The 144,179-nt window shown below is 35.4% G+C and overlaps 1 protein-coding gene across 3 annotated transcripts; it reads right to left on the bottom strand.

Annotated features, from left to right (window-relative positions):
• Window positions 1-27,545: 27,545 nt before the first annotated feature.
• On the bottom strand, window positions 27,546-117,682 carry SCN9A (sodium voltage-gated channel alpha subunit 9). Of its 3 annotated transcripts, none has more exons than XM_055308073.1 (26): window positions 117,425-117,682; window positions 113,328-113,446; window positions 112,862-112,951; window positions 112,216-112,344; window positions 110,665-110,756; window positions 109,460-109,669; window positions 104,117-104,180; window positions 102,570-102,711; window positions 100,760-100,966; window positions 98,906-99,193; window positions 96,428-96,799; window positions 93,633-93,762; window positions 91,858-92,096; window positions 89,052-89,225; window positions 87,892-88,248; window positions 82,525-83,001; window positions 60,202-60,322; window positions 53,287-53,441; window positions 49,235-49,408; window positions 46,258-46,380; window positions 41,931-42,212; window positions 41,247-41,300; window positions 40,160-40,297; window positions 34,001-34,105; window positions 31,932-32,202; window positions 27,546-28,735 (listed from the first exon to the last, which is right to left on the bottom strand). In XM_055308073.1, the coding sequence occupies exons 1-26, from the start codon at window positions 117,680-117,682 to the stop codon at window positions 27,546-27,548; spliced, it is 5,961 nt and encodes a 1,986-aa protein (XP_055164048.1). The 3 variants fall into 3 exon arrangements, with proteins under 3 accessions (XP_055164048.1, XP_055164049.1, XP_055164050.1); XM_055308074.1 differs by having other exon boundaries at window positions 96,461-96,799; XM_055308075.1 differs by lacking the exon at window positions 110,665-110,756 and adding an exon at window positions 110,456-110,547 and having other exon boundaries at window positions 40,160-40,293; window positions 41,243-41,300; window positions 96,461-96,799.
• Between the last annotated feature and the right edge of the window lie 26,497 nt (window positions 117,683-144,179).

The following is a 144,179-nucleotide window of genomic DNA, read 5'->3' as shown; positions in this document are numbered from 1 at the left end:
TAAACACAAGAAAAAAAATGAGAAAGGCTTAAATGAGAAGTGGTAAGAGTGGTTTTCTTTCTTTCTTTCTTTTTTCTTTTCTTTCTTTCTCTTCCTTCTTTCTTTTCCTTCTTTATTTTCTTTCTTTCTTCTTCCTATTGCATATTCCTATTTTCAATTTTTTTTCTCTAAAGTGCAGGTATTTATGCATTTAAAGAACTACTAAAAGAATACATAATAGGATTTTATATTTTATTTTAAAATGTTACAGCTCTTATTTTTTCTAACCTACCTTGAAGCATTATTCTATGAAGTGCCTTTTTTCCATTACTATATCTCAAGTACCAAAATGGAGTTAAGTAGATGCTCATAAAATGTGTGAATAAGTGGATTATTGAGGGAAGCATATGAAATAGCTATTTCACTCATTTCCAAACAATTATTTTCCTCTCCTTATCTCTACCACATTACATCTGCTTTCCTCCATTTTTACCACCCAATTCAAGTTCCCATCATCTCTTGCCGAAACTCTTGCAAAATCTTCCGAATTATAATCCCTGCTTGTTTTCTTGCCCTTTCTTTGTTGCTACTCCAGGAAGCAGCCAGAAGGACCTTTTATATATATATATATATATATATATATATATATATATATATTAATATATATATATATATTAATATATATATATATATATATATTAAAGTATGTCATTCCACTGCTTAATGCATCTAGAAGAAAACCCAAAGCCCTTATCAAGTCACACAAAGCCCTCCATGATATGGCCCCAGCCAGGCACTGGCCTCATTTCCTACACAGCCCTTCTTTTCCTCAAAGAATTTCCTGCCTTAGCAGATTTGCCCATACTCTTCCCTTTGTCAGGAATCCTCTGACTCTGGATCTTTATATGACTTATTTTCTAGTTATTTCAGCCTCACATTATATACAACCTCCTCCGTGAGGTGTCTCCCTGGTGAACCAATGCAATTTTAGCCCTCTGTTTCCTCTCACAGCAACCTGACTTCCTTTTGTTCCAGCCCTTGCCACTACCAGAATTTGGCTTATTCATTTACTTGTTTAGCTCCCCCCCCCCCCATGTCCCTTCCTCATTCAGCATACATGTACTGGAATGTATGCTCAAAGCAAGACAGGGCTTACTCACACTTGTTCTCCACTTGGTGTATACCAGACACAGAGTATTTATTTCCACTGTTAATTTTGGACCTAGTATTTTCTACAGGGCTCTTAAAGTTCCTTGATATTAGAAATGTGATTCTGAAATCTCGGGCAGCTTTGACTTGAATCCAGCGAGGGGAAAACAAATGAATGAAATACTTCTTTGATGACAGTGCCCCACAAAGATCTAAATTATATCCAGCTACTGATTTTAAAAAACTCAATAAGGGGACAAGAAGACCTTGGCAAAAACTACCTGTTCACTCTTTAGAACTCTCATATTTTGTTGCCACCTTTATTCTTTTTTAAAAAATCATGTTATAATCTTTCTGAAATTTTAAAATACATTCGTGTCTCCATGCTTTTGTGGTTGATGTTTTCCTAGGGCTAATAGTGTAACTCTTCAAGTTGAGATGATCTTAGTTTTGCTTTTCTTGCAGGAAAATACTGGAGTTATTTCCCTGCAGAATTTAAGACTGAGATTACCCCCCCCAAAAAAAGACTGAGATTACCCAAAGTAATTTCATCTAGCTAATTGCTCCACTGTGACCTAAAAGACCTTTCTTTCCCACTGCTGTTACCAGAAACTTGACATCATCAGATAGTGAAATAAGAGGTACTGACAACTGAGGCCTCAGCCTAATCCTTTTGGCATCTTTGCATGAAACAGACTCTAACTACTGGCTGACAGTTGCCCAAGAAGTCAGTGAGATTGCTGCTACCAAAAAGCCCTCCTGTAATTAAGAACTCAGATCAGTAGTCCCTAAGAGCTTTGGAAGCAACCTCAAGGCTTTAGTTTCTTCTACACTTATTTTCTCTCCTTGCAACACACACATTTTTATGAAACCCCAAAATAGGAAACAGAAGTGCATGTGTGTGTGTGCGCGCACATGTGTAGTTTATTGCTCTGGGGTTATGGCATAAGAACATTTTTCTTAAAAGAAAGGACTTCATTGTAAAAGACATCCTCACAGAAATTCTTTATTTTATGACATGGCTCCTTTATTTTCTTATGGTGGAAAGTGCTCTATGGAGAGTCAGTAAAATTGCTAGCCTCCACATTTGTTTAATGTCCGCAGATAGAATTAAAAACACTTTAATGTGGCATCAGTCAAATATACCACTTCCTGGCCATGTTTAAATTGAGTTTAAGAGGGGTACCTGGGTGACTCAGCAAGAGATTAACATATATAAATATCATTTTTATAAACTAAGCTCTAACTATTTAGTAATGGACTCAAAGATTTCTCATCAGTTTAGTGATGCCTTTCTCTAACTGAAGTACCATCTTTGCTATGAAAATGGCACTGATCCATTGTCTTTTTGTTTCTTATCAAAAATATTGAGCAACTATTTATTGGTGCTTGATTCTGTTCTCTGTACTAAGACAATAAAATGTTGGTTTGTCTTGTCTCTTAATGTTCCAGTCATCCTCTTTTTCTGCTTAGGTATCCTATATTCACTAGTAGGATAAAATATCTTGCTCAGTTCTGTGCAGCATGGGCAACCAGGATTATACTTTAAACCATGTTCATACTGAGACTAGTTCTCTTCACTAAAAAGGAATTTTATTTTCTCAACAATTTTCTTCTGTTCCCAAGAAGACATGAGAGGCCTACTGCTGAGAGCAGAAAAATTAGAATCTTCTTACAGAGTGAGCTTTGTACTTATTCTTCTTTAAGTTAATACAAGCAGTTAAAAGTAACACAAACATGAGAAACACATGCTGTTGGTAGACTGTTCTTTTTAAAAACTATGTACAGTCAATTTGCAGTTTATTGTCAGGCATAGTGTATTATTCTTTTCCTAAAGTAAAATTAGTTGGCAAATGTTTTGTAGATTTACAAATATATCCAGGTACTGAGTAAAAAAGAAGCATTTCTAAGACCTTTGTGTTGGTTTGGAGATGCCTGATGCATAACTAGGCAGCTAATCTTACCTACTGCCTGTGTTCTTAAATATAATTCTGTACAATGTAGATGCCACATAGGCATTAGGGATCCATGTTAGGTACACCCTTGCTATATTTGGTTAATTTATCCTTTTTCCTCTTCGCTGTGAAGCAACTAACTGTCACACACGGAGCCCTCATTCAGTGTGAACGAGTTAGAGTCATTAGCAACATGACTTTAAAGGAATATCCAAGTAGACAGTGGACCTGTCTAGATCCTGAAAGCATCTTCATCTGGTGACCTGCGGCTCTCTGCATTTAAGATTGACCTGATTTGTGCTTTCTGCCCACAAGCTCATTCTCACACCAGGGGGACAATTCTGCCTCGAGGTTAAAGCCTCAGCATAGTATTCCAATTTAAACAGTGTCTTTGCCCAATGCTCGTTCTACTTGCTTTATGTCTAAACAGATTATAGAATTCATTCACCATAACGAAACTTGATCTTGCAACCTCACCATTATGGTCATTGAACTATAGCGTACACCAGATTTTCTAGTTATTTTTTATTTGGCAGCCTGCTTTCCATTCTTCTTCTTTTGATAAGAACCCCAAGATTTACTTTGGGCAAATTACTTCTCCTCATTTTTTTGTGCAGTCAAGGTATTTTACTTTCTGTTGGTCAAGAGGAACAGCAAATGACTCAGGTTGGGCCAGCTGGATTTTCTCTCTCCCAAGGCTTAGAACTTTGAGCAGAGGGAACAAGGATAGAAAAATGGTCAGAGCCTGTGAATTTTGGGTAGTGGCACTCGGATAGGTCCACTACTTTGAATCTTTAGATACTTGTTCACTGAGGCCTCTTCTTCAGCCTTTTCATGAATTTTGAACTATGAACTATCCTCATAACACATCGTTTTCTCCTTAAGTTAGCCACAGTTGATTTTGTTGCTTGTTACCAGAGAATTCTGGCTGAAATATGTTGCTTTCTTGAGTGTCATTCTGAGCTGTATCTGTATTCTTTATGGATTTAATCAACAATAATTATTTTTGAATGTGCACTTTGGAGTAGATTTTGACGTTTTGGAAATGGTTTTTCAGTAAGAGACCTGATACCAGCTTGCATTTCATGCTTAGTTAAAAAAGAAGATTAAGTTAATAATCATTTTCCTAGTTGTGCCTTAAGCATTTGTTTGGGTGCCTAGAAAGAGTATATCTCTATGTTGGATTAAGAGAAAGATATAAAATAGCGAAGGATCCATATTTCCTATGGAAGGAAGTTTTAATTTACAGTCTAATAAGATTATACTAACCTATTCATAAACCTATTATATTTAACCACAGAAAGTTAAACCAAAATGTAAGTCTTAAGTAAAAACAAACAAAAAATAAAACCCACAATACAAAGACGTCACAAGGCAATCATGATTCATCGCCAAATGGATAGAGCTAACACGGGCTGCAGTGTGAGAGGAAGGTGAGCTACGTAGTGCTGGAGTGATCTAAAGAAGTTTCATAGAGGCTTGCTGGAGGTTGGATTGAACAGTGCCAAGAAGGATGGGGTGTCCAGTAGAGTAGTGTTGTTAATTTAAGGTTTTCCCCCAACTCTGCAAAGCATGCCAAACCACATGACAGGGCAGATGTAGAGGATACATTACAATAACATCTTGAACTGGCCTTTGGCACATGGACACCTCACTCCTCTTACATTCTCCAGTTCAACTCTCACGCTCTCACATTAGCTTTCTTTCTCTGTGCTCAGATTGTCTGACTTGGTAACTCATTTGATCAAATCTCAGAGCTCCTGATCCTCCCACTTGCAGGTTGCAAATTGCCTCCTTCCTCCAATATTGATTTTGGAGTGTCTTCTTGGTAATGCCCTTCTTCCAACGGGGCTCCTCTCCTGATATAAAACTGCCCTTTTGAGCAGCACCTCCTGGGTACATGCCAAGCTTCTCTCCTCTAAAGTCCCCAAAGGCTGTACTCATATAACTGGGAAGGCTGAATAGACTGAGGGAGAGAGACTCCAGAGTGATAAAGTACAGCCAAGACAGCATGAGGCCAAAGGCAGATGCAGAAAAGTGTATGAGATATTTCGGGGAGCAGCACCAGCTAATTGGGACAGGATTCAATGGGGAAGTAGTGAAGGATAGAAATTGGGAAAGCAAGGTGGAGCTGATGAGTGATCAGAATGGATTTTATACTATAGGTGATAGCACATGATTGCTTTTAAGCAGCATCATCTATATCAACATTGACTGGATTTTAGAAAGATTAATTTGGGAATTTATGACCAATAGATTGAAAGCAGAAGAATCTGGTAACAGCCGAGACGTAGAGAGATGAAGTTATTGGCTAGATGGTGACACTTTATTTCACCTATATGGAAATAAGTGACTGATGAGAGAGGCATAATAATGTTTGTAAGACCCAAAATGGTTTTTACTATGCTGGGCTTGGCAGAATAAACTACCAATTATTATTCTATAGATTTCAGAGTAAGCCAAGATATTAAGAAAAACTGATCCCTATTATTTTATTTAGATTGATTGTCAAAAATAGTCTGATTCTTCAAAAGTCTTCTGCTTGAGACGTGCAGACAGAGAATAAGCAGTACTGTCACCAATATGGTAGCAGAGGAAACCCCAGCCTCTGTCCTCTGGCAAAGATCCACAGTTAGGCAGCTGACCATGAATAGAAACAGCTCTAGGGCAGTTCCGGGGTCCATGTAAGAAACTTTAGCAACATAGTGAACAAAAACCCTGAGATGGGAGCACAAGAAGGGTAGAAAGAACAGTCATTTTGCTTGCATCATCCCAACCCCTAGGGTGGCATTGATCAGAGCTAAGAGGGAACTCTCCACATAGAAAGAGTTTCTCTCCCCAGGAGAGGGTGAGCGTGGTTTGTGGAACCAAACTAAAGGACCCAATTCAGTTTCGCTGAAAAGACCAGCAAAGCGGAGGCTTATAGAAATGGCTAGAAATAAAAGAGCAAGGGCTACCAATGTCAGCCACATGGTGGGAGCAACATAAGTTGGCAGTGACATGCCCTGTATGTTCCCAGAGGAACCCTGTGACCATCATATGGTGAAAGATGGTAGCTACACTTGGGATGAGCATGGCATTGCACAGAGAGTTGTTAAATCACCATGTTGTATACCTGAAATTAAGTGTGTTAACTATACTCAAAAAAATTAAAAACTGAAAAAATAAAATAAACTCCCCTCCCCCCCCCCCAAAAAAAACCCTCAGAATCATATGGCTTCCCTGAATTCTACAAAAAAACATAGGAGGAGTAAATTCACACAAATTCTTCTCAAAATCTTTCAAAAAATTGAAGAGGCAGAGATACTCTCAATGTTGTTTTACGAGGACATCATACCCCTAATGCCAAAGCCAGGTAAGGATACTATAGGAAATAGAAAACTGCAGATCAGTTACCCTAATAAATAAAGATACACAAATTCTCAACAAAATACTAGCAAATTGAGATCAGCAGAACCTTAAAAGAATCAATCATGAAGATCAAGTCAGACTTATCCCTACAATACAAGGATGGTTCAACACACAGAAATCAATACCTGCGATATATCACATTAACAGAATAAAAGGCAAACATCATATAATCATCTCAATAGATGCAGAAAAAGCATTTGACAAAATTCAACACCTTTTCATGATAAAAGCTCAACAAACTGGATATAGAAGGAATATCCCACAACAGAATAAATGCCACACGTGACATGTCCATCGGTACCATCATACTTAATCACGAAAAGTTTAAATCTTTTCCTCTAATCTCAGGAACAAGACAAGCAAGCCCGTTTCTCATCAGTCCTATTTAACAGGATAAAAGAAGTCCTGACTACAGCAATTAGAAAAGAAAAGACATTGAAATCAGAAAGGAAGAAGTAAACTTGTTCTGTCTGCTAATGATGTGATTTTGCATGTAGAAAATTTTAAAGATTTTACCAAAAGTCTGTTAGAACTAATAAACAAATACACTAAAGTTATAGGACACAAAATAGACATGCAAAAATCAGTTGTATTTCTGCACATTAACAATAAAATATTTGAAAAAGAAATAAAGAAAACAACCCCATTTACAATAGCATCAAAAAAGATAAAACACCGAGGAATAAATTTAGCCAAGGAAGTTAAATATCTATGTATCAAAAACTATAAAACATTGATAAAAGAAATTGAAGACACAAAAAAGTGGAATCCACATTTATGGATTGGAAGAGTTAATATTGTTAAAATGTCCTTACTTCCCAAAGTCATCTAAAGATTCAATACAATCTCTATAAAAATTTCAATGGCATTTTTCACAAAAATAGAAAAAACAGAAAAAATCCTAAAATTCCTACAGAACTACAAAGGGCAAAGCTGGGGGCCTCACTGTATTATAAAACTATTTGAATCAAAACAGCATGTTATTCATACACAATAGACTGGTGAAACAGAGTCAAGAGCCCAGGATGCATATATAGTCAACTGATACTTGATATTGGAGTTGAGAATATTCAAAGGAAAAAGATATTGAGAAAACTTGATATTCACATGCAAATGAATAAATTGGACCCTTATCTTACACCCCTGACATAATACAAAATAAGGACTTCGACATAACAAACCATCAAAAAAATGTTTAAAGCCCATAAAACTCCTAAAAGAAAACATAGGTGGTAAGCTCCTTGACATAGATCTTGGCAATGATTTATTTGCATATGACACCAAAAGCACAAGCAGCAAAAGTATAAATTGGCAAGAAGGGGTACATGAAACTGAAAATATTTCTGCACAGCAAAAGAAACAATCAAAAAAATTCAAAGACAGCCTATGGAATGGGAGAAAATACTTAAGGAATACGTAATTCAATAGGAAAAGCAAATAGCCTGATTAAAAAATTGGGCTTGAACAGATATTTTTCCAAAGAAGATGTGTAAGGCCCAAACAAGTATACAAAAAGGTGCTTGACATCACTAATCAGCAAGGAAACACAAATCAAAACCACAAGATATCACCTCATACCTATTAAAACGGCTATTATCAAAAAAAGAAAAAGTAGTAAATTCTGACAAGGATATGGGACAGGGGAGCCGTCATGCACTGTTGATGGAAATGTATACTGATGCAGCCACTATGGAAAAGAGTTTGGAGATTCCTCAAAAAAGTTAAAAAATAGAATTACTATGTGATCCAGGAATCCCACTCCTGGGTGTATATCCATAGGTAATGAAATCACTGTCTCTAAAAGATCTGCATTCCCGTGTTCATTGCAGCATTATTCACAATAGCCAACACAAGGAAACAGCATAAGTGCCCATAAATAGATGAATGGATAAACACAATGTGGCATATGTGTGCATATATAAACGTGCATACATAATACACACACAGTGGAATATTACTCAGCCATAAAAAGAAGGAAATCCTGCCATGTGCAATAACATGAATGGATCTTGATCCCTGTGGTGTTATGCAAAGTGAAATAAGTCAGAGAAAGACAGATACTGTACGATCTCACTTATATTTGAAATCTGGAAACACAGAACTTATAGGAACGGAGATTGGAATAATAGTGGCTGAGGGGTAGGGGAAATGGGGAGAAGTTGGTCAAAGATTACAAACTTTTATCGGTTAAAAGATGAGTACGTTTTGGGAATTGAATGTACAGCATGGTGACTATAGTTAATGGTGGTATATTCTATAGTTGAAAGTTGCTTTGAGGGTAGAATTTTAATGTTTTCATCATAACATCAAAGAGGTAATTATGTAAGATAAAGGATATGTTTACTAACCCTGTGTGGCAAACACTTCACAACGTATACATGTATCAGATCATCACATTGGACACCTACATTTATACGTTTTTATATGTCAACTAATATATCAGGAGAAAATCAGTTCTCTAATATTGCAGTAACTCATATTCCAAAGTTTACTTGCTGAAAGTCTTTGCCGGACAGGACTTTTCTCCAATATGAATATAGTTTTAAGCATTTTACTATATTCGCCTTGGCCTCTGTAGAGGGCAGTATGCTATCATCTTTGAATGATTAAGGACACCAATATTAAAGACTGCAGTTTTTGTCTACTTTGTTCATGGATTCTCCCTCCGCCCCCCAACCCAGTACCTACAACAGTATTGAACACAGGAAGCCGTTAACTCATGTCTATTGAATAGCTACTGAATTTAGTCCACAAATCGATCATTGATTATCATTCTTTTCCTTGTACATTTCCTATTAGAGAAGGTAAGACTTTGGTATTAGTGAAAATACTGTGTCCAATGGAGATCCCAAAGTGGCTCAATGATCAGCTTGACATTGGAGCATTTGCTATCCTATTCCTTCATTTTTTTTTAACTTCTTGACTATATTTGTGAGCTAATTTTCTATTATTTCATTTTAATAAAACTATTCAAAATATCTCAACACTTAAAATTTGGAAGAGACTGTTGTTCACTATCATATTTAAGCATAAAACAGGGGGTCCCTGGGTGGGTCAGTGGTTTGGCACCTGCCTTTGGCCCAGGGCGCTGTCCTGGAGTCCTGGGATCAAGTCCTGCGTCGGGCTCCCTGCGTGGAGCCTGCTTTTCCCTCTGCCTGTGTCTTTGCCTCTCTGTGTATCTCTCATGAATAAATAAATAAATCTTAAAAAAAATAAATAAAGCATAAAACTGTAGCAGACATTTTATACTCATGAGAAGTTGTAGAGAAAGAAGTACGGTATTTCTTCCTATGTTAAGTTAGCTAACTACTTGCATATACTTTACTCCAAGAGACATATTGATAGACTCAATATGTCTTGGTATGAATAATATCCTTTATTGTGGCCCAGAACATTCTAACAAAAATAAGTCACAATTTCCATAAATATAAACAGTAAAAACCTAACTTCTATTTAAGTATGTCACTGCCTCCCTACCCCAAGAAAAGATTTTGTTCCCCTTAATGAAAAGCAAAACAACAGCTATATGGACAATAAGACTCAAGCTGAATTTCTAAAATACTAACCTACCCATATATATTAATATTCAGTTACATTGAACCAGTGAGTTATATTTGCTAAGGCTCAGGAAGACATTGAAATACAGCTTAAAATGGTCTCCAATTTACTGTATTTTAGGAACTAAAGAATATGGGTCAATTTTGTTATGTTTCCCAAAGGAATATTAAATAGACTGAGAACAGGGGGAGTAAAACATTTCTATGAGATTTTTGTCCAAACATGAAATTGTTTCATAGTCATTTTTTTTTGCATTCAAGTATACATCTTTTCTAGTCATTTAAAATTAATTTCACTTTTCAGTCGGTCTTTATTCCTTCTGAGCTAAGCCCGTAAACCCCCAAAGATCTCATATACTTGTTGGGTCTAGGTCTACTCTTGGTGGTCTTCCTTTCTGCTAGACAATTCATCACTAGGAACCAAACTTTGTTCGTGGGTCAGTGCAAATATCCATAATTTCTTATCGTGATTTTCGCATACATTTCATTAAAATTTCTTCCAAATTAGAATGAAAAGTTGGGTACAGAGCATAAGATGTCAAGTGCACATGAAGTCTCAGGAGTAGGATCAGGACTCCAAATGCCAGGAGAAGAAGTACTACAAGGGAAGGTGAGGAGCTCTGATAAAGGAAACTAGAGAGAATGAGACAAATACAATATCCATGGCAGCATTGGAGACACTGGGGTCAATTGAAACAATAAAGTAAGTAAAATTCTCAATATCCTTTATTGAGAAGGAAGAAATTAATAAAGTTTGTGAAATTTTTCTCAATAAAAAGTCACCTTATTTATTTATTTATTTATTTATTTATTTATTTATTTATTTTTTTCTGACTCATACCTAGACTAGTTTAATTATTTGCAGTTTGAAACTCGACTACCTTTTAGAGTTTGGAAACTATTTCATTGACCAGAAGATGGAGCCATTATATAAGGAATTTTTAAAACTTGCAGGTCACAATGGAACCACGATTTCTCTCTTTACTATTATTTTAAACATTTTATAGAACCTGAGTAGTCAGTGTCACTTTGTTTTTAACAATGGAAAGGAGGTGGCACGTTTTAATCTTACAGATGCAGAGAAATAACATATCATTAAGTGATCGGCCCTTTTTAAATAAGCACATATATAGAAGATTCATGGCTTTGATTCTCAATAGCTATAAAAATATATACTATAGATTTATAAGCATGTTGGTTACCTTGGACCAAGGCAGATTTCAACAAGCAGGTAGCATTTGAGCTGCTACTCTAACATTCTCATTTGGGATTCTCATACAGCAGATAATCTCATATAGCAGGCAATCTGGGAAAATATATTTAAACAAGGAGTTGCACTATTTTATTTTAATCCATAAACCACCTATAAGCACCACTGTCATTATATTCACTCATAATAATTCTTCTCTATAACATTTTAAACTTTTCTTAGCATTTTCCAAAAATTTTTAAAGATTTTATTTATATATTTGAGGGGGGAGGGACAGAGGCAGAAGCAGACTCCCCTTACCTTAGACCCTTACCTTACTGAGCCACCCAGGTGCCCCTCCTAATTTTTAATATACTGCTCACTCTTAACCAGAACAGAAAACAAAACCAAGAAGTTAAATGCCATATTCAACTAAGAAAGTCACACAGCAAACAGCAGAGACTGAGAGAGACCCAAAGGTGAGCTTCCTAACTCACAGCTTTGGCACAGTCTACTTCTGGATCTTTCAACTGGCGTTCAAACTTCTACTGTTCAACACATACTTACAACAAACTAGGAAATTGAGGGTATGAGTACTTTTCTGATGGGTCAGTTTTAGGAGGGACACTGAGAGGTTGTGTGTAAAAAAGTTAGCACCCATGTATTAAGATCCAGGGCAACTTTTATTGGTTTTCAAGCTCAGCTGCATATTGGAATCACCTGTGGAGCTTTGAAAAGCTCAATACCCAGGCTGAACGCAGACCAGTTAAAGCAGAATCTTGAGGTAGGATCCAGGCATTGGTTTTCAGGTCCGCGGGTGATTCCAATGTGCAATAAACTTTGGGAACAGCGATCTTGACCCCTGTTTTGGCAGCTGTAATGTATATACAATTTTTCTGGCATTTGGAGCATCCCTACTTCAAGTGTGGTCACTGCACAAAAAGCCTCAGAATCATCCAGGAAGTTGTTAGAAATGCACATTTGGCACCCCACCCCCGACCTATTGAATCAGAAACTGGCAGCGCAGCCCAGCATCTGCAGTGATTCTGAGAATCACAGGTCTATCCTGAGACCAATCTCCTCTTTTTATCCTTGGCAGGTGGTGATTCCATCCTCTGAAGGGATGAAACTTATTCATTGCTTATTGACAGTTTTGTCCTGGAAACAGACCCATTTTTCTTTTTTCTTTCTTGCTTTTTTCTTTTCTTTTCACCAGATTTGCTAAACAAGTAGACACTTCTTGTTTGATATTGAGTCACTTTTTTTTTTCAATGTCTGTTCCCCTTGATGTTTAGAATGTTACTGTTTAGAGGGAAGGGGTCAAAAAAGAGCTAGCAAAGAAAGTAAGAAAGGGGAGTAGAGAGAGGGTTCCAAGATTTTATTGGTGCACTGAACTCTGATTATACTTGTAGGATTCTCAATCCATCTAATTTTATATTCCACATATAATTGATACTAGCAATAAAATTGGTATCATCTGCAAGACACCCAGGATTCAGAAAATAGCTATGATCTTAAGAAACAACTTGACATTAAGCCAAAGTCTAGTTGTCTTGTTTGTTGCTGGGTTTTGTTTGTGTGTGTACGTGAGTATGTGGCTTTTTTGGCTACCATTCCCTGAAACAAATGAGAGATGTGGCCCCTGAAGTCAGACAGATCTGGATTTGTTTTTTTGGTTTTTTGTTTTTGTAAGATTTTATTTATTTATTCATGAGAACAGAGAGAGAGAGAGAGAGAGAGAGGCAGAGACACAGGCAGAGGGAGAAGCAGGCTCCATGCAGGGAGCCCGAGGCGAGACTCGATCCCAGGACTCCAGGCTCACTCCCTGGGCTGAAGGCAGGCGCTAAGCCGCTGAGCCACCCAGGTGTCCCCAGATCTGGATTTGAACTCTGGTTTCAGCCCTTTCATGATGGCCCTTGGGCCGGCTATCTAGGCTTATTTCCTCATCTCTGACAGATGACCAATAAATCACTTTTATGGGCTGCTCTAAGATCGAAAAGACAGCATATAAAATGCTTCACATTATTCTTGGCACATGGACGACACCAGCAGTGTGCTGGACCCAGCTTGGAACAGTTGGAGAGGGCCAGAGGTGCCCATGTCCTCCCCAGCCCAGTTCCAGTGACTTCAGGTTGTGTGCTTGAAATTGGCTGTGGTGGGGTATTTACACCATGGAAATCGAAAAAAGGCACATAGAAACAAGAGTTATTTTTTTTTTTTTTTTCTCCAGGCGAGCCAGTCATTAAACATTTACCAGCACACCACTGAAAGGCATTCCTTTTGTGGTTGTTTATATTTGATGGGCTGACTTTGGACATAGTTTGTCTCTTATTAAACAAACAAAAATAGCCAAACATAGCCTGCATAGGTGAAATGAATGGGAAGATCCCAGAAAACTCTTCCCTGCCATCTCTCTCCCAACACACATTCGCAAGAATTCCCTGTTAAATTCACAGACTGTGGAAAAAGTAACACAAAATTATGAGCAGACACTGACCTTTTTTGTGGTATTAGTTCAGCAGAGCTTTTCCTCTTCAAGGCAAGCTGATGGAGTTCAGGACTCTGAAATAATCTATTTAACTAATACTGAGCATCTGTTGGATGTCAGGCCCTTCTAAGGATGGAGATAGCTAAAATACATTAGGTCTTTACCTCATATGGCTGTATTTGTCAGTTGAGAGGAGACAAGTAAACAAATAGATAAAATCATAATAATTTTAGATAATAGTAAGTAATGAGATGAAAATAATATAGTTTAGTGCAGTAGGGAAGGACTAGAGCAGGGGTTGCTTTGAATAGGCTGATTAGGGAAGGCCTGTCCAAGGAGGAGACACCGGAGCTGAGATCTCAGAAGACACAGCTGTGCTCTGAACCAGAGGAGCATTCCAGGCAGGGAAGGGCAAGAGCAAAGGCCCTGGGGCAAGAGGAGACTTGAACAGAAAGAACAGAAAGTCAGTGAAACCACAGCTTGTGAGTTTTAGAAAAGGGTGTGTGGTGTGGGGCAGTTGAGGGGCCAGATCACATAATGCCCTTTAGGGTGCTTGTAAGTCTGTCCTTCCGGCTAAAGAATTATGAGAAGAATCCAGGTGCTGGAAAGCATAGCTTGATGGAAATTAGAATTTCGAAGGATCACTCTGCTCTGTGGAGAACAGATTGTAGGGAATCAAAAGCGGATCCAAAAGACTAGTTCAGCAGCTACCGTAAAAGTCTAGGCAAAGGATGACCAGATGGTGGTAGAGATGAAGAGAAATGGGCAGATTTGAGGTCTGCTGTACAGGTTAAACCAGTAGATGGCTTGGAGACCTACGTTTGTCAGCTAATTTCTTTTTTTTTTTTAATTTTTATTTATCTATTTATTTATTTATGATAGTCACAGAGGGAGAGAGAGAGGCGCAGAGACATAGGCAGAGGGAGAAGCAGGCTCCATGCACCGGGAGCCCGATGTGGGATTCGATCCTGGGTCTCTAGGATCGCGCCCTGGGCCAAAGGCAGGCGTCAAACTGCTGCGCCACCCAGGGATCCCTGTCAGCTAATTTCTAGCCTGAGATAGGCTGTAAAGAGAATATCTAAGAAATGAAAAAAGAAAAACTTTTCGACTTGCTAGTCGGAGGAAAGAGAGCGGTCCATATCACATTCTTGATTCCCAGCCACTCCTCCAAAGAGAAATGATGAACACATTTATAGTACATCCCGGTTCTCAGAGAGCTTCATGGTATTAGGGAAAAGCAGTTACAGTGTGGTAGGAAAATGAGGCTGCATTCAGATCGCCAAATAATTACTCTCATAAAAAGAATTAAAACATTATCTGAGTTTACAAACTTAGGGGGTGCCTGGGTGGTGCAGTCGGTTAAGAAACTCTTGGTTTCAGCTCAGGTCCTGATCTCAGGATCTTGAGATCCAGCCCCACCTGGGCTTCCCGTTCAGCACTCAGCAGGGAGTCTGCTTGAGATTCTCTCTGCCTCTTCCACTCCTGTGCACTCTATTTACTATCAAATAAATAAATAGAATTTTAAAAAATTCTTAAATTTACAAACTGAAGTCTCAGTCTTAATGAATCTCCTTTTTTTAAAAAGAATATTTTATTTATTTATTCATGAGAGAGAGAGAGAGAGAGAGAGAGGGCAGAGACACAGGCAAAGGGAGGAGCAGGCTCCCAGCGGGGATGCGGGACTCGATCCCAGGACCCTCTGATCAGGGGATCTCGACCTGAGCTGAAGGCAGATGCTCAACCACTGAGCCAACCAGATGCCCCTTAATGAATCTCCTTGAATGAATTATTACTTTTTTAAATTTACCTACCTTTTTTTTTTCAAAGCTGTTTATAAGTCTGCTCTGGAGGCTTTAAAAAATGGAGAAAAAAATATTTGGGGAGCCCAAGTTTCATTAGAATGACCTTAGGTTTTGTACTTGTCAGTCCGACAAAGCTACAGGAGATTCCTAGAGAGGAAGTCATTTTGCATACCATTTAGTATTCAGCAATTAGATGACTAGATTTCCTGAAAAAAAAAATCCTGATATAAAATGTCTGTTGGGTGAAATTCATAAATACCTTTGTGAATGCAAGACAAAGCTTGCAAGAAATTAACAGAAGCTTCTACGAACCAGAAGCAAAGAAACAGCAGGAAACAGAGCAGCAAGATGATACTGGGGCCGAACCACCTGGAGGTGGTGGTTGATCTCAGTAGCAGATGCCGTCTTGTTGCTCCTTACTTTACTGAGTTTTAATAAACACACAGCCCAGTGAAAACGTGATACAGCTCAAATGTACATACTTGTACTTCTCTGTAAACACCACCTGGGGTAGGATATAAAACATTTCTGTTCCCCTAGAATTCTCTGGAGGTCTCTCTAAATCAATATCACCCCCCCCGCCCCCCAAAGTCTCCAGTTCTCTAACTTCTACTATCAGAAATGTTTTGCCTATCATTAAGATTCATAAATGAGGGCAGCCCTGGTGGCTCAGTGGTTCAGCGGCGCCTACAGCCCAGGGCCTGATCCTGGAGACCCGGGATCGAGTCCCATGTCAGGCTCCCTGCATGGAGCCTGCTTCTCCCTCTGCCTGTGTCTCTGCCTCTCTCTCTCTCTCTCTCTCTCCTCCTGTGTATTTTTATGAATAAATACATAAAATCTTAAAAAAAGATTCATAAATGAGTTCATTCAATAGGTAATCTTCGGCGGGCTAGCTGCTTTAGTTGGGGAGATTTTCCATGATCTTGCAGGTGTCAGTAAGGCGCCCTTTTTTGCTGTGCGTGGTATTTTGTTGCATACCTAATGCCACAATATTCGTCCTTTCTGATTTTGGTGGGTTTTTGCCTTGCTTCCTGTTTGTTCCAAGCTCTCGTGAATATAGCATCTCTGAACAATCACACAAATGCCTTTTGGTGGTAATAAAAGGTCGTTTCTATTTATATATGTCTGGTATAAGACTTTCAGTCATAGAAGAAGTTCAGCATTGACAGACACTGACAAATGTATTTTTATTTTTATTTTTTTAAATTTTTATTTATTTATGATAGTCACAGAGAGAGGGAGAGAGGCAGAGACATAGGCAGAGGGAGAAGCAGGCTCCATGCACCGGGAGCCTGACGTGGGATTCGATCCAGGGTCTCCAGGATCGCGCCCTGGGCCAAAGGCAGGCGCCAAACCGCTGCGCCACCCAGGGATCCCCGTATTTTTAAAATAATTGTATAAATTTATGTTCTTGCTAGAAAGGTATGAGAATTTCTTCTGCTTCATATATTTGACAATACTTGGCATTGTCAGTCTTTTTTTTTTTAAATGTAGCCATGCTGATGGCAGTCTAGTGATATTTCATTGCCGTTTTCATTTTCATTTCTCTTATGAATAGCTTAAAAAAGAGATAAGTCTGACATTCCAATACATTGATAAAGTAGCATTTGTTTGCCACTTTGTTATTCTTATATGCCATGGCTTTTTTTCCCCTCAACTTTCACTTACTGTTTTCTTTTGTGTTAAATACATATTTTCTAGTGTTCTATGTTAATTCCCTTGTCATTTCTTTTATTATATTTTTGCGGTTGCCTTGAGGATTACAATTAATATTTTAACCTGTAACAATCTAGTTTGGATTAATACTAATTTAATTTCAATAGCACACAAAATATTTGCTCCCAAATGTCTCTTTTCCTTCCCCGTTCTTTGTGCTATTCAGTCACGCAAATTACATCCTGACACATCCTATGCCCATCAACACAGACTGAAAATTATTGCTTTATGCAGTTATCGTTTACGTCTTATAGGAGAAAAAGAGGAATGACAAAAAAATACATTCCTGCTGCCTTTTATACTTCCTGACTTGGTTACCTTTCTTGGTGCTCGGTCTCTCTTCCTGTAAATTTGCATTACCGGCTAGTGTCCGGTCATTTCAGCCTAGGCTCTTCCTGTAGGACTTTTTATCGGGCAGAAGTGCTCACAACATAATCGTTCAGTTTTTGTTTATCTGAGGATGTCTTAATCTCGCTACTTTTGAAGGTTAGTTTTTCTGGATACCGAATTCCTAGTTCAGTGTTTCTTTAAGTACCTTGACTATGTCACCCCACTGCCTCTGTCCTCCATGGTTTCTAATAAGAAATCACCTGCTAATCTTAGGGTGAGATTTCCCCCTACCCCGGGGTTGTCCTTGTGGTAGTGGTGGTGGTGGTGGTGGTGGTGGGTGCTGCTGCTGCTTGTCTGTTTAGTGGCTTGACTGGGCTAAATCAGTAAAGGCTGTGTTCTTTGTCACGTGTGGATACTGAAATCTCTTCTCAATCAACTTAGTGCTCGGCTAATGACTGGTCAGAAATCCCTTTAGATGCCTGCGATCATTCCATCTCCTAGCCTTTGCTGGTGGCCTCTATTTTCTGGTTGAGACCTGCCTTTAAGACTCAGGCAGGCAGGGCGCCTGGGTGGCTCAGTCGGTTAAGCATCTGCCTTCCACCCAGGTCATGATCCCAGGGTCTTGAGATTGAGCCCCACATCACATCAGGCTCCCCACTGAAGCCTGCTTCTCTCTCTGCCTGCTGCTCCCCCTGCTTGTGCTTGCTCTCTCTGTGTGTCAGATAAATAAAATCTGAAAAAAAAAAAGATACAGGCAGTTTACAACTCTACCTTAGCTGTCATTTCCTGCTTATATAGAGCCTCAAGGTCAGCCAGAGGTGGGAACTCAGCCCATGTGCCTGGCCCTGTACATGCAGGTAGCTTGTAGATTCCCAGAAATATGTTGGGGTTTTACAAAGTCCATTATGGACATGTCCTTCCCTGGCCTTTTCTTTTAAATTTTTTTTGGTAATCTTGTTTACCCCAACTATTATCACTGCCCCAGGCAGCTGCAATATTAGATAATTGCAAACAACCCCAGGGAAAAGGCTGCTTTTCCAGGTATATTTTGAGTCAGGCCACATAAAGACAGCTTTGCAGTTGCATTTTTCAGGCAACTGCCAGACAATTTTCTGGAAACAGACATTTTTGGGGAACGCCAAAGCTGTTCTGTCCTCTCCGCTGGCCTTTAGGCTTCAGATTTTCACTGGGATTATGAGACAACTGGTTTTTGAAACAACCAGAAGCCTTGATGTACTTACTGATATTCAGCCATTTTTCTTGAATAAAAACTCCTTTGGTTAATTTCCAGAGTTCTGAAAAAGTTGGTTTTGACAATTTTGCCAGTGTTGTTCTTCTTTAACAGAGAAGTAGATTTTTGAGAGGTCCCTACTTTGACATTTCCACTGACGTCCTGAAATCCCAATTTAGAAATGGGCAGAAAAGGAAAATGTACACTTTACCAGAAAGGATATTCAGTTTGGTTTCTTAAGTTTTGATTTTTTTTCATACCTACCGTGCTGTGTGCTGGAAAGGTGACATTCGTGGGTGGTGGGGAATGGTCATGTTAAGGCCTAACATATTTCTCATTGACTCACGCACGGTGCATTTTACATGTACAATTCCACCAAAAACATGTACTCAACAATTGACATCTTTAGTGGTAAGTTGTGTGACCTCTCTGAAGCAGTCTGCGATGCCGACCCCTTTCTCTTTCTTCATATTCTGTTCACTCTCCTTAAAAGTTTGTTTCAAGCTTCTATTTGTGCATCCTCTTCCTGGCTGACTCAGCGTGCCTTTGGGTTTGCCCACCCCTGGGAGGCAATGACTCCTGGACATGTGTCTCTAACTCTGGCTGAACTTCATATTTGTATATTCTTTATTACCCAGATCTTATGTTCAATTGTCCTCAGGACCTTGACTTTGACTCAGGGTCAAACTCCAACACATTCAAAACTGTTACTCAGTTTTTAATACTCAGCTCCAGGCTGCCCTGGCTGAAGGAAGCTCCTCTCTGTCATGTTCACATGTTACAATATGGAAAAATAATGTAGGGCTACTCTCATTGATTCTTCCACGACACAGTGGATGCTCAATATCATTTTATCGAATTTATGACTGAATCCTAGATTGAGAGGTACTTCAGAAAATGCATAATAAATTGCCGCCCTTTAAAGTTCCTATCACGTACTCATGTGCTTTAGGATGACTGAGTGCCAGTCTCTCATAGATGAACTTGAGGTTCAGAAAATACAGTATGTTGTTTAAGTTCACAGTCACGTAGTCAGTAAGTTACAGATTTAAACTCATGATCTTACTGCTGCTGTGTATATATTTTATATTTACATTTTTGGGGCAATTCTTAAAGGCATAAGATAGTATTGCACTGTGAAAAACAGAGCTTAGGTTTCTTTAAGTGCTTTCAATGTCGTGTCCAATGTGCTCTATTGATCTTATAAAGAGGAAGAGACTTGTTTTGTTGGTTTTAGCTCCCAAGATGACAGAAGCAGGGGAGAAAGAAAGAGTTCTCTTACTCTAGGAGGAAACAACTGGACAGGAAGAAATGACAATAGGGGAAAAAAATGCCAAAGGCTGCCAGGATGATTTCTCAGCTTTGTGCAGTTCCAAGGGCTTTGTTTTTTCCCTACCTGCACTGGCTTCTTTAGAGCAAACTATTCATGCCTCTCCTGGGCTCTGGGCATAAGGGTTAAGTGAAGTTTTAACTTTACTTCAAAGAAAAAAATTAAAATATGCTTGCCTAAAAAATTCACTGCTTGACCGCATTCTTCAGATTTCTGATGGAGGCTGCGGCTTGTGTCACAGAGCTGAAGGAGATCGCGTCTCTTGTTCTCCCTGGCTCTGTCCCAGAGATCCCTTTCTGCCCATAACCCTGCTCTAAGTGGTGTTCTGGCTGAAGTTCGTAGGAGGCAGACCCATTTGTCTCTAAAATAAATGGATGATATGTGACTCTTTAGAGATAAAGATAACTTTTCTTTCAGTCCCAAGTGCCAGGGCCAAATTAGGTGACTCTAAACCAGTCATCAATCTTTGTTCTGAATTTAGGGTCTAAATGAGATGGTTAGGGTAAGATGAGTGTATTAAAGTAAGCAAGTAAGGCAGGAAAATGAACATGAACGAATGCTTTCCCCCCTTCTGTTTCTTCCCAGTTCTCTCTTATTAGAGCTGATTCAATTGAGGGCTTCAGCTAGAACCAATATGTGCACTGAGTTGTTTAGGGAGATTACAGGAGAATTCTGTAAGGGAGTCAGAATGAGAGTCTGATATTTAGAAGTTTGGTAGTTGTGATCACTGATTTAAAAAAAAAAATTTATGTCCACATATTTTCTGTGCACTTCAATAAGTGCTTTCATGCCCCTCCTTTGAGCACGTGTTGGACTTGGATCTCATGAATAGAAAGCAGTGAAAATGATGGATTATGACTTTTGAGGGTAGGTCATAAAAGGCAGTGAAGTTTCCTCCTTGCTTTCTGGGGACCCAAACACTCAAGCAGCCCAATGGAAAGATCCAGGTGGAGGAAGTAAGGCCTTGAAACAGCCAGGGAGGATCTGAGGCCTCCTGCTAACAGCTATGCCAGTGAGCCATCTTGGTAATAGATCTTTCAGCCTTTTTCAAGCCTCCAGATGACTGCATCCCCAGGTGGCAACTTCACGCGCCAGCCAAACTGCTCCCAAAGTCCTGGACCACAGAAATTATGAGATAATAAATGTTTGTTGTTTTAAGTTGCTAAAAAGAAAGAAAGAAAGAAAGAAAGAAAGAAAGAAAGAAAGATAGAAAGAAAAGGGAAAAAGAAAATTTTGTGTGGAATTTTGATACCTATTTTTCATCTATAACATTTTATTACAAAATTAGTTCTTAATTTTCAATGTTGAGAACACCAAGGACAATGATAATATCCAAGCTTCAGACAGAACCATATATTTTTAGTTCAACTATAAATTTTAGTCTTTGTTTCATCAAATCTTTGGCGTAAGTGCCAAAGCAAAATGACTACTTTGAGTATTTTTTTAAAATCATTCATTTAGAGCAGTGAAAAGTGGATTAACTATTAGGAATCAAAAGTTAGCTCCTGAGTGATTTTCTCTGTCAAAACAGCTTGTGAATCATTGGAATGAATGACCAGAGGTAAAAAATTCGCAGTAAAAGAAAATATATGGCCACTATTTTTAAGTTTGGACAAAAAAATTATGAAGCTTTGAGAGTTAGGAATCCTGATATTAAGTATCATAAAATAAAATTGTATATAACATAGATTATAGAACATCCAATAAAACATAACCGAATACATACAACATTCATGATTAATAATGTATGATAAAATCAATCTAACATTATCTCTGATATTTATGGTCATTTATGGCTCATAATTTTTGTCCCTCCTCAAATAAAAGCTTCATGAGGGAAGGGATTTGTCTATGTTTGCAGACTGAGGGTGCTCAGTAGATACTGAATAATGAAGAGCAAACTCATACATGTTTCATTCTCTTTGAACACTAAATTTTGCTAAGTTTGACTTTCTAGAGATTCTAGAATCAGAAAAGTTTTGAATTCATGGATTTGTTGCCTTAGGCTGAGATGGCAGTGAAAGTCTGCAGCTCTAAACCTCTGCGGTGAGACCTAAGGTAGAAATGATCTGTGTGACCTTTCGGAAAGGTCAGAAAACTCTGCTTACCTGTACCCTCAATTTATTGGTGGTCTTTCTCAGACCTTGTCTTTGAACTGCTTTTTTCCCCCCACCTTAATACATTAAGAAAGGTTTTCTTTAGTCGTGTTCAGTTCAACTTTGCCAGGGCACTAATGTCATTAAAATCAACTCTATTTAAAATTCCTAGTAAGTATGAAACCTCAGTGTGTTCTGACTGCATTGAAATATTCCCACTGGAGCCAACCTGCTTGTTTGTACAGTATGTAGCCTTCAGATTGGCTCCTTCTATTTAGTAATGGGATTTTGTATTTGCTTCTCATTATCCTGACTGGCTCATAAAGACATTCTAAGCGGGTGCTAGTGGAAGTTAACTAAGTGGAATACGTTTCGTCTTCTATGAAATAAAACCAAAAATAGGATATACCAGCAAGTATGATATCTGGAACGAGAGTAATTTTTGCTCAGGTCAACTAGGTTTTTAAAATTGTTAATAAGACCTAAATCTTTTTTATATATTTTTTGTCCATTGCGTTATCTATTCCTTTGTTGCACTTCAATTGTTTTTGAAAAATATTTTAAATGAGATTCAAGCTACAACACAGAATAAAACATTAAACGCGCCTCCAAAATCTCTTAAAATTGGCTTTTTTCTTAGATCAATTGTTAATGTTTGTATCTAATTACACTACTTGGAATGATAGGCAGTATAGCGTAGCATGTTTGCTCTACTGCTTGTTTAGAGCTATCTATTATTCATGTTTCTCTTCCTGTGTGCATCAAATGCTATTGCAGCAAAGGTCTGGCCAGTATGCAATTCTCTCCTCCCTTGAGAGAGATTACCATGTACTCCGCCGCTCATTCTGCTTGGATTATGGTATAGTGTTATCTATTGCAAGTAAGAAGTTAATTCTTTTGTTGTAGGAACTTTATGTGATTGCCAATCAGTTATGTTAAGATGCACAATGGCGCTGTGCAGGGACTATAATTCTATTTTGCAGTGATTATCACAACTAACAGTACAGAGGTCCCTAGGAATATTTTTTATCTTTTGATATGCCATTGTAATAGCATACAAAGTTGAAATAATGGCTGAGCACTGCAGCAATTATTCTTAGTGCACCTTATTTACAAATCAAAAGCAGGACTGGATGTTCACAGCTAAAACAAAATAGATGTTTGGATTGACTATTTAGCTAAATATGAGAACTACCTCCTCCACATTTTTTCTTGCAATAAGCTAAACCTTTGTAAATATGCATGTTTCCTCATTTTAGCATGTTGTTTGAAATCACAAATCTCAAAATAGCTCAATTTTGAAATATTTTTGTATATACGTTACATCACTAAATGTTCTCTACATACCAATGAAATGTGTAAGACTCTTTTGGATACCTTGTTTACACAAAGTTATATAAAATAGAGGAAATATTATCATTTAATATTCACGAAGAATGCTTTGTGCTCCTATGTGACAGAGAGGTAGCCTGAGCTCTTATGTGTTTAGTGGCAAATTGGTTGCCAAATTACTACTACTAATATAAATTATTGATTTTGTATTGTCAGACATTGTTCTGATTGCTTCATGTGGATTTTCTCATTCTATTTTATGACCATATATGGTGAGGTAGTACAATTATCCTCATTTTATAGATAAGAATGCTGAGTCACATATAGTTTAAATAATGTATTCAGGAAACTCAGAGTCCTAGCTTAACTGGGATCCAAACACAGTTCTAGGTCTGGAACCTGAGCCTTGACACATGTCTCTCAATGACACAATTACACTATTACATGAAGAAGATGCATTCTGTCAGCGTGCGGCTAAATGTTTGCATATCTTCACTTCTTGTCTCAATTTTTTCCGTCTGCACAAACTCTGTTGTGGATTTCAATGAATTGCTTTAGAACTCTTAATCCTTTATCTCCATATTCTTATCCTGGAAGACTTCTTATGGAGGACATTTGAAACTGTCCATCTTTCCATTTTAAGAAAAAAGCTACTAGTAGCTTCAACTTATTTAGGGATGCACTGAACTTAAAGATGATTCTCACAGAAACAGAAAACACATGCAAACATGACTTTGTTTTGTAACGATTTTTATTTTAACATTCTATTACAATGTGTAAGTCTCAAGTATAACTACAATATAATTTATGACAAACTCCAACATTTTGAGCATTCACAGATGTATGAAAATTATACAGAATTCTATGTAAACAGCATTATTATATTCATGGCTATTCATTTATTTTTATGAAGCAATTCTTGATTACTTTCCTCAAGAATATTACATCATAACCACAGATACTTAAAAAAATGTGTAGTCTCTATACACAGGTCCTAAACCCAGGCCAATTACTTGGCCATTCTAATTTAGCTGGCCCTCCTTTCATTACTTCCAGTATCATTTCTCCAAAACTGCTATTTAAAACTGCTTTATTTACATGTGCATTTTATCTTAAATCTTTTTAATAAAGCTATGAAAAATCTATAAAATCATGCTGAACATTTTGGGTTGAGGTTTTCAACAATCAGCATTTAGAAACAGCCCATATATCACTTGTATCTTTTGCAAACTATGTAACAGTCAAAAAAGCAAAATGAGAGTCTCCCACTATTCTCCAAATTGTATGTATGCATTTGTGTTCAAATTTTTGCTTCCATTTGTGTTTGCTTACATTTTATGCTAACTTAAACTTTACAGTGTAATTGCCTTTCCACATCAAGTGAAATGAATTCAGTGATTATGTAATTTAAATATTAGCATGACAGTGCCTTCTGGAGGTATCTCATTATCAGTACCAAACAGTAACCTACACGAAAAGCAAAGTCAAATTTTACTTCAAGCTTACACAGTACTAAATAAGCTCTCAATTCCATATATTGTTTTTAATTGATAAAAAGTCACAACTAGACATTCCTGGGAAAACATATTTATACAAAACCTAACTATGTCATATTAAAAAAAGTATTGTTCAGCATGAAATAGGAGAAAAGAGCAAATCTGTAACTTTTTTTTTTTGAAATGCTAAGAAGAAACTGTTGAGGAACCAGTTGCCAGTAATTTTTATTTCCCATAAAAATAAGGCAATGTAAAAACATGAACAGTAAATTACACATAAACCTGTCCACCACACATCTTTTCATAATATATAAATATGCAAAATGCAGTTATATTTATATGGGTTCAAAATATGAGGAGAGACTGAATTTAAATCTAAGGTGATATTAATTTCTCAATTTGCTGTATTAAAAATTTTACAAATGTAATATATTTTGTATGGTTCCTTAATTTCAAAACCTATTTTCAACAGGCTTAGCAGGTATGCAATGCAATGCTCTACATAGTCTAGGAAAACACTGCATGGTATCTTTCATATTAAATAAAAAAGAGGCTCAAATAACCTAAGATGAATGATTAAATGTAGGTGCAAAGAATCTTTGGCCCTAGGTTTAATTTCATATGTAACTTAGGACAAATGTCTAGAAGTTGTTAGATGTTCATGGATGTTGTAAAATACATCACAATTTAAAAACGTTAAGAGATACGAAGTTCTGTGGAAATGTCTCTGTTTCTATCTCATAACTGTGTTTCTTTGTCTACCCATATCCTTCATTTCTGTAGGTATTTTAAAACCTCCTTTATTTTTAACTAACCAGAACAACAAAAAATAGGTTGTATTTATTATAGAAATATAATTTATGTTCTTTTTTTAATTTAGAAAAGCAAATGAATGATATATATACTTGATTTGAAAACTCCTACAAAATCTTCTAAATAAAATTACTTCCTACTTATGTAACTCGATTTTTGCCTATGCATAAGTAACTTGATAGAAGAAAGATCTCATAGTCTTGAAATAAACTCATGAAAAAAAATGCATCATGGCCATTTCTTTTCAAAGCCACTATCAACGAGGACTTTCTAAAACTAGATTTATAATCCTTGGTAGGAGGACAGCAGCTAAAGCAAAATTGAATATTTGCTTGGTAAGCTACAAGCTCATGGTACTTTATTGATTGATATAAAATGTACCTCACAGTCATAGAATTTTAAGGAGAAAGTGATATTGTCGTCAATTTAAAGACGAAAGAGAAAGATTGAAAAGAATTAATAGCACAAAATAGGAAAAGTATGTTAGTGGGAAGAAAGCAGGGTGGCAAGAATCCCCACTGATGTTCACTCAAACCAAAACAAGTCTGTGTTGAAAGGCTGCCGTGTATCATGACTTGAAAGTTTGCCATACACATTTAGGATGGTACGTAGGCGATGCAGTAAACACTTTGCCCAAGTCACTATCTGCTCAAACATGTACCACAGTATCAAACAGATATCTGCACATCAGAAAGCACTTCATTAAAGGAAAGTATCAACTTTACTTTCTGCTAAAGAATGACCAGACAATAGTGCATGAGAAAGCAGAAATTTGTGACCAAACAGATGAAGAGTTGGGTCATTATTAATGTTTTAAGGCAGCACAGTCCAGTGTTAAGATTGTGAAGATAAAATGAATAAAGCTTTCTTCTGTTCCTTCTTTTCTTAAGCATCCTTGGTTTTTTCTTCTTTTGAGGAATGTAATATGTACATAAAATAATTTTTCACTTTGTATGGTTACTGTATGAACAAGAGGGTATTTTAAAAGGCAAGTTATGAAGCACAATACTCTACAGGTAAGCCTTATCCTGGGTGGTCTATGAAGCAAGATGAATAACAAATATTTGTTGAAATGAAAAGCCTACATATGTTTTCAATCCCATGGCATTGTATAGGCACATAAAAATTGGTTCCAATGCAGTAGAGAATAAATGTAAGCACCTCAAAATATAGAACGACTTCTGTACACGGAGAAGAGTCTTGCTCCCTAATAACAAGAAGTGTTAACTAAACCTTCATTACTAATGACCGTTCCTTCTATCAGGGCATTTCATTGCAAAGCTAACGTAAAATACTTTTATAGATATCCAAACGATAGACGTGTGTGTGTATTTGCACAGGAAACATGAATGTTTACAGTCACGTGAAGAGATGACGAAGTGGATATGAGCATTTTCCACATGGTCTTCTGATGTATTAAAAGCAAATAAAATCAAATCAGCTTTGTTTGCTGTAATCAAGCATCCCTACAGAGTACTCGTACTATTCTTACAGAATCATTTACTAATGCAAACATAGCCATCTGCCAACGCTGCCCATCTATTTTCGGGAATGAGACCTAGTCATCGCACTGACTTTAAGAATATTTCAAAAAAAAGTTTTGGCATAGAGTCTTATTAACACAAATGTATCACCTTCAGAGGCTGTAAACAATATATCAAAAACGAAGCTCTATTTTTTGCTTTCCTTGCCATCTTTCCCTTTGTCTTCCTTTTCTGTTTTGTCTTTTTCATATTTCTCTTTGTCTGGCTTTGTTACACTGTCATATGAAGGTGGAGACACAGTGGATGGGGTTGCATCAGTTTTTTCTGGACTTGAGTTCTCAATGTTATCAAAAACCATATCCTCTTTATTGGGTAAATCATCATCTCGGTCTCCATCTTTTATGTATATACTCGATATATTTTTGACATTTTGCCGTAAGCGGTAACGTCTGTAAGCACGCTGAATGACAGTAGCAGACACATCCTCTTGTTTTCGTTTTAGTGTAGTTGTTATTGGTTCATAGGACACTTTAGAAGGATTTGCTGACATGAACCTTTCTTCCATCTGTGAACGCAGAGAGTCCATTTCTCCGCTTTCACCCAAAACACGCTTTGTAAAAGCAAATAAGATGTCAAGACAATGGATCCGGTCCCCACTGACCATGGGCAGGTCCATGGCAATGAGCTGGACTTTGTTTGGTTTTGCTATGAGAAGAGGAGGATCCAGGGCAGCTGCAAAATCAGAGAGTTTGCTATATTCTATAAACTGGGTGGCATCAGGATCAAACTTCTCCCAAACCTCATAGAACATCTCAAAGTCATCCTCGCTCAGGGGCTCGGTACTTTCCTCAGTAGCAACACTGAAGTTCTCCAGGATGACAGCGATGTACATGTTCACCACAACCAGAAAGGAGATGATGATGTAACTGACAAAATAGAATATCCCGACAGAGGGGTTCCCACAGTCCCCTTCGACTGAACTTCCAGGGTGAACTTTTTTGGGATCACAGTCAGGTGGTGCACTGTTGAGAATAGGTGCTAGCAATCCGTCCCAGCCAGCAGAGGTGGTAATTTGGAACAAGCAGATCATGCTGTTGCCAAAGGTCTCAAAGTTGAACATGTCGTTAATTCCAGCTTCCTTTTTAACATAGGCAAAGTTGGACATTCCAAAGATGGCGTAGATGAACATGACCAGGAAGAGCAGGAGGCCGATGTTAAACAAGGCAGGGAGGGACATCATCAGAGCAAAGAGCAGTGTGCGGATCCCCTTCGCCCCTTTGATCAGACGCAAGATTCGACCGATCCTGGCGAGCCGGATCACTCGGAACAGGGTGGGGGACACAAAGTATTTTTCTATCAGCTCAGCGAGAAACATGCCTGGTGAGGAAGAAGGGGATGGAAATTTAACAATTAAAATTAAAAATTAAAAATCATGACTTTTAAGTAATTTTATCTGGCATCTTATCTCTTATGATTTCAGGACTATCATTTTATATTGAAATCAATTTCATACTAAACGATTGAGCAATACCAAAGGAAAATGATTGAAATTACTATTGTGACATTTTCTCTCCCTTTACTAAATTTGTGGACATTGTTTTTTTTTTGCTCCATAATAATTTTTGATTATAGTGGTGATACCTACTCATGTAGAAAATCTAAGCAATACAGTAAAATGCATAAAAGGAAATTATAAATCACCTGAAATATCACCAATTACAAAAGTAATTACTATTTTCTTGAGTATCGCTTTAGATATTTTTCTATGCAAGTACACACACACACATTGTCAATGAATGTAATTATGCTACATTGGCACTTTTAATAATGAGTCACTTCATCATGTCATGGAAATATTTCCATTCAAATGGCAACAAAGCAATTTCTTCTAGTTTCATAATGTTCTAGTCAAATAACTAAATATTTAAGAATTTTATGTTGTTTTCAATATTTTTGGCTGGGATGAATATACAAGTAGGTTTTTTCTAGTTACATGAACATGATTTGATAATATATCAATGAAAGATCAACAGTATATTTAAATTTTTCTTATATATTGTCAAACCTATCTCCAGAAAGTCTGTACAACTCTCCATAGTGATGTATGAAAGTGCTCATCCTCTACATGCTCAACCAGTATTGTCGTTTATCATTTTTACCAGAAAATCTTTTGATGTTTCAAAGCATCTCATTATAACTTATTTACATTTATTTTGGGGGAAAAAATCCACATTTTTTTTCTTGTTAGTTGGACATTTTTTTGTGTGCTGCTTGGTAATTTTTTACTTTTTCTTTCTGGCCATGGTAAGTACTTTGCCCATTTTTCTATTGAGATTTACTATTTTCTTATTGATTTATGAGGGCTATTTTTCTATTGAAAATGCCAATCCATTGCTGGTCATGTTACATACAATTTTTCCCTGTGTTTCATCTTTCAACCTTTTTGATTTGGGGAGAAGGTGGTGGCTTTTTCTCCATAGAATATTTTTATTTTATATAGTTTATTAGTTTTTCTTCATAGACTCAAATTTGTGTCATAAATAGGTTCGTTGTTATAAATCTACTTCTTCTTGAATTTATTTTTTTACACTTTATTTTTTTTTTAATTTTTTTTTAAATTTTTATTTATTTATGATAGTCACATAGAATGAGAGAGAGAGGCAGAGACACAGGCAGAGGGAGAAACAGGCTCCATGCACCGGGAGCCCGACGTGGGATTCGACCCCAGGTCTCCAGGACCGCGCCCTGGGCCAAAGGCAGGCGCCAAACCGCTGTACCACCCAGAGATCCCTATTTTTTACACTTTAATTTTTGATTCATGTGATCTGTTTACTGAGAAAATTACTTTTATTTTTCTTCCAGATAAATTTTAGAATCATTCAGACTTGTATTGCCAATTTATTATTTCCACCAGGCAAAAAGACTTATTGATATTCTTGTTGGGATAAATAATACTGTATTTATAAATGGATTTATTTGAAAAAGGGTCACATTTATGGTGATAGCCTTCTTATCCAAGTATAAGAAGTCTTTCAATTATTTAAGACTTCTTTTGTATCTGTTAGCTTTCCTCATAAAAGTCTTATACATTTCTTATTAAAGTTGTTACCAGATATTTTACTTTATTTTTATTGCAAATGTAAATGAGATTTTTCTTTAGGTCTACTTTCTAAATTTTTTGTCCACATATAAAAAAAAATTGTGACTATCAATACATGTGATTTAAAGTTTGGACCTTCCGAACTCTAATTGAATTCATTTTTTTTTGGTTGATTCTCTTTCATTTGTAAAAAATGCCATAATATGATCTGAAGATGAAGATCATTTGCTCATGTATCCCTCTGTTTTCTAATCTAACTGCATCAGCCAACATTGTTAAAAATAGAGGTGATAGAGGAATGCTCTTTTTTCCTCCTAATTTAATAGGAATGCTTCTACTATTTTGCTTGTTATCACAGATTCATATTTAATTTGTTTTCTGATATCTTAATACTTTCTTAGTACTCTTTTTTCAAAAGTTGATTTTGAATGCCTCTTCTAAATTATATGGTACTTAATATTGAAGTTTTAGGTTATATGACCTTTAACTTCTCTAGGCCCACCTGTTTCATCATCCGTAAGTTGAATTTGTATTAAACAATTGCCACAATCTCTAAAATTTGTAATTCTACAAATAAATGCAACTGTAAAATACTGGGGAAGGAATGTGCAGATACTGAGAAAACAAGAAGACAGAGAAACAGCTATGGTAATGAAAGGAGAAGAAGCATAGAATCATACAATGATTCACGGTCAAGATGGGTTGGTTGAGAAATGATTCTATTTGATAGACCTGCCAAGTATGAAGCCATAAATTAAAATGGCATTTCTTGAGATCTTACCTTCACTTTGAATTCAGAAAGAATTTTCACAAAAGGTCAGGGATATTCTGGCTATTAATGATCATTAATCAAGGGACATTTCTCATGATGTGCTAGAACTAGAGGTGATTTCAGATTCTGCACTGGTCTTTCTACCTACATATGGGATTTTCTACCTACATACCTACATATAGGTCTATCTATCTACATACCTACATACAGACACAGTTGCTACTTCTGTGAAGAGTAATCTTGGAGATCAAATATCCAGGAGTATTACATGCTTCTAACAAATAGAAAAGTTGTAGCATGAACCCAGGAATTCTGACATAGAGGTCTGTCTTATTTAGTATTGTTTTTAAGATTCTTTCGTTCAGGGGGATCCCTGGGTGGCTCAGCGGTTTAGTGCCTGCCTTTGGCCCAGGGCGTGATCCTGGAGTCCTGGGATCGAGTCCCACGTCGGGCTCCCGGCATGGAGCCTGCTTCTCCCTCCTCCTGTGTCTCTGCCTCTCTCTCTCTCTCTCTCTCTCTCTCTCTCTCTCTATGTCTATCATAAATAAATAAACCTTTTAAAAAATAAAGCTTAAAAATAAAGCTTAAAAAAAGATTCATTTATTCATTTTACTAATGTACTCAAAAGTAAATTTACATTCAAGAATTTAGAAGCTTCTCTGAGCATATGTGAAGTTTAGTTTGATTCAAAATGGTCTTACCTACAATGGAGAGAATCACAACCACAAAGTCAAAAATGTTCCATCCTACAGTGAAGTAGTAGTGTCTGAGGGAGATCAATTTCAGCACACATTCTCCAGTGAAAAGGATAATAAAAACCACATTTATCCAATATAAAACATCAGTCATGTATTTACTTTGTCCCTCCTTTTCTACCATCATGGTTACCATGTTGAGGCAGATAAGTACCATGATGGTTATATCAAAAGCTTGGTTTGTTACTAGGTCAAATATACATCCTTGGAATTTGTTCTGTAAAGAAATGAGAATTATATAGAATGAGAGTACATTTTGCAAGTATCCATTAGTCATTACATTAATAAAAAATATTTTAAAAAGGTATTACTTCAAAACTTGCATAAATTATCCTTGGTCATAGGTTCTCAATTTCTAGAATATTATTGAATTAAATCTAACTCAGAGCAAATGAAAACTTTTGCTGTTGTTGTTGACTTTCAGTATATACCAGACTAGCCAGATTTTAGTTGGCTGTGTATACTAACATTTGCTTTTAAACTCATCTAGCCTAGTATGTTATATATCAATAGCCATAGTCACAGGTAATTTTTTACTAAGAAAACCTCAACTCTACTACCTGGAATATTTCAAGTTAATAAAATAACATGTCTCTAAATTTCTACTTTGTCATATTATTTTAACTAATGTGTTACATTGTCTTGCACTGATATGACTGCTTTGGTATCAGAGACCTATATTTTCCTATCTCTTTCATGTACAGAATATGAATTTCCATATCACCCTTCTTAATCTCACTGCTAGTATTATGCTTTCCAGGAAACACAGGCTTTTTCAAAATCTTTTTAATAGTTGCACAGAAAAGTTTTAAGGAGTTTTACCAAGATCAAGTAGGGCAAACAAAAAATTAAATACCAAGCCTTCAATTCCATAGATTGTGATTTAGTAGGTCTGGCTGAGATCTGGCAATGTGTCCATTTAAAAAGTGCTGAGTGGGCAGCCCGGGTGGCTCAGCGGTTTAGCGCCGCCTTTGGCTCAGGGCCCGATCCTAGAGACCTGGGATCGAGTCCCACGTTGGGCTCCCTGCGTGGAGCCTGCTTCTCCCTCTGCCTATGTCTCTGCCTCTCTCTCTCCCTGTGTCTCTCATGAATAAATAAGTAAAATCTTAAAAAAAAAAAGAAAAAAAAAGTGCTGAGTGATCCTCATGTAACCAGCTGAGTACTAATTGGCTTTGTCTTCACTGATAATTCTTTGGCAAGGTGTGTTATGTTGAATATAAATTGAAATGCATATAATGCATTTAAACATTCTTCTCCTCCAGTTGTTAGAGGAATATAAACTATTCTTTGACTGCTAAGACTCACTATTTCCATCTGAGTCCATTCTGGTCTTTGACCTCACATTAGGAAAAAGTTTAGATTTATGATCAGTCCAACTGCTTCTCTTGCTTTTTGTCACAATTTCAAAAATATTCATGTTAGTTTCCTCCTTCTGATAGCAATAACTACATCATAAAATAGTCATTTAGATAAATAAATTTCAATTAAAAGTAAATTTTATTTGTATCCTCTACAGGCCATTGTACTTATAGTAAGCTGTGTAGTTAATATAAAAGTAAAACCATATATAATTACTTTTTATTTTTATAGAAAAAAAAGTTTAAGAACTAGATGAATTAAAAATAATTTGAACATTTATACATTAAAGATATATATGTATACATATACCATTAACCCTTTAACAACACAGGTTTGAACTGCATGGGTCCACTAATATGTGGACATTTTCTTTAGATAAATACAATATAGTACTATAAATGTATTTCTTTTTTATGATTCCTTAATAACATTTTCTTTTCTCTAGCTTACCTTATGTAAGAATATGCTATATAATACATACAACATAAAACTATGTGTTTATCAACTTCAGTTTATTGGTAAGATTTCTGGTCAATAGTATTTTATTAGTAGTTAAGATTTTGCAGATTTTCAACTGTGTGGAGGGTTGGTACCCCTAACCCCTGTGTTGTTTAAGGATTAACTGGTTTTGTTTTGTTGTTTTTTGTTTGTTTTACCCCTGGCCGAGGTATTGGCTTTTGTGGTTTCTTAGATCCAAGCTTTTTCATTGCATTATAATATTTCTTCTGTTCTTCTGTCATAAAGATATCTTGACCTCCAAGGTAAAGAAATAAAAAATAAACCTAGTTAAAACCAGAATATAAAAAATAGTGAAAAGTATTAAAGGGGAAAGGAGAGAAAATGAGTGGGAAATATCAGAGAGGGAGACAGAACATGAGAGACTCCTACTCTGAGAAACGAACAAGGGGTAGTGGAAAGGGAGGTGGGGGGGGTTGGGGTGACTGGGTGATGGGTACCGAGGGGGGCACTTGACAGGATGAGCACTGGGTGTTATGCTATATGTTGGCAAATCAAACTCCAATAAAGAGAAAAAAAAAAAACCAGAATCACTGTCTAGATCTTTTTTCAGATGACTAAGGTTAAAAATGTTTTATATAGAAATAAGATGCATTTTATTATGTGCTGCATATCTATAAAATAAATGTCTTAAATAATTACTTAGATATAGGCCTGTCACTTTCCATAAATAATGTAATATGTATATATAATATGTATATATATAATATATAGTAATATATATAAAATACATATATATTTTATATATACATATTACATGATAACTATTGGCTCATTTTTCTTTTGGTGAGGTAACCTGTGTTATTTTAAACTATGTGCTAAGACTTCATTTTATCTGCTACTTGTCTCATCAGGCATTTTATGGCTAGATAACAAATATATTAGGAAGGCTTATAAGAAATAAGAATAGTGAAGATTTTTTTTATGATTTGGCTAATATTTGGGACTCTAATGAAAAACAGGGGCATAAACAATAGCAAAAATAGTTTTACATTCATTTGTATTCATTTACTAATGCCATATTCCTTTAGCACAGAAAAGGAATAAACAGTAGTCCCCTCTTATCCATAGTATCTCTTTCCATGGTTTCTGTTACTCATGGTCAACTGTGGTCTGGAAGGGGTAATGCTCCTTCTGGTATGCTGTCAGAAGGTCAAGAGTAGCCTAAGTGACACCACAAGGCCTACATTATTCACCTCACTTCATCTCATCATGTAGGCATTTTATCATCTCACATCATCACAAGAAGGGTGAGTACAGTACAGTAACACATTTTGAGAGAGACTATATTCATGTAATTTGTATTACAGTATACTATTCTATTTTATTACTAGTTACTGTTGTTAATCTCTTACTGTTCCTAATTTATAAATTAAACTTTACTGTAGGGGTGTATGCAGGAGCAAAAACTTGTGTTTTTTTTTTTTTTTTTAAAGTTTGGTACTATCTGTGGTTTCAGGCATCCACTGGGGCTTTTGGAACATCTCCTGTAGATAAGGGGTACTGTACAATGAACATGTAACACATATATCTGTGTGTGTGTATATTTCATGAAACTCTTAGCTACTTTTTTTATTCCAACAAGGAAATATCAACATAAATCTATGGGTGTCAACATTATACATAACAGCATTCTAGATATTGAGGAAATTACCAATGATCTAGGATCCTTGACCTGAAGGATTTCTTAATTGAGTAGTCAACCTTTAAGTCTCAATAGTAAAAATAATGAATATCTAAATGAAGTTTTTTGATCTTTTCAATACTGTAAGAGTCTAAATCTCATAAAGGGTGCCTAGAAGATTTATCTGTTCTTTTAGGATAAACTAATTTTCTTAAAATTATCTGTAATTTTTATATATTCACAGATTTTCTACATTGATCTGTAATGTTCACTTTTTAGTTGTAGGATAAATTAGTATCACCCACGTAATTAGGAATTTATTTTGCGGGAATTTATAGTTCTCAAATCCTTACCTAACTTGTAGGGTTCTGGAGTTAAGGATGATCTGGTATGGTTTCCCTTTAGTTTCCATGGATTAGGAATACTCAGCTTCCTATTACATTGCTTTTTAATTTTTTTATTTATAAAATACCTAATGGTAACCAGATTCCCTTTTCTTTCTCAACATGTCATAATTTACCTTTATTCTAGTTGATATACAGTATTTGGCATTTATCTTACATATTGAGGCTAGGCATCAGGGACAGCCTTCAGGCCAATGTTAAAAAAACTACTCATTGGCAAGGGCTGATTACCACAGCATGTCAAGAACCTACCAGAAGAAGCTAGGAAAACACAGGGAAGAGAACCATGAAATTAGAAGTAAACATCAAAGTAGTAAATTTTAACTTCTCTTAATGATACCTTGGTTGCCAAAGTAACAAAAAGTGGGGTGAAAGTAGGAGATTATAAGATGCTCCAATAGAGGAGTTTCTATTGTTTGGTTTGGTTTTACTGTAGCTTTGGAGACCTTGGGCAAAATGTATTCCTTTAAAAGCTAGATGGAAGACACTCTGTAAATCAGGGTGGTCTTTTTCAATGTTACACACTATGTCAAGGGTGTATTACATAGTACTTAAGACTTCTGGTTTGTTCAGATCCTATCTCTGTTGTCTTTGGGCAAGTTTCTTAATCTCTTTAAGGATAAATCATGTCATCATTACTAGAGTAGCTACACTTCCAAGAGTTGGGAGGATTAAATGAGGTAATACATTCAAAACACTCAGCATAATGCTAGATACACATGCCCTCAATAATTGTTAATTGCTGTTACTGTCATTGTTATTAACCTTCTTGATAAGATTATAGTTACTGAAAGGGGCTGCTTTACTTAGAATGTACCCAGGTCAATACTAGGTCTTTGTGTAAATATACTATATAGTTTTCCCTTTTATAACTTGAACCTTATTATAATTTGTGTTCTAATTTTCCAAAATATGTTTTCTGATTAATTAAACCCTAAATAACATGAACTTATTAAATGAAAACATTACTTGTAAAAGTGATGGGTATTTGGAAAAAAACTAGTAAAGTGGGATTGGTTAGTAGAAGAGGTATGGGTAGTTGATAGAGCCTTGAGCTGAGTTCAGTACCCAAGTACTGAAGTTAAAAAACCTTAAGAGGCAGAATACACTATGAAAAGAATATGGAATTTGAAGTCAAACAGACCTTTGGACCCTGGCTGCCCATGGCCCTGTTACTTGATTTGAAATAAGCTATTTATCCTTACTAGGCCAGTGTATACACTTTTGTATAAAGATGCCACTTTAAGTAGCCTGTGCTATGGATTAGATGAATTCATATATATAAAGTATCTAACATAAGGGCTCTTACACAGTAGGTTAACTGAAGTGTTGGTCCTGTCTCTTAGTAGGGTAGAAAGAAACCTGCAGCCATTCAGAAAAGGCCAGTAAATCAAAGGTTCACTTAAATTGGAAATGAAATACTGGAAGGAAGGTAGGGGATGGTGGTAGTTGTCAGTACTTCTAAATTAGTAACTTTTGCCTGAGAGTAATGGTAATGGTGTCAACGCATCCTATGTTTCTCCATCCTATGTTTTAAATATCTAAATAATATTTAAAAGCAAAGAGGTTAAAGCAATTAGGGCTGTGGCTGTCCTGTCCACGGTCACATGGCTTTATCTAGATACATGTTCAATTTAGTCTATGCAGGGAATAGTGGGGAATCATATGTATATGCCTGTATATCATACATACACATATATAATGACTAAAGTTGAAAAATACAATTAAATCGAAAATTAGAGTATACTTTGTAAAATTATTTTCAAGATTAATTATCAATTTTTAAAGATTCTCTGTCTAAACATGAATTTTCTGATAATGTTAGCTAAGTGTAACTCTCAGATACTAAATGTAAGAATGAAAGATGGAATTTTAAAACAACTTTGAGAAAAAACCCTGTATTTGAAAATGTAAGTATAAATAGCATTTAACATTTACTAAATTTTCTTCCATTTGTGAATATCAATCATGTCCAATGATATTTCATTGTATGCACATCCATCTTTTCTGAGAGGCTAAGCCAATGTTTATTTTTTTTTATTTTTATTTTTTTAAGCCAGTGTTTAAAATCACTCTCTGAATTCTGCTCCTATAATTGAAACATATCTTTTCATGTGAGTGGTGCTATAGCCATGGTAACTCAGTCAACAATGACAGGAAAATTGAGACTTCTTAGATGCTTTATTATCTTGCAAATCACAGATAATACTGTAGACTCTACTCCCTACTGTCTTTTCATTGAACATATCCCATATTCTCTATTGCTGCAAATGACTAATTTGAAGACTTAAATGTGGTTGAGGTGGCAGGTAATGCAGGGTCTGACCTAGTCCTTGGTCTCTCCAATCATTCCATATATCATTACTGTATTCATTTTTTAAATCAGAACTGAGTTTTCATAGTCTCTGGAAGACAGCCCTCCTGTTGAATCTGTGATGAAGCTACTTCCTAGCTGTCAGAGCACATGCAAGTAACACAACCTCTCTGAGGGGAAGTGAGGTTACAATGTCTTTTAGATTTGTCGTAAAACCTAATTAAGATGACATGTGTGGAGTACTTTACACAGAATCAGACACATCATCAAATCTTTTTTTTCACATCATCAAATCTTAATGCAAATGTCCTGATTGTATGTGCTTCCTTGCTTAAAAAACTCAATGACACATCAGCTCCTACTGAAAAATATCTAATATGGCTTTTTAGTTCTGCTTTCAAGGAAGACCTTGTCTTTTACTATTTCTCTTCTTAAAACTCCATCATTACTAGAGGGGAAGTAGGTGGGAGGACTGTTAAAAAGGGCATAAGGATTAAGGCGGAACTTGTGATATGCAGTGGGTGTTGGATGGACATGTTGAATCACTATATTGTACCCCTCCTACTGATATTACACTATATGTTAATTAATTGTAATTTAAATAAAAACTTAAAACAAAATCCCAAAACTTCATCTCCAAATTCCTTTCAAACTGGATGGAAGGCTATTCCTCCGGGATTGTTGTCTCTTCTGTCAGCCCTATGCATGTGCTCACACATTTTTCTATCCTTCCCTATGGATTATTTATTTTTCTCTCAGTTGCTACATATCTTCTTGTTCATCTTCCAACGCCTATCAATTGTCACATAAATCATAAAACTTTCTATAGCTGTTTTTTCTATTCACATCTATTTTTTCCTCTGTCCACTTATTTTTGGTTGTCATTGTTTTTATTAATTTTTCTTATTACCCTTATCACTATTCCATATTATAGTATTTGGGGAGATAGCAATAGTAGAGGACTTAAAAATTAAATGAGGTATATGGGATCAACTACTGACTATTAAAATTATCACTTATTACATGCAGGATCTTGGGTAAATCACTGAACCTCTCTGTGGCTACCCACATTTATAAGACAAAGTCTATAATAATTGCCATTGTAGATGTAATTAAATTTAAGGTGAGGTCATACTAGAGTAGGGTGGACCCTTAATCCAATATGACCAGTGTTCTTATAAGGAAAAGGAAAGAGACAGTGGAGAACACCATGCAACCACAGAGGCAGAGACTGAAGATATGCTGTGGTGAGCCAAGTAACACTTGAACTACAAGAAGCTAGAAGATGCAAGGAAGGATTCTCCCCTAGAGACTCTAAAGAGAGCATGGCCCTGCCACTACTTTGATTTTGGACTTAAAGCCTCCATAACTGAGAAAGAAAAATGTCTGTTGTGTGAAGCCATCAGTTTGTGTACTTGGTTACAGGAGCTCTAAGAAATTAATTCAGTTGATGTGAAGGGTAACGAAACAGAAATCTCAGGAGAGTATCTCACTTGCACCATTTAACAAGTCTTAATTTCCATTACATGTATCCTTTCTTCTGCTATATATAGGTCCTTGAGCTCAGGAACCGTGTCCTGTGTTGTCCGTCAAGGGCCAGCCCAATACATAACCATACAGAATAGTGGCTCAGAGAATGAATGAAATGTGTTTTGAATAAATAGTGCATCATTTTTTCTTCATTAATAATTATTAGTCCTTTACAGGGAACATTGAAAAAACTGAATACTGTTATATTACTTAAAAATAGTCATGACTTAGGAGACAATTATTTTCTATGCAGAGATGAATGAGATTAGGCATATCTGTACTGTATTCTGGCCAATTATTTGAAAAATAAATGAAGTTCTAGTGAAGCTAATTACTAACTGATATAAGATTAAATTTCACATTATGTTTTTAGAAAAATAATTGTTCATATTTTTCAGTGCAGTAAAAAAAGACTTAAGATACTTATCTTCTTTTTCTGTTGGTTGAAATTATCTATGATGACACCAATGAATAAGTTCAAAGTGAAGAATGACCCAAAGATGATAAAGATGACAAAATAAATATACATGTAGAGATTGTATTCATATATGGGCTGCTTGTCTACCTATAAAATTAACAAAGATTAGCAGTATGTTGACAAGAACATTAATCATTTTCTTTTTCACATGGGACAACAAGTTAATCCAAACAGTGCTATCTCCTAGGTGAACTTGGCTTCTCAGAAGTCACAGCATGTTAAGGATCAGCATAAATATTCCTAAACATTTATTCAACATTAAGTAAATATTTATTACATGCTACTTTGTATATGAATATAATCTTCAAATGATTAAAAAAGGACTTAACCATATGTACTACTTGTTCTCAGACCGGAGGTAAATGACCTAATGTATGTTTTTTATTTCCAGAACAAAAAAAACTGTGATAGAAGTGATAACCATATTTATAGAAATTCTGTTGATTATTTTTCTTCATTTGATGACAGAAATGTCTTCAGTGGATTTAACCTTCTCAGCATGGAATTCATTTCACGTAAACCCTTCCACAGCATTTTAAATATAAAAACAATAGAAACTGAATTAAATTTTTAAAATCCATGAATAACATTTGTTACTCAATTTTTATCTCAATAAACATATTTATTGAGTGCTTATTATTGCCAGCTCTACTTACACTTTTTTTTTTTTTTGGATCTTCAGAACAATACCATGAGGTGGATATTGAATTTTTTTTTTCAATGAACAGGCTGAGAGAGGCAAAGTAATTTGTTCAAAGTCAGTTGCAGAGCTCATATGACAATCATATGAACTGTAGCAAGCTCTGTCTCCAAATGCTGCGGGCATAATTGCTAGTCTACTATTAGGTGGGAGTTCATTTTGTGTGTACATGCCAAAGTTTCCTTGGGGTTACTGTTTGAAAATGGCTGAACCAAACTTAAAATTGTAAGTTTAGTGTAATATTGATCAATAATTACACTGGGTGTTTATACTATATGTTACATGTTGGCAAATCGAACTTCAATAAAAAAATATATATAGGAAAAAAATACTTACATTAACAGAATCAACAGCTGCATACATAATATCCATCCATCCCTTAAATGTTGCCTATAAATATAACAATAAAATCTGGATGTGAAGCTGATATTCTAAAATAGTCATACATGAGTTTAGTTCATTTATTGTTACATATATTAAGTGACATCAAATCACTGAATTTTACTGTACTTCAAAATATCAATATAATTTAAAGACAGTCCCAGTCACATTCTAAATCTTAGTTCTAGTCAATTATTTCCAAGTTGTTATAATTCCTGCAAGTATTGTACATGAACCTTAATTTTTCCAGAGGCAGAGAGAATTTTATGAATAAGGTAGGAAACATTTTTCCTCCATTTCTTAAGGATCCTCTATGATAGTCGGAAGTTCTTCCCATTCCCATGTAGTGTAAAACTGGCAGTCCAAAAACTATTTTTGGATCAATATTCAGATGGTGCAATGGTGAGGAGCCAAATGACACCAGAAGTCAATTATGAATTAATGACTCTCAAATGCAACAGTACATGCTTCTTAACTCATATTTTATAGGCAAATAATCTAAGAAAGACCCAGTCTCCTTTTTAAAGTCATAAAGTACATTATCTTTAATTTTTTGGTAATAGATTATTTAAAGAATGCCTTCTATCCCTCATCTAGTATCTACTAAAATAATGAGCAATCATGACAAGGCTCACTTACAACTTGAAGCAGAGACAGGTAACCAAGTCCAACGTTATCAAAGTTCACCTTCAGATTCTTCCACCGTACATTCTGACTAACATTCATCAGTGCAGAACAGTCGGAATGATTTTGAACTAGATTTGTTGGAAAACGTGACCCATCTGTTGTATTAACACACTCATAGAACTTCCCAGCAAACAAATTTACTCCCATAATGCTAAATATTAGCCAGAATATAAGACACACCAGGAGAACATTCATGATGGATGGAATTGCACCTATAAGTGCATTCACAACCACCTAGAATTCAAAAGGAAGAAAAGGAAGATTAGGATTAGTAAAAATGTTAAATGGTCAACATTAATGAAGCACAATGCAGAATCAAATTAGAAAAGCCACCCTTACATGTTTAAGACATCAAGTCACCAACCAACATGTATTAATTGAATGTCTATGCTCAAGTAGTATGCCAAACGAGACAAAGTGAGATAGGAGCCCTATGAACAACAAGTTTATTAAAATAGATGATACACACACATTGAAACTATTAGCAGCAATGCAAAACAAAGTGATTAAAATGATACCACAGCTTAAATAAATAAAAAAATAAAAATAATAAACCAAAAACCTGATATATGTAAGGTGAAGTCGTAAATCTGCATACTCTAGGAAAAAAAAAAGAAATTCCTAAGTATAACAAATAAAATGTACATTTAAAGTTTCATAATCCTAGAATGACCAGTGCTAAAATTCTTTCAGATAGAGAAACTATTGTGTATGTAAGCAGTTGAGGTTAGGAGTCTTTTATTATATGAACCCTTTTATTTAATTGGTTTGGTTAGGTGTGTGATACATGAATTCAATTAAGACTCTGGGACTCTTTCTCCATCTGCTTAAAAAAGGCACCTTTTCAAATTTATTATTCTAAGTCTAAATACGCTTTATACATATAAATCCTTGGCTAAATATAGATAATGCTTGCCTTGGTTAAAATAAAAATAGTTTATCTTTAATATTTCCTTTATTTCTGCTTTTCAGCATTTCCACTGCTATTAAGCACCAGTGCCTCGTGCCACTCCAGTGTTCCTGTAGGAAGACTACTGTAGCATTTATCATTCTCCAGATTTTCCTAATTACTTCCTCTGTCAAAACCTGTCTTTTTATACTTCATCTCTAGCCTAAATTTGAATCCAAATGTTAAAGACTAATTTTTTAAGTAAGAGCACTGTGCACCCTCTTTTTTCCAAATGGTGAAACATTAAGATCTCTGACTTACTTTTAATATTGTTTAGAGCAGGAATTAGCAAACACTTTCTTAAGTATTTTTAGGCTTTGAGTGTTACGTGGTCTCTGTTGAAACTATTCAATTCTGTCACTATGGTAATAAATTATAAACAAATGGACATGGCTGAGAGGCAGTAAAACTTCCTTTAAGAAACAGGCAACCAGCCTGTGGGTATTAGTTCGTTGACCTCTGGGCTAGAACAATAGTTATCACCCAGAGGTCCATGAGCCTGTTGAGGTTCCATGTGGGCATGAAATTATATGAAAAACATATGGCTGTACTTTTTAAATGAAGAGATTATCCATATTTTTATGAGATTCTTATAGTGTACATGACACTAAAAGGATTAGGAAAAACAAGAGTAGACAGTAAAGTTCAAAGTGGCTAACTCTTGCGCAGGCCTATCCTTTCATTCTCACTTCCTGCTGACCTCCCTCCCCAGTGTGCTTATCACCTAGGCACATTCATCTTCTAGTCATCGCTCAGACATACCTTGCACACTCAACCCTGTGCTTTCCCATCAGGTTGCATCCTGCCTGGGATGCCTGTGTGCTTGAGATTTGGGCCCACTCGTTCAGTTATGGCTCCAATGTCAACTCCTTGTGAGGCCTTTGACTTTTCCAAGTGGCCACTCCAACCACCATGTTTCTGTAGTACTGTGTGCTTACTATTTTATAGCTGATGTCATAGAATAACTCCTGTTCCCCTGTGTCTCCATGATTTTTGTCCCTACTCAGTGTTGGGGAACTGAGTCTCTTCACCATGTACTCTTTCTATAGCATAACAGCTGACACATAGCTGGTGTTTAAAATGTTTGCTGAGGGGATCCCTTGGTGGCTCAGGGTTTAGCACCTGCCTTTGGCCCAGGGCATGATCCTGGAGTCCCGGGATCGAGTCCCACATCGGGCTCCCGGCATGGAGCCTGCTTCTCCCTCCTCCCGTGCTCTGCTTCTCTCTCTCCCTCTCTCTCTCTCTCTATGTCTATCATACATAAATAAAATAAATAAATAAATATTTAAAAAATGTTTGCTGAAAGAATATGAGCAATGGTGGGTCTCTGAGGGAGATAGGTACATATTGGTCTGATGGGAAGTACTTTGGGAAAGTCAATAAGCTTAAGAGCCTCAAGACTCAAAGGAAGCTAACTACAAAATGCCTCAAATAATTATTTCATTTATTCTTCAGAATCATCCTGCAGTGTTAAAGAACATATCCTTTTTTTGTATGGTTAATAAATGCCTAAGAGACATATCTGGTCCTTCAAAAATATTAAGACATTCTCCTGCATCCAGTTCAGCTCTATAATAGATAAAGAGGAAAGAGAGTAAAATAATGAGCTTGCTTAATCACTGAGGGAAGTAGTTTTGTAGGGGAAAGTATATTCTTCATTCATGAAAATGCAGTATACTGTCTGTTTGAGTCCAGAAATCAATCTTAAGCTCTAGAGAAATTGTAACATTCTACAAATGCTCAAAAACTGAAGTTAATGCCAATGGATTCCAATGCCATTGTAATTTTTCAATTCTCATGTGATAAAAAGAAGTGACTTATTCTTATGATTTTTTTTGTATAATCACAATCTCTCATATACCTGGAAGCCATTGTACACTGGATGCATTAAGCAGTAGACATGACAGTCATAGCAGAGATAACACCGAAGACCTGCTAGACTAAAAGACCTCTGATATTCAGATTTCTGAGCCCCATCCCAGAGTTTATGATCCAGTATGTCTGGAGCTGGGCCTGGGCATCTGCATTTCTAATAAGTTCTCAGATGATGTTGATGGCTGGTCTGTGGATCACATGTGGAGGAGCAGTGAGATAAGTGAAATAAGCTAATCTACATGTTGAGTTATTCAGGGACTACAGGTAGAGAGGCAGTCAGATAAATAAGTAAAAAACAATATAATAAGGGTTTTGTATGTCTGAACATAGAGGGAAGATGCCTACTTATGCTTGGTGGTGAAGAGACAAAGCAAATTTAAATTAAGGCTTAATGGCTTGGGTAGATAACTGTCTGCTATATTGATAAGTTAGGGTTGAGACAGGGCAGGGAGAAGCACTACAGCCAAGAGAACAGCAGAAGCAGGAAAAAACAAGTATAAAGCTGGTGAGAGGAAAATTTGAGAAGAGCAGCTATAAATGAGGGTATTGACTAATTAGAGAAAATAAGGGCATTGTCCTCCATGTATTTTATGAAGTTGCTGGTTTAATACAGTTCTTTTTTTTTTCTTTTCTTAGATTTTATTTATTTACTCATGAGAGACACAGAGAGAAAGGCAGAGACACAGGCAAAAGGAGAAGCAGGCTCCATGCAGGAAGCCTGATGTGGGACTCGATCCTGGGACTCCAGGATCATGCCTTGGGTCGAAGGCAGGTGCTTAACCACTGAGCCACCCGGACATCTGAGGGTGCCCTTTTAATACAGTTCTTAAAGCTAAGTTGCTACAGGTCATTATTTGTCTCACCTTGTTTGTCTCTACAAAATAATCTCTTTTTTGGCACCATGCAGCCTAGTACAAATTATGTAAATTCTCAGAGCTTTAGTTTTGTCAAATGTAATCTGGAGATAATTCTACTTTCATTGAAACATTTGTTTTAAGGATGAAATTTAAGGTGGTGGCTGATGTCACTTCACTGTTTTTTCTTACGAGTCCTACCCAGCATAGCTCTTGAAAGAATATTTTATGAGCACTGGATACAGGCAAGTCCCCGATAACTTGTATATGGGAGATGGTATCAGAATGAATAGTGTTCCATTCACTTAAATTTCCTAGCATAAAGAAGATTTTCATTTAAAAAAGGAAAAGTCATTTATTTGAATTACTGCCTAACAATATTACATGAAGGAGGCATTATTGTATTTTACTCTGTTAAACAATATGCACTAAATACTGTGTATATACATATGTACACACACATATATAAATAGCCCATCTACATGTAGATATGTAGACATATGTACATATAAACAGCCCATAATTTCTACAGATTTACTTTTTTCATATTTTATATTCCATTTAGAAAATAAAGATATTAGAAAGTTTAGCATTTTCTTACCCTCATTCCTTCAAACCTAGATAAAGCTCTTAGAGGTCTTAAAGCTCTCAGTGTCCGAAGGGATTTAATGGGGCCAAGGTCTGAGTAGCCAAGAGTGTTTGCAACTAAGGTAACCAAAGAAACCTACAAAAAAATAAAATTTTCATTAATCATTCCAATGAAATAATAAAGCATAAAGACGAAAAGTCAATTTCAAAGATCACTAAGTGCAGATAAGCAAGAATCATATTTTATATATCAAATTGTCGATTCATAGCCTAAAAATAGATAAGATGAATGCTCTTGTAAGGACATAGCTTTAAAGGAAGGCTAATAAAAATAAAAAAAGAATAGTAGAAGGAAAGTAGGTTATTTCTTCTGTCAATAAAAATCACACATGCTTTTCACACTCTTTGTGGTCAATGATTATGTTCTTGCTTATTAAATCTGAATTTACGCTTGATATATTTAATTAGATATGCTATATATTTAATGTGAGCAACTTATGTTATACATTTATGCTTTACATTTAATTAGAACAACAATCAAAATTTCAATTATATTAAAACCTAGGGCATAACATCATGAGTGTGGCATTAACTCAACCAAATCTTAGTCCTACTATAAACCTTATTCAAAAACATTTTGAAGATTCATGATTCTGAGATGGAGCGAATTCCCCACAAGATAGTTCTGCCTTGTAATTTCTCAGAACTGGCACCAAAGGATTTACCTAGTAATAGTGGGAGAAAAATCTCAATTGTATTGATGAGAACTTAAGAGTAGGTGATCTCACTGGCTTTACAATCAACATAGACATACAGAACTTCATCACATTAGACCTGCCACAATGACCATAACCAGTATCCAACAGAAAGTTGTGTTCTCATCATAAACTATCTTAGAGGAAGGAACATGGATAGAAATAAAATCAATACACATTTTGGTAAAAGAGCAATAAGCTCCTCAATGACCTTACATCTGGATCTGTAATGCATTCAGTCTCTGAGTAAGGTCCATTTAAAATATTCATTTGTTTTTACACTGTGTGTAGCAGGAAACAATGTCTAAGAACAAATGTCCGGAATGCAGTGCTTCATTATGAATTAAGTACTGATGAAAAGATTGAAATTTTCCATGGGATGGGAACACCTGGGAGTCAACCTCCTTATATTTAACTATTGACAGAGTAAAAAATTTATTATGTTACAAAAGCATTTACCTTACTCCTTATTTTTCTAGCTAGTAATGAGGTAACATATATAAAAGTAAATTGAAAAACAATTCATATGGAATTGCTAATATAAGGTATCAAAAATCAGAGTTCTTACAGAGAGGGTCCAAAAGAACATAGGAGGTATAATGTATAGCTATATCAGGAAAAAAAATTGTTTTTGCATATCACCAGTATAGAAAACAAAAATGTTATTGTCTGCAATGTTTTATATATTGATCTGTTAAAAAAGAGTTTACTGAGCTTCGGATGACAGTTGAGAAACTGAACTTTTGAGTAGATATGACGAGTTTTGGGTTAATTTTGCAGATGTGGCTATGTATAGTCATGCTTACTCGCAATTTTGATATCTATGAATGATGCTATCTTTATCTTTTCTGAAAATTTGATGCAAATTCTCAGTTAAATGTTGAAGCACTTGTTAAGACTATAAAAAAATTTCATACTGCCCTCTAATTCTAGACATCAGATGTAAAAAATATCTCTCAGAACTGTAACTGATTCTAAGTTGTTCCTTCCTTAGCCACAAAGACTAGAATTTGGAAAATCTGGGAGAATTAACAGAAGATGGAAGAACATAAATCATTCTAAGAAAAATTAGATTGGGAAACTGAGGTCATGAATTAATTTAGAAAGCCTTTTAAAATAATATAAAATATAATAAGGTCACTATTATATGTGATATTAAATTTATCAAGATATAAAATAAAATATACTAAATAATAAATCGATAAATTGGATGTTGCACCATTTCTATTTGCAGTGCCTTACTCTTGCAGCTGTTTTAGGATTTCTTTCCTATTTCAACAAGACTCCTTAAAAATATTTCCTTTGTTAAAAATAATGCATATACTGAAGCATTCTTATATATTTTCCATCATTCAAGTTTTGAATAGTTCTCTGAATTTATTACTTGAAATTGCCAGTGCCAATTTCTCTGCTTCACTGCCACTCTAGAGATGAAAGGTAAATTGGATGTTTCAGGGGGGATAGGATTGTGACTCATTCTGGTTTTCCGTCTCACTGAGACAGAGATCAATATTTTGAAATTCCATGTCTCCCAAACTCCTAAACCCAGAGTTATTTAGCTTTAGCACTATACTTTTACATAACTTTCAGCTAACATATGAGACTTGAATATTCCTTATCCTCTTTTATTTTCTAATTTTATATTGTAAAAAAAAATCAATGTTTTATTTTTTTAAGATTTTATTTATTTATTCATGAGAAACACAGAGAGAGAGAGGCAGAGACATAGGCAGAGAAAGAAGCAGGCTTCCCACGGGGAGCTTGATGTGGGACTCGATCCCAGGACCCCAGGATCATGACCTGAGCTGAAGGCAGATGCTCAATGACTGAGCCACCCAGGTGCCCCAATGTTTTATCTTCTTAATCTGGGCCTCTGCCCTTTTCATTCCCACCCTTCACCACCAAGGTTTTCACTTTGTTCTTCCCAACAGGAATGATATTCAAATCACACAGATATATACATGTATATAAAATCAAATTTTCTCTGATTGCAGAAAACATATGCATAAGTAACTTATAAATGTTAGAATGGTACAGAAAATAATCCATAGTCACTGCCAAATTTCCCTTTTAATACTCCTTACAGATATATTTCTATTGGCTACATTAATATTTCAAAAAAAACAGGAAGCTATAGTCTGAAAGTACAAAAAGCTAACCAAAATTAAAATAATGATAACAAACATTACTAAATGTTCTTCAGAACACTTATTTATAAGAATAAACCCAACTTACATCAACAATTAAGAAATCCAGCCAACACCAGGCATTGGTGAAATACGTTTTATAACCATAAGCTACCCATTTTAGAAGCATCTCCAGAATGAAAATATATGTGAATATCTTGTCAGCGTACTCCAGGATAATCTTAATGGTCTTTTTCTTTTCAATATATATATCTTCAAAAGCCTGTGAAAATAGTATTCAAATTTCAACTCACGTCCAACTTAAGGCTTATGATTCATAACAAAGACTGGAAATAAAATTCTGATGGAAGTTTTACACTGAAAGATACATACTATTATGGGCTAGCTGACTTTATTCTGGTTTACAGCTATTATGTAACACTTCATCCTAGACTTCTCACTAGTATGTGCCACTGGTCACCAGAGGTTAAGAGAAAGGGTGCAAAGAATAAAATGATTTATAATCTTCTAAAGGAATACTCATCTTTGATACTTACAGTGATTTCTACTTCCTCTAACTCCCCTTTACCTCTCTTCAAATTGGATGAATCTTAATAATTTAAAACATGATTCCCAGATTGGTCTGTCATATTTATCTTTCTCACCCTGCACTCTCCTTCACACCCACCAGTAGGATTTGGAGATCTCCTTCAGTTTTTACATGCTTGTGCATTCCCAGTGCCTCATACTGTGTCAAGAACACAGCAGAAGGCAAGGGAAGGTTTGCTGAAAGGACAAGTGCAGTAGCTCATCGGGCTGTAGAACACAGAGGATGGCTTCTTTCCTTGAATTCTGCACAGTATTTTATCATTCATTGAGAGCTTTACCTCTTCAAATCACCATTACATTCATTTGATGAATGTGGCACTTTCTGACACTCTTCTGGAAATTTCAGTAAGTAATAGATGATATTCTGTGGTCATAGCCACTAGTCCCTTGTGAAGTAATTAGAGCAGATTTAATGAACTGAGATCACCTCAGACACTGAAAATACTGCTGACCTAAACAGGTCTGAAGCAGTAGAATTTTCTCTTTCAAGGTGAAACAATATTCACTTTGTTGAAGAACATGAAAGCAAAAGGAGTTGTATCCTTAATGGTACATTACATTACCTACCCAAAGCCATTGGAATTCTTCTTATTCCAAGTTCTTCTATCTACTTTTAAAATGATCCTTCACACTTATTACATACTGTTGGTATCAATATTGAAGCACGCAGAGAAGTTGGGGCACAGAATGAGCAGACTTACTAAGATGGTAAAAGAAGGTCTAGCAGCTGACCAAGGTTTTGAATGTCAGTGCCACTGAAGTGCAAAGGAAAACTTCCAGCCCTCAGGATTTTCTGGCCTCCCTTCTGCAAATTGTGGAGGAGTCTGGCAGCTTCCCAGACAGACAGTATGGCAACGCTTTAGTATTAGAAATGCAAAGGTAACAAAGGGACTTGATCACAAAGAACAAAGAGTGCTATTCCTGGAACTGGGGTGGACCAGTAACTAGTAAGTCTTGAGGCTGAAAACCAGATACCCTGCCTGAGTACACCTTATTTTGACTGGTTCTAGAGCTGGAAACCAGATTCAGCCTGCAGGGCTCCTGGCTAACCTCCAGGACTAGTTTCGTGGATATGGGAGCAAGGAGGCAAGGGCAACATTAATGTGTAGTGTAGGTTTACTGTTACTCATTTCAGTAACCGCTCATTTGTTTCTACATGGCGTGTACTCTCCTTTCTGAGGAGCCAGAAATCAGTGAAAAGATAGGGTGGTTGTGACTAAAGACCTCAGTTAAGTTATAGGTTTGTCATTTACTAACTTTGGGACATTAAACAACTTTTAAAATTTAATTTAATTTTTATTTTATTTTATTTTATTTATTTTTTTAAATGACTTTTTAAACTCTCTGCCCAATTTCCTCATTGGTAAAATAAGCAAAACAATAATAACTTCACAGGACTGTTTATAAAGATTAAGCGAAAATAACCTATGCAAGGATCTTAAAAATAACTATGTACTAACTCAGCTGTTATTTTTTTGTTTATTTTATAGACAGGTACTTAAAAAATCTAGTTCAATTAGCAAACTCCTTGAGTAAAAAATAGCAGTTTCTTAAAATACCTTTCCCTTTTCTTCCTCATATGATTCATTCATTTGAATTTCAGGGTTGTGTGTTTTTTTTTTTTTTTGATGATGTTATTTATTTACTTTAGAGAGAGAAAGAACACAGGAGTGAGCAGGGGGAGGAGCCAAGGGAGAGGGAGACAGAATCTCAAGCAGGTCCCATGCTGAACGAGGAGCACAATGCAGGGCTCCATTTCATGACCCTGAAATCAGGACCTCAGCTGAAATCAAGAGTCAGATTCTTAACCAATTGCACTACCCAGGCTAACCAAAGTTTGGAGAGTGCCTCTTCCCAAAAATGTCATCTTCCTTTTTAGATATTTTGAACAAGGGATTACTCTAAACTTTTTTTTTTAACTCTCCTTTCTAAAAGTCTGTTACATGTATGGCTCAACACAGAATAAACTTTCTTAGTTATGATGGATATAAGATAATGTAGATATTGTTGAGATTCTTATTTGGATTCCACCAGATAAGAAGAAAAGCATTTTTCTTATTTATCTTCTCTTTCAAAAGAGGTCATCCACTGTAGGCCCTGAGCACCCCAACATATACTTGTTGGGTATGCCAAGGATGCAAGAACCTGACTGCTCTTTACTCAGGCTATTAGTGTTGCTTTAGCAACAAGCAACTATGAGGGACGAAACAGTGCCTCTGGGACAAAAAAGCAAGGTTGCTTACTGCTTGCTATAAAAAGACAGGGTTCCTTGGGGTACCTGGATGGCTCAGTCAGACTCTTGATTTCAGCGCATGTTATGATCTCAGGATTGTGAGATGGAGTCCCACACTGGGCTCCATGCCCAGCTTAAGATTCTCTCTCTCTCTCTTTCCCCCTCTCCTGCTCCCCTTCTCTTAAAAAGAAAGAAAGAAAAAAAAAGGACAGAGTTCTCTAAATTTAGTGCTCTTTAGCTGTGATGCTAATGCATTTATGTGTACCATTTATCCCCATGCCATGCCCCCATGAGACCTGGGGACTAAGGGGAGCAACCCAAACATGCTGAAGTTCATGTTGCTTCCAATGTCATGAGGAATAAAATCCTTTGTCTCTGACTTGGAAGTCTCATATTCCACTAGCATCTGTGAAATAGAAAGAGGTTAGCTTCTTTAAGTAAAGTAAAATCCAATCCCAGGTCCATGAAGACTATCTGTGAGGCAATTTACAAAGTTCTTGAGTATTCTTTTTTTAGTATAATGGAATTTCCAGTGGTATCTCTAGCTGGAACTGGGCTTCTAAGGGTTCATCTCTGTGTCAGTGGGAAAGAAAAGTGAATAAGAAAAGGCTCAGGGAACTTGTAACTCTCCCAGATGCCTGTCAACTTTCATAGAAAGTGCTTGGTATATGCACATAAGAAATGTGTCTCATTCTCACCCCCAAATTATGGTTTGTTTTGCAAGATGCTTCATAAGCTGACACTGCCTATCTTTGTCACAGTACCTGTGGCTACCACTCTCCTCCCTGACATTTCCTCCAATGTCATGTTCTACAACTCGACAACTTTTAATTTCCTGAACACATCATGATATTTAATGCTGCCTTATATACACTTGTTTCCCTCAGCCAGCCCACCATGTCTGGCTGGAAAATTTTATTCATCTTTCTAGATCTTGCAAAAAAAAAAATCAGCTACTTTCCTGCAGTGCAAGCAGACAATTGTTCATCTCTTGCTAAAGACCTTTATCAATTATATTCTTCACTTACTAACACATCCAAGTTCTATAATCACTTGTGCTTCTCTCTACAGTGGTCTCTGAACTCATTGAGAAAAGTACCTGGATCTTAACCACCTTTGCATTCAAGGCAGCAAGAATAATGCCTGGCCTAGAGTAGTGCTTAGTAAATATTTACTGAACTAAACTAAAAGTTTGTCCAGTACTAATCATAGGGATTCATTTTTAGGTAAAACAACTTTCATGGTATTTTTATCCTCCAACTCATTTATTAAAAATACTGAGGGACTCAAATGATTGCTTTAGGTGTCATATAACTTACCAGAGCACCACTACTGAGCAGGATCATGAGAACAATAAAGCTTTCAAACCAACTGTGTTCAACTATTCTGTAGCAGGTTTTCCTGATGTTCCACCAGATTTTTCCTTTCCCTGACTCTATGTCAACTTGGCAGCATGGGAACCTCCGCACACAACCTGAGAAGAGAGACATGCATATAAAATCTTGATATTCAGAATAAATAAAATGCTTATGCAAAGCTTTCCCTGTGACATCCCTCAACTGAATAATTTCTAACACTGCTGCTTTGAATAGATTCAACTTGAATACATTCAACTAAAAATAACTTGTCAATTATTTCTAACTTAAAATATATTCTGTACTTTCTTGATTTCTCATCAATCTCTTCCAAAGTGTTGAAAGCACTTTTTTTTCATTATTGCAGTCCAAACACTGTGTGGATACATGACAAACATGGAATGAATGAATATGAAACTCAAAGCTGAGAACAAAATGCTTTTCCGGAGCTTCTCTGCTAATTTTCCTTGATGTGGATTTCATCTACGATTTCCTGATCCTTCTACTCTATCAAAAAAAAAAAAGTTCCTCACAAAGCTTCATTCTAGATAATATGAAGAAAATTAGTAGGAGTTTCTAAAATTTTTAAAAAGTAGACTGATTAGAAGCAGATAAAACTGTTTCAAGTACTCTATATTAAAAACAACTCTACATTTGGAACTTTAGGTGTAAAATATGCTGCAAGATGAGTTGAGGATCGTTTTATTTAAAATCTTAGGCTTATTCATTAATTTCTCCATTTATTATCTTTTAATCTTTTATATACTTAGCTATGTACATAGTTTTCTCTCGTCTGGGGACTTAATTTTTGTTTTGGCTAGGCAGATAGAGAAATAAATGACTAACTGGATAAGGCGACTAAAATCACAAATATAAAGGTGTTATATTGATAGCACAGAAAACCTCACCCAGCTCATTTGTTAAGAGACCAGAAGAGGCTTTGTGAAGATCTGACACCTGAATTGAGTCAAAATACTAGCCAAAAAGAGTATGGGTGGAATTCCAGGCCAAGAGGGAGCAAAATGTATTATGCATAGGAATTATAAGCAGTTCAGAATTGTGATGAAAGCAAAGTGTGGAGGCATAGGTGAGAAATTAGGTTAGAGAAGTTGGTTAGATTATGGAAAGGATTTTCTTCCACATAAAGGAGTTTGGTCTATATTCTATAAACGTTGGGGAGTAAGTGAATGGTTGTAAGCAGAGAATGATATAGGAACATTACACCTATATTTATGTCTCCAACAGTTGAATGGAGGATAAGTTGGAAGAGGAGAAAAAAAGGAGGGGAAGACGCAAAAAACCATTTAGGGTTCTTGTTCAGTAGCCTTAATAAGGCTGGATAGGTCATGGCAACTCTAGTTAGGAATTAGAGCAGTAATAGATTCAAGACATGTTTGGCAGGTAAAATCAGCAGGATTTAGTTATGCAGTATAAGAGAATAGGAGGATCTCAGAACAGATGGATGAACGTCAGCAATGAAATGAAGAACACAGGTGCAGGGCTACTTGGCAGGTAACGAGTTTGAGATGCTGTAGGACTTCCAAATACAAGTGTCCTGTAGTTATTTGGAGGTCTGAATCTGAAGCTCAGGGGGAAAGTCTGGGCTAGAAAAGGAGAATTTTTGAGGTCACACATATAAAAATCTATTTAGGGCCAAGAAAAGGCCATATCTAGAGCATTCTAAAACAGTAATATTAAGGAACAGAATGCAATGACATGCTGGAGCCAGCTCACATAAGTTTTGATAACTCATTGTTAAAATGGCAGGCATTTTTGCAAGCCTGTTGTTAAATGCAGCAATTATCAAAAGTTAAATTATATGAACTTAAAATTATAACTTACTTTTGAAAAGACTCAATCTTAAAAACATATCCCTTTCAAATCATTTTACCTTTATCTATACTCTTGAGTACATTTCTGTCTTCTATTTGAGTCAAGGGAAATTTGTCATACTATAAAAATAAAGTGGCAATTTGAAAGTACAAAATGCTATTGAACTACTGGCATCTCTTCATTTGGTAGCATCTCCACATTTGGTGAACTCACATCAGTAGTTTGAAATAAGCCATGGTGGGGATCTTTACACTACAAAAGTCATCAAATGCTATAAACCAGGGTTTGCTGATTTTCTAGAGTAAACTTAACAAGTAATGCAGGAAATGTTGATAAAATATATAAAACAGTAAAGGTGTTGGGCATCCCTGGTGGCGCAGCGGTTTAGCGCTGCCTGCAGCCCAGGGTGTGATCCTGGAGACCCAGGATCGAGTCCCACGTCGGGCTCCCTGCGGGGAGCCTGCTTCTCCCTCTGCCTGTGTCTCTGCCTCTCTCTCTGTGTATCTCTCATGAATAAATAAATAAATCTTAAAAACAAAAAACAGTAAAGGTGTCATATTTATAGCCATGACACTGGGAATAGCACTAAAAATTGAGGAAATATTCTTTCCTTATTCAAATTCTATTATCTAAGATTTGCAAACATCATTGATGAATGAGTGAAGTTCTGACATACAGTTTCTTTGTCTCACTGTTAGCTTACTGATTAACATAAATGAAATAACCAACCAACCTTCAGGTGAAAACTATACTTGTTCATCAACTGCAATCATTGGTTATCTACACAACCAAAACTTTGGTAAAATTTAACAACAGCATTCTATGATTACCAATGAGCTTTAGGGCATGTACAATAAGGAATGTTGCTCATGTTATTTGTAAATCATGTGCTACATATCCTTTATATCAGTAGATTTAAAATAAACTGATAAATGTATGCATACTTTCTTTTTCTTGGAGAATTGTTTGTTAAACATTCACCTGAACACCACTAGGACAGATGGAATTAGAGAAAACCCTGAAGGAGAAGGAGACAGAGCAGAAGTGGAAGAGACATACATGTAAGGGGCTGCAGCAAAAAAGTCAGGGAGTAAAAAGTTTCATAAAGGGCTGATGAACAGAACCATAACCAAGAAAGACCCAAAAAGATAATGACTGAGATTTCAAAAATTAAAGTTGATTTTAAAAAACAACCACACTTATTTTGAAGAAAAGGAAGAATTGAAAAAGGAGGAACTACAATTAATTGATCTTTAAAAAATTTTTCCTTTCAGAACCATTGTGTACTGTTGGTGGTAATGTAAATTGGCACAGCCCTTGTAGAAAACAGTATGGAGGTTCCTCAAAAAGTTAAAAATAAATGCCATATGATTCAGTAATTCCACTACTGGGTACTTACCCAAAGAAAACAAAAATACTAATTTGAAAAGATACATGCATCCCTATGTTTATTTCAGCATTATTTATAATATCTAAGTCCATCAATAGACGAATAGATAAAGAATATATATATATATATACCATGAGTTCCCACTCAATCATAAAAAAGAATGAGATCTTCCCATTTGTGACACTAAGGTAGAAGAATTTATCTGCCTCAAGTATAATTAGCAGAGGAGAAATTTTCCCTTTAAGATTTTACTATCTGAGATTTATTTATGTCACTTAAAATTGAAGAGAAATATTATTCAAAAGATTGAGACAAGAAAACAGATAATATATTCTAATTAGAAAAGTAAACTTTTTATCTGAGATGAAGGTTGATAAATATTGCCCTCAGGATTTATCACACCTCAGAGAGTTTCTCACCCTTATTTGGAGGCAGGAGTGTTCGACTGCCTGTCTGGCTTTTATGCAAAGGCATATCCTGAGAGATTTCCAGCTGGTTAGCAATGTTATCACACATTCTTTTTTAAAAGGACTATTAATTAAATGTAAACATAACAGAGAACCTCTCAAACATTTTAATGGGTCCCCTTGGGTAAATGCTATTTCTTTTGGGTGGTTTCATTAATTTGTTCTCGTGATACATTTCATAAAGTCTATACTGGGTTTCATCATGTTAAGCCAGTGCTCCCCCCACCACCGCCCCAAACAAAAAAACTAACTTCCATCGACCTCTTCCAAGAAAGATTACCTATTAATAAAAATATAATAGTATAATCATATAATTAATGTAAAAATTGATTAGGAAAATGGGGCTTTTTTAACACTTCTTAAAACATTCTAAATTCTCTAAAGTATTTCATCCATATTTTCTTTAAAAAAAGGATAAAAGTACGAGTGAGTTGTTATTGTGTTCTTAAAGTTAGAATTAGTTATTAGTTATTTTATAGGAAGTTGAATTCAGAACATTTTAGGAGCAAGTTGAGTTGGTTCCTTCTACCAAATTAACAGAAAATACATTATTTTATGGAAAAGAGGGTATCCTTCTCTTTTTAAAAATTTTATTTATTTATTCATGAGAGACACAGAGAGAGAGGCAGAGACACAGGCAGAAGAAGGAGAAGCAGATTCCCCACAGGGACCCTGAAGGGGGACTCAATCCCAGGACCCTGCGATCATGACCTGGGCCAAAGGCAGACACTTCACCACTGAGCGACACCGGTACTCCTGGAAAAGAGTATCCTTCTCATATCCTATTCCTGATTTTGTAGTATACTAACTGTATAATCCGAAAAGAGTATAATGTAAAACCAAGCAGAATCAAAAAGTCCTGTCATGTCAGGTTGCCATCACATGCAGAAGTAAGGTTAGTGAAGAACAGTGGCAGATCTAGAGAAGGAGCTGGGAATCTTGAATTATGAAGCTAGTGGAACAGAACTAAGGAAAGGCCTGGCATAAGAGGGAGGAGAAAAAGATGAAGAGGAATATGATGAAAGCAACTGTATATATTTTAGGTATATAAATTGATAATTTGATATTAAGTATACATTATAAAATAATCATCACAATCAAGCTAATTAACATAGCCATCTTCTCACCAATTTCTTCCCTGTATGTGTGGTGAGAACAGTTGAGATCTATCCTCTTAGGAGATCTCAAGAATACAATGCAGTATAGTTACGTATAGTCCCATTGGCGCACAAGAGCTCTCCAGAATGTATTTACCTTGTATAACTGAAATCTTGGCCCTTAGTAAATTTTCAGTGGTCAAGACTAAACACATCTGAAAATGTGTTTCTGTAATATCTCCTATACACTAGACTCAATTTAGATGTTATGCATAACTTTAAAGAAATCACATAAATTTTCTCATTAGTTCTTTGTAGGACTAAAATAAACTTTTTATGTAGTTTAATGTTAATAAGATAGTTCTTACAGACTGAAATAGCTTAGCATTAATACTTTCTGCAGAAGGTTTAAGCTTTTCCAAAGCCTCTAATTTGAAGCCCTAATCTGCTTGGTAAACCCAACTTCTCTCTAGTTATCCTAGAGTTTTAAGTTAGAGTCATTCATAAAATGGGTGGAGAAAATCTTGGTAGCATCTGTACAAATTTAATGGTGCTTATTAATTTATTGAGAAATAGGCAACACCTGATGAAATTCTTAAGTATCTTTAATACAAACACTTCTAAAGGAAACTCTGTGTGTTTTGCTCCATGGTACTGATTTCAGCAAACAAAATTTCTATCAATTGGGTGTCATACTTGTTTGCTTCTCAAATAAAATAGAATTTAGCCTGTATTGAAGGAAAATTCATGAACCCATTGTAGTTCAAAGATATCTTTATTTGATAGCATTTTGTTTACTGCATGAGTGCTAGAGGAGGCTGGTTGAGAAAAATCACTGAGGATGAACGCAAGTCTGACTTCTACAAAAAAAAACTGATGCTGAGAGTAATGGATAGTAAGTTACTAGCATCAGCACTATGCTATCATAGCTTCTCTACAGAATTATTAACAACATATTTTTAAAAATAAAGAAAGGAAAGAATGATGTTAGTAAGAACTGTGGTAATTAGGGACACCTAGATGGCTCAGCAGTTAAGCTCTGCTTTTGACTCAGGGTGTGATCCTGGAGTTCAGGTACCAAGTCCAACACTGAGCTCTCTGAGGGGAGCCTGGTTCTCCCTCTGCCTATGTCTCTGCCTCTCTGCCTCTCTCTCTCTCTCTCTCTCTCTGTCTCTCATGAATAAATAAATAAAATCTTAAAAAAAAAGAACTGTGGTAATTAATTTGTACTATCTCATTTAATCTCCTGGATACCCCTACGATTTAGATGTGGTTGTTATGCCTATTTTACAGATGAGGCATCTGAGATAAAAGATTTAAAACTGTGCTCAAGGTCTCAGAGAGTTAGCAGTAGCCCAAGTAGAACTCACATATATCAGGCTCCAAAGCTTGTTACCTACACTATCGTATTATCCTGCAACTCTAGTATAGGTTTGTGTTTTTACTTGAATGACACCATATTTGAAAATACTATACATTTCCATAGGTCAAGTTCAAAGTCCCTGAAACATTCCAGGAGTAGTAAGTTCAGTAAGTCAGGAAGTGAAAAGGAATCAAAGGAGGTACTGTTGGAAAAGAATAGACTGAAGTGCAAAGGGCTTTACATGCTATGTTAAGGACTTTGGGTTTTATCCTGTAGACCAGTGGTTCTCAGCTTCTAGTGTGCATCAGAATTCCTTGGAGGACGTAAGCCCTGTCCCCAGAGTTTCTGAGCAACTTGTGATTTCTGTGATGAACATGGGGCTAGAAAGGAAGAGGTCAGGGCTGACTCAAAGTCTTTAGCTTGAGAGGGAGGATAGATCATGATGTCACTAAATGAGATAAAGACCAGAAGAAGCTACAGATTTTATGGGGGAGAACTCACTAAAGTTTGTTTTGAACTTCTTATACTTAGCATGTTTAAAGGCAACCAGCAGAGATGACCAGTGGGGAATTGTAAGCATATCTAAAAATCAAACGTGAGATCTGGGGTAAAGATAATGATTTAAGAATCAACACAGAAATAGACTTTTGGGCTACAGACATGGATAGAAGATAGAACCCCAAATATCAATAAATGCATGGCTAACCAATGCTTTGATTTTTCTCTTACCATCTGTAAAACAGGCCTCTGGCTCATCTGAATTTATAGGTTCAGCCTCTGCTTCTTCTCCTTCTCCTGGCAGAGGGTTATCAACTGTGCTGCACTCAGAGGAACTCGACCGGTTCAATCTCTAAAAAGAAATTGGCCACCCCCCCAGACAGTTCATTTAGTTCATTCAAATCTTATATTTAAGCCACATTTAATAATCAAAGTCATGCAAAGTGTTATGAAAAAAGATCAACAGTATGATGGCCATAAAAACGTATAAACACATATCGAGGTCGAGTAACCTTACAATACATCTATGCTTGATCTTTCTATCTACACATCCTGTGAAAAATAAATTTTATTATTTTTAGTATGCTAACAAGTAAGTATTTAGAATTAGCATAAAGTATATTTTTACAAACTATAACATTTGCAAAGTACTGGTCACATTTTCATTTTTTATGTTTAATATAAATTTGTGTACACCAATAATTATTATATTCAGACAACCAAGACCACAGTAGAAATGATACAAGTGCCAAACTGCCAATGCCTGATAATTGACAGATCATATCCTGACAGTTGGCAGAAGAACTTGTTGATACTTAAAATTTTAAAAAGAAAGAAACTAGTGTAAAATTAAATTCAAACATATTTCTTCTATTATCTCTTGGATTTAAGAATATGTACCAGGATGATATAGATAGAAGGCTTTTCATCAAGATAAAATAATGTCAAATATTATATTGGAATCAAAATGCCAAAGACCATGGTAATTATTTCATCCAACACCACCCATTTTAGTATAAGGTTTCAGGATATAGTTGAAAAGATCAGAAAGTATTATTTATACTGTCAAAAAGATAGTGGCTACCAAAGTAAGCACCACATGCAAACTCTGAAACGAAGATTCAATGAAATTAAACATGGCAGACTCACACATGACAGGAATGAATTCATTGTCATTATGATCATACAGTTGATCATAACACAAGTTCTTCCCGCCCAGAAATTTATGATCAAACATGATGTTTACAAACGTACACATACACAAAGTTTTAGAAAAAATACATACAGCAATTGTAGCAAAACTCTGTCAATTTTTCCTAATTTTGCTTTATAAGGGGTAGAGCAGGACATCAATGGAAGAGTTCATTTTTCATTCTCATTTGCTAAACGACATGTGAATATTGAAAACTACTAGTTATTTCAGCACATGCTCCCCTTATTAAGATTACAGCTTTACTAATTTTGTAAAGAATAGTTCAACAAATACAAGGGCTAAAAGTGAGGAAATACTCATTTCCATTAAATGGATTCCTTAATCTATTAATTTGCATTAATATCATAGGCCTAATCCAAAATACTAATTTTTAGAGATTTACTGGGAAACTAAAAGTGTTTTTTATGGTTACCACATTCTCAGTGCTATTATTATCACACATTATTCAACATCAGTAAAAAAGGCATTGATACAGTATTGTACATATGGAATGATATAAGTAAAGTTGTTTTTATAGTGAGAGTAAAGAATTATGAATACTTTAATACTTATAAGCTATTGGTATATAAAGGCATTCTTCCCACCAGGGCAAACTGTTTTATAATAGTATCAGTTAGGAAATTTCATTTAAAAAGCAGACTTAAATTGATTGAAGTGAATCACTGAATTGATCTAAAATGACTTTAAAATAAATAGAAATTAATAATAAGACAATATATTTAAGGTTTTAAAATATACATTACTCCAAGAAATAATGGGAAATGTATAATTACTAATATGCTCTACTGTGCCAATTACCAAAAAACTAGTTTTAAGTATGATATCTAAAAGACTACAATTATTTGATGCCCTCCATTCTGGACTTCTCAGCTATCTATGGACTTTCACCAGGGAACTGAAAGACAAGGTACTATGATTCTATGGAGATGAGACCAAGTCCTTCAAACCTGAAAAATGGATTTTTGCCCTGGATTTTGAGGCAAAGCTGTGGAAGAAACAGCTAACAGAAAGAATGCAAAGCACTTTCCTGCTATTAGCCAAAATATTGACAACTAGCAAACAGTTCTCATGGTTTTCTCTAAGGTGGTAACAATTTTTAAATAAAATGATTCTAATTTGTAGAATGACTCCTCAGTCTAAATTAATGAAAACATCTTGAATCTCAGTATTTGGCTTTCTCACCGAGCATTAACAAAGAAGATATGCCAAGTTAATTTATAAGCAAATAAAATTAAGATGATTTTATAAACTATATCTTGTCATTTCTGAAACTTTTTAAAAATAGATTTTATGGCAAATTTTTTTTTGTCAATTCAATTCAGAGTTTGGCTCAAATTCTTTATCATAAATGACAGTTTTTCAAGACTATTCCTCATCAGAACAGATATTACCAAAATATTTGATATGAACTATAGTTTGTATCATAAGCCAAATTGCTATGGCTTTTTAGAAATTCAAGTTTAAAATGCTTTTAGGAATTCTATGTTTTCCTGGGAATGCATAAAGTATTCACAAAGTAGCTATTTTAATATTGTATATAATATTAAACATTTATGTGCATGTCCTAGTGAGGTAGACAGTTTAGTTCTAATCTATTCAGTCTTTAAATTTAATATTTACTGAAGTGGAAGTTTCTTTAACAGAGTCCAAAAGGATGCCTTTAAATAGAAAGGCTAACATCTATAACAAAAACTTTCTCTTGAAGAGAAATGCATTTTATTCTCATAGCTGGTGTTGCTATAGTAACTACTGAATTTTCTTATTTTCTTGTTTAGTACACAGAGAAGATCATGCCAATCATTTGAATCATTTTACATAATTAATTATATGATTATTTTCATATCTACAAACTCAATCACTTGTAATTATTTTCCTTTCTTGTAATATTGGGAATAGAAGAATTATTATATTACACCAAGACTGTTGAAATAAATACTTTAGTATAAAAAATGTCCCTTTCAATATTATAAATAGGCTATTTTGTGTGAATTTTATTTTTAATAAACAGTTAAGTATACTTTTCATCTATTACTTTTTTCCATGTCAATAAGGATAATTTTTTTTACCTTTGACAGCCTACATATATGCACTGTATAAATATATAGGATCATAGATGTAGATTCATTAGCATTAGGAACAGCAATATGCTATAGACAGTATTCTCGCTTTTTTATTGAATAATATGGTGTTGTTTTTAGGTACTTTCTAAAATTTTGTCTTTCTTTCCTTTAAAATCTATATACTCAATTCAAAAATTTTAAATTAACAATAATATATGATAAAAAACAAAAGTCCTTTCTACTCTCTCCCTGATTCTATTACCTTGAGGTACCTACTACACACACACACACACACACACACACACACACACACATCTTCCCATATTTTTCAGTGTGTATTCATAAAATACTGAAGTAGTTCCGAAACATTCTAATCTTGATTGTAAACTACTATAGCTATCTAAGAAGCCCCTTTCAATTATTGAAAATATGATCAGGTTAAGATGGCAGAGTCATAGGATCCTACACTTGCCTTATCCCTTAAATGCAGCTAGACAGATATCAAATCATTCTGAAGACCCAGGAAATTGATCTGAGGACTGAGAGAACAAACTGCACAACTAGAAGTAGAGGAGACCACATTGTGGAAAGTAGGAGGTGTGGAGATGTGACTTAGGAGAGAGAAGGATCACGGGTGCTACAAAGGGGAGGTTGCTGATCATGGAGAGTGGAGAGAAAGAGAGAGAGAGAGCAGTGCACAGGAGACCATACAAGAAAAACACTTCTTCAAAACCAGTGACTGGGAAAATAAGAGGTGTTGATCATCTTGAGTTTTTACAACTAGAGTTTTAGAAGTCCACAATGTGGTCAGTGTGGAGCTCAGCAGGTGCAGTGGTGCTCCTGTGGATGAGGAGGAGAGACCCTGGAGCACATGGTATCCTGAGCATCCCCTGGGATGCACCAGGAGAGACAGTTTCCCCCTCTTGGTGTGCATCTGGGGGAGGAGGCATTACCTCTCAGGGGAAAAAAAGGCTGTCGGGTGTCATTGTGCTCCCATTCCTTAGCATAGGGGCAGAGATACCTGCTGAGGGTAGCTAACCTGGATGCTGGCTTTTTGTTGTGCTTTACTCTAAACTCCAATCTCCTGTGTGTCTGTGTGACTGCCCTCTGGGACAAACTGGCACCAGCTCGAGGATGGTGAGACCCTCAGAGGACCAGTGCAGTGCTGTGCTACACCACATCCCTAGTCTGCAGTTCTGAAACTCAGCCAACATGCCTGAAATAAAACACAGGTGTGTTTGCATTGCTGAGAGGAAAGATAGCCTGGATACAGACAAGGTGGAGGCAAGGATCTAGGGAAGCCTAGGACACACGAGGGGAGATTGTTCACTCTTTTGTGAGGGCTTCCTGAGCAGCAGTGGGCCTGAATTCCTCTCTGCAGGATGAAGGAGAGGGCTGGCACCATTTTTCGCTCCTGCCCATAAGCTCGCACTGACTTCAGTAAGTATAACAGCACCAACAGTGGAGGCCTGAACCACTTACACCAGCCCCTGCCCTCCTGTGCTCTTCAGGTGCTTCTTTACTAGGGTAAGTGTGCCTGAGAACCAGAGCAATGGGCCCCTCTCCCAGAAGACCAGCACAAACCCCTGCATGCACCAAGTCTACTGATCGTAGAGTGCCGCAAGGCTTCCGCTCTAGTAGAAAGAGGATCTGGCCTCTTTTAACAAGCAGAACAGAGCATATCAAGTTAAGACTTGCCACACACTCAACAAGGTGCAAACACTCCTTACTGCAGGCATGAAGCAACTCTGCAGAGGACTGATCTGAGGAAAGAATAGCCAAAACACAGTAGCAGAGTGTACATAGCATACAACAGAAATACTTCCTGAAGTGCCAGGTCCTGGACAGTATATGACCTTTTTTTCATAAAGCTATAATTCTCAGGAGCAGGAAACATCACAGGCTTTCCTAACACACAGGGGAAGACAGAGCTCTAGACAAAATGCCAAGATGGAGGAATTCATCCCAAAAGAAAGAACAAGCAAAGGTCACAGCCAGGTATCTAATTGAAACAGATATAAGTAATATGCCTGATATAGATTTTAAAACAACAATCATGAAGATACTAGCTGGACTTGAGAAAAGCATAGTAGACATCAGAGAATCTCTTACTGCAGAAAACAGACCTAAACACTAGTTAGACCAGAAAAAAAAATGCTATAAATGAGGAGCAAACCAGATGTAATGACCACAAGGATAGAAAAAGCAGAGGAACAAATAAGTGATATAGAAAATAAACTTATGGCCTTAGGGAACTCAGTGACTCCATAAAGCATAAAAATATTCATATCAAAGGAGTCCCAGAAGAAAAGGAGGAAAAGGGGATAAGGTTTATTTGAGCAAATTACAGCTGAAAACTGCCTTAGTCTGGGGAAGAAAATGGTCATCAAATGCAGGAGGCACAAAGAACTCCCATCAAAATATACAAAAGCAGGCCAACACCAAGACATAGTAAAATTTGCAAATACAGAGCTAAGGAAAAAATTCTAAAAGCAGCAATAGAAAAAAAAAATCCCTAACTTATAAGAGAAGACAAATTAGGTTAACAGCAGGCCTATCCACAGAAACTTGATAGGTCAGAAGAGAGTGGAATGATATATTCAACATACTGAATGGGAAAAATATGCAGCAAGAATACTTTATTCAGCAAGGCTATTATTCAGAATAGAAGGAGAAATAGTTTCTCAGACAAACAAAAACTAAAGAAATTCATGACCACTAAATCAGCCCTACAAGAAATATTAAAGGGGACCCTTTGAGTGGGAAAGAAAGACCAAAACTGACAAAGACTAGAAAGGAACAGAGAAAATCTCAAGAAACAACAACAGGTAATACAATGGCACTAAATTCACATATATCTATATTCACTCTAAATGTAAATGGGTTAAATGTTCCAATCAAAAAACATAGGGCATCGGAATGGATAGAAAAAAAAAGACCCATCTACATGCTGCCTACAAGAGATTCATTTTAGAACTAAAGAGACCTGCAGATTGAAAGTGAGAGGATGCAGAATGACTCATCACGCTAATAGATGTCAAAAGAAAGCCAAGTAGCCATACATATATCAGACAAACTAGATTTTAAACCAAAGTCTGTAACAAGAGATGAAGAAGGGCATAGTATCAGAATAAAGCAGTCTATTAAGCAGTCTATCCACCAAGAAGATCTAACAACTGTAAAATTTAGGCTCCCAACTTGGGAGCACCCAAATATATAAAACAATTAATAATAAACGTAAATTAACTCATTAATAATATGATAATAGTAGGGGACTTTAAGACTCAACTCATAGCAATGGACAGATCATCTAAGCAGAAATCAGTAAGGAAACAATGGCTTTGAATGACACACTGGACCATATGGACTTAACAGATATATTTAGTACATTTCATCTTAAAGCAGCAGAATACCACATTCTTTTTGAGTGCATATGGAACATCCTCCAGAACAGATCAAATACTGGGTCACAAATAAGACCTATAGAAGTACAAAATGACTGAGATCATAGTATGCATGTTTTCAGACTAAAATGCTATGAAACTGAAGTCAACCACAAGAAAAATTTGGAAAGACCACAAAACATGGAGGTTAAAGGACATCCTACTAAAGAATGAATGAATCAACCAAGAAATTAAAGAAGAAATTAAAAAATACATGGAAGCAAATGAAAATGACAACATTTGTCATTTTCCAAAATCCCTGGGAAGAAGCAAAAGCAGTCTGAAGAGGAAAATATACAGCAATACAGGCCCAACTGAAGAAGCAAGAAAAGTCTCATATACACAACCAAACCTTATACCTAAAGGAGCTTGAAAAGGGAATCTGACCAAACATTTAAAGAATAATTAATATCTATTCTTCTCAAACTGTTCCAAAAAGTAGAAATGGAAGGAAAACTTCCAAACTCATTCTAAGAGGCCAGCCAGCATTACTTTGATTCTAAAACCAGGCAAGGAGCCCACTAAAAAGGAGAATTACAAGTCAATATCCCTGATGAACAAATGTATGCAAAAATTCTCAACAAGATACTAGCAAATTGAATCCAACATGACATAAAAAGAATAATTCACACAATCAGATGGGATTTATTCCTGGGCTGCAAGGATGATTCAATATTATAAATCAATCAGTATGATATACCACATTAATAAAAGGAGGATAATAACCATATGATCCTTTCAGTAGATGCAGAAAAAAGCATTTGACAAAGTACAACATCCATTCTTGATAAAAACCTTCAATAGAGTAGGGATAAAGGGAACATACCTCAACATCATAAGGCCTTATTATGAAAGACTCACAGATAATATTATCCTCAATGGGGAAAAACAGAGCTATGGGCAGGGAGAAGACAGGTATTTCTACTCTCACCATTGTTATCTAACATAGTGCTGGAAGTCCTAGCCCTAATAATCAGATAATAAAAAGAAGCAAAAGAAGTCAAAATTTCACTATTCACAGATGACATGACACTCTATGTAGAAAATCCTAAAGACTTCACCAAAAAAGTTGCTAGAATTGATATATATAAATTCAGTAAAGTCACAGTATATAAAATCAAAGTACAGAAATCTGTAACATTTCTCTACACCTATAGTGAAGCAGCAGAAAGAGAAATCAAGGAATCCATCCCATTTACAGCTGTACCAAGACTGTATGATACCTTGGAATAAACCTAACCAAAATGATAAAAGATCTGTACTCTGAAAACTATACAACACTGATGAAACAAATTGAAGAGGACACAACCAAATGGAAAATATTCTATGATCATGGATTAGAAGAACAAATGTTAAATGTCTATGCTACCCAAAGCAATCTATACATTTAATGCAATTCCCATCAAAACACCACCAGCATTTTTCAATAGAACTAGAAAGAACAATCTTTAAATTTATATAGAACCGTAAAAGATCCCAAACAGCCTAAGTGATCTTGAAAAAGCAAAGCAAAGCTGGAAACATCACAATTCTGGACTTCAAGCTATTTACAAGGCTCTAGTCATCAAGATGGTATGGTACTGACACAAAAAAAGACACATAGATCAATGGAACAGAAGAGAAAACCCTGAAGTGGACAGAAAACTATATGGTCAACTATTCCTTGACAGAGCAGGAAAGAATATCCAGTGGAGAACAGTCTCTTCAACACATGGTGTTGGGAAAACTGAACAGCAACATGTAGAAGAATGAAACTGCACCGCTTTCTTACACAATACACAAAAATAAAATAAAAATGATGACAGAATCTAAATGTGAGATAGGAAACCATCAAAATAATTGAGGAGAACACAGGCAGCAGCCTCTCAGACTTCGGCCATGGCAACTTCTTACTAGACACTTCTCCAGGGACAAGGGAAACAAAAGCAAAAATGAACTATTGGTACTTCCTCGAGATAAAAAGCTTCTGCACAGTGAAGGAAACAATCAATAGACCTATAAGGAAACTTATGGAATGGGAAGAGATATTTGCAAATGACATATCTGATAAAGGGTTAGTATCCAAAAGCTATAAAGAACTTATCAAACTTGACACCCCGAAACCAAATAATCCAGTTAAGAAGTAGGCAGAAGACATGATTAGACATTTTTCTAAAGAAGACATCCAGATGGCTAACAGACCCTTGGAAAGAAGCTCAACATCTCTCATCATCAGGGCAATACAAATCAAAACTACAATGAGATATCACCTCACACCTGTCAGAATGGCTAAAACTAACAACACACAAAACAGCAGATATTGGGAAGCATGTGGCAAAGGAGGAACCTTTCTATAGTATTGGTGGGAATGCAAACCAGTGCAGCCACTCTGGAAAACAGTATGGAAGTTCCTCAGAAACTGAAAAATAGAACTACCCTATGACCCAGCAATTGTGCTGCTAGGTATTTTACCCAAAGGATACAAAATACTGTTTTGAAGGAACCCATGCATTGTGATGTTTATATCAGATATTATCAACAATAGCCAAGTCATAGAAAGAGCCCAAATTTCCATTGCCTGAAGAATGGATAAAGATGATGTGGTATACACACAATGGAATATTACTCAGGCATCAAAAGAATGAAATCTTGCCACTTGCAGAGACATGGATAGAGCTAGTGTATTATGCTAAATGAAACGTCAGAGAAAGACAAATACCATTACAATTTCACTCATACGTGGAATTTAAGAAATAAAACAGATGAACATGGCAGTAAGAAAAAGAAAAGAAGAGAGGGAGACAAACCAAAAGAGATTCTTAACTATAAAGGACAAACAGAGGGTTATTTGAGTGGAGGTGGATGGAGGATGGGGTAGTTGGGTGATGGGATTAAGGAGGGCACTTGTGATGAGCACTGGGTTTTATATGTAAGTAATGAATCACTGAATTCAACTGTGAAACTAATATTACACTATATGTTAACTATCTAGAATTTAAATAAAAACCTGTAAATTTAAAAATATGATCAAATTAAATGCTTTTAAAAATTCTTCATGGTTCTTCTTTTAAGTCCCTAGAAGGTGTGTTTTCTAAAACGATGAATATGAGTAGAGACTGTTTAATGTAAGTATCATATGAGAAACTGTCCTAAGGAGGTAAATTTATTACTGACATATCCCCAAATAGGCATTCACATCATAAAGCTATTCCATGCTAGTATGGATGGTGGTTAATGCTAGTTGGTCATTTCTTATTTCAAAAAATATGAAATACAATTGTTTGATAATTTGATAATGGGGCACTCAAAAGCCAAAAAAAAAAAAAAACCATCAAACCTACAGCAGCATTATAGAAGACATCTTATTCAAAGAGGATAATTGTGGGGAAAACGTTCTAAAGATGTTAAGTTTGAAGTACATATTATAACACTGCTTGCTACATATAACAAAACATATTCTTTGAGGATCAGAGCCTGGAACAGTTATCTCACCTGAGCATCAAAACAAAGAAACACAGAGGACAGCAAGAAGTTGAGAGAAGCAAATCAAAGGGAAGGAATGGGCATATAAGGACAGAAAAATTATGGGAGACATTAGTGATAAACTAAGCTCTATTGTATGTCATGAAGCTTAAGAATTCTTTTCATTAGTTTCAAATCAATATCACCCATCTTTTAATTTTACAGTCTGATTTTACAATTGGTATTCATAATGAGGGCTCTCAATCATTAAAGGGTTGTAAAATGATAAAGTTCAGAGTATAGGATCAAAGGACCTTTAGAGAAGAATTCCACAAATAGCTACCACACTTTATGTAAGAGGCCAATGTTTTCCAAGTTACCATTCTGTTATGGGATAGCTTCAATTTTAAATATTCTTTTTCTGGTATAGAACCAAAATATGCTTTCCTCTCCCTGGCAATTGTTAGGGCCATTTTTGCCCTCTGAAGAAATGGGAATATTATCTTCCTATAGCTTTTCTAAAATTGGAGATTACCTATGGTATTACCATTTGTGTTTTTCATCTTCAGTGTACTGATATTTAGTTTCTTTACATGACTTAGCATTCTGGGCCCCTTAAGTCTCTATGATCCTTTTCTCATCTCTCTGAAATTCTGGTCTCTCTCCTTATTCTGTTTAAATAGTAATGCCAGTTAAAAAGTACTGAAGATAGGGGACACCTGAGTGGCTCAGTGGTTGAGCATCTATCTTTGGCTCAAGGTGTGATCCTGAGGTCCTGGGACTGAGTCTCACATCAGGGTCCCTGCAGGGAGCCTGCTTCCCCCCTATGCCTATATCTCTGCCTCTCTCTGTGTCTCTCATGAATAAATAAATAGTCTTTTTTAAAAAAAAAAACACTGAGGATATCCTGAAGAGTCAACAGTATTTTCCTTCTGTTATCTAGATTTTCATTTTACTTCTGCTTAAATAATTAGAAAGTTTTAACTACCAGTTACAATAAACTCTTGATTCACATTATAATCATGGGCAACTAAAGCCCCAGCACGTTTTCAGAGACAGGGCAAAAAGATGAAAGTTTTCCTTTCCTACTGTTCTTAATGACTGCTAGAGAAACAGCTTGTAGAGAACAGCTGCTTGTTCCCCAGGAAATCCACTCAAGAATTCTGTTGTAGGGTCAACGTGATATAGTTTCAGATGATGGAGAAATAATGGGGTCAAATCTCAGGCACCACCATGGAAATTAAAAATAAAGCAAATGATTTCAGTGAGAGTTCTTACTCTTCCCCAGAATCTTCTACCTAGGGCACTTCCTATCCAATAACATGACAACTTATAAGCCTAGAAGGTTAAGATCTTGCATAGAAAAACAAATAAGAATAAAAAAAAATTGGCCATACAAGAAGATTGGCCTGGTTACAGATGTCTCGGCTAGATCCTGCAGTGTCCTCTTGGACCTCCTAAAGGCAAGGGCATTCATGGATAATGCCTTGCCATGTGATCCACCAGCCATATTGAAGGGCTCTGTGTAGTAACACAGAACTCCTATCAGCAGAGAATAGATGTTTAAGTAGCTGGAATGCAGTGGGTCAAATCAGAGAGAATATCTCAAACACTTTAGGAACAAGCACTTGAACAGTTCTACTACGAGGCCCACCAGAAGTGGGTAAATAAGGATTGGAACACAGGCAAACAGGACAGCAAAATGTGAGGGACAAGTGCAGACTCTAAGACTCAAGCTCATCCGTTACTTAGAACTAAAAAAAAAGAAAAGAAAAGAAAAGAAAAAAGAATAACAAATAAGAAATAGACTACTTGTACATTTACGCTATCCCCTAAAACCATGCAAAAAGAGGCAAGGGCAAAGAAAGACACATTACCTATACCTGTATGCATACTATTGTGTATGGATGCGCCTTTATTCAGATTCTAGGGGGAGGAAATTTACTACATTTTGAAATAAAATTGTTTTACAAGATAATATTGCCTCTGAATCACCACCCATCTGAAATAGAGAAATACGTCTTTTACTCAGGAGTACCTTTAACATTAACTTCAAGTAAACTAGAACAATATTAGTTTTTTTTTATTGGAAACTGTATTATTATCCTTTCAGTGTATCATTTTCAAGATAAAGTTTTGCTTTCAACATTGCACAATGGAAAACAACAATACAAACATCCCAACAATGACAGAGCAATTCAAAATGTGAACTGGATTCTTTAAAAAAAAAAAAGGCAAGATTCTTATTAACATGGATTTTTTTTCTCACAAGAAGTTATTTATTAGAGTTCAGCCATTCAACAAACTATACTAAAATTAAGACAAAATGTATCCAAGTGGCATATTTTCTTTTATACTTGTTAGAAATACTAGATAAGGAAATCCACATGAATTTGCCTCTAATTTTATAAAAAGTGTTTAATGTCTTATTAAAAGTTTTAGTGTTCAGGGCAGCCTGGGTGGCTTGGCGGTTTAGCGCTGCCTTCAGCCCAGGGCCTGATCCTGGAGGCCCAGGATGGAGTCCCATGTCAGGCTCCCTGCATGGAGCCTGCTTCTCCCTCTGCCTGTGTCTCTGTCTCTCTGTTTCGCATGAGTAAATAAATAAAATCTTTAAAAAAAAAAAAGTTTTAGTGTTCACATCATCATATGTTCCATTTAAGTCTCTTACCTTCTTGATGCTATGCTGTATATCTCCTTATGATATATATATCCATAAAAAGAAACACTCTCATCAGTGTATGATCTTGTTTTTAGATTCAAATAAAGCATTTCAAGCACTTATAACTCATTCATCCATAGGCTGGGCCTAATAAATTTTAATTGATGCATTTTATATATGATCAAATAAAATCAAATGTTAGTTACTGAACCAATTAAAGAAATAAAGCCTCAGTTATCACTGTTCTTAAAATCATTTCAAAATATATTCAAAATTTAGCCTAGAAGCTAAGCACTTTGGCTCTGTCCCCAACTTCCTAGTTAGGTACTCAGAACACAGCTTACTTGTATGAGTCTCAATTTCTGCAAATACAGGTCTAGTACTAGAATGTTCCTTTTATGTTCTGAGATTTTATGGTTATGCCTGAAATATTTTCACACAAAAATGGTTTCTTAATAGAGTTTTAATTTACTAAATTTAAATGTGATAATTTATTTTTTCAAGCTTTAGTGAGATATAGTTGACATATAACATTGTGTAAATTTAATGTATACAATGTGATGATTTGATACATGTATATATGGTGTGTGTGTATATATATATATATATACATATATATGTATGTATATGCATGTATATTTACCATATCCTTCCCACACATAATTACTATTTATTGTTGTTGTTATGAGGAAAACATTAACGTTCTACCCTCGTAGCAATAAATGTGACAATTTAATGTGACATATATTAAAAGAGGTTGGATTAGATTACGAGAGGAAGCTGCTAGAGGTTTTCAAGTTAAATGTTGCTTCAATGGCTTCTGTTACATTCTATATATCTTACTTTTATAATCCATCCAATAAAAATCTATAGATCATGCACTTGAAATCACCTAAGGACATGAGAGATATATATATCAAGGAAGTCATCAAGAGAACCACAAAAAATGATGGAATTGCCCCTGTGACATGCTATGATGCCAATTCATCTACAGAACAATTGTATATGTTTCTACTTTCTTGCAATGGTCAGGCAGAAACATTTTGTAGCTGAACAGCATGCATGACACTGAAAAAAATATCATATATGTATGATTTTTTTTTAGATAACCTGTATAAAAGTGGTCACATATGTCTCTGTCTGGTTAAAAGCACAGAGCTGCATCCTTGATTGATCCAGTTTGGTTTTACCCCTGTGAGAAGTAAGAAGGTTAGGTACTGAAGTTTAGAAATGCAGAATGATGAAATAGCTTAGTCAACTGATTTAAACTGTTTAAAGTCACATACCTGTAAATAAAAATTAGTTATATGCTAGAAAACATATGCTATATGCTCAATGTAAAGCAGCATCTTTGAAACACAGTAATAAGACTGAGTATCATTCAACATAAATTTTAAGACACTCAACAGTCATGTAACTATTAGGTGATAAGTTTAAATATTATAATGTGCTAAGGAAATCTTTTGCATTCTGCTTGCTCTTTATAAAAACCAGTTAAAAATAAGTGAATCACTGACCTCTACCTCTGAAACCAATAATACATTATACATAAATTAATTGAATTTAAATAAGAAATTTTAAAAATCCAAAAAAAAAGCGATTGTCAATTTTGGAGTGAGAGTAGAAGTGTATAGTTTTTAAAAAGTATATTCTAAAATTCATATTTCTTGATTAATTTTAATTATCAAATTTATTTAATTTTGATGTTTCAAACAACATTGAAAGAAAAATGTTTCCAAGTTTATCAAAATATAAAGAATAAGAAACACTGGCTCAAACATCAGACTAAAATTTCACTGTTTTTAGACACATAAACAAATCCAGTAAAGTGGAAAGATTTTTCAAATAGTTTGAAACCAATCCTCAAAAAAGAAATGGTTAATTAAGTAAAATCCTATAGGAGTCTATTTTGTTTTGTTTTGTGTTTTTTAAGAATCTATGCAAAAAATTAGGATCAATATCAACTTAATTGTATAATTAAGGTATAATAGTATAAAAATAATTATACAGTTGTATAATTATAACTAATCCCTAAATTTTGCCAAACCAAATGCAATTCTGGAAGAGATTATTTTCTGAACTGCAATAATGAGAAGAAATCTAAACTTCCATCTTGATGAAGGCAATAACTGTTTGAGGAAAAAACTTCATAAAAAATCTAAAGAGACACCAAATAACAACATAATTAAAACCATCATAGAGTAAAAAGACAAAATCTTTAACCTCACTGACTACACATAAACAGTTTTTAATCAAATCAATGCAATCAAAGAAATGCATTTCATAACAAGTAAGCACATTTAACTTTCTCCAAAGATAATTGCTTTTACAAGTGAAAAGACTGGATACTGAATAGATGAATGGGTGGTTGGATCACTGAATCAGTGAATCAGGTAAGCAATATGAATGTCTGTTCTTCTGCCTGGGATTTCCTTCTCCACTGTATCCACTCAATGAAATGATCTCCATCCTTTAGGGCCTGGCTCAAATGCTACCTCCTCTGACGTGCTCCCGACCTGAGACTCTTACCCAATGCATCCTCAGTGAACTGGTTTATTATTCTGTTATGGAATGTGCTTTGTTCTACTCTGTTATAGTATTGAGGTAGACTATAACTTAGTAAGTCAGCATTAAGGAGGACTAGAAGCCAAATATGAACCAGCAAATGCACAATACCACTATACAGAAATTTTGATCCTTAATTTTGAAATTTTGATGCAACATTGTAGTACATAACAGAAAATAATTATATCACTAGTCACATCGTGCCCTTCTATGGCATGTAATATGGTGCTTAAAGCTTGGAGTTTAAATTTTTAAAATACCCCCAGAAACATCAGTGACTAATCAGCATTTCTTAATGATGTGTTTGAGTTATCTGTAAATATACATGAATAATATCCATTTTCCTGGCTGTCATAAGGAGGAAAGTTATATATTGTATATGAAAGTGGCAAATATATACAATTTTTACTTGGTCTTTTGGTGCTTTCTTCTTGTGGGTCTACTTCTCAAGTGTTGAGCTGCTCACTTGTCCTCTTACTTTCTGTGGTCCTTGTAGTGTAGTGGATGCTGTGCTGTACTGCACAGATCCCCCCTTTCAGGCAAGGCTCTCATTCTTCCAGCTACCAGGAGTGTTAGGGGCTGAAGGTTCACAGTTGACCTCTTGCATGGGAACTGTCATGCAGAAGACTGCCTCACCCAAGGTTACACCTCCTCCCCTGGAAAGGTGGAGAGGGAACCTGCATTCAGTGACTCATTGTTGGGAGAATACAAAGACCTGACCCCCTTGCTTCAATCAGGACTACTCCAAAGGGTCATCCTTGTACCTATAGGAGTTGCCCATAGGATCAGCAGAGGCATCTGCTGAAACTGCAAAGCATTTTGATCTCTCCCTGTACCCAATCATCTTGCTTCCCTCACTTTTTACAGGTGTTAGGTGTTGCTCCTGAGAACACTCCCCAGTAAATCTACTACACACAGATTTCTCTCCCAGAGCTGACTCCCCATATATCATATGCTTAACATAAATTAACACATAAGATCCTAACCTGTCCACAACTCTGACTTCTCCTCTTTACTGAGGACCTAAGTTTTTAAATATATACTGTTTGGCATCACTTGGCTATCCTCCAAGTACTTCACAAATTAAGATGTTTCCAAATTAAACTCCAAATCTACTCTACCTCCTAAATTTCTCCTCTTCCTACACATTCATTAATAGCATTGATATCTATCCAGTCTTCTAAGATAAAACCTATTGTCATGAGTCAATCTGTGTCTCCCAAAAGGGTGCTGAAGGCCCAGCCCCTGGTACACTTGAATATGACCTGAAATAGGGTCTTTGCAGATATAGTTAAGATCAGGTCACTAGGAATGGGCCTTAATCCAGTGTAAGCAGTGGCCTCAGAGGAAGAAAAGACAGACACACACAGGGAGAATAACATGTGATGATACGGAATGCCACAGAGTAAGGAACCACCATCAGAAGCTAGGAAAAAGCAAGGCAGGATGTTCTCTAGAGGCTTCAGACAGTATGGCCCGACCGAGACTTCCGTTTGAGACTGTTAGAACTCTAGAACTGTCAGAGAATACATTTCTGTGTATAAAGCCGAGTTTGTGATACTTTATTATGGCAGCCATGGGAAACTGATACACCTTTGGCAACAATTTACAACTCCCATATCTAGGCCCTGAGGCCCTACATATTAACGTGGAAGTAATCTCAAAGTTTATCCCCACTTGCCACCATCATTCCCTTAGCTTGAGCCCTTATCAATTGTCCTTTGGATAAATGAAATAGCTCCCCATCTTCTCTTTCTTCTGGGCTGGGCTTTATTACACCCCCAAAGAAATTTTCTTTAAAAGTACAAGTTTGCTAGCAACAAGGTATAACAAAACCAGACCCTAAGTTACTCTTTCTGTTAAATAAAAAGAAACATACTTTAATCTCTTGTCATGGTACATCAAGCTGTTCACTAACTGGTTCCAATCTACCCCAGTTACCTACTACTTCCCACCAGGCCATCGTCATATGTATTTATTGGGCCTTTTTACATCTGGATGCTTCCACATACACTTAACTCTCTACCCCTATCAGAAAGGTCTCTCACTTACTCTGTAGAAAGAATTTCCCTTTTCCTCATAAAATCTCCCTCAAATGCCATTTCCTCTGTGAAGTATTACAATTTTTTAAAGATTAGTTATACTGTCCTCTACCCTGTCTGAATATTTTGTCCAAAACCAAACTCTGTTTTAATTTTTTATATATGTTTAATTATAATCTCTGGTTTCACTAACTTTCTTCTCAAAAGCAGGGACCTTGCTTTACTCATTTTATCACTTAAGACAGTGCTGAAGTGTCAAAGACAAAGACTTATAGCCTACATTTACTGAAGAAATGAGTGCACTAATGATGTGCCTTCCTAAGGTCTAGCAGGAATATAGTAACTGAAAGATCCTCAGTAAACGTGAGTTGAACAAATGAATGACAATGGTTTCTAGAAAATATTCTCTAATGTATTCCTTTGCAAGTTTCCCCCCAATGATCAAAGTTAATGAGGGGTTTGTTTGGAATTTGGTTCCTTATGGAAGGTGAAATTTTGCATAAATATGTTTGCAGTGTTTTAAATGATGTTCTCTTGAAGAAGGGAAGTTTGATTATGTAAAATTTGAATATTTCATTGACCTCCTTTCTCCAATGACCTCAGCTAGTTCCATCACAACTTTGATATGTTTCAAAACACTAAACAACTATTAAGTAAATCTAAGTATCTGCCTTTGGCTTGAAGAGGAATGAAGGGGCATCTCTCTAGGAGGAAATCTTTACACACAGTATTTCCTCTCTGCTAAGCACACAATATGAGCAAATTCACTTAAGTAGTCTTGATAAGTAGATACATTTGTCAAAAGAGCAGTAAAAAAGTACTTGGGGGTTTAGAGTCACAGTGAATAAAACAGCTTCTCTGAAAGTTTTAAGAGTCTGTACTACTTTAAAATCACATGAGGCTATTTTTGTTTTTAAACATTTGAAGAAAAAAATTTGGATTAATTTAATGTTTTCCTCTGAAATTTGCATATATACTTCTAAAGTCCATGTTACAATTCTATAAGCTGCTTCTTGTTTTTCATCTTTATAGCAGAGAAAGAAGTAATCTCTAGTGATAGAAAACAAAGAGAATGACTCTAATCATCTAAGAAAGAGCTCTCCATTAAAAAAATTACTTATTTAGCTTTTTGGAGTTTTAAATTTTGAGACTTGGCATAATTGAAAAAAAAACTATACTTATGAATTCAGTTAAGCCAGATGCCAATCACATTAAATCATTACAGGTGGGTGAAAAAATTTTTTTTTCCTCAGCAACTCTTAGAACCATGCCTGGAGCATAGTAGATCTCAATAAATATTTATTGAATGAGTGGGTGCATTTCATGCTTCGTTTGAGGCTCATAATAAGGAAGCACTTCACTACTAATGGCAAAAATCTGTGCAGTGTGTTGCTAATGTTTGCTGCATGCTTAGAGGACCACAGTGTGCCTCAGGAGGAGACATTAGTTCAGTGTCTGTATTCTGAGAAGCAGCGACAAGTCTTATTCTCATGGGCCCATGGAAGATACCAGTATGTCTTTCTCAATTCTGAGAAAAACTCTTATCTTGAGAGAAATGCTGATGTTCTATTGCCAATTATTTCCTCAGAACCGTTTAAGATATTTTACTCAACACCTTATTTAAATTCATCTCTTTGGTCATCTTCTGGTAAGGAGTTTTATTATAAAAGATTTTTTCTTCATTCTGGAGTGTATATCAGGACAAGGACACTTGCCTATGTGAGATCTGATATTAGAAGAAGATGGAAAAGTCTCCATCATGTATAATGGGAAAACAGAATGCTAGGCCATAAAAGAAAATTGTTTTGTTTTCTGTTTTGGTTTGGTTTTTTGATGGAGGTAGGAAGGAGAGGCGTCAAAGGTTAAAGATGTTGTTTCTCTCTGTTCAAAATGCAGATTCTTCAATAGGCAAAGACAGAAATAGCCTCAGCCCCTGAATAAAGAAAATGACATCTCAAAAACCTGGGTCAAAACACACTAGGAGTGAATTTAGGTTCATTTCCCATATGCCAACTCAATCGACCACAGTGGCCACGGGGAACAGCACTGATAAGGACTCTAAAGTTGCTTTCAGACTTAGGCAAAAAGAGTTTAAAGCGTACAACCCAGAACTGAAGTTTGGAACAAGTTCCCTGGGTCTTTTACACATGACAATTGTAAACCATTGAGCTATATTCTCCTACCTCTCTTGAATTTAACCTGTAGCAGGTAACTACTTACAGTGTATATGTGACCACTCAATTCTATACCCATAAATGTTAATCAGGGACTTACTTTCTAACAAACACGTATCTAATTATTTATCTACATCATTTACTGTTCATTAACTTGTAGCAGGGAACTACTTATAGTGTATATGTGACCATTCAAATCCATACCCATAATTACTATTAATCAGGCACTTACTTTCCAATAGACATGTATCTAATTATTTACCTACTTTATTTACTCTTCATTACCAATTCTCTTTTGCATATAAAGAAACTAAAAAACAACAACAACAAGAGTGTTTTTGTAAATTGCTCAAGATCATAGAGGTAGTAAATACCAAAGCTAGAATTTAAGGCAAATCTTCTATCTCCAGAGGCTATATTCTTAAACATATCCCAAAGTAGTACTTAAGACTTAAATAACCCAAATGTACTGAATCAGGCATTACTTTCTATTGGGTGATCAAGATTTGCTTTGGACAAGGTTCATCAAGACCATGGCAACCACTATTTTAAAGGTGCGTTAGGCATGAAAAAATTAGAAAGTTGCACAGGAGGGAATAAGTAGTTCAAAAATTTTGGAACTCATGTGGGAGCTGAAGATTAGGGAGGTTAGCATGGGAGGGTATTAGACGCACTTCTGATAAAGAAAATCTGCGGTTTTTTAGTGATTCAAATGGAAAACCAAAACCAAGTCATAAAGAGAAACATTTAAATCTTAAACAGCTAGAGAGAAAGACTATAAACATAGGGCTTCACAGTTGGTAACAGCTTAATAGTAGCTCTAAGTTACCTAACAAATTTCCTATAGATCCTGAACTTCTTTAAATCGCAAACCTCCTCTGGATGCCACAGGGTATGTTAATTCTTCAGAAGCCTGGTTCACTACCCCAGAGGAGAAATACTGGGTATTAACCCAACAGGGATGTGTGTTTAACCCTGAAGTGGACAAAGAGGGCAAGGAAGGTAGAAACAGGACTGTGTCTCCTGTCATGGCTCTGTCTCTGAGCTAGGCTTATAACTGTGGATAAAGTCACTTCCTCTTACTGCTACCTTTTCAGAAAATGAGGTGCTAAATGGGCAGATCTATAAGATTCCTTTTAAAATGTTATAATTAACATAGTAAGAATAAGATTTTTTTCAGCCAAAGAGGAGATCCATTTAGGTTTTGAGTGAAGGAAAAATGACCAGGTAAGACGATTCTTCCAAATATTAAGATTCAAAGAAGTTTTGATAAACTCTGCCAGCAACCAAAGTGTCTTAATACCTGGAATCCCGAACTTATTTAGAGTCTACTAAGTAATTGTGGCTTTTCAACTCTGGTCTCCATGAGCATAAAAATGAGTAAATGAACTCGTTTCCTTTTCCACATGAGACTAGGCTCAGAAGACTGTTCCTGAAAAGGGGTATGTGGAATCTGATTTCCCACCTTCAAGATGAAACAACCATATTTTTGAATTTTAGAGATAGTACTTCTTCCATTTAAAAGTTTTAAAAAAAAATATTTGTTCGATACTTTGTCTTGGAAAGAATGTCTCTGGCTACTTAGAAATACACAGTCTTAATTTATATAGTCATGTATTCACTCAGTAAGTATTGAACACTTACTATGCACTCAGCACTGCACACACACACACACACACACACCGGAATGTATTTGTATTCCAAATCCATTAGAAATTCATGGAGGGTAGGTCTTAGTATAGGATTAAGCAGATAGAGGGTATGTGATAAACACCTGTCAAATACTTTGAAATGTGACCTAAAGAAAGGAGTAAAATTTTTAAGTGATACCTTGAAACTTTACAGAGCTGCCATAAAACTCACATATGGTCCTTATATCCTGTATTAATGAAAACACTGTTCAATTAATAAAAACAGTAAAAAACTGTTACTTTAAATATATGCAACCAGGTGTAGAGAAGGAAGATATAAAAAAGTTTTGATAAAAAGTTCCTCTTCTCAATGAGTTTAGAGTACCACTTTACACATACGATATTTTCTCCAAAAAAAAAATAAATAAAATTATTAAGGCTAAAAAATAAATTCAGGAAAAGTCATAAAACTGGGCAGGATTCAAAATGGAGAGAGTTCCTATCTCTTTGGGGAGAAATTAGGAAGGATGCAATAAGCTACTGCTTTTGAACACTCTGAGTACTGTTCTAAGCATTGTTACCCAGGTTAATTCATATAACCTTTAACCTGCCCTGTTATGTAAGGACTAATAATTTTATACACGAAGAATGTCTTAAGAACATGTATAGGATTTTGACAGAAGAAGGAAATCCCAAGCAGAGTGATGCACGAAGCACTTGTGGTGCAGAAGGAAACCAGGCAAACACTAGGGGACATGGACGGTCAGCTGATTGGGGCCACGGTGTGAAGACTTTATCCACAGCCTATAATTCAGGAGGTTTGGGGGGCCAAGCATACTTCAAAGGGGTGACAATGATTAGGATTGAACCTGAGTAAAATTAAACACGTGGCCTGGAGTAGATGGAAAATGCAGGCACAGAGACCAGCTGGGACTCTATCTGGCATGGTTTAAGCAAGACGTAGTGAGTGCAAAGGCAAAGGTGATAAGGAGTGGTGGATTCAACAGATGGGAAACTGCATATGACTTTACAATCGATAACAAAAGGAAATGAGGGAAGCAAAGACTTAAAGGTACCTGGTGCTTTCAGATCTAGCTAAGTGTGAGAGAATCAATTATTAAGAACCAGTAAGTGTAAAACCTTACCAGATGAACCTTCAGCAAGCTGCTGTGTAAATTCACAAACAAACCAAAAACTAAACAAACAAAAAGAGAAACTCCTCATCAGTCTGCAATATTAGAAAGAACTTATCTTGGCAAAATTGGAAATTTCGATTGGTTTCACACTGATTAATAACATGAAACAATGGGTATGAAACAATCTTACCCCTTTGCTGTATTCACTATCTGAATCACTGCTAAGTTCCTCAGTATTCATATTTTCCAAATCGGATTCCCCCGGTGCAATCGGCACTGTCACAGTGAGGCTGGGATTATGAATAAATGATTGGCAATCACTTTCTTCCATCAAGTATTTGTCCATGCTGCTTCCAAACCCACTGATTTTCTCTTTTTCTTTGTGGAAATTGTGATCTTTGTTCATTTCAGCAAGTGTGCGGTTAGAGATACAATTTTCCTTCTTACTATTTTGATCTTCTGCTCTTCTTGTGTCTTTGGAAATCTTTGGCTTTTTGGAAAATGCTTTGAGAATAAACTCACGTAAGGTTTGTTTCACATAATTTACTCCCTTCTTAATTCTGGCCACTGCAATCTGGAGGTTGTTTGCATCAGTGTCTTCTTCGATTGCTGTAAGATTGTCTGAGCTAAATGAGCTCAATAATAAAGCCAGAAATAGGTTGAGGACCTACATCAGGATGGGGATGGAGTGTGGAGAAATAAGGAAACAGAACATAAAAAAGAAAATTAGCATATTTTTTCTGAAATACAGGCCCAAATCCAAGCCAGGATTAAAGATCCCTGCACTTCTTCCCACAGAGAGAACATGTGATGGCTTAGAGAAGATGCTAGATTCCTCACCACTATCCTCTCCTATCACATATCCTGGGAACTCTGGGGAGCAGAGGTCAGCCATGCCCAAGAAGGACTCAGCATGAGGAGCAAAGAGACGCTCTCTTCCCTATTATTATATCATTCTTAAGTTCATTTGCAGCACGAGTCCCTTAGCCAAATTCCTTTTCATGGGTATAAAAAGCCCTCCTAATGTGTACCTGTAATTAATATTTGTCACCTGTAAGAAAAAGGTAGAACAAGAAAATTATGACAAGAGCCAATTGTGCTGAAGTAACCTATGCCAAGCTCTGTGTTCACTTTTCCCAGAAGATAAATGCCAGTTTGTTGCAACAAATGGAACATATAATACTTGCAAAGCTCCTGCAATAAAATATTCTGTCCATGAATTGTGCCAGCTTGCAACTTAATGAGGCTTTTAAAGCATGCAAAAGGACCTGCCCACTGAACCAATTCAACTGAGATAATGGCATTATGACTGAATGGCCTCATGCCAATATTTGGCCCTAGAAGAAATAATAAAAAAGGGCAGGACAACTCCTAAAATCCTATTTGTGTACAAAACAATTTGTTTTTCCTCCCTGAGGTAGGGGTCTAGGTGGTCTCAACATTGTAAAAACAGAAACGAAAACAAAAACAAAATCTCACAGAGGGTTGAAAGTATTTAAATTATATTTAAATGTTGTTTATATAGGAAACAAAACGTAACTGAAATACCCTTTCATGTAAGACTCTTCACGAACAAAAACATCTACCTTATTAAAATAATCAAAATTAGGTCAAATCGAAGATAAAAGATTTATGCCCGAATTTGGTCCCACCTAAAACAATTTTTTTCAAACATGTAAGTACAAGAGCACAGGTTAAAAATGTCTATGTAAATAGGTTTAATTTAAGAGAAGAGTTTGACAGGGAGCAAAGAGAGAAAATCACAGAAAGCAATTGTGATAAAACACTAAGGAACTCTGAAATAGTTTACTTTCAATTTGGTCTTTATTGTCAATGAGAAAATATATTTCATTATGAGATACATGTTTGTTTGTGTCTAAGTTTTAACCAGAATGTTGATGAGAAGGCAAGGGCTCATTCTATAGCTTTAGTCTCCCTAATCAATGCAAATGTTAATAGATCTTTTTTTCTTTCAAATTTGTAATTAACTTAATTTTTCCACATTTAGTGAGATATAATTGTTATAAAATGTTGCATAAGTTTAAAGTGTACAACATGTTGATTATATATTACAAAACGATTACCACCACGATGTTAAGGAACACCTCCATCATGTCAAATAATTACCTTTTTTTTTTTTTGGTAGTGAGAACATTTAAGATCTCTTTTCTTTCCTTCCTTCCTTCCTTCCTTCCTTCCTTCCTTCCTTCCTTCCTTCCTTCCTTCCTTCTTTCCTTCCTTTCTTTCTTTCTTTTGAAAGATTTTATTTATTTGTTCATGAGAGACACACGGAGAGAGGCAGAGACACAGGCAGAGGGAGAAGTAGGCTTCCCGCAGGGGAATGTGGGACTCAATCCCAGGACCCCAGGATCATGACCTGAGCCAAAGGCAGACACTCAACCACTGAGCCACCCAGGCATCCTTAAGATCTATTTTCTTAGCAACTTTCAAGTATATAATATAGTATTATTAGCTATAATTACCATGCTGTAAACAAGATTCCTAGAGTTTATTTATTTTGTAGCTGGAATTTTGAACTTTGACCATCCTTTCTCATTACCCCTACCTCCAGCCTCTAGTTATCATTACATTCTGGTCTCTGTTTCTGTGAGTGTGGCTTTTATAAGATTCCACATATTTCAATAATGTGCTTCTTTTCTGTCACATCATTTTTTTAAAGATTTTATTTATTTATTCATGAGAGACACAGACAGAGAGAGAGAGGCAGAGACACAGGGAGAGGGAGAAGCAGGCTCCATGCAGGGAGCCTGATGTGGGGACTCGATCCCCTGTCTCCAGGATCATGCCCTGAGCTGAAGGTGGAGCTAAACTGCTGAGCCACCCGGGCTGCCTTGTCACATCATTATTAAGGATAATAACTATAACTTTCATTCCATCAAAAATCATAATAGGACTCTACTATTTTATCAAAATCTACTGGTATCACAAATGAAAATGAAATCCCTTCTGTATCACACATCCGTTATCAGATTAAGCAGGGAAAGACATTAATAAAATATATGTCTGATTCAACATCATTTTGATTATTGTTCTTTCTTATTGTTTTTAACCATTTTAACTAATTGGTAGTAAAATGAACTAAGGAAAAAGTAAAAAAAATGAGAGATCTGTTTAGTATGTAACTCATACACAGAGGACTGTATCAGAAACATAAATCTTTGTTTTTCTTTTTAGATTCTAATTCTACGTTATTGGTAATTCCTTAACAAAGAGTTGGTTATCTGTTTTGTGAATTATATTTCTCTTGTCTTTCACTATTACTAGTAAATCATGAATAAATATAATCATGAGTCAGTCATTACTAATTCTATATGATTAAACATTCACCAAGATATCCCAGCTGTTTTTAACTATGAACTCATATTGCTTTTCAAAATAAACCATTGCTCTCATACTTGTGTTCATGCTTAAATATTACTTAACATATTATTCAAAGGCCCACTTTAAAATTCTTTGAGTCACTATTTAGAATTTCCCTCATTTTCTACTGTGTCAAGAGCATTTATTTTTGCCTCACTGCTAGCACTTACCACTTCTTCCTTATCTGATAATTTTGTGTACCACTTTCCTATGTCCATAGGTTGTAAGTAACCTGAACATGGACTAACTCACAGGTATATATCTTTAATCCATCCTGCAATATCCAAATACATTTCCTTTCACAGAGAAAGTAATACAAATATTTAATGAATAATTCGAGAATGTTCAAAGAATTCCCCTTACTTCACACATCCCTGAATGAGTACTAAATATTTAAATTAGTTGTGACTAACAGCTTTGGTATGATATGTTTTGGCATCCTATATCTTATAGAAAGCAACATTTTGGTATTTTTATGGCAAAATTTTTAAGAAGAAGTATACAAACAAATCACATTATAGGAGCTTATGAATACAAATGTTAAATTCAGAAGAACTGGATAGAGAACATACATTTTATTTCATCTTGGAAGGGATTTATAAGCCTGTATAAAACTAGAAAATTTATTACTACAACTAAAGGATGATCAGTAATTACAGAATTCTAACTCATGGTGTCTATATTTTGTGCAGCAATGGCCTAGAATTTAGATTGCATAATTTACTCTGAATATGTCTAGCCACTTAATGGCACAAAACAGTACCATTTAATATGTGATTTGATGAATGTAGGCTCTGAATTACTTTTGACATGGGGGCTTCAAGGACAAAAAAAATTAGCAACTTATTTTCAAGTCAGTAGAAAGTAAAAGTGCTAACCATATAGTTGTTACTATACCCCACCTCCCAGGATTCCTAATAAGGAGTCTGATGCCAAGCTGACAAACTAAACCAAATCAACATGGTGGCTTTAAAAATTGAAGTGAGTCATGAAAGAGCATCTTATTCCAATTTTCTGTTTGTAAGCCTGAAAGTTTTCACCAATAAGTAGGTAAACAAACAAACAAACAACAAAAAACAAAACAGAGAAGGAGTACAAACCAAGCAAACACTCTTGGAGAAGTAGATGTTCAATTGTGAAAGAGTTGCTACAGAGCAGTGGAGGGCAAATTTTTTCTATAAAGAGCGAGATAAAAAATATTTTGACCTCTGTAGGACATAGAATCTCTGTGGCAACTATTCAACTTTGTCACTGCAGAGTAAAACAGACATAGACAATAAGTCAATGAATTAGCATGTCTGTATTCTAATAAAATTTTCCTTACAGAGCCTGAACATTTCATATAATTTCTATGTGTCATGAAATATTATTTTTCCTTTTATTTTTTTAAATCATTGAACAAATATAAAAACAAAAAAACATTCCAAGCTTGCAAGGTCATACAAAAACAGGCAGTATGTATGCTGGATTTGGCACATGAGCCATAGTTTCCTGATCCTTACTATGGTTGGTAGTCTTATTACATATGACTGTAATGCAATGGGACCAGTCCTTTCAATTGCTTTGTTCCATTATAATCTCATTTTTGTTATTGTAATTTAATCATATTCTATTTACTAGTATAACTTGATATTTGAATGGACTTTTAAGAGACAGGAAAACCACAGATTTAATTCATGTGACATCATTATCAAAATGAGAGAATATAAAGTAGAAAACTTCCCATTAAAATAAATATTGTGAAGGGGTGCCTGGGTGGCTCAGTTGGCTAATTGTCCAACTCTTGGTTTTGGTTCAGGTCACGATATCATGGGTTGTGAGATTGAGCCCTGCATCGGATTTCATGCTTAGCAAGGGGTCTGCTTGAAGATTATCTCCCTCTGCCCCTCCTTCCCTGCATATGCTCTCTCTTTTTCTCTCTCAAATAAATGTTTTTAAAAATACAATAAATAAAACAAAATTTGTGAAAAATACAAATATAGGTTATCTGTCAGGGAAATTGAAACAATATTTCATTTTCTTTTCTGTACTTTCCTATATTAAAATGAGCAATATTCTATTACAATTAATAGTTTCAGGTATAATTAATCCTAAAATTATAAAATAACTGATCTGATAAGATCATATAACAATTTTCTATGCAGAATTTTAAATGTGTGAACATCTGATTACATACCACTAGGTTTCCAATGACCATGACCATCATGTACACAATAAGGCACATGGCTTGACCAGCAACCTCCATACAGTCCCACATGGTTTCTATCCACTCTCCACACAGCACACGGAAGACAATTAGGAAAGAGTGGAAGAAGTCATTCATGTGCCAGCGTGGGAGTATACAGCCTTCATTGATCTTGCAGACACATTCTTTGTAGCTCTTACCAAAGAGCTGCATGCCGACCACGGCAAAAATGAAGACGATGATAGCCAACACCAAGGTGAGGTTGCCCAGAGCCCCCACTGAGTTGCCGATGATCTTTATCAGCATATTCAGTGTTGGCCAAGACTTTGCTAGTTTGAAAACTCGAAGCTAAAAGGAAACACAATGCTTAATATTAATTATTATGAAAAATGTTCAATGTTTCCAATCTTGAGTTTTGTTCCAAATTTTAAATTCTAAAATATTATTATTAACTAAAATTGATTATTTCTATTTTTTTACTTTCAGCTATTTTCAATATTTCTATTATTTTGTTATGCTTGCCACAATATAATTAACACACATATATTTGCAGGAAGTTCAGGATTGCTATAAAAGCCTATTATTATGCTTTCAGATATTATTCCCTTTAGAATTGATAATTTATCCTTAACTCTATCTTCTGATACTTTAAAATTTTTTTTTATTTTGAATATAGTCTGATACTTTTTCAGCCTGACATAGGGATAAACCCCAACATGTTAGAGAGAAATGCTTTTAAGTCTTTACATTTTTATATTTTTGATATTAGACAACAATCATTTTGGGGACAATAATTTGACTTTTAGTTATCAAACCCATAAAGTAATGATCATACTGTAGGAGCTGAAATTCTGTAAACCAGAAGCTTCTTAATATGAAATAAATTATTGCCTACTGGCAAAGAAATATTTTCTTTACCTACTTCTATTATACTAGTATATACAACTGAATGTCTTCAAGATCCTAAAATTAATTATGACTATGTCTTCAAGATGCTAAGATAAAAATATTCATGTGATTTTTGAGCTCTTTAAGAGCTTTTCTTATGGAATGAAATTGATTATACTAGACACCAAGACCTAATCTTGTCTTTTGATTCAAACCTCCAATCTTATATGTGGAATATAATAGTAAGGTTGGTTTATATTTACCAATCTGAATGATCGCAGAACTGACAGTCCTTCCACATCTGCTAGAAAAAGCTCCACTAAACTTAAAGTCACAATAAGGCTGTCAAAAATGTTCCATCCTACTTGGAAATACTCATATGGATCCATGGCAATTAGTTTTAAAACCATTTCAGCTGCAAAGATCCCAGTGAAGACCTAAATGAGAAATACAACATTTTTTTCTGGATTCTTAAAAGCATGGGATCAAAGTAATGATTATGACTATTTGTTTAGCATCACTGTGCTTTAGTCAATGTACCAGATCCTTTACAAATGTATATAATTATCTCATTTAGTCCAATAAACTTGGTGATAATATTTCTATAGCTATAATACAAGCATTGTAGAGTTAAAAAGCTCTAACTTTCCTGTCTGCTCTCATCATCTTTAGACAGCATTTTATTTTTTTAAAGATTATTTGAATTTTTTATTTCTTTATGAGAGACACACACACAGAGAGGCAGAGACATAGGCAGACAGAGAAGCAGGTTCCCTGTGGGTAATCCAATGAAGGACTCAATCCCGGGGTCCCAGGATCATGCCCTGAGCCAAAGGCAGACACTCAACCACGGAACCACCCAGGTGTCCCTAGACAGTATTTTAGAAGAGCATATAAGAATTCCATAAAAATAGGGGTACATGGGTGGCACAGTCGGTTAAGTGTACAACTCTTGGTTTTGGTTTAGGTCATAATTTCAGGGTCATGGATCTCATGGTTGTGAGATCAAGCCTCCCATTGGGCTCTGCACTCAGGGCAGAGTCTACCTGAGATTCTCTCTCCCTCTCCCTTTGCTCTTCCTGCTCCTGCTCTCTCTCTCATTCTCTCTCACATAAATAAAAAAAATCTTTAAAAAAATTCCACATAAATAAAACTATGACAATTAATACAGTCACTTTTTGGAAAAAAAAAAGTTATGTGGGTCAATAAGTTATTCTGGAAGAAAATGAAAAGGAAGTATAGATTGATACTGAAATTTTGAGCCAGTCTTTTTGTCTGGTCTGACGACTGCTAAGGTAATAGAGAATATGTTGACTCACTCTTTAAAGATTTATCAGTAGAATAGGAAAAAGTATTTAATTGACACAGTGGGAACTAAAGTAAGACTTCCAAAGCTTTGACACAAAAGTGCATCACAAAACATCATTAATTCATGACACTGGTATCAAAGGATTGACTTAAAAAGAAAACAGTAAAGGACTTGTTTATGAATCATTCAGATTTGATTTGACTCAAAGAAGCTGACCCAAGAAGGCTCAAAGGGAAATGGTGAAGTCTTTAAGTGCTGCGTCAATTAAAAAAAAAAAAAAAAGCAACATCAAGAAGACAAGCAGGAAGTACCCACACTTAGTGTTGTGGCAAGAGATAAGAAACAGGATAAATTCTTTTGAGGTTCACAGTGATACAGTCAACTCAGCAAGAAGGTACTGATTTTCATGATCTGTGCCTCCACCAATTAAAACTAGACAGTCCTTTTTTTTATTAAAATTTTGCTACTTAACATACAATGCAATATTGACTTCTAGAATAGAATTCAGTGATTCATCATTTATATACAACACCCAGTGCTCAACACAAGTGACTTCTTTACTACCCATCACCCATCTAGTCCTGTCTTTTTCCAAAGAGAAACAGAAGGGAAGAAGAATGCTACCTCAGAGAGCACATGTGGTACATACAACTCAACTAAAAATATATGGGAAAGAAGCCTGACTCAGAAACAAACTCTTTGGCTTCAAAGATCAATTGGTATGGGATCGTGGCAAAAGTAAAATGATCTGACAGACATTCACAAAGACATCCAGAATCATTCACAATTTATGAAGAGTCATAAACTGGGACCCTCTGGCCATGAAATAGAACTTCTGTCTGCTTCACACTGATTCTCACAAACTAGCACTTATCATTTGCCCTAAGGCATTAATTAAGTAAAAATGTGACCAGCACTGCACATTTAAGAGATCACTCTGGCACCCATTTTCCTAGTAGGATCCTATATCTTCCTGAAGCATAATGCCCTGTGTCTTCTGTGTCCAGTTCTCCCATTTTGGTTTCTTGGTATCCTTCTTCTTAAGGCTTCCTTCTGCTAATTGATTTACAGCATGATTATGATAATAGTAACAGTAATGATAGGCTTAATTTGTTAATGACTTATGATATACCACACCAACATTAACTAGAAAGTGTTTAATCCTCTTAATAGCATGATAAATGAAGTGTTATTATTATAAATAATGAATCATTTTTCTAATTTAACAAATGATATATTATTTTATAAATGAGAAAATTAAAGATTGTAGAGATTAACACGTTTGTTAAAGGTCATACAACCAGTAAGAGGCAGAATCAGAATTCAAATCCAGGACTTTGGGAAAGGCCCAGATACTTCACTTGTATGTCAAAACAAACCATCCATAGTCTTTCTGAAAATATGTGGAGAATGTACTCACAAGGCAGCTGCTATGTAATTATAAAATGGATAAGAAAGTATCAAATTTTCAGACTGTTACTTCAAAGAGATATGCCAGCAGAAAAGAAAAACATGCTATCAACTCCCAAGATGGTGAGTGACCCTCTCTGGAAATAGTATTGTTACAGACCTCTGAATCTCTGCAAAGTTACTTAAAATAGTATCACCAGAAAGTTGACTCGGTACAATGATTCATACTGTGAATTCTGGATATGGATAATTATGTAATTACATATCCATATGACGTAAAAAATAAAGAAATGACAGTCATGACAATCAGAGAAGAACTATGGTTATATAACATGCATTAAGAGACTCACCAAATTTCCCACAGTAAGTACATTTTTGAATTCATCAGTCATTGGGTGATGCTCCATAGCCATAAACAATGTGTTTAAAACTATGCAAATGGTAATAGCAAGATCTACAAAAGGATCCATGACAATAAAATAGACAAGCTTTTTGAATTTTATCCAATATGGAGAACAATTCCAGATCAAGAATGTGTGTGCAAATCTATACCACCAAGGTGGACATTTTTGTCTGGACTCTTCAAGTTCTGGGGGGAAAAAAGCAGAGAACAGTAAGTCAATCATTTATTTATTTTATTCCTAACCAGGTACAAATCAGCAGTACTCCAACACTGAAACAAATTTTCTGTTTACAAATTTACAAATTTAACAGTACTTCTATGAAAGCATAGCATAGGGCAGCCCTGGTGGCTCAGTGGTTTAGTGCTGCCTTCAGCCCAGGGCCTGATCCTGGAGACCTGGGATCGAGTCCCACGTCAGGCTCCCTGTAGGGAGCCTGCTTCTCCCTCTGCCTGTGTCTCTGCCTCTCCTCTCTCTGTGTGTGTGTCTCTCATGAATAAATAAATAAAATCTTTAAAAAAAAGAAAGCATAGCATATTACATAGAAAATCTTATATTACCAATGTAAGTTTACTAGAGAAAGTGTAAGTTAGGGGAAGGCAATGAAATTAATGACTTAAAGCAGATACAGGAAACTCCCTGAGAAACATACACCTAACATGTGATGGGAAACAGGAGAACCTATGTTTTCTTAATGGAGAAGCATATATTTTCCACCAATATATATCCTTTCACAGGTGAAAACGATCTCAGAACCAAGAGACTAGAAATAACTTATGGAGTGACTCATTCAATAGATACGTCATGCTGTGAGCCCTTTCATTTCTTACCATTAAGTTTAAGAGGTAGGTGGAAACTTTGTTTGAGGCCATCATGGTATTTTTGGGTATGAGGTGGCAATCTATGGACGGGGTGGGACCTCTGGGGCATGTTGTAGGGGGTGAGGGTGGGAGTCAGCACATTTTAAAAGTTGCCATCCTTAATTCTCTTCTCAATGCGTCTCACAGTCTAACCACTATTGTTTCCATTATGTTCTCTGAATTGCTTTCTTAATGTCTTTTCATCATAATCTGGATAGATGTTACATCACATATTATCATTTTATAATTTTACTGAATGTGCTCAGGGATAGCCATTTATAGACATCTGGAAGTATGTATTATTTTCTTGCATATTAGAGAGATGAAAATTTCAGAGAGACTAGTTTAAATTTCTAAGACTATATAGTGAGAATCACACAGCCCTAGGTTAGCCTAGATTTCTTCATTAATAACCATTGAGCTTTTTATCTTTGTGAAGTCCTATCACTCAATGTCTTTAATCACAGAAAACTTTATCAACTTTTTTAGCACATAAAGACCATTCCATTAGTATCCATTGGTTATCTTTACTATTGTTTATAATCAATTTTTATTCTTTGAATTCTTCCTAAGAACTTCATATACCTATTTAAGACTGAGCAGGATTTATCTAAATTCTGTTTATAAAAATCTGTATGGGTAGGGATCCCTGGGTGGCGCAGCGGTTTGGCGCCTGCCTTTGGCCCGGGGCGCGATTCTGGAGACCCCGGATCGGGTCCCGCGTCGGGCTCCCGGTGCATGGAGCCTGCTTCTCCCTCTGCCTGTGTCTCTGCCTCTCTCTCTCTCTCTGTGTGACTATCATAAAATGAATAAAAATTAAAAAAAAAAATCTGTATGGGTAAGTAAGCGAGTATTATTACATACCTTCTACAGTGTTTGTTAATATGCTTACTCTACTCATTGCTCTTTGTCTCAGATTTGGATCATTCAACATGTCTTCGGAAAGGAGATAAGAACTGGAACGTCTTTTCTTGTGTATTTGATTAGTTGTACCCTGAAAGAAAAAAAGATGATTAATTAAAGTTCTAAGAATAGAATTCTAATAAATTATAGGTGTAGAATAAAATCTTGCTTAGGTAGTTGTAGTTCTTAAATAAAAGTAGAGGCTAGGTTGCTGGGTTGGAATCATAGCTCTGCTACTCATGGGTATGTATAATTGGAGAGTTACTTAACTCCTGTCTCAGTTCTAGTATTGGTAAAATGGAGATAATCATAGTACTTGCCTCATATTCTTACTTTGAGGATTAAAAAAATTAATGCTTAGAAAAATAAAAAATAAAACAAGTTGTGTTTGTTGTTACAGTCATGTTTATCATCTATTTTTCTGGATCTTGAATTTATTCAGATAGTTTTACCATGTAAGAGTCCTACATGAAAACAGCTAGACATGTACTGCAGTGATGTGTAGTAAAGGGGCAGAGTCTCAGTTTTCTCTGATAAATTTCTGTAATTATTCTTTGTTGAGGTAATAGCATTAGTGGAGGTGACTGTAATGGTTTTCTCATATTTTGCTCTGAGTATGGTGATAAATGACTCCATTTGAAAAGCACAATGGGGACTGGTGGGAACTAGAGCAAAATGGAGAATGTAAGCTCCATCTAAAAGAGGTGACCACTGTTCTGCTCTAAAGCACTGTTGCCATGCAGGAATATGAGCTCAGTCTTACCAGGTACACTCACTTTTGTGTGAAAATGTCTTATTTTTAAATCTTGGCAATCAATACAAAGTTAAAACAGTATGCTGGTTCCGTGCAGGCCAATAATACACACACATACGCACACCATTCACACACATATATACACACAAACAAATATACAACTCATGTATATCACATATCTATCTGCTTTGTTGTAGCATGTATTTATATGCACTTTACAAGCATATAAACATGGTTCTAGAGTTTTAATGTTGTATAGTTGTTTGGATATAGTTATATATGTGTGTATCTCAAAACATGGACACATGGGCATAAATATCTGCATATGTGTCTGTATGTGTATGTGCAGACATGCACACATACATATCTGCAGGTGGCTTTTCATAGAGATCTATCAAATACAATCTTTAATTTACTGACTTCCCAGAAACAGCATTTTTTCTACCAAACGAGAGTAACAAATTCTTTTTCATGTAGACATGTTTTAGTTGTCAAGGTTATATTATTTGTCATGCATTTTTTTCATCTGTACATTTTTGCCACACTATTACGTTTACTGCATTTCTGTTGAATCTTAGAGTATCCAGAGTTTCATATTTTGTTTCAGGATTTATAGTAACACTGATTTTCCTATGGTAAAAGTAAGGTCTTAAAACATTTTATTTAAAGGTATGAAATATCACACAAATTTGATATAAATTATATATTTCACAGATAATATGTCATTGAAAAGAAAAACACAGCAAAGATCTGGTTCCATAGAAATTTAACATGCTCATTTGATAAGGAAAAATATCTTGACAGAAGGGCCAAAGCTGTATCATGCAAGCACAGAGGTCACACGTTACCTAAAAGCACATGCGTTCATTCCAACTGAAATATGTTTGTGGCCATGACTTTGATGGAACTTTATTCTCAAGAAAAATACTATAACATCTGAAAATATAAATATATGAATAAGCAGCATGGGTTCAAAGCTTGTTAGGCTAGTCGAAACTCCTGCTGATATTTAGTAATGCAATGTAATATAGTGAGTGGTCTAAAGAGACCTGGAAACTCCAGAAACCAGAGAGATCTCTTTTAAGCCTAATCAGACTCTTTTGCTAACCAATTACTTCTAAACTCTTGAAACCGTTTCTTTGGACTAGGTGTTTTGTTTTTGCTTTTATGTATGTATATTCGTATTAGTGTATGCAGTATATTATTTTTTTATTCATAGACTCCAGACAAAATAAGCCTTTTTAAAAAATGAAAACAGTAATTTTCACTTACATATGGGGAAAAAGCATAGCTATTCTAAATTATTTCTGAGTTAAGAAGTCTACCACACATTGGAGAGACAGCAAAAGTGTGGTGGGTTAAAAGCACAAGCTCTGAAACAGAAGGTCTTTGTTTGAATTTCAGGACTACTATATATATATATATATATATATATATATATATATATTAGCTGAATGAACTTGATCAAGCTGCTTTACTTCTCTGTGTCTTTGTTTCCCCCTTCCTAAAACAGGAATAATATATACCACTTTATAGGGCCATTGCGAATATTGAACACACATTTGCTATTATTATTACTATTTTTAAAACTCAATATTCCTTGCACAAGGTATCTTGAACAAGGTATCAGTAGGTGGCAAATAATCAAAACTTCCTTACAAAAATGAGACCTATTATCAACTGGTAAGATCAGCATGATCAATGCATTTCCTGTGTTGATACATTTGCATGTATGTCTTTTATACATTGTTTTGTACAGGGATGGTTTATAATATCAATAGATAAATTCCTTTTAAAAAAATGGAGTTTCAAATATCTTTGCATTAGACATCTACAGCATACAGTATGCAAATTATGTTAATGAGTTAAAGGTGTGTTTCTAGAGTAGAGGTATTGCAAAATGCAGAGCCATTCACAGGACCAGAGAAGGTCCCACTAGCAGAGACTGAGTGATGCAAGAATAAAGGCCGAGCCATGCCTGAGCTATTCAAAACGTCCTTACGCTGTCATCAGAAGTTGCCTTATCTATTATCACCTCTGGCAGAAGCTGTCCATTGGGGAGCATGAGAGCTGAGGGTCCATCAACCAGGGAGACCACACCATTGCAGTCCACAGCACTGTGCATCTTCCCATTCACCGGCAGCACCGGGGGGGACCTACTGGCTTGGCTGATGTTACTGCTGCGCCGCTCCCGAGGTCTGTGGGGCACAAACAGTGAGCCCCTCCTGCTTTCACTGTCTCCGAAAATGCTATGCTCATCGTCGGCAAATTCAGTCTCAGAGCCGATATCTTTCCCTCGACCTTTGAAACTAAAAAGACTTGTTCTGCTGCTGCGCCTTCCAGAAAACAAGGAGCCTCGAATGCTGAGCGGTGACTGCAGAAAAGAGAAGAGATGACACTTATCTGCTGAAGCACCAAGAACAGAGCACACAGAACTGGCTACTGACACGGCTGAGTGGAGGTCAGGTGGCTCCATTCTGGTTTAAAAGGAACATAGTTAAAAACAAAGAAATCCGGCAGCAAGACAAATTCTTCCAAATAAGGGATGAAAAGATAGGATGAATTCATCCTTTTAGGAACAGGTAAATTATTCATTGCCATACAGATATTTTCTACCATGGCCTCTACTGTTCTTTTTTTCTTTTTAAGATTTTATTTACTTATTTGAGAGATAGAGATAGCAGAGTAAGAGAGAGAAGGCCTGAGCTGGGGGTAGTGGCAGAGGGAGAGGAAGAAGTAGGCTCCCCACTGAGCAGGGAGCCCAACATGGGGTTTGATCCTAGCACCCTGGGCTCACGACCTGAGCCAAAGGCAGATGCTTAACCAACTGAGCCACAGGTGCCCCTATACATTGATCCCTAAGTTCTCTAAGTAACTGACACTTTCTTGAGGCCAAAGACCACACTGTATGCTTCTTTGCCTTCCATTGCTTGCAATTCCACTTTACATATTGGAAACTCAGTCAAGGTACGTTGAGAAAGACCTTTTAATGTCAATGAGTTTACGAAGTCATAAAACACTAGAACTTGAGAGAGACTGCCCAACACCAAAGAGGGGTAAGTCACATTTATTTGACTCGTGGCCAGGACAAACTGTGTCCATAAACCAAACTGAATGTTTATTCTTTGGAAGTACCTATTTCAATAAATGTTAGTGCTTCCTATGGACAGGACAAAGTGGCAGGCACTCTGAATAATGGAACATAAGCATAACAAAGTCTCTGTCTTAAAACTAGCTTGGATTGTTCTTGTCATATTTCCTTTTATTGATATCACATGTATTCAAGTTCAGTCTCTCCAGCTAAATTATAAAATCTTTCATGTCAGGGACTCTACGTTTTATTTGTAAGTCTGTCTGGCAGTGTCTTAAACACTTAAGCAGTAGAAATTTTAAATGAAGACATAAATGAGAAGGATAGTAATTCTGAGCAGGGCATCAAAGAGCTGACTGGACAAGTGGAGAGGGGAGAGATAAATCTGTGGGATGAGTGGCATCCGAGCTAGTGAATGAAGAATGAGTGCTTCTGCACCAGGAGGAAAACAAAAAGAATGAGTGCTACGACACCAGTGGTTCTACACCACTTAGCGAACACGATATGTACTAAGTAATACAGGTACAGGGAGGGTAGGTAAGAGTGAATGATCATGGTGGACTGAGGGTACATGAATGTAGAGAAAGGAAGGAAATGAAGTTGAGGCCAGTCCACAACATGGATAAGTTGTGAGTCTTGTTCTACGGTCTGTGATTATTCTACAGAGTTGGGCTTTGTTTTTTTTTTTTTTTTTTTTAAGTTGAGCCAAGGGACAGATTTGTTTTAGAAAAATGATTTGGGAGGGTTGTGTGATACAACACAGGGAAGGGTTAGGAGACCAGAAGCAATTGTTCCTCTAGGAGGTCTGTAGGCAGGGAAACCTGAGATATGGTTTCCAGGAAGGAGAGAAAAAAATGAGAAGTTTTACACAAGCAGAAACAATAAACTGTGCAACTTGATGTTAGTGACTGAGCAGTTTGTGGGTGGAGGTTGTCAAGATGTCTTCAAACTTTCCAGCCTTGGTGACTGCTACTCAGTGGTCCCATGACTTACAGTGGTGAAGAAAAGTGGAGAAACTAGTCAAGTTTAGTTTTTAACCAGTGAGGCCTTATAAAATACAGACTAGATAAAAATGTAGGAGGTAATACATAGTGTGAATGATTTTTTTTCATTTCTACGACAGTTCTCATGAATACTTTGTTTTGAAAATTTTTTTATCAGAGAAGATCATTTGACAATGGTGAAACTATAAGCTCCTTCAAAAATGGGTCAAACTTCCAAGGAAAACTATGGACACCTACGTGCTTTTATTAAATGTCCAATGTTTTTTTGCCTAAAAACACCGATGAAGTTGCTCACTTTCCTCTCATGAGATCCTGTACTTCAAAATGAACCATTTGCTCTGTAATCCTACCCCTGGTGAAATGCATTTGATAGCTGCAGGAGTACCTGGTTAGGGGTAGACAGCCTCTTCTCACGTGCTCGTCTATGACCTTCAACACCAAGATGGAAACTTTGTCTCCTGATGCTCTCCTCTGACTCCGATTTGGACAACTTCTCATTGTCTCCTTTTTCTTCCCCACTGGAGAGCTTCTTTTGATTCCTTTTCTTTCTTCTGTTTCTTCTTTCTTTAGCACTTTTAGAACTCAGTTTGGATGTTTCAGAGGAACTCTCAGAGAAGCCCATCATTCTGCTTCTCCCAATACTTGTGTATTCAGCTGCTGCTATTGCAATCGCCTGTTGGACCAAGAGGCCACACATACAGTAAGTCATTTCCAAAGTCTGAGGAACCCTATGCTAGGGAAGCTCTCTGCAAGGAATATAATTACACTATGCATATAATCACGTCCCTTGTACATGAGTAATGCCGTTTTCTTTGCACTATGACCAGAGAACTTAGCATATATTTATTGCTTCTCTTGTATTGTAATAAGGCCCCATTTCACTTTGGAATTAAACTATTACACATTATTACTGTATTTATAGTAAAACAATTAAAAATAGTTTATGTGAAAGTTTTAGTAGTTAATTTTGGAACATAAAACTCACATAAACTCACATAAACATAAACCTGAATATGTGTTATTCAGGTAATTAACTCACTATTATCAGTAGAGTCAGGCAGTCAGTTTAAGAAGACTGAATAGTCTGAAAATGGAAATGAATTATTATAAAATCATCTCAAAAAAAATGAGAGATTTCTAAGGGTTTCCTAAAAGATTCTTGGGATGGCCTAGTGTCAATGCTTTATAAAAAAATTAAACTTTATTATTAAAATAATCCTTGTAAAAATTTGGAAAATAAGGGCATTGTGAATAAAAAATAAAAATCACTCAAAATCTTATATCCTGGAAATAACTGCTGTTAATATGTCTTCCAATCTTTATATATAATTTTTAAATTGTTTGTATATTATACTCAATTTTGTATCTTCTTATTTAATATGTGATTATATTAACACATTTCACTGTCATAATATTCTTAAAACACCTAATTTTATGGCTGAATAAAACTCCAAGAGACAAAAATATCATAATTCTACTAATTTTAAAAAATTTAAATGCTTTCTGATTTTTAATGTTACCATAATACTGCACTGGACATCTTTCTGCATTCAAGTTCTCTGCATTACAGATTACTACCTTACACCTGATAAGTTAGATACTTTGAAGATATTTAACTTAGGTTGAACCATCAAATAATTTTTAAACTCTTGCAGAATATTTAAATTTGTATTCTCAAGGTACAAACCTTCCCAACTTCTCCCCTGACACGCCCCTTTGGAGAGGAATGTGAGGAAGAATCCTCTGAAATTTGTGCCTTAACCTAAAGCATCCATAACCATCAGTACAGACTTTCTTAACATCTCATGTTTTTTACCTTAAAAGTTCTTGCCACATTAACAAAAATCAATGCACATTTTGCTTTCTACCCCATAGGGTATCTGTTAACTTAAATATTTAAATAATTTTCCCTAAACTTTTGTATGCAATTGTTACACATCCTATCTGTTTTGGGACTGTGCATAATATATACATACTGAGGCCTCATGGATAACAGGGTTAGGAGGAAGGCTTAGAACATTCTCTGTGCTGGAGTGAGCTGATGATAGGGAAAGGTACAATGGGACAGATGCCAATTCTAACTCAATCAAGAATTGGTTCCTTTGACCACATCAGAAAGAAAATTCTATTTATATTTATAAATACAGTAAGGAAAACTTCCCTAGAAAGGCCACAGAGCCTCTGCTATCCCCCCTTTGGACTTCGACTCCTAGGAAGAATTTTAAATGAAATAAAATACCTCAGCTTCTTCTTGTTCTTTTTTAAGACGATCTAACATCTGTTGAAATTCTAACTCCTTTTGCCTTGCTTCTTCAATGTTCGCCTGATTCTGTTCTTCATAGGCCATGGCAACCACAGCAAGGATCAAGTTGATTAGATAGAAGGAGCCCAGAAAAATCACCACAACAAAAAAGATCATGTAGGTTTTCCCAGCAGCACGCAGTGTCTAGGAAAAATGGAAATTATTATTTTAGTGACACAAAGATTCCTGGTAAATTATTTCAACTTCAATGGCATATTAGGCCTGGAAAAGGTGAGGCAGGTCTGTACAAACCCATGTTATCAAAAGTATAAAGGAATAAAGTTATATCTCCATGGAAAACAATGAGTGTGAAAATACATACTTTTTCAGCATAAAAGATATAGTAGCAATCCATTAAACTTGTATTAAAATCAGGTATGATTCTTTTTTTTTTTCAGGTATGATTCTTTACAATTTTTAATACTAAGAATCTTGCAATTTTTCTTTATCTGCAGTCTGAAAATTACTCAGAAACCCTCTGCTCTGCTCATTTTCAAATTAGAGGACCAGATAATATGTATAGTTCCTTTCTTATTGATAAAATTCTATCTTTAGCAGGAAGTGTTAATGATGATGTATTATGTTCACACAAAGCAGGAAGCCCCATTGAATGATCTTATCTGCTCATCTACTGTTATATTTACTTTCCATTAACATGTATTAGAAATTTTTGAATGCAGTCTACGGTAAAAAAAAAAAAAAAAAGGCCTAAAAATTTAGTACATAAAAAATCTCTCTCCTATCTTTGATGCTCCCTTATTTCCTTTTCTATCAGTTATTAATGTTACAGTTTCTTTTCTTTGATAAATTCTTAGTTGTGGAATTGTTAGATTAAGGGGCATATTCATTTTAATTTTCATAGAGGTTCCCATGTTGCACTCTCCAGTGGTTCCCAGCAACATATGAGAAAGTCTGCCTCCCCACATCTCAGCCAGACAGCGCCTCTCTTTTGAGCTCCATCATTCTAACAGGTAAAAAATCTGATGTTACTCTACTTTTAATTTGCATTTCTTTAATTCTGAGTAAAAGTGAGCATCTTTTTACATAAAGTTGTTTGTATTCCCTTTTTCCTCTAAAGTATATAATTTATTTATACAATTTCTATATTCATTTATAATATTATCAGAAATTAAGTAGACATAAGACAGGCCAAAGGAAGAATCTGGCAATTCTGAAAAAGTGATTCATTCTTATTTATAATACAGAATGACCATTCTCTTCTCCTTCCTCTTGGGGTTGAGTGCTGAGAATATGTAAGTGAAAAGATGCAGCCTCTAGGACAAAAAAAGATCACATTTAAGCTGGAGAGCGATGGCCATGGGAATGAACAATGAAAGCACAAGCCATGGATAAACTGAGGAATATTCAAATGCCATGTAGGTCTAGGGGAATAAGCAATTGAGTCAGCATGTGCAGAAAACAGTGTGGACAGGAGAGCAACAAAAGACCATGACAGTGTATTTCCTGCTATTTACTTAGGACCCATGGGATGCTATATTCAGAAAGGGGGAAAGTGAACTAGAGATCAAATAAGCCAAAAAAGATATGAAAATAATATATGATTTTAAGAATTTTCTAATCTCATAAAGCTGGAAGTAAAACATGTCTAATTTTACTGATAAGACAATAGGGTTTTGTCCTTTATAAATTGAATGAATATCTCATATAAAGTCTGAGAAGGAACATTCACCAGATTTTTGCATTCGTTGCATTCAAAATTGCAATGAATGTTTCTCTTGGCACTCACCTGTTGGTAAAGGTTTTCCCAGTAATCCTGGGTCATTAGCCGAAACAAGGCCAAGAAGGCCCAACTGAAAGTGTCAAAGCTCGTGTAGCCATAATCAGGGTTTCTCCCAGCTTTCACACACTTGTACCCTTCTGGACACTGACTACATATGAAAAAGAATATCACAAGTTAGACTGTTTCTAGGATGTGAGTTAAAGAGTACTACAAAACAGTTAGATAGTCAAGGTTCCTTTCCTAGAGGGACAATACTTAATAATGGTTAAGAACACATTATCTGGAATCAAGAAGAACTAGGTTTGAAGCCCAACTCTATTATTACTAGTTGGTGACCTTGTCAAATTACTGAAATTCTTCAAGATGCAGTTCATTCTTTCTGTGAGAAGAGGGTAACACCTACTTCAAATAGTTAAGACTGCTGTTAAGTTAAAAAAAATAATGTATGCAAATTACCTAGCCTAGTTCCTGAACACAGAAAGCATTTAATAAATGGTACCTGCTATTAGTATCATCATCAAAACTTGGAAACTTCTACTGATGTCAAATAACAGTTCTTGCATCATAGATACTGATATACAGGCTTCCACCAAAACTGGGTTCCCCCAAATAATTCTTGGAGTGAGTAAGAATTTAAAAATAGCCCAAATAGAGCAATTATATAAGTTCATAAAGATTTGCAGCTTTATGGTATTTTTCTAAAATTGGTGGATTGATACCCATGATGCTCTGAACAGTGTTCTGAGCTGTCTCTGAGGGCAGCAACTCTATCTGTTTACTTTAATGTTCCCAGGGTACACAGAACCTGGTGAAGAAATATCTGGTCGGGGGAGAACAAGAACAAAGGCACTGCAGCAGAAATGAGGTGATGTATAGGAGAAACTACAAGATGGGCATTTTGCATATATGGGAGATTCTTAAAATATCTTTACCGAAATCCATGGGTTCCTTTTGGTTAGGGTGCCAAATTGTCACTGCATTCATTCACCTATGAGTCATTCTTGACTGGAAATAGAATTTGGGAATGGAAGAAAAAGTTGATTCTGTAACTCTTCTTTCCAGAAAAAGAAAGACTTGAAACTATCCAGGCAACATTTGGTGGAGTTTTCCAGTTTCATTTTCTTAAGATTTATATGACTTGTATCTTGTTTGAATTCAAGCACTACCTCCAAGTTTTGCTTTCAGAAGCAGGCACTAACAGGGACGCCTGGGTGGCTCAGTGGTTAAGCGTCTGCCTTTGGCTCAGGGCGTGACCCAGATTCCTGGGATCGAGTCCCACATTGGGCTTTCTGCAGGGAGCCTGCTTCTCCCTCTGCCTGTGTCTCTGCCTCTCTATGTGTCTTTCATGAAAGAAGAAATAAAAACTCTTTAAAAAAAAAAGAAGTATGCACTAACCATAAATTTTTAAAGTTGGGACTCACTGTGGGACAGAATAATGCCATGATATATATGAAAACAATATAAAAATCAGAGGTTCTTACTTTAAAAAAAAAACTGATTGGATATGCTTTTCCTTTTTTTGTAGCCTTTGACTAAAAACAAATATTACTTACCCTGAATCTGTGCTCAAACCACAAAGGAGCGCATCCTTAGATCCCTCTAAGTAATAAAAATATTCTGTTTAGGAAGAAATTCAACAATATAACATTAGAGAGTGCAAGCTTTAAGAGTGACACAGATGATAAATTAATTAGTATAGGCATATTCACACACACATTCAGGCCCAGTCTCAAGCAATGTACAATCATTTATTTATCATATTCTTGTATATTCTCCTTCAAATATTTATTGATAACCTCTTATGGGCCAGGCAGTGAATATAATAATAAAAGCATGATAAACAAGATCATTAGTTTTATGGATCTTTCTTTATGTGTAGGGAAGGGTGGAAATTGGGGATGGAGAAGGACAGGTAAATAAAGAAATATACAAGGTATTTACAGAAAGCAATAAATGTCCTAAAGAAAATAAGACAATGAAGGGATGCCTGGGTGGCTCAGCGGCTGAGCATCTGCCTTCAGCTTGGGGCGTGATCCCGGAGTCCCAGGATCGAGTCCCACATCAGGCTCCCTGCATGGAGCCTGCTTCTCCCTCTGCCTATATCTCTGCCTCTCTCTGTGTGTGTCTCTCATGAATAAATAAATAAAATCTTCAGGAAAAAAAAGAGAAAAGGTCAGGGAAGGCCTTTCTAAAGATATGACATTTAAACTGGGGCCTAAATGCTACAAAGAAGCTGCCATCCAAACACCTTGGGAAGAGGTATTCTTGCAGGGTGAAGAGCAGGTGCAAAGGCCCTGAGGCAAAAGTGAAATTGGTGTGTGGAAGAAAGAGCAAGATGGCCAGCTTGGCTATGGTGCAGTGAGTGGAGAGAACTACGGTGGCAGAGGTAAGCAGGGGTCAAATGATGGAAGCCTTGGTATGTTATGAAAAGTTGTTTGGATTTTAAGTATGATTGGAAGTAATAGAAGTGGGAGGTAGAGATGGGAGATAATAATCACATTTTAAAATATCCCTCTGGTTGTTTTGTGGACTGTAGACTATAAGAGAGCAAGTGTGGAAGCAGGGAAATGATTTAAGTGACTGCAGTGAGAGGCAACATGGCTAAAATTCAGAGAATAGCTGTGTGCATGAAGAGAAGGGGATGAGAACAGAGTAGACAGGACTTGTTGATAGAGTCGGGCGAGGGGTGGAGAGGACACAAGAATATGATCATCAAGTAGATAGTTTTTAAAGTCGTGGGACTTGAGTTAACCCAAAGAGAAAGTGTAGCTCAGAAAGGGAAGGGGAGAAAAGAGAAGGAAGGGAGCCCCCAACTGAGCCCCAAAGCATTCTAGAAGAGGTGGAGCCAGCAAGGCAATATCATACATAAATGGAACAATGCAACTTGTCTCCTGAAATTCTCTTGTTTATCCACCAATCACTATTTATGTAGGACTTATTAAGTTCCAGATATTGAGGCTGTGGCAGTGAGCTAAATGCACAATTTCTCACGTGGCACTCTTTGTATCCATTATCAGGCATTAAGGGATCTTATAATCTCTTCCTCCATGCACTATTAAGGCTTATTCCTAAAACACAGAGCTGATCCAACAATGCACAGTAAATGTATAAAGAACTAAAATATGCCACTCTTTTTAGTAAGGGCCCATCTTCCTATTTGGCTCAAATTGAAGGAATAAAGATGTAATTATTAGGAGGCTTTTGAAGTAATAGTGGAAGAAAGACTTTGAAGTCAGATATAGTTGGACTTCAATGTTGCTCCTACCCCTTCCTATGTAGGTGAATGATCTTACCACTTTAATGGTTAGCCACTGCCACTACATGTGTAAAATGTGCGTAAGAATGCCTGCTTTGTAGAGATACTGTAGAGCATAAATAGGATATTGCATATAAAGCACTTAATACAGTGATGCATACGTTCTACACAGCTGCTCAGAGAGCAGCAGCTATCATTATTAAACTATTAAACAATCCAGGTAAGATTAATTGACTGAATTACATATCATTTTGTCTTCCACAGAAGATAAAAATCTTAGAGGACACAAATAAAACAACAAAGCCTCTTCATTTGAGGGGACAATTTAGCTGGGAATGTACATGAACAACTTTTTTGAAAAAGAACTCCTGTACCTCAGGTAGGGTGGGCATGATAGAATAAGGAGGGAGGAGGTTAAGATGCAACTTTTTGTGCATAAGCCTCCAAGATATTATTATTGTGGAAGGACTGCTTTAGAATTATCCTTTAAAGGAACGCTGGCTCACGTTTACCGGTGCTTGAGGAGTTGCCTTACAAGAATGGGGCTCTTGAGCTGCCTGTGTTAGCACATGGCAGGGTGACCAGACTCAAGTCGGTACAAGAATGATGAAAGCTAAAGCAATGGCAGTAGTTCACTCTGGTCTTATAGAACACTCTGAATTCACCCCTAAATAAGCAGACATTAAATGGTTAGAATAATTAGCCCCAAGAGGATTTAAGGTTAATGTGTAAAGGAAAAATGTAATGCAAAGAGAAATAAAAACACACGTCCACAGTAAAACTTACACATGAATGTTCACAGTAGCATTATTCACAATAGCCCCAAAGTGGAAACAACTCAGATGTTCATTAGTTAATGAATGAATAAACAAAATGTAGTATATACGTACAATGGAATATTATTTAGCAATAAAAAGTGAATCAACTGCTGCATGGATGAACCTCGAAAATAAGCTCAGTGAGAGAAGCTAGACACAAAGACCACATGTTGTATAATTTTACCTACATAAAATATTCAGAATAGGTAAATCTATATAGAGACAGAATGATTAGTAGTTGTCAGGGGATGGTGGGGTGGAGGGAATGGATAGTGACTGCCTGTGAGTACAGGATTTTTTTTGAGGGAAGTGAAATTATTCTAAAATTAGTGACATTGTACAATGTGAATATACTGTGAATATACTATAAAACATTGAATTGTGTACTTTAAAAGGGAGGATTTTATGGTATGTGAATTATATAAAGCCGTTAAATAAATGTAATTCAGTACAACAAAGGTTGCGGATAGTAATAGATAAGCCCCAACCTCACAGTAAAAGACATATAGGGATAAAAGGAATAAGAAAATTGCAAAATCCACACAACAAAAATCTGGAACGGAGATCAAGTGCAGATTCTGAGGAAATTTTCAATTAATTTCAAAGCCAATGATACAGAATGGTTAAGACATGACTGGTGACCTTTAGCAACTACATATGACTTGGGCTTTTGGAGTTTATTCTTCAACCAAGAGGCAATAATAAGTCAAGTCTGAGAACACTGGTGCAGGAGATAAGGTACAGGCAAAACACCTGCAGGTGACACACTGCATTCTGGGAGACTGCGTTCTATGGAGTCCCCACATGGAAAGCACTTATAGATGAAGACAGGAAAAGCCCTGGGTGTGGTACAGACCAATACTGTGGTTTTTCGAGGACCTTTTAAATGTCAAACACTCAGAAAACTGGAATAAGAGACTATATTACTTTATCTCAACAGAACCACACCATATTAGTGTACAATAGCTACTGGAATTTTAGCTATCAGCTGTGCGCATGAACCTTTCCTTCACCTGTGGTAGCAAGAAGGAAGTTTGATGAGAATCAATGTTGACAATGGTTGGTGTCAAAGGAAATCTATAAATTGTGTATTTTGAGACATGATGTTAGACAGTAGGCTCATTTATTTGATAATAAATTTTAAAAACACCTCCAAAAAAGGCTTTGCTGCAGGCACCAGAAAACACTTTCAAAATATATTAGCCTTTCTCTGTGGGGCTGCCTTTACCACTGTAATACTTTCATTTCTTCAAGGGTTCCAATTCATTTACTGCACCACTTTCTCATATCTATCAACTAACTCTTGGGTTCGCTTCTTTCCTTGTCCAAAGTAGAATCCAATAGATAATCATTATCGTCATTTTTTTATGATTTCCTCAACTTCAAAGTATTTCTCTAAGTCTATCATACTAGCTTGGCCCAACCTTAACTTTACACGTAATCAAAATAAAATAACTGGTAATAATCCTAGTAAAAAAGAAAAAGGTTAAATTTAAGTGTTATAAACTGATTGTTAATTGTAAATGTCAACAATTACACATATATATTACTTTTATGTTCTATAAATTAAGGAATATAATTCTTTGTAAACTGAAAATAAAATTAAAGATTATATCATTAAAAAATCAGAAACTGGAAAAATAAGTCAAAATAAAATGGAAGGGAAGGTATGCTAAATTTCTCATCAAACACTGATAGTAAAGAAATTACACATTAAATATTTTACTTGAAAATCTTCACTTTTCTCATTTTAGGCTTCCATATTTTTTTTCTGTTTTCTTTATTTACAGTCTCCTACTATACTAGCTAGGTTTCATTTGCTTTTGTCTTCCTTAGTGAGTGGGAGAGTACATATTTAGTAAAGTAAAAAAATGATGTATACTCTTCATAATCCAATTCAGATCTTTATTCCTTGATCACATTCTGTCAAAGGCATATACACTTGGAAGTTTCTTGATTTCCTCTCCCCCATTCTGGATCTAATTATCTATTAAGGTTCATGGGTTCATGTGGATAACATCATACAGACACACTGCAGGTGTTAGACAGAAAGCACAATCTTATTTGATCTCATTCTCACCCAAATTCATCAATAGCTCTGGCAAGAGAAACTGCGGTAGGGGACAATTGTTCAGAAAAAACGCAGTTCAGGCTCTCTGTAAGATATTCTAAAATATACTTGTGAATTAAGCAGACTTGAGATTGTGTGCACAGATAAACTCATATGTTTCCTACAGACTAGTTCTGATGAATTAAACTTTGATATAACGCTATTGGCTAGACTCAGGAGAAGCCCTTAGAGCTGTGAAACTACATTGATTATAGGGATAGTGCTGATAAAGCTGAGTGAACCATTCTGCTTTATACAAATCTTCAAAAATACTATCAAGTAGACATTTTAATATGTGATAATTAATAATATTGTCATACTGGGATTCATACAACTATATATGTTATAACACAAGTGTAAAAATATAATATTATCACATAACAAATAGATTACCCTATAAACCTAAGTATTAATTACACAATACAACTATAGTACATAAATCACATAAATTTATTTCTCTAGAGCAAATCTATTTATTTTTATCTTACAGAAGAGATTAAGAATTATGTAGCTCTATCATATGTTCAATACCAAAACTGCTACAAAGCTTAGAAACAGGGAGATTTATGAACATATAACATGATCCAAATTCACACTGCGGTAACTTTCTATATATTTGAGTAATTTTGAAAAAATTAAAGAAAGCAACATTTCATTGCTAAAAGAGAACAATCTAATTTTAACCTATTATCAACTAAAGGGACATTCTTACTTCTATAGTCTTCTTCTTCAAGGGTATCCAATAAGCTTGTTAATGTTTCATTATCGTCCAGTGGATCCCGCAGACATTTATGCTTCAGGTTGCCCATGAAGAGCTGTAGCCCAATCAGCGCAAACACACTCAGACAGAACACAGTCAAGATCATGACATCAGAGAGCTTCTTCACAGACTGGATCAGAGCTCCCACAATGGTCTTCAGGCCTGAACACAGGGACAAAAAAAAAAAAAAAAAGTTCATAATGAAATAAAGCCTCTGAATGAGAAATAAAAACAAAACACAAGCTTTCCTAGAAATGCATGCATTATATCAAATCAATGACTTTATGTAACCTAGTTCAAAAAAGCCTACTAGCTCAACAGGGTGGATTTGCTGTTTTATATATATTTTGTTTCTATATAATACAGCAAATGATAAAAAAATATGAAACATTTCCAATGAGTAGCCAGACTATCAAAATGAATGATTTGTTTGCTCAAATCATATCCATATTCACTTGTAAATATTATTTTTAAAAGTGCTAATTTAGTAAATGCTTGTCAAACAAACCATCTCTCTATAAAGACATTAAAAGAGGCTGAACTGCAGCGTATAGTGACAACTTAACCAATTTTCAGTTGAGAAATGGTTTGTTGTGAAAAGCTAAAAGACACAGTACATCATGCAATACCCTCATGCTGATATTTTTTTAAATCTCTTTTTCTAACTGTATGAAAAGCAATCAAAACAAATTGAAATTTTCATTCCTGGCTAAACAAAATGCAAAATGATCGGTTACACAGGAAGGAAAATTTCAAGTTGAGATGTGAGCCAAATGGCCATCTTCATCCTCTAAGACCCATGCAATTGATTAAACGCAAAGGCTGACTTTTAATAATGATTGTGAAAACCACAAAAAATCAAATTCAATTAAAATATGTAAGAGAAAATCATTCTTGTCTTTCCTCCAAAAGATCAAAGTCAGCCCCGGTGTTTAACCCCACTCTCACCTGGAATGACTGAAATTGTTTTCAGTGCTCGGAGAACTCTGAATGTTCTCAGCGCTGAGACATTGCCCAAGTCCACGAACTCTGTCACATATCTGTAATAGGGAGTTCACACACAACACAGTGACAACACACACACACACAAACAAAGAACAACTCCCAAATAGTTGGAGTTATGAGTGGCCTAATGCTTCACACCAATCACTCCTTACCTGGAATTACAGAAATAGTTTTCAAAGCTCTCAAGACTCTGAAAGTTCGAAGAGCTGAAACATTGCCTAGGTTTACAAATTCTGTTAAATACCTGTAGAATTAAATCAGAGTTATTCAGAATTTAGATAGAGTCTATGATACTTACCTGTGCCTTTAGTCAAGGTATTACCTATATTTGGGAAATTCATATTTAAATGGATAGTTTCTGCAAGCCTTCTTTTTCCCCCATCACAACTAATTTAATTTGATTAGATTTGATTTGACCTCTTTTATGTGAGCAAAATACAGATTATTAAAATGGTTTCATGCACTAAAATCCCTACATAAACAATCAAATGCTTTAATTATTAAACCTCCACATTATGGTAATGTAGATACTTAATATCCTATAAAATGTCAACAGCAAACCTTGAAAACTGTATGCTAATGAAAAGAAGCAAGACACACAAAAGGTCACATACTGTGTGATTCCATTCATATGAAATGCCTAGAATAGGCAAATGCATAGATTCAAAACACAGATGAGTGGTTTCCAAGCATTAGGGGGAGAAGGGAATATAATTGACTTATTTTGGGGATGACGGAAATATTCTGGAATCAGGGATTAGTGATGGTTGCATAACTTTGTGAAAATACTAAAAAAGAAACAAAAAAACCCACTTAATTTTATACTTCTAAAGGGGTTAATTTTACATCATATAAATTATATCTCAACTTAAAATGAGACCCCTGAGAAGAGGCAGCCTTCTTTGACACAGTATTGTCTTACCAGCAGGTGGTAGGTACAACTGCAGTAGTCATGTGACCATGAAAGAAGCAAGCCTGATGAACAAGGAGGTGGAGGTGGGGGTGAGGGAATGGGAAACTAGAAATCTTAAGACTCTTCTCTATTGTCTAAATTCCTCCGATGGACATGTATTGCTTTTAAAATTAGATAGATGAGAAAAATATTGTATCTAGGTTGGAGATTTTAAAAAACAATGGAATATTACTGGCAAATATATTTGGGAAAATAACAGCAGTATGAATTAATTAAAATTATATTTTAATGTAATATTTTTCTCTCAAAAGTAAGCTGTGGCTGCATATGTAGTACATATATGATTCACTGATGTTAGGATTATATGCAGTGACAGCCCTTATAAAAAGATTTACTTTTCTATATCTTAATATACTTAATTAGCTCTTGAATAGTATAGGTTAATAAAAAGAGAAATGTAGTTTATAATTAAAGGCCTGAGCTTTTTCTGTGATTCTTACAGGTTTTATTAGTTTTTAAATAAGACACGGAAAAAAGTGTAATCTCACTTGCACTGCATAGACTATCCATCCAATTGCTGAGAATGGAGGATCAGTCTTAAGGATGTCATATACTTTTGAATGGGAAATGCTCTTTCTCAAAAATTAATATTTGCTTATCAATGACTAGGTTTCACACAGTATCCTTTAAATGCAACTTTACATGCAGGAAAAGTCAGACCCCAAGGACTTGTTCTTACTGAAATACTGATTCTCCTAAGTTTGCCATTTCAAAAACTGAATGTACTTACGCAAAAACAATGACGACAAAATCGAGCCAGTTCCATGGGTCACGAAGGAAAGTGAATTCTCCTACACAGAAGCCTCTTGCAAGGATTTTGACAAGTGACTCAAAAGTATATATTCCAGTAAAAGTGTACCTAGACACAAGAATCCAATGGAATATTAAATATAAGGAGAATACAACACCATGTAAATCTTTTATTTTTTCTGATCAAAGGCATCTATTGGAGTGTGGCTATTGGGGAAATCCCTGGATTCACTCTATTAGAATAAACTACAGTAAAGGTATTTCCAGAAAATTTTTAAATGTCTACATTAGAAAGTCGTGGTATTCAAAATGACTAAGAACATAGTATTAGATCTGCTTGGGAAAGTCCTACATTACTCCTATCAGAAATACACATGTCTTAAGAAACAAGGTAGGACATCTGATACATTCATTCTTCTAGAAAAGACTGTAGCATCTGACTATTCTATTCCACTGCTAGCAGATTAATACCACAGAGAGAAAAAAAAATAATCGAAAGAAAAGCAACCATATAACATGGGCAGAAAAACACCACAATTTTTAGAGCTGCAGTAACTTTGTGGCGGGAAAGGAGAGGATTAAAATAACATAGAGATCATATTAAAAATGTATTTATACCCACTTACTCTACATTCTTGGTCCAATCTGGAGGGTTACTCATGGTCATAAATATGCAGTTTGTCAGAATAGTGCACATAATAAGCATGCTGAATAAGGTAGCTTAGAATCAAGGAATAGGATAAAAGAACACAGTGGGGACTTTGAATATTTGATAATGACACTTGTTAAAATGCTAACAACTTTTTCCTAGAAAATAATTCTAAATGAATTTATACCTTTTTTTCTATTTCTTTGGACAAGGGACTAATATACAAAGCAATTTATCATAAAAATAATTTATCCTAAAATTTATCCTAAAATGCTAAAACTGCCATTCTCCCAATTTTCTGAGACTTACATCAAATTATATCAAAATCGGTGAACTAAAACCCAAGTCTTTTCAGCTACAAGAGGACTAAAATCTATACTTGAATAAACAGCAAAACCTATGTTTTAAAGAACCAATGCCAGTAATCATTTTAAAAAGGATATGAGTGTACTAAAATCTTAATAGATATTCTTCTTAGAGGACTGAATGGAGACAGCATGTACAAAGCAGGGGTGGCATTGAAACGGAAGATTGCTTTCCCTTTGTTCAATACTATGAAAGTCTGTGGGAAAAGAAAGAAAATAGCATGAAATTGAAAATCCAAAATTTCATCCTAGCACATTTATATCAGCAGTTTACCACATCTGCATGTAGTAGGGTCATAGTAAAGAAACATGCCATCAGACTCAAGCAACGTCGCCATTAACTGCCATTAATGCAGCTGTTTAGGTCACGTTGACCAACGAACTTGGTCCATTTCTTCTTAGTAAATTAAGAAGTGAGACAACTGTGAGCATGGATTGCCTAGAGCTCCCAAAATATAGTGTCTTCTCTTTTTCATATCCCTTTAATACCCAAATCAGTAACAATAAGTTGTGCCACTGGATTAGTTTAGAATATAATTTCCTTCTTTCATTTCACTGCATTTTAAGCAAACTAAATAGAAACTAGCTATCTCTGATTTTTGCCATAACACCTTGAGAATTTTAATACTTGTTGGCTATTGTCATGATTAATGGTAAGTGTTCCAAAATATGAGTCCTTTCAAAAACACATTTTCATCAATTTAAGGAATATTAGAGTTAGAAGAATCCTATTACCCAGTTCAATTTTCCTATTCTAGATACTCTAATAACAGCTAAAATAAAAGAACACAAATTAAAGGACTTACTTGCTCCTAACTCAGAGTAATTTTTAAAAATAATACAAATGAACCAAATACTCTTGAAATGTATTATATAACCATTGCGCAATAAGTGACATTCTCTATGGCTTTGGTATTTAGTTAAAAATTTAAACTCAAACAAATAAATAGCAACAATAAGATTCTGGATCTCCAGAATCATGCCCTGGGCTGAAGGCGGCGCTAAACCGCTGATCCACCCGGGCTGCCAAATTCTTTTAATTTTGCTAATTTATTTAAGGATCTGTTGAACATAAAATTAGAGAATTATGGTGTCTAAAAAGCATATGCTTTGGTTTGGATAGATGTGATTCTAAATATCAGATCCACCATTTAGCAGCGTGAGAGCCAGCACCTAGTACCTATAAAGTTTTTTAAGTTTCTGGCACATTGTTAAATTCTTAGTCAATGTTGGGAGCAGCTGCTGAAATTACAGGCAACATATAAGGCACAGAAAATATGAAGATAATAAGACAATGTACCTTTCTTCTTAATACCCATAGCAGAGGGTGATTGGTAATTTATTCTTTCTTAAAGACAAAAAAACTTTCACTTACAATAAAAGCACAGCATAACACTATTAAAAAGTACTTACATATTCATCACACATAAAAATGAAGCCCTAACTTCTATCATTAACTGTTCTTTGTTTTAATGAAGCATTGATAATTACACTCAAATACAAATTAATATCTGAGCCCAAGTCAAATTTGGGGTCACTAAGATTTTTAATCCAAGCAATAATTATAATGTAGCAGAAATAAAGTTTTGGTCAATTAGTGTGAGTAACTTGAAACACAAAGTTAACCCAAAAGTTGTAAGCAAAAGTCAAAACTCAACAATACTGATGCACATGTGGGTTAGGCTTTTGATGAGGCTATCTGATATCCAAATACTGGATATTTAAAAGGAATTGGGGACAAGGTGAAGGGCTGGAGTCCCATCCCAAATGTCGTCTATTAAATTAGTCTATCACATAACTAACATTACTCCATTTATTAATAAGTCTATAATCCTCCATTCAGAGGAGATCGGGCGCGTTCAGGGTGGCTTGGCCGTAGACTAATCCTCCATTCAAATGTAAACATTTTCTCTTTACCTCCCAAGTCATTTTAAACCAGTATTAGTGTCTATCTCTGACTCCAGGATTATTCTGGAGAGATTCCTTTCCCCCTAAGGAGTAGCTGATTAAGTAACATCCAGCCCCCCTGTGGAATTAAGAAATGTAGCTGGTATCCATGCTGAGCCAGGAATTTTTCAGGATGAATAAGCAAATGGGAAAGTACTTTTTATCTTGCCTATCTCATTATTCACTCATCATTATTTCACTCACTTTTGCCAAGTTGTTGGCATAGAGGTTGCTATACAACGGAAACTAAGATACTAAGAGATGTTGCACAACAGAATATCTCAGTAGGGGGTCAAACCAACCTGAATTTTTAAAAATCTACAATTTACCAGGGTATAACATTTTGTACATTGAATTTCCCCAAGCCCTCTGTCTCATCTAAAAATAGAGTATTACGTCTCTTCTCACCAGTTTATGATAAATGTATTTGTGTGCTAATTTATATAAAAAGTCTAGTGCCTAACACAGAGATTCTCAATACATATTACCATTCTTCCTTTCTGTGTAAGAATAGTGACTAATTAATTAGAATGCTGTGTAATATTTCAAGGTCTTCACAGGATTCCACTTTTTATCACTGTGCTATCAGCCTGTTGAGATGCTGGGTTTAAAGTGAACCAAAATATTAGGTATCGCTATTCATAGCAACTACCACCTGAGGCAGACATGTTTCTACTGTCAAAATATAACCTCATCATATTTTATACTTCAAGATATTTAGAATATGTTTTCTATTTTACCTTATGTGCTAGGTGTCTTTTCAAGAAATATTCTTTTATTTATATTTTAAACAAATCAAAAATATGTTTTTACTTTTGTTTACGATTTTATTTATTTATTTGAGACAGAGAGAGAGCGTACAAGTGGGGAGGAGGGGCAGAGGGAGAGAGAGAAGCAGACTCTCCGCTGAGCAGGGAGCCCAATGCAGGACTTGATCCCAGGACCCTGAGATCATGATCTGAGCCAAAAGCACTCACTTAGCCAACCGAGCCATCTAGGCGGCCCAAAATATGTTTTTAAATGGACAGTATTTTGCCTTTCTTAATCTCTCCAAGTCTACAGGTGCTATAATGCAAAGCAATGTTGGAGAAAGTTATAGAACTGCTTATCTAATTCTTTACAGACTCCTCGTAGTCTACTTCAACTTCAACCTGGTTGTGTCTGCAACTGTACTTCTCATTTTCTCAATAGAATAAACTTGACAGCAGTTATTTCAAACTTTTCCCAATTCCCTAATGTAATAAACACCTTCTCAACTCTGGTACTCTCAACATTTGACATTCAGAGGACAATTTCCATTCCTGTACTATGGAAAATATTGACATCATTTAACACGCATTTCCTCTGATGTGCCTGCATTTACTTCATTACCGCATTACTTCAACATATCAGGACTCTCCATATCCAACCTCTATCTGCCCCTCAAGTCTCTCCACGTTTCTTTTTTTTTTCTCTCCACATTTCTAATGCAAATACACTCAGACCTGAAGCTTGTATCTTGTGTGTTAACATCTGCAACTCGCTATGACATTATTCCAACCCTCTGTATTTTTCTCCTGTGAATAATTTTCCTTTGCTTTCAAAGCTGTGTTGAAAAGGTTTTCAATTTGGTGCCTCAAATGACCATCTTTCTAGTGGAAAAATGACAGATTTCTCAGCATGAATGTACCACTACTAACTTCCTCTTTTTATTTGCTCTCTGCCACCATCTTGCTTTGCTTTCTATCCTCTAAGACAAACTGCTTATGCAAAGTTGCCAGCTCATTTTCTTTGCTCATTCCAATAGTCTTTCTTGGTCCTCAACTTTTGTAATAATTTTATAATATGTGCCCCCTTCTTTTCTGAACAATGGAAAGTCTAAATTCCATTACTAGCTGAATGATCTTATATGTTCCCATGGATTCAGCTGTCACCTGCATGCAAATGCATTCTGGACATATCCCAGCTCTTAGTTCTCAGATTGATAATAATTTTGTTCCTACAGGTATGCATCTGTGTCACATCCAAAAAGGTTGGACATTATATTGAATATTTTGAAAGATTACAGAAATCAAAATAATATGCCAGTGATAACCAGTTTTGATGAAAAATTAAAAGTACATAATCTGAATATCCTACATATGCATTTAGCTGAATACCTGTGCCATGTAGTGGATTCTCAACTTAAAATAGCTCTCTGAACAAAAGAAGCAAACAGAGACTGCACTACTGCAGTCACAATAACTCACTTTTTTGTCTGCGTAGTAGGGGTCCAGGTCCTCCAGGGGCTCTGACACCATGCCTGGGGGGATGTCCCCGTAGATGAAGGGCAGCTGTTTGCCAGCTTCCAAGTCGCTACTTGGCCTCGGGCCTTCTTCATCATCATCTTTCTTTTCTTCCTTGGGTTCCTTTGTTTTTCCTTCAGCAATACGTTGTTCAATGAGGGCAAGAGACTGTTTTGTAAAGTAGACAAAACTCTGAGGTCCTGGGGGAGGCAACGTTGCCATCTTTTCATCCTGTTTATTTCCCCTTCAGCTCCTTACATAAGAGGCCTAAATGGAAACAAAGAAATAAAGTGTAAAATGTTTGCCAGCCAGAAATGGCACAGTAAAAAAAAATAATAAACAGATGTTGGGGCACCTGGGTGGCTCAGGTGGGTTAAGTGTTCAATTCTTGATACAGCTCAGGTCAGGATCTCAGGGTCATGAGATCAGGCGTGCCTCGGGCTCCGTGCTCAGCAGGAGAGTCTGCTGAGATTCTCTCCCTCTGCCCCTGTACTCACATGTGTGTGCACCTGGGCTCTCTCACTCTCTCAAATCAATCAATCAATCAATCTTTAAACAGATTTTTTTGTTTCAACTATAAGAAGTAATGTGTTCACAGAATTATTATGTTGAATTAGCATTTATTGAGTGACTGCTGCACGCAAGACACAAACTTTTCATGCTCTTTACCATCTTTATTTAAAAATTTGAACTTAACACTTCCCAGCTTTTATTTTTTTATTTATTTTTTTACTTCTCAGTTTTTAAAGTGAAAAACTGACAACTTAATGAAAAAAACAAATCAATTCCCTTTACTTTTCATCTGTATTCATTTTTACCTGCAATTCAATCAATCTTTCTCATTTAAAATTTACGGCAGTAAGAATTTTAACAGTCTCCTACCACTCTCAAGCTTCTCTGATCACCTCACTTCATCCTCTTCTGTCTTAATCTCATTAACATTGCTCCACAAACCTCTGCTCCCCTCTCTTGGGGAAACTCATTTCTGTGAAATGAGGTGATGGAAAGATTGTTTTATTCTATTTTGCATTTCTACATTTTCTTACAATTATATGTCCCTTTAGAAACCACAAAAAATATATTCTCATTTTGAATTAAAAACAATTAGGGAAAATATGTTAGGAATAACAAAGAAAAGAAATTTAAAACATATTTGTGTTTTAATTTAAATTTGAATTTAAAAATTCAATTTACATTTTTTTAAAAAACCACAATAGGGCATGCATTCAAATTAAAAGTTTAAATTCAATTAAAAATTTAAAAAAAAACAAAATAGGGTATGCATTCAAACTATGACTTCCCTAAATAACTTATATGTATATACAAAACATCACAAAACTTATAGAAAAGAAAAAATGTAAAATACAAAAGTCAAGTCCCTATGTTGGGGAATGTATCAGTATCTTGGAATGTTCTAAACAAAAAAGCATAAAAAATAATAGTTCTTATTTTAAAATAACAAACTCATTATTTCAATGAGTCAGGATAGCTTCATAACTTCTCCATTAAAAAACAAAAGTAATCCTTTTTTTTTTTTTTTTTACATTAAGATTGCCTCAGAGTTGGACACACCAACATGACCAACATGTAATATATTGGTCCATTGTGAATGGCTTGAAAAGCTGTACAGTAAATAATATCACCAAACCCGGAGAGTGAACTAAGAGAAGTCAGGGTCTGCTCTTTTATTATCCAGGGCTAAGTATAAAAATTAAGCAAATCACAGTAGTGACAACAAAGATTCAGAAAAAGAAGTGGGAGAAGCTAAAACTATTCTTTTTCAGGTTTTTCCTATTGCCATATCAAACAAAATAAACTTCAATTATATTTAAAACAAAGTGGATGATTTTTCCACTCAGTTATTTGGGCACAGTTATAAGAAAGAAATCTCCTTACCAGAAATCTATGTATTTTAAAAAGACATTAGTAGCCTTGTAGAAACTATACCACTTCAATCTGAGAAATAAGGCAGTGAGTGCAGTTTCCACTTGGATTTTGCAGGCTCCGCAATGCTTCTGGAAATCATACAGGGGAGGGGAAGATTATTTTCCTCCAAAGACTTTCAGTGTACACATACTTGGTCTGTTGGAGAAAAGATGGTTGAAGAACTGGTATTTTTATATACCCTATATTCAAATGGAGGTATCACACCTTTCAGGAATTATCTGACAAATTCAGGTAAGTAGATGTCAGGAATACAGATGTCCAATCCCCAATTCCACTATCCTTATTCTTTTTTCCCTTCTTTTTCTTCCCTTCACTCTCTATTTATGCATACCCTACACACACAGGTTCTGATTCACTAAAGTATACACAAACAGCAGGGTTGGCAAGTGATTCATGTCAGTGGTACCATGCTTGGTATTTTCCGGATTAGGCCAAAAGACACTACGCATCTGAGCATCTGCTTACAATCATGGTCTGTCTTGGAAAGTAAGCTGAAGAGACTCAGATCAGATTCCGTCATCATCCTCTAGTTTGGAGGGTATAGAAGTCACTGCCTCCTATCTTGATGATGGGAATAAATAATGTATCCAAACTTTTTGAGGAGAATTCTGTAATATCTATCAAACCCTTAAATATGATAATTCATTTTTATTGCTAAATAACCTCCCTTCTAGGATTTATCCAGAAGCAATAATCTCAGACGTCCTCAAACATTTATGAAAATGTTTACTTCAGATGTTTACCATAATATTGAAAAATTATAATCAACCTAAAGCCTAATAGGGTTCCATAAAATAAAAAATGAACATATAATGAAAAACTGAGTGGCATTTGAAGAACACTTTTAAAAACTATTTAATGAATTATAAAAATCTTCTAATGGGTAACTGATGTATGTGTTACACATACACATACCTGTATATTCATCTCAATTTTTAAAATGTACAGAAAGCCTGAAATTAAGTGCTCAATATAGTCAGTGAAGGTTATTCACAGCTGAGGGATCATGGGTTATATTTTTTTTTACTTTCTTTATACTTTTCTTTATTTTTCAAATTTTTATAATGGAGATGTCATGCATTTTTGCCCAAAAAAATACTTTGAAAGGATGCATTTAAATTTATTTGACTTGAATCTAATAAATTTAATGAAATCAACATTTTTTAAATTTAAAACTTCGAAAAATAATAGTATCATATTTCCACTTATTAATATTACTAGGACTACATTTTCTTTTGAATATTGTACATATTGTACATTTTGGTGTTCTCATGACGATTCTATCCAGCTACTGTTAACCTCAATATTAGATGATACTTACACAACTACTGAAAACCAAAAGTAACCAAAGGTATAATCCCTGTATCTAGGATTTCTCACAGTTAAAGTAGATATAAAAAATTTATTCTGAACTCCCTTCTCTATGCATGCATACATGTACTATCTATCATCTATTTTTTCTTCATACATTTTTCCAGTCAAGACTCCTTCAATTTCTAATTTATGACTTCTATCCCATGTGTTTTTCACCCCTTGGCGAAAGCCATTGCAATGAAAATAAAGATGGAGTAGGGAAAATTTTCATGATGTCACTGAAGACCAGAGAAGACACTAAAGAGTTTTCACAAATCTGAAGAAGAGGGAGCATATAGGATTACCTAAGTGAGAAAATTAGCAGAAGCCACAGCCTACACACTCATCTGAGACAGTTAGAGAAAAAAATATTCCCATCCAGCAAAGAAGTCAGAGTTGGCACATGGGTTAAGTAGGTCAGAAAACAAGTTGAGTAAGGATTATCTACCCAACAATGTCGCAGGCCACATTTCTCCACTTCCTCCTTTATATCTAAGTGTGAGGCAGTGGGATTTATCCTCAGGCTAAACCAAAACATTAATCTCTGAATTAATTGACATTAGATCCCTAAAGTGTTCATTTCCATTTTTCCTAGAAGCAGGGTAGAGTCAAGGGGAAAAGAGGCTCTTTGTTGATTTTCTTTTTTTAATTTACTACCTTTTTCTCATGTTTTTTAATTTTTATTTCTATTTCTATTTTAAATATAATTTTCCACTGAATAATTCCTCAAATTATTTTGATATGTAAATGGTACAAATTACAAAGCAGCATATAAAAAACTAGTATCTGTGAATGCTGGCCCATGCAATATGAAATAATACGCCATAAAAGAGTTCTGGGGCTAAATTTGGAAAATACTGGAGTAGAAAACAAGCAAACAAATTCCTCTGCCACTAAACTATCAGAGACTTTTTACATTTAAGAGTTTGATAGAGTTGATATATGGCCGACTTTGACTCTGCTAGATCATAGAACTCTTTTTTAGTGGTTCTTTTATTTTGATGTTAGAAATGATAAATTATGAAATATTTCAAACACACAGAAAGTATAGGAAATAATAGATTTAACAAACTTTAACAGTTTCCCATATTTGCTTTGGATCTTTAATTTTTTGTTTTTTGAAGAAATAAAAATATTCAGTTATAGTTGAAGCCCCTTCACCACTCTCAACTCAATTATCTTCACTCCTCACTCATTTCCTAAGGGTAACCTCAAACTGGTACAGAACTCTTTGTATTTCACATGTTAATTTCTCCTGCATTTTTCAGAAGACAGTTTGGAAACACTTTTTTGAATAACAATGGAACAATTGTTTGATGCAAAAATGGTAAAACTGAACCTAGTTTAGTATCCTGTGGCTTTGCTAAATTTACTCTTATTACCCCTGATATTTTGGTAGATTACTTAGGATTTTCTCTGAAGGTGGACTCTTCTTGCCTTTTCCTTACCCATATCCTAAAATTTAGCCTACCAGACATATACACACCACACAGCCACATACACGAAGCTTGCAGGCATTCCCCCCAACAAGGCAGGATTTGTTTGGGAAACAGACCTACACAAAGGCAGAAGCAACCCTAAACAGCAACATAGTCTTTCATTCATAAATATTAATAGATAATTAAGGATGAATTGGTAATCAAGGACTATCAAATATAAAATTGAAAGACTGAGATGAACAGACCATACTCCTAACTCTAGAAGAAAGGAAACATTTAGCAAACATAGGTTAATAAATAAAAGGTTAAAATGAGTATTTTCAGAGAAATTTTAGAAGATAAGCTCTTAGTGAAAAGAACAGGTTATTAGAAAAAAAAGGAACTGAAAACAATAAAAATTCTTGGTAACTGGAGGCATAATCGTCAAAATAAAAATTTCAATAGAGTATTTGCTAAAAAGAAGTCAGAATTTTAGTTTCCACAGGTACTTCACCAGGAGGGGTACAAGTGAGAATTGTCAGGTGTGTGAGAGCTGATCTGTGTGATGGTCACACAGGTACATACATATGAAAAAAAATTCAGCGTTCTGTACTTTAGATTTGCGTCAATACAGTAGAACAAGGGAAAACTCAAAACAAAATTTAGGAGATGTGGAATTATTTAGGAAGTCCTAGCATCAGTTTCAAAAAAGGGAGCAGCAAATGGAAGAAAGAAAATACAAGAAATGATATAGGAAACTTAATCAAGAGTCCGCTGAAAAGCATGAAAGAGGTTCAATTAAAAAGATCATTCTAGTGAAAATTTAGTACTCCAATAATAAAGACAAGGTTTTGAAAAAAAATCTCTGTATTAGACTCATTATTTATATAATAGGGTAAACTGGAAATAATTTGAAATTTATTTTGTTAATAACTCTTTCAAAGTCTTAATATGTCACACTGCAAAATCCCACAGGGTAAGGAATGTATCTTCTACTTTCTCTCTTAAATGAATATGGAATGCTTTTTTGGGTGCCACCTATGGCTGGCTTGCTAAATGTGTGATTTTCAATAATATCAAGTATCACTGAATCTGATGCCAATTCTTCCATAAGTAGGTTTAGAAATCGGTATTATGAAAAAAAAAAAAAGAAATCGGTATTATGTTATATGTTATACCAAGAACCCATAGTATGGAATTAATAAGTATTATTTCCTACTATTTTCTTAAAGACTATGTTTTAAAAGCTCTTTTCACTTATGTTTGGTAATAGTAAGAAGGCAGCTTGTCCCTATTGCTGCCTGAAATGCATATGTCAAAGTAAAGGTATACTCCACTGTGATTCTAAAGCACAATGTATAATACAATCAACCATGTAACTTAAAAAAGTAAAAATAAAAAGCAACTTCCAGGGCTTACCAAGTAAGTTTGCTAAAACAAACTTCTAGTGGGAGGATCTAAGCTTTTCTACTTTTAAAAAAATATTTTTTATTTATTTATTCACGAGAGACATAGAGGCAGAGACACAGGCAGAGGGAGAAGCAGGCTCTATGCAGGGAGCCCGACATGGGACTCGAACCTGGAACTCCCAGGATCACGCTCTGAGCCAAAGGCAGATGCTCAACTGCTGAGCCACCCAGGCATCCCACTTTTCTACTTTAAAAAAAACATAAATGATTGATATGAACCTCCTTTTAAGAACCACTTTAAACCAACAAATGCACTAAAGTGAAAATATCTGATGAATACAACTTAGTAACCAGGTTTTATTACTTAATAAGAGAAAGCAAATTTAATTTAAGTTGCACAAAAACTTTTTGGATTTTGTTTTATTTGAAGAGTAAGAATGTAAAACATCAAGGTTTAAAATTTCCATTTTAAAATTGAAAGGACACACACACACGGGAATATTACTCAGCCATCAAAAATAATGAAATCTTGCTGTTGGCAACCACATGGATGGAGCTAGAGGGTATTATGCTAAGCGAAATAAGTCAGTCAGAGAAAGACAGTTATCATATGATTTCACTCATGTGGAATTAAAGAAACAAAACAGAAGAACATAAGGGAAGGGAAGGGAAGGGAAGGAAAAATAAGATCAAAATTGAGGAGGCAAACCATAAGAGACACTTAACTCTAGGAAACAAACTAAGGGTTGCTGTAGGGGAAGTGAGGAGGGATGGGGTAACTAAGTGATGGGGATTAAGGAGGGTATGTGATGGAATGAGCACTAGGTATTATATACAACTGATGAATCCCTAAATCCTACCCCTGAAACTAATGATACATTCTATGTTAACTAAATTGAATTTAAATAAAAAAATTTTGGGGATCCCTGGGTGGCGCAGCGGTTTGGCGCTTGCCTTTGGCCCAGGGCGCGATCCTGGAGACCCGGGATCGAATCCCACGTCAGGCTCCCGGTGCATGGAGCCTGCTTCTCCCTCTCCCTGTGTCTCTGCCTCTCTCTCTCTCTCTCTCTCTCTCTCTGTGACTATCATAAATAAATAAAAATTAAAAAAATTTAAATAAAAAAATTTTTAAAGAGAAAAGCACCACATATTTGAACTCTGAGTCTGTTAGGCTCAGTTAAAGAAAGAAAAGTTGAATGAAGAAACACAAAGAATAATGAGAAACGACGCTGAAGCACTGAAGGAAGATGATAAACCAAGGGATGTGAGATTAACAAAAATATCCTCTGTCCCTTAGTATACTCACAGCTCTAAAATCCAAGACAATGAAAGAGCAAAGCAAATTCATCATGTTAATTTTTAGTTTTAATTCTCAACATTTATTTATTTTTTAAAATTATTTCTCAACATTTTAAGCATCACTCATGTTGCTCACATTCCTTTATCCCTATTAGGCCTGGAAACCCCATTTTTATATCCTTTATTCTCTCTACTTTCCTTTGAGGCATGGGATACTCCTTGCTAGAATGCCCTTAACACTCACTCATCATTCAAACTGGTCAGCTCTTATGTGATCTCAGATAACTTGCTGCTAACAAAAATTGGGCCTCTGAGGGTGGGAGGGAAGGACCTTCTCCCAGTGAGTCAGGGCCCGTGAGGGCTGGCTGGAGTGCCCTCCCATCTGCTCCCCAGAGCCCTCCAGCGTGGCCCCCTGAGGTCAGCAGGCGCTTCTGGCCCTCCCAGGAGGCTGGGGTTTGTCTCCAGCTTCTCTGCTTGAGCTGCCATCTCATCCAGTGACTTGAGTAGATGGAATGGAACACTGATAATAAAATGTCTTTCAAAAACAATAATGACAAACAAAAAAAAGAAAGAAAGAAAGAAAAAGAAAAAAGAAAAAAAAACCTGTAAAACTGTAAAATAACTAAGAGCTGCATCTAGTTTTTTTAAGTATTTTTTTAAAAGTCAATCTTCCATGGTGCCTATAGTCAATAATACTGTATTGAATATTTGAAAGTTGCTGAGAGTCAACCTTCAAAGTCCTCAACAGAAGAAAAAAAAAGAAAAAAATTTAACTATGTATGATGTCAGATGGTAACTACTTATTGTAGTGATCATTTTGCAGTGTATACAGATACCAAATCATTCTGTTATACACCTGAAAGTTACATATTACATGCCAATTATACCTCAATTTTTTTCAGGAATAAATGACAACACTGCAAAAAAGAAAAAGATATTAAAAGAAACATGTTTATTTTATCAACATAAGAATGAAAGGTATGTATTTATTACTTTATGAATATTATTTAGGAATGTCTACACTTTTTAAAAATGAGTTTCTAGTTTCTTTTAAATTTGAGTTTCTGCAAGACATTGGAAATATGGCTTAATTTCCAAAATGTAAAGTAGATAAAATCCTTCAGGAATAGTTAACATGCACCATGAAGTACATTGGTATTCAATACAGAAAAATGCAAACTGGTTCCAGTAGCTCACAGATAAATAATCATCTTGACCTGAACATCACAACCCCTGTTCTACCTTTAATAGCTATTGACCCTGTTCAAATGACTTAACTTTTTTGAATTTTAGTTTCCTACTTTGAAAAATGGTATTTTATTAATATCACTGCCTCAAAGAGTGGCTAGGACTGGGATGGTTAAGTGTGTGTAAAGTACTTAGAAAAGAGTTTTGCAAATTTTTATCATGAAAAAAGTAGTGTTGTTAATAATATTAACTTGTCCTTCCACCTGAATTCTTTGTTTTGAACAATTTCATCATGCATCTATAATTAAGATCTATTAATTCCATTAATCTTGAGGATAATTCAATTTATAGGAATTACTAGCCTCTTAAACATGAAACATATTTCATATATATATATATATATATGTATATATATATATATATTCCCATAGAATTCTAATATAATACAAGCAGAGTTTTGGTCTAGAATAATGAAGTGTAAGTTCTAGAGGTAGAAAGCCTGGAGTTTAAATCTTGGATTTACCATTTACTAGCTATGTATGTGACCTTGGATGTCGAACTTATGCACCCACTCTGAGCCTAAAATCATTGGACCATTTAAAACCAGTTACTTTGTAAAATGTAATGTTAGACATTGCAATAGCCCTAGGATAAATACCGATCACTCAGAGGTTTGGATTGCTGCTGCATTTCCTTTATTTGATGAAATTCCCATTAATTTATTTTTGTTGCCTTGAACTTTATATGATAACTTGAAAATATTTTTTTAATTAGACCAGTTATGGGCTCAATAGACATATGAGTAAGATTTTTTTTCTTTAATTGAATTGATATTTCTGAACAAGCTCAAAAGGAAATGAATTCTTCTACTTGGTTCCTCTTCTAAGAAGCATTTAAATATCCTTAATGGAGTCAGACTACAAGAATGATCCCTTCCTTCAAGAAAGAAATATCACAGGTAATGTCTCTAGAGTTTTAGGGTCTCTGGATGCCTGCTATGACTCAGAACAGACTATTGCTCTGGAAACTATCTTCCTGGAATCAAATATCAAGAGCAGCTTCCAGGAAGCTGCTTTCGGGGATTCCATTAGTCCTCAGGGTCCTATGAAATCTTCTACATAGGGAAAGCCCCTGGGAGGGAGACTGGGGATGGGGTTCCCCTACATACTTAGAAACCAAATTGGGAATCTCCCAGAAATCACTTTAGTGAACCCCAAAAGCAATTCTTACCTAAATGACTGAAAGGAGAAAATGTGGGCTGTGCCCATTATCTTATGCTGGCAAAGGTCCCAGTGGCCTCTATTACCTTCTTGGCTCCATGGCAGGTACCTAATACTGGAACACTAAACTGCAGTTCCCAATTGATTCATTAATGTCACAGTGTCAACTCCATTGTGGTTCAGATAGGATATGTATTATGTTCATATACTTTTGCAATATGAATTATGCTTTGGTAATGATTATTATTGGCATACTTTGTCTTACATATGAAATCTACATTTAAAGAATGGGATTAATTATTCTCTTAAAAATATTTCCCATAAAATTCTTTTAGCAGTAAATTGAAAACTTTCAACGTTTCTTATAGAAAGCAAGTAATATTTTAATTTCTTGTGTAACTGTGATTAGAGAGATTAAGATAGGATATTTCCATATTTTAAGTAGAATAATTACATATATATGACTCTATCATAATCTCAGACTCTTTTGATTTCTCTCTGAGTCTCTTACCTATAGATAACTTAAATTCTATGGATATAAAATTAAAATTGGTTCAATAAACCATTTTGAAGAGCTGTCAAAATCTGAATCAAATTAGGTCCTATCTAAATTATTTAAGACAGTGGACCAATGTAAAAATAAGTAAAATAGAATATTTTATTGATGCTGACTGTTGTCAAATGAAAAACTGCTTTGAAAATGTCACTTCTCTTGAAATAAAGAGTGATATTTTCCCATAGGTAAGATCTTGGCTGGAGTACTATTAATTTTTAAAGTATTCTCAAGGCACCACAGAATCTATACATAAGCATTTTTCAAAAGCACTGTAAAATAAATCATAGCTAACATCAGCAGTGATAACTCATGTTGATAATATGTTCCCTTTTGTTTTTAGAGATTTTTAAAATTTATTTATTTATTTATTGAGCACACATGAGTGGGGGGGCGGTAGGGGCAGAGGAAGAGGGAGAGAGAGAGAATACTAAGCAGACTTTGGGCTGAGCATGGAGCCCAACCCAGGGCTTGATCTCAAGACTCTGAAATCATGACCTGAGCCAAAATCAAGAGTGGGACATTTAACCAACTAAGCCACCCAGGCTCAGTATATGTTCAACAATAATATGTTCCCTTGATATGATGAGAATGCTACTTTCTTTGTATAGCCTTTCTCCCCAAAACCCATAATTTTGATCTAATGATAAAAAAAATCAGAAAAATTCCATTCAGGGACATTCTACAAAATACCTTAACCAATGTTACTTCAAATTGTCAAGGTCATCAAAAACAAGGGAAGTCTGAGAAATTGCCTCATCCTAATGATGCCTAAGGAGATAATGATGGTTAAATGCAATGTGGTATCCTGGATGTGATCTTGGAGTAGAAAAAAAAAAAAAAGGATAGTGAGGAAAAACTGAGGAAATCTGCATTAAGGACATTAGTTAATAATAATAATGTATCATTATGGTTTTATTACTTGTGACAACTGCACCATACTAATGCATGTCTTAATACAGGGGAACTGGGTAGGGACTCCTTCAGAACTTTCCATAATGTCTGCACCATTATTCCATAAATCTATTTCAAGATAAAAAGTACATGTAAAAATAGATATCACAGATATAGAATTATACTAATATTATGTAAAGTTAACAATGTTCCAGCAAATTTGAAGTAAATATATTGCCATTATTTATAATGTACCTAAGTGATTAACAGTCTAATTAAAATGGGTTATAATTAATATATAAAAATAATATTTTACACAGTACAAAATAACAACACTTTGATCAATAAGAGGTCCATTAGAAATGCTGATCAACTTTTTAAAGTTATTATGCTTGGGAGGATAATTTTCTATAAATGTGTTCTCTTGGGTAAGGAATGAGCTTACAACTTAAAAACATAGAAATAGACTGGAGTCACAATGTCTGAGTCCTAATTATACTTGAGAGTCATTATGACTAAGTAGGCCAAAAAATAAATCTGCAAGGGATTCTGTGTGCATTCCCTTTTAGAAAAATGGTAATTTAACTTACCTGGTAGTGTTAAACACACAAACTATTTTTTAAGTTGTTCAATTAATACTTTATTATGTATTAATCTTCATGATTCTATTAAGATACAAAGGTTCTGTTTTGATTTTTGTGTTACTTTAAGAACTGTGGTGTAACACCGAAATGAAAGAAAGCAATTGACTCAGAAATTCTCCTTTTACTGATGTGTGAACACTTGATAACATGACCAAAACAAGGCAACAGATGACTCCACTATGGCTGCCAGGGGTACATTTAACCATTTCCGATATCCATGGAGGCCGCTTTGGTCACCTGGCATTTTAAAAACTCCTATTAATTCAATGACAATATGTCACAATTTTTCCATTCCTAAAATCTAAAATGCCATGATAAAAAAGAATGACATAATCAGGAGAGATGGAAGAGGCAATGTTCACTTCCAATATGAACTATTACGATCTGTACTCTCTTCCATGAGAACTGAAAAACTTCCAGAATGAGTCTTTCCAGCCTCAGTGCAGGAGAAGAATAACAAGATCACACAAATCCTCTATGTTAACAACAAGGAAGATAAAGCTGACACATCTGACGACAAGAGGAAATGCCCTTTAGTCATCCAGTTGCTCACCTAATTGCATAAGAAAATGAACACTGCTTTAGAAAACTCAATCTAGAGAATATAGGGAAAAGATAATAATTAAACCAGGTTTGAGTCCACTCCTATCTGCTCTCTGAATTGTAATTTTAAAAAAAATCTCTCAATAGTTTTTCATTTTACTGAGATTTGAACACTTGACAGTATCACTGGAGGAAATCAGAGAGAGATAGACCTTGGCTATGAAAAAATACACTTGACAGTCTGGTTCTATCCTTAGCAGGATGACCCTAGCATTTACATTGCAAAACAAGATTTTTTTTGTCAAGAATAAATGCTACATCACAATGGACACCAAGATAACAGTTATAATCTGGGACTGTTCTGGACCAGTCTAGATATATATACATCTTGTTTTGAGAGATCCTAGGAGAACTTACCAAATAGGATCTAAAATCCTGCTTCTGCTTTGTAATACATCTTTTTAAGGGAGCATATGAAACTAATTGTATTTTTTTAAGATTATGTATTTATTTATTCATGAGAATCACAGAGTGAGAGGCAGAGACACAGGGAGAGGGAGAAGAGGCTCCCTCTGGGGAGCCCAATGCGGGACTGGATCCCAGGACCCTGTCATCACAACCCGAGCCAAAGGCAGATGCTCAACTACTGTGCCACCCAGGTGCCCCGAAACTAATTGTCTTGATCGTAATTCTTTATCAAGGTATGCCCCAGTTACCGTCTGCTTTTCTGAAAGACAGATTTTATGGCTGCACAGAAGTACTAAAATAAACATAAATAGAACTTAAACCTTAAATCTTAAATTCTTAGGATTTGGGGCTCCTGGGTGGTGCAATCAGTTAAACATTCCCCTCTTGATTTCAGCTCCGGTCATGATCTCAGGGTCCTGGGATCAAGCCCCATGTCCAGCTCTGCGCTTGGTGGAGAGTTTGCTGGAGATTCTCTCTCCCTCTCCCTCTGCCCCTCCCCCCATGCATGTTTTTTTTTTTTCTCTCTCTCTCTGCCTAAAATAAACAAATCTTTAAGAAAAATTCTTAGGATTTAGTCGTAGTGACATACTAGTGTTGGGAAATCCTGTATCTTGATTAAACGACATCCTAGTGAGTTGCAGAGCTGGGGAACCTCAAAAACAAGATTCCCAACTTTGAGCTAAAGGCTGGAAGCACCATGAATCATATCCAAATATTGCTTGGCATTGCATTTAATCTGCAATAAAAGGGCTGTCTTGAAATTTGTCTTATTTTGGTCAAAATAAATACACAATTTTTAGCTCTGATTTTGGGAAACCCTCCAATACTTTGTGAATATCAGTTTATCATTTTAGAAAACTATCAATTTTCGAATTGCTGACTGTTCTACCACTAACATTTTACCTTACCCTTTGCCCAGTGTAGGTGCGGTAAAACCAATGATGATAATCCATCATACTTAAGAATTTAGGTGATGGACATATTATTTGCTCTGTTACCTGAAATTTCAAAATTAACCAAAATTTTTACATTTACGTAGGCAGTAAAGAGACTGGAATTAGGACAGCCTTTATGCATCTACACACACTCTTATTTCCTCAATATAATATCTCCATTTGCCTTTAACTTTATATAGTTTCTTACAATGTCATCAGAAGTAAACAGTTAAATATAGTACAACCTTATCAATTAAGTGCATATCTTCATGATAAATTTATCCAGTCCATTTCTCTAGAAAGCTGATCTGAACCCAGGTAACTGTCCCCAAGCCTCCAAGCCCTGCTAACTCAGTTATTTCTCACAGTATTAAGGGGCTTTTCCTGACAAAGTGGGCCAGGTGCGCTTATCTGTGTCACCCTTTAACTACAGCCCATAAATAGCTTTACTTAACTATTAGAATTAGATGTCTCTAGGAACTTCTAAAATTATGAAATCCTAAGGAGCTGAGTATCCTTAGCTTGTAATTGTGCTTGGAAGAAAGTACACATGCCACTTGACAATTTTCTGACAATATGATAATACAGTCTGATGATAATATATTACATATATTATTCTGATGATATTCTGAAAATTCAGAATACTAAAGGGAGTAAAAATATCCTCCTAGAGTGAGGGAACTCTATGTTTTTATCCCAGTGCTGCTTGCACGGTTTGTTTAGTTTGGAGCATTCATTGGACTACACATTTAGGATATATGTATTTTTATATAAGTATACTGTATCTCACGAAAAGTTTAAAAAGACAAATGTGAAATTAAAAATTTTTTTTTCAGAAAAGGCAAATAGAGAATTCATCACTGCACTAAATATACATTAAAGAAACATTTTAGGCAGAATGAAAAGATCCTAAAAGCAGAAGAATGGAAGCACAGAAAGAAATGAATATCAGAATGGGTGTGTCTGTGTATCTAAAAAAAATTTACTCGACAAAAGAGAACAAGGACTATACAAAGCATTAATAATATCTTATGGATTTTAAGACTATGTAGAATAAAATGCATAAATGAATTCCAGCTTGTATATTTTCTTAAATTCATCAATTTGTATATACAAACTAGATTTCCTTTAATCTTATTTGATTTTCAATTATTTTGTCTACAATATTTGACTGGTTTTATTAAGAAGTCATTGTTCTCAGATTTTTTTAAAAAGCAGATGGAATTTTTCTCTTTGGTAGAAAATACTGTCCATGAAGACTCTTAGAGTATACCATTGTAAGATATTACTTTTTTTCCCAAGTAGTCTTATTTTGAAAGATCCTTCACTAACTGAAAATTAGAGAATAAATTTTAAACAACCAGTTGAAATAATAACTGAAATAATCAGTTGAATTATTGTAATACTACTATGTGTATTAAAATGTATTTTTATTTTTATTTATTTATTTTTATTTTTTAAAGATTTTATTTATTCATGAGAGACACACAAGAGAGAGGCAGAGACACAGGCAGAGGGAGGAGCAGGCTCCATGCAGGGAGCCCGATGTGGGACTCGATCCTGGGACTCCGGGATCACACCCTGAGCTGAAGGCAAATGCTCAACTGCTGAGCCACCCAGACATCCCTAAAATTTATTTTTAAATGCCATCATATTAATTGCTAGCAGTTATTAATGGAATATGCTCGTAAATTTCTCTTTATTAAGCTATAAAAGAGTAAAACAAGAAGACCTAAATATTATTACTTTCAAATTACTAAATCAAAATGAAGGTGATCCTAATTTTAAGATCATCCCTCAGTAGAAGGTATAAATAATGACTGCTACATGTGTGAAATCATGTGATGCTAACATCCTTTTAATACTAATTCTACTTAATCGACTCCTCAACAAATATTTTAAAAATGATTACTAAGTGCCAGACACTATGCCAGGTCCTGGGGACAAAAATACAAATTAGGCAGCCTTGGTGCTTGTCCAATGGGACCCCTGGTCTATTGAGAAATAAAGACAAATAAACAAATGCAATCCCCCTATCATTCAAAAGTAATGAGAGTATACAAGAACGGCATCAGACTTGGGCTTCGGAGGGAAGATTTAAGTCAGAGAGAGAAGATGAGTAGAAGCCAGCTGATCTGTACTATGACTCACATCCTTGATAAATCCTCTCCCTTGCTTGACACTCTTCATTCATAAGATTATTTATTAACTAACTGCTTGGTGTGGTCCGGAAGCTGTCTTTGTCATGTTCTAGGTTTATCCCCGCTTTCTTGTCTTCACCACTCTCAGCTTTTCCAAACAATAAAAAAATTATCTTTGACTTTGTACTTCCATGGAATTTGAAATGTATAACTTCACAAACTGTTTACATTCCATTCCTATATTTATCTAAACTAGTGTAATTTAAGATTGAAAATGTTTGCACATAGCTTGTAGAGATTAAATCATGATTTAACTATATTGTAGATAATATCAACCAAAGTTCCTTCATCCTATCATTTTTTTTTTTTTTAAGCTCAGGTTTGGAGTTAAACTCCCCAGAGCACAGACAATTATCGTCATTGGCCATACGAAGCCTATCATAATTATTATTCTTTTCCTTCATCAGCCGCATTCCATTCCCTGCTACTTTAGCATCTTCTCATTCTCATTGTTAGGCAACCATCCTAGCATGTTTACTATACATCTTTGCACTATGTTTTCTTATTTTTTTTCTTTTTTTTTTACACTATGTTTTCTTAAAAATTGAATATTATCTTGGATGTTACATCTTAAATTTACATAAATTTCATTTCATATGACTCATTTTATTTTTATAACTAAGAACTATGGTTTTAAAGATCTATCCATGTTACTATAAATAATTCTAATCTGTATTTCTAACTACTTCATAATGTTCCAACATATATTATCAGATATGCTGCCTCTTTGCTCTTAGAACACCCGGGTGCCATCTAGACCCCCGCCCCCATCCTTCCCGAAACCCAGAGACAGATCCATATGGCCCATAGCTTACACAACTTTTTACCGGGGGGCGGGGATTGAGAACAAAATGCATATTACAAATAAAAGTTAGATATAAAAATGCATATTTATTAAAAGTGAGTTCAGAAATTAAATGGATTTCCATTTTTTAAAAAAACTAACCAATATCACAAACACCACAAGTTCCAAAATTTAACTCCCTAGCACACTTAATAATTTTTCTCCATGTTTGGCTTCATGCTCTGGTTATCTCTTCATAGGGCAATGGGTTTTGTAAATACAGGGAATAGAGGCACACTTATCTTTCCTTTAACATAACTAGTTGAAATATAGGAATGTGTATGTATTTATTACTGATAGTTGGGCAAAGTTCTTTGATCTCTACAACTCATTATTGGTAAAAGCATATAAATTTTTAAAAATACTGTCAAATTTGAGAATGCCTCCATTTAGTTCCTTTCATAGATGAGCTATAAAATAACAGGATTTCAAATATCCTAGTTCAATGGTTTATCTTAAATACTTTGAATTAACTACTTTCTAACCACTTTGTCATCAATGTCCTCAATACAGTGATGTATAATGAGTTCTGTGTTATCTCATGCATTGGATATTTCATGGCAAACCAACATAAAATTTAAATCTTTTTTCCTCAACATATTTATATGATTCACTCTTCTTCTTTAACTGGATTACCAAACACCAAGAATCTATTTAATACATATTTAAGAAATACCCTTCTTCCTTTTAGTGAAATACTGTTTCTCACTTTTGCTTCTGAGATAACAAAACATTTTGTTATATTTCATTGCTCAATGTTAATATAATTTATTCATTTCCTTGCTTTTTATACTTTTTTATATACCACTAATCTTGTATCTGAATTCTCTCAGTATTTTAATACAAAAAAGTTAAAGATAACAAAAAAGTGCTTTTTGTATGTGTAATATATATATATTATATGTTCAATAATTTGTAATTTGCAATTTTAAACTTAAAATACTTTTATACACTTTCCAAACTGTAGCTAAACTGTCATTTTTTGCTTTATCACATTCATGATTGAGTCTTGTACTTCATTGATATTTGGTTTTCTCAACAAAATCTTTAAAGGTCCATCTTAGAATTTCATTGTACCTAATTTGTGTAGCTTGGAAAGCTTTGTAACAGGCAGAGTGCATAAAAGAAAATTCCAAGTTTGGAATTTGTGTTTAAATATGTCTATAAAATGCAATAAGAAAATGCAATAAGAAAAAAATGCAACTATTGAAAAATACCAAGTAATCACAGTTTCAGATACTGGGAAGAGTTTTTTTTCTTCTCCATCAAGATTAAAGGAAATCCTGTGCATGGCATCTGTTCTATATACTTAGTGTTTTTCTAAGAATGTGCATGATAAATGTACATGGAAGGGACTACAAACCACATAAATACATCCCACTGAATCCCCATTAAGTGTATCTCCAACTGAACTCCACTTTGCTGCAAACCAGATATGCCCGTAGCCATACTCTTAACACTACTTAAATAGAGGGAAATTATGGTAATAGTTAAGACATCTTACTTTTATAAATCTTACCAAAATAGCTAACCATGTGAATACATTGTTAAGGCTCCTCCTTTCTCAGTAAACTCACTTGTCACCAGCACAAAATAACAGTCCTGAACAACTCTGCATGTGTCCCTTTATGGAGCTATGTAAGAATTACTGGGAAATTGTTACCTGGGAGCTAACTCCTGGATCCTAGGGTACATATATATTTAATTGAACTAAGCAGTGCCACATTCCTCTCCAGAATGACTTTACTTTTCTATTCTTCCACCAGAGTACGCGAAGGTTCTACATCTCTACATCCTCACCAATCCTTGGCATTATTCACTTGTACATTTACAATATCATCTTCCCAAGGAGGATTTCTCTCAAAATTTTTTCTTTTACAAGATCTAGAGATCAAAAATCACCTATTTCTGTTGAATTCGCATTGCTCTGGTCTACAATAATGCTGAGCACTCCTTGTATGCCTATTTGCTCTCTGACTTTCTTCTCATGTATATTCTTGGTTCTTATCCTTTTTCCAATTTTTCTGTTGTGATTTTTGTCTTTTATGGTTGATAAGTAGGTGTTCCTTGGATATATTAGATTTTTTGATATATTAGATTTTATATCTCAGTTTCAGAATTTCAAATATCTTCTATTCTGTCATTAACTTTCTCAGTAGTATCTTTTCTTTATTGAACACGTACCTTTGTCTTATTGTAGTGCTCTGAAAGTATTGCTTAAAATAGCCTTCTCCACCTCTCCTCCCACCAAGATTTCTTATAGTATGTCTTAGTACATATTGAGACAAGTCCTTTTTCTCTTAAGGTCAACTTATCTACAAATGATCATTCATTTTTCTGTTTGATCTATTTCTACAAAAAGCCAACTGAAACTTATAATTTATGAAGAATTTATATATTTACAGTATTATCTTCCCATCCAAAAGCACAGAATGATTCTCTAATGAGGTAGATAATCTTATCTACGTAAGAGTTTGTGTATTTCTAGATATATTATATACTTCATAGCTTTGTGTTGCTATTATAAATGACATCCTATTTTTAAAACCATATACAAGGGATCCCTGGGTGGCGCAGCAATTTAGTGCCTGCCTTTGGCTCAGGGCATGATTCTGGAGTCCCAGGTTTGACTCCCCTCTGCCTGTGTCTCTGCCTCTCTCTCTGTGTCTCTCATGAATAAATAAATAAAATCTTAAAAAATATAAAATAAATAAAACCATATACATTCTAGTTGGTAATTGCTACCAAGGGACTTTATATTCAGCAACTGTTAATTTTCCTTTCTAATAGTTTGTCAATTTTGTTTTCTGAATAGATGATCATATCATCTAGAAATAAAAACACATTATTTTTTTCTCCTTTTTCTTTTCTTGGAGCACCAGTAAAGAATATGAGTAACTGTTTTGTGTCAGATACTGGGTAAGATCCGGGAATTCAATGACAAAAAAGACAAAATGCCATGTCCTCAATTTTAACTGCTTTTTAAAAATACAATCTACTTTTTAGTGCATTACCTTTTGCATTCATATAAGCTCCTCATAATACACTATTTCATAGTTAACTTATGAAATCAGAGAATAGGCATAGTTGCGTCTAAATCATAGTTGGGTCTAAACTGTAGAATTACAATTTCACAAATTGGAAAAGCACCACAAGTTATCTTTTATCTAGGTGGGGAGGGGATATCCACTATCACTTAGATGGCACTTATATTCAAACATAAGATGACACTATTTGAAAATTATACTATTTGAAGTAAAAATGCCTTTTTTTGCTTCAAGCATATATAGTGCATTGTTTCTAAATATTCAGTCATTCTACGTCTGATTCTACATACATGTCCAACATCAATTTGCTTTGTTTTTTAACCCCAAAGCAAATTATAGATGTGTGCATGCATGTATGTATGTATATATGACTACACACACCTACATACACACATACATATATTTTTCCTATCCAACATACAATTTTCCTTCTTACCTGGGGTAAATGAAGATTTCCCACTGTGAGTAGTAATGGGACTGAAGCTCTGTCTCTTACTATGGAAATCTAAGGTGAACTATCTTCCCTTTCCATTCCTGCTAGTAGGGTAAGGCCACATCTCTTAAACTGGTCCAGATGGATTCACTTGCCTTTTATTTTGACCCTGGAATGAATGAAACCAAGTGAAGGAAGAGCTGGTTGGCATTCCTTTGTGCTGGAGCCTTTAGATGGCTATGGGAAAATCTGGTTGTGGCAACGTGGTCCAGCAGTCTTTGCCACTTGGGGCAGCCAAACAGCCTCTAGTCCTCCCTTTGGTCTTCTCATTTTCCCATTCAGCTCATCCGACTTCTCAAAGCTTTCCGATAACTCTGTCAGGATCCTGTAACTTCCAATAAGTATCTCTTTGGCTTAAGACAGCAAATGTTTGTTCCTCTTGCTCTCAGCCAATATTCTTGTTTAATATGGGATAATTTCTTTTGACTCACTGTGTAGAAACTAGGCTATGACAAAAACAAGCTAATTTTAGACAGGGCAGTTTTGCTAAGTGATTAAAGTATTTCTTCTGAATTATCTGAAAAATAATTATCTGAGCTCAGAAGTAGCAATTTGGAAGAAAAATAATGTACTCTATAAATGCAGAACCCATTTCATAAGTCTGCATAGTTTAAAAAAGATATGATTATTTTGCTTACAATCTCCATTTAAAGTGTTTCTGCAAAATCAGTAGTCCAAAACTTCAATACAATCTAAATTCAGTTGTTAACACTCACTTTAAATATTCTGCTCTTTAAAAAAATAAAAATAATAAATAAATAAACAAGCAAACTGCTCTTTTATCTCTTCCATTATTATTCTTAGCATTTGAAAATGGAATCATTGACATATATATGCAACAAATTTAAACAATTTTCTAATGTGACAGGACCTTAATTCTTCAGTGAGCAGTACAATGGTTATCAACTGGCTAGAATAAAACAAAATTTTGATATTTTAAAATCTTCAAAACTAAATTTTCTTTTAAAATACATTTTTAATTCATTTCATTATAAAACATAAAATATACTTTTTCATCTTTAGGAAAGTTGGGGACATATAGGAATATTATTATGAGAAATATATATGCTAACAATAAAATAAAATAATTAAAATAACAATCATAGAATGCTATCTTATTTGATCTAGCCCTAAACTAGCGGTTCATAATTGGGCAATTCTTTCCTACCCACCTTCCCTTAGGGTTGGCTTGCCAGACTTAGCAAATAAGAAAATTACAACATTCAATTAAATTTAAATTATTTCTAGTTCCCTGTGCACATTTTGGGATAAAAAATATGCATATAACATACTTATTCCAAAAATATACATTGTTTATCTGAAATATATTATCAGTAAGTTATATACATCTTTCCTGAATATTTCCTTAATGATTTGGCTTTCATGAACAGCTCCTTGTTTTACAGAATTTGCTTATAAAATTTCTTGTAATTAAAGTCTATGTTCAATTTAACTTGTAAAGTCTATCTTCTATTTACCTTTAACTACCATAGCAGAACATTCATTAATGAGAAAATTAGCTTTATGAGATGGGATACTGAACACATATTGACATAAAGTCAACAACTCTAAGACATATGAGTTTTTTTGAGGCATTTAGTACTATCTTTCAAGGCATAACTTGCTTTTGCATTCTTGAGGATCAGGTTATATCTCTCAAAACTATAACATTTTAAAATGCTGTCCACCGACAAAACATTACTGTAAATTTTTACTCCCTTCTTCTACCACGATAATTCTACTTACTTCCATTCTGTAAGATTATTTAGCAACATCCATATAAAAGAATCAAATTCTTCAGGGAATTAAATTCATTTCAAAATATAGTCATGACAACTGCCATTAAATTATTCTCTTCAAGATGGATTTTTCTCCCCGCTTATTCCTAGGTAATATTCTCCCTTTTAAAAACAACCTTGGCATTTAAGGGATAACATTTTCACTAATTTTCTTTTTCACACATTCCACAAGTTCTTTTAAGAAATGGAGTACCACAATACTCAATAACATTCTCTTCTCTTCTTTCAAGCTGCATAATCTTGCTGCTAAAGAGATCACGAAAATCACTACAAATAAGAAACACGTAGACTTCACTCAATGGATACTTTAAAAGTCAGCAAGAATTTGTGGGGACTTTTCATAATTATGATTTCAATGCTTCAAATAAGCTGAGGAGTCTCCCAGCTTCGTTTGTTCAAGAGAGCCACTAACTTCTAGAATACAAAAGAACTGAAGACTACGAAATGCAAAGAAAAAAATTACAAAACTTCTTTTAATTGTTCAGTTTGAACAGAGTAAGTGCTGAAATAAGAGAATAATTTCATGACAATTACTGTCACTATAAAGAACATCAAGTACTCTTCATCATGTACAATAGAGCAGAACCATAATACCAGCCAGAGATTCATTTATGCTTTGTTTCAACTTCCAATAAACACTGCACCTTTGGGCAAACATCCACCAAATTTATATTTCTATTATCTCCACCAAAAGTATAATTTTTAGGACTAGCTTGTAATTCATTAAAAGGGAAGAGTACTTACCGTGAATACTTGGTGAGAAGAGCCTAGAGAGGACACTAAGCACCCTACAAGGAATGCCAACCAGGACAAAGAATTCTATAGCCCCAAATGTCCATTCTGCTGAATTAAGAAAGTTAGGCTTAGATCACAATTTCATCTGGCGGCCTCTTTAATTTAGTACTGGCTATGGTTCTTACAAAATGACTTTTTAATTTCTAACGTGGCTCTAATTGCTTTTTACATTATCTAGCTGCCATTTACATTGCAAACTCTCCTGAGGGGTGTTTTAGGCCGTCAGTAAGTCCACAAAAGCTAGCCTCTTTTCAATTACAATCATTCCCTTGTCAGTGGCATTTTGGTCCAACCTTTGGTACTCATATTAGAGTATTCTCTGTAAAGAATACCTGCACTGAGCTATAGGCCTTGTACATTGACACTAATTCATTTGGTAAATATTGACTGATTGTTTCCATTATTTTGTAAGGCACCATCTCCTTGAAAAAATAAAGTGGAGAGAAAGAGGATGGGAGAAGAAGGTAGATGCAATGAGTATGAACTGATTTAAGCAGGAAGATGAACAAATCTGTATTTTATAAAACTCCTGTCTCCCACAGGGCAGAGGGTGGATTTGTAGTAGAGAGATCAGCTAGCAAATTAATGAAACCAATACAACTGGGGGTACAGCATACTATGGTGTATAGGTGTGGTCATATTTGAGAGCTCATTAAAAGAGAAAATCGACAGTTGAATATGGGATTCCAGGAATGAGATGGGAAGCAAGGATTTTTTTTCAGCTATCTGAGTTGGTCAACCAAATAAATGGTCCCATGATCCCATATGGTAGAAAAACTAGGAGGATGAGGCTTGAACAAGAAAGGAAAATGATGGGTAAGTACTTAGCCATGCTGTTCTAGAACTCATAAAATGAGCCTGGCTTGGAAATAGTAACTTCGGAGTCACAGAATATAAAGAACTATGTGATACTGACCATAAAAATTCCTACTCTCCAAGGGTTAATGGTCTTTAAGAGACCATAATATAAGGCATGGTACAATTACTTAAGTAGAAGTAGTTAAAATGTATTTTGGAACACAAGGAATTAGAAGTGAGTTTGAGATGGTAATAAGAAAAATACGTCAAAATTCTAGAGAAGAACACGGTTGCATGCAAATTTGTAAAGGTGAGACTGACAAGCCAGATACCTTCTTTCTAACCCTACCTCCAACACTTAGAAGTTATGTCTCCTTGGTCACTTAGTTACCTGGGAATCTCAGTTTACCCATCTGTAAAATGAATATGAAAAGGATGTTGAACAATTAAATGAGTTAATGAATAGGAATTTTTTAGAATGATATTTGTAACAGTAAGATGATAGTAAAAGCCTATGACTATTGTCATTATTCTCATTATTAATCGCACAGGGAACAAAATGAACCAAGCCAGCCATGCATGCATCAGAACACACAGAACAAGTTAAAGCAATGATGAGAGGCCTATGGAGTACTTGGTAGTACTCTACCAAGGTATGAACTGGCACTTGCTAGCAGAAGAGTAGTAGTGACAGGCATTTCTCTTCTATGGGAGACTTTTTGGCAGTTTTTACAGTAATCAGTATAGCACTACACATCCATACAAGTACCAGGATATGAGGTTCATGCTGAACAAGTGTGGGACTCACACCACTTAAAAGCTACATGTTTCACCAATCAGTTATAACAACTTTGCTTGGAAGGGGCAAGCCCACTTACATGAGTCATTGCATTAAGGGTGGCCAAAGGCAAGACAATCTCCTCAGGCATTTATAGCTCAGTTGGGCCCTACCAATCAGGGAACATTTTTAATCTTTTGTTCAGTTTCCCTTATATTTAACTGATACTAGAGGTTACTGTTACAGCCCGTCTAATGTGCCCACATACAACAGCACTATACTTAGGGCATTTGTTGTTTCCTCCTCTCTATGCAGCTTTCATTTATTATTTAAACCTTTATTTTGAACAAGTGATTCATAATGCCCATGTGTCTTACTATGCAGATGTTACCTTGATCATTTAGTTCAGTTGAATTTTTTCAGTTTTCTCCACTACCAAGTTACTCACTTTACCTTTGTTGTTGGTAAGGGAAGATACTTAGACTATGGAAATCCTGTTTGTCCTCAAACATTTGCATACTAATTTTAGTATAGCCATCAGTGGATCTTGTTTGCGATAAATATTACTATTGTTTTTGCTGTCTGGTGAATCTCTGTATCTCAGGAGTTTCTGTTAACGTGAACAATGTGATTTAGTGATATCATTCACATATTTTTATATGTTTCCAAGGTAACAGAGCCAGAAAGTTAACTGAAAGTTGAATTGACATGGAGGATGGGAAAGGCTAAAGTTTGCCATTTACCTACAGACACCGGAGGCCTCTTAGGCTACAGACCAAGCATAAATGGGTAAGAGGAGAAAGGGAAAAAAATGGAGAATAAGAAGTTTCTAAACTGGGTGTCAGGGTATAGCTGAGGAATAATCAATACATTTTGCTGGGGAAAAAAAAAACTTTTCTGCCACTAGTTTTTCTCTTTAGGAATCAGTATCAATTCTTGGGAGTTGAGCAGAATTGGATGTGTAACTTTTGGCCCCTTTTTTTTCCATCTTTCCTCTTAGAACACTGTATTTAGTCCTCTCTCCTCCAGCTAATGTGTTTACTTAGGATTCTGTTCTTTTCAGTGGAAGCACTCATCTCACTCTGAATTATTTGCTTAATACTTAGTCTAATACTTAAACCATTCCCGTGGTCAACTCTATGTGGACAGTAACCAAGTTTGTCTCTAGTATATAGTACAGTGCCTAGAACTATAAATGTTAATATATATTAACATTTATGTTTAATACACATTAGTACTACTAAACAAATGAAGTAGAATGGCTAAGTTCTATAGTATTATGTGTATGCTATTCTGGATACATCAAGTGTTACATGGGCTTCCATGAGCCAGTTGTGAAAATACTACATATTCCTTACAGGAAAATGTATTCTGAATTCCTAATGAAAACCTTATAAATGAACTCAATAGCATGTTTCTGACAAGACTTTTCCTTTTTATGAATAAAGCTTAAAACAGAAAAAGTGTCCCTCTGTAAACTATCTTATTTGATCTGAATAACAGATGTTAAAATATTAATATTCTAAAGTTCTTTTAATCTTAAAAAAGCAGATTCCCCCAGCTTACCCTAGTATCAGATACTTTCATGGAAAATGTAAAATTTAAATGATGGTCTTTAATTTCTTTTCTGGTTTAAAAAGTGTATTTAAATAGCTATGGTTTTTCTGAATTTGTGATACTACCAGAAATGGTTTAGCTTATTTTGAATAGAAATAACAGTGTCAGTAAATGATTATTTAATAAATCCTTCCATCTTATTTGGTAATGAGACTGTCTTTTGAAAAAATAAAAAATAAACTAAACTTAGCCCATTATCTGGAACAAAAGAGGAAATATGTGTGTTCTAACATTCACTCTTGCCTTTCTTTGAGAATCCTAGGTAACCTACCCAACTGAAAAGCATTTCAGCATTCTGAAAATCTACCCAACATTACCCAGTTTTCCAAACAGGTACATGAGAGGAGGCTGAGAAGTATGAGAAGTGTTGCATGGAACTTCATGGCAGATGCCTGAAAAGGGAGAATTTGTGTCCTTCCTCCTCTCTGATGCCTTGCATTTGAATATTGGCACTCCAACAATCAATTATCGTGGAC

This window comes from Nyctereutes procyonoides, unplaced genomic scaffold (assembly GCF_905146905.1).
Source record: "Nyctereutes procyonoides isolate TBG_1078 unplaced genomic scaffold, NYPRO_anot_genome, whole genome shotgun sequence".
Classification (NCBI taxonomy): Eukaryota; Metazoa; Chordata; class Mammalia; order Carnivora; family Canidae; genus Nyctereutes; species Nyctereutes procyonoides.
Note: the sequence above shows the minus strand (reverse complement) of the source record. Positions and strands in the feature narration are given on the sequence as shown.

Excerpts from the sequence above, each read along its gene's own strand:
- SCN9A (XM_055308073.1), bottom strand. The coding sequence starts at position 117,682 with ATGGCAACGTTGCCTCCCCCAGGACCTCAGAGTTTTGTCTACTTTACA. Across the intron at positions 109,670-110,664 it reads AACTATTTCTGTAATTCCAG|GCCTGAAGACCATTGTGGGA; the intron begins GTAAGGAGTGAT and ends CCCTGTGTTCAG. Across the intron at positions 92,097-93,632 it reads ATTAACAAACACTGTAGAAG|AACTTGAAGAGTCCAGACAA; the intron begins GTATGTAATAAT and ends TTTTCCCCCCAG.